General features: G+C 48.3%; 3 protein-coding genes and 1 long non-coding RNA gene across 11 annotated transcripts; 1 reads left to right on the top strand and 3 right to left on the bottom strand.

The window, feature by feature from the left end:
* Positions 1 to 12,371: 12,371 nt before the first annotated feature.
* Positions 12,372 to 86,999, bottom strand: LOC135245857 (uncharacterized). Its single transcript, XR_010327422.1, has 3 exons — positions 86,831 to 86,999; positions 84,367 to 84,491; positions 12,372 to 12,725 (listed from the first exon to the last, which is right to left on the bottom strand). It is a non-coding gene; the product is annotated as an uncharacterized LOC135245857 (long non-coding RNA).
* A 561-nt stretch (positions 87,000 to 87,560) lies between these two features.
* LOC135245854 (bromodomain-containing protein 1-like) lies at positions 87,561 to 102,367 on the bottom strand. 5 transcript variants are annotated; one of them, XM_064319207.1, is made up of 13 exons: positions 101,919 to 102,366; positions 98,632 to 99,989; positions 98,213 to 98,369; positions 97,696 to 97,827; positions 97,455 to 97,583; positions 96,937 to 97,249; positions 96,214 to 96,471; positions 95,606 to 96,088; positions 94,508 to 94,634; positions 93,910 to 94,040; positions 92,893 to 93,002; positions 91,539 to 91,693; positions 87,561 to 91,031 (listed from the first exon to the last, which is right to left on the bottom strand). In XM_064319207.1, the coding sequence occupies exons 2-13, from the start codon at positions 99,978 to 99,980 to the stop codon at positions 90,848 to 90,850; spliced, it is 3,528 nt and encodes a 1,175-aa protein (XP_064175277.1). In that variant the 5' UTR covers positions 99,981 to 99,989; positions 101,919 to 102,366; the 3' UTR covers positions 87,561 to 90,847. The 5 variants fall into 5 exon arrangements, with proteins under 5 accessions (XP_064175277.1, XP_064175273.1, XP_064175272.1 ...); XM_064319203.1 differs by lacking the exon at positions 92,893 to 93,002 and having other exon boundaries at positions 90,868 to 91,031; positions 97,696 to 97,854; positions 98,632 to 100,044; positions 101,919 to 102,364; XM_064319202.1 differs by lacking the exon at positions 92,893 to 93,002 and having other exon boundaries at positions 90,868 to 91,031; positions 97,696 to 97,854; positions 101,919 to 102,363.
* Positions 102,368 to 102,862: 495 nt separating this feature from the next.
* Positions 102,863 to 110,217, top strand: zbed4 (zinc finger, BED-type containing 4). Of its 4 annotated transcripts, none has more exons than XM_064319201.1 (2): positions 102,863 to 103,299; positions 105,535 to 110,217. In XM_064319201.1, exon 2 carries the CDS (start codon positions 105,556 to 105,558, stop codon positions 109,354 to 109,356), a length of 3,801 nt encoding a protein of 1,266 aa, XP_064175271.1. In that variant the 5' UTR covers positions 102,863 to 103,299; positions 105,535 to 105,555; the 3' UTR covers positions 109,357 to 110,217. The 4 variants fall into 4 exon arrangements, with proteins under 4 accessions (XP_064175271.1, XP_064175268.1, XP_064175269.1 ...); XM_064319198.1 differs by having other exon boundaries at positions 105,307 to 110,217; XM_064319199.1 differs by lacking the exon at positions 102,863 to 103,299 and adding an exon at positions 103,335 to 103,594 and having other exon boundaries at positions 105,307 to 110,217.
* A 1,733-nt stretch (positions 110,218 to 111,950) lies between these two features.
* alg12 (ALG12 alpha-1,6-mannosyltransferase) lies at positions 111,951 to 116,707 on the bottom strand. The gene is given in 9 exon segments (XM_064319209.1): positions 111,951 to 112,637; positions 112,764 to 112,839; positions 113,048 to 113,217; positions 113,567 to 113,793; positions 114,469 to 114,584; positions 114,915 to 115,109; positions 115,513 to 115,686; positions 116,106 to 116,238; positions 116,501 to 116,707. Coding segments are annotated over 9 exon segments (1,488 nt in total). The 5' UTR covers positions 116,660 to 116,707; the 3' UTR covers positions 111,951 to 112,399.
* Positions 116,708 to 127,193: the final 10,486 nt, after the last annotated feature.

The raw sequence follows: 127,193 nt of genomic DNA, 5'->3' as shown, positions 1-127,193 counted from the left end.
CAAAACTCACGAAAGGCGCGTTTAACACGGTAAGCAAACCCATCAGTCAGCTAACGCGCTCAGTTTGATGGAAGCGGTAAAACGCAGTCTCCGGCACGCTTCCAGAACATTCCGTAAATGCCCCGCAGGTGGGTTCAGATCTGCGGACGGCTGAAGGCTGTGTAACGTGTGGGTAACCTCGGTATCGCGCTCCTCGAACCGTTCGGCGGCTACTTTCGGTGCATTTTCCGCATTTTGAAAGACGCCCTCCAGCACAGTGAATAAATACTTTGACAGACTTTAGCAGAGCAGGTGAACATGAGGACTCGGGTGCCACTCCGTAATGATCTAACATTGACTGTGCTTTTAAAGGGTGCGCGTGGGCCAATATCGTACCGTACATTGTGAAAAAGCCCCGCCCTTAGGCCTGAAGCCAAACCCTTTTTGGGCTGCGGGTACGGACGTTATACAAGAAATTCTTCTGTTTGTGATATAAATCTAATGAAGTGCGGCTGGCGGATATTTGAAGGAGGTCGATAGCGGACGTGTCTCACGGCTGCTCGCTGCAGTTAGTTAGGAGCCAAGGATATTTTCAAGGTCAGAGGAAAGAAATTAAGGGCAAATTACCTGTACGGCTGACGGCACACCAGCGCAGCCGAAAATGTGTGAACGCGTGTAAACAGCATCGTTTCTGCGTGGTTATTATTTCTCCCGACAGCTTGTTAATTACGTTTAACATTCCAAGGCTGAAAGGTTGACGAAACACACGACTAGTTTTGCTTATGTGCGACAAAAAAAAAAAAAAAAAAAAACCTATTTCAAGCAGAACCGAACGCGCTGCCTTCTCGAATTCTTTCACACGTCTCTCAGCGATCGCCACCTTGTTAATTTAAGATTATTTATTTTCCATTATAACTCCCCGGGCTTCATGTCAACGGTATGAAATATAAAACGTGCACGCAAAAAAAAAAAAAAATCATCCATACGACGCGTCTCTCCGGTTTTTGGTTTCACTTCAGCCGGTAAAGAGGACGAGAGAGACAGACGGACGGACAGGACGGGACGGGACGGGCGCGTCCAGAGAGACTGGCGAGGCTGTCACATGGCACACGCGTCACGCGTCAACAGCGCGTGGCCGAGGAACAGAGAGCACTGCATCAGCGCTGAAGCACCACGGCTGAAAAAAATTAAATTAAAATATAAAAGTGCAGTTATATGCGTATAAAAAGGGCCGTTACAAGCGCAAACACGGCGATTAAAACCACCGCAGAAGAGAATTACGGCGAAGACGAGGGGGGGCCGGCCGAGGCTATCGGGACCGTCTGCTCCCGGCCTCCCGCGGGACGGAAATAAAAAAGGCGCTAACCCGGAATGTTTCGGCGTCTGTCTGCCGCCAGCGCAGCGCTGGGGGATGGTGCCAAACTTAAGTCTTCACATCTGCAGCCTGTGGAGACGGGGGGGGGGGGGGGGGTCTGTGGGCTGGACTCGCCTGCGCTAAACACAGCATTTCAGCCCTGAACCGACCTAACACCGTAATGAGATCTGGAGCGCAGGAGTCTGTTTTAAGATTGACTGACTGAAAGCAGCACCCAGATACCGGGACGTATAAACGGCAGGGGGTAAAAGCGCACCGTCTCGCAATGTTTCACTCGCTCATTTTTAAAACGTTTAGACGAGAACAGCGCAGAACGGGTAATTAAATGATTCAATTCAAGGTGAAATAGCGGTGCTGTGGTGTGACGTCACAATAAGACTAGGTATGGTGCTAAATGCAAAAAAAAAAAAATTCACATTTAAACTCTAAAAGGCAGAATAATTTCTCTTGAGAGGTCAAATCCCACTATAGTTTTCATTAAAACTGCTTTGTGAACTTTCAAAGTACCTATTTAAGAGGTACTGCTCCAACTCTAATTAAGTCGCAGATGCCCAGTGAGGTTTGGGATTTTCTTTTTCGAACAGGTCGTGACCCTATAATGTGAACTACAATTATTTCAGCAATTCAGATCAGGATCTGCTACAGCTCTATAGCCACTGCAGCTGAACACATAACGAGGAAATTGGAAGTGATTAAGCCATGATTAATTAGACAAAGACGGATCATAATGAGTTTGGTGAAACCCAACAAATTACTAGTCTGAGTGGAACAGAAAGGAGAACTTTGACAACAGAAGAAAAAAACGACTTTAATTAAGGAACTGTCCAGAAATTGATCATTTCCTTTTGTTCGTGTGGCAAGTTTTCACAACACGGTGTCATTCAGTGACAGAACACTGGGTTCACAATGCCGTACCAGGACAAAGACAAAGATATCATAATCTGACTATATATAACACCATTAAAAAATACAATATGAAGTTATATATTGTCCTGGAACGATACATTAGCTGATGTGATGGCTTAATGCCCTATGTTTTACCGAACTACAACGCTTTTTTTTTTTTAGTTTATGCATTATGAAGATTAATAACAGTGCCTCTGTGGAACACAGAATTGTTCAGCTTATTGACCTTGTTCAACTTCATTCACTGCTGCCTCTGTTCCTATTAAGATGTGTTACGCTTTAAAACGATGAATGATGATGCGTGTAATATCTTAATAGAAGGACAAAATTCTATATATTTCACACAGACACACACACACACCCACACACACACTGCCTGTGAGCCAGTCTGAGCTCAAAGCAGAGTTCATTAACCCCGGTGTGGAAACGAAGCCGCTTCGTGTCGCCTGCTTCTCTCTCACACCGAAGACAACTTTCTTCTGACTTGGTTAAGAAGCAGTTGAAGATCATTAGCAGCAGCGCCCTCCTCCTTCCCTGACGCTCTCTGTGCAGGTTTCTATTTCTGTGCCCGTGTCCGCTCTGCTTCAGACCGTTAGGCTTCTGTAACTGCATACATTACTGCCTCTTAGCACAGCTACAGTGCAGGATAACATAACCCTGTCAGCCTGGGATTAAATGGGGGGGTCACAGCTATGCTACCGGTCAACGGGGCACCGGTGGTTACTATGGCAATGGGACAGAACACAGAGGAACCCGCAGCGAGGCCCGGATTAAAAGGTTTTAAAGCGCTGATTACAAGAACACTGCTGTGCATTTCTGAAAAGAAATAAACTGTATTCAGCCAGAAGACAAAAAAAAAAAAATGTTCAATTGGAGTGAAAGGCCTTTTGATTCTTGCTGAGACCAATTATTGCCGGGAAAATGCACTGAAAAGAATCGGTGCACTCCAGTCAATTTGCTTACACTACACTTTGCCTGTTAATGGGCAAGGTTAGCCAAAAATAAGTTTTCCCCATCAATAAAAATGAGCCTCGTCAACTCGTCCAATATTTTATTAGATGGGTCTAGAGCCTGGAATTTGTGCAAAGCTGTTGCAGCTATTTTCTTGTTAACCAGCCAAAGAGGGCTTTGTAAAGTAGCCATATTGTGGCTGCAGAACTGAGCTGAGAAAATGCTTGCCTAGTTCAAAAAAATAAAGCTCCTACATATATTAGTACAGTACTGCAGTCACAAGGCCCGTCAACACAGTAAAATGTTCAGTGTTAAATACGATACAATGAGTTTTTAAAATTTTGTGCCTGGCCTTCTTGCCGCCTCCCCTCTGCGTCCACTGCCACCCCCCCCCCCCCCAATCAACTCCGCAGCCGCTGAGAAAAAATGTTTAAAAAACCTCCCGTCCCGCAGCCCTTGCCTGGGACGCGAGCGATTTGGTCCGGGGGACGTTTGGCGGAAGCTGGGGCAGCTGGGACGGCCGCAAGCTCATTCGACGCACAAATGAGAAAAATCAGCACCTCTGCCAGTCCGGTTACAGCGCTCGCTGGCGCCCTGTCGGGTCCCGTTACAGATGGGGCCCGGGAACGCTGACGTGCAGCGGGGGGGGGGGGGGGGGGGGGGGGGGGGGGACCCCGCTCAGACAGCTGCGTGATCGCGCGCTGTTCAGCTTCTCTCTCGCTGCCCCCGAAAAGACGGGGCTCAAGCCTAAACCCGGGCGGGGTTTAGCAACGTTACACTCGCTCAGGAACATCACGAAAAGCGTCAAAGTCTCAAACATGTATAGAAACGCTTGCCACTGGGCGTGGCACCCTATAAGTACATTAAATTGTACCCCTAACCAGCAATATATAAATAATTGGCACATGTATTAGCGTGTAGAAGGAACTTGTTAGTAGCCAAATAGAAGATTATTGTAATTTCAGGACACATCTGAGAAATCTGTTCCTTGAGGAGCAAAAACGTACTTCCGACTGTACCTTTATTTCCAATAGTGTACAATTATCTGCTCCTAAGTGTGTCAACAGAAGTCTAGGGTTTATCAAATGAGGAGCTGTAGGCATTATCCACTGCATGCAAAACAGAAACATGAGCACAGTTCGTCTGATGGGAACGGATTCTGAAAGTTCAGTCAAGAAATATACTTTACATTTATCCCAGTCTTATAATGCACACACACACACGCCCTCACTCACAAACACACACACACACACATATTGCAGTCTTATAATAGACTGTTTACTAAAATGTGGTCAATTCTTTAGTGCTTTAACACACAGAATTATCATTGTGTCCAAATGTGGGGCCGGTCTCCAGCTACACAGCGTATAAGCGCACCCACTTGGCCGCTGAACTTCCCTCAATATGGAATAATGTTACTTTAGATTCAGATTCAGGGAACAATTAAACGGAGCCGAAACGGCAAACAATTATTCCGTCTCGTGCAGGCGAAACGTCCAGCTAATTTACAGACCCCGCATCTGCGTCCCTGAGTAACAGAATGTGCTTTTACAGAGACTGAGAACGGGAGGGTAACGGTAACGATGCAATTAAACGTGTCCATTTTTTTTTTTTTAAATAGTGCAAATTAGTATTACCTAGCGTCTGAATTAGAGGCTTCTATTTACAGTAATAGTGCTTAAGCAATTATCATAATGAAACCCCCCCCGCTTACCAGAAGTACAGCGGCGGCCATTTTGGACATCCGAGCCTGGGTGTGTGTCTGTGTGTGTGAGTGTCTGAGTCATGTTCTTAGTGCTGCACAGGGTGGCTGGCTGTGTCTGAACTAAAGGTTATTTCACATGCACACAACAAAAAAAGGTTCTGTTATTCACAGCGGCTCACACTCAGCAACTGCACGTTACACAACATTTCTTCCCGGAGGACAAAACTATTGATTTGCGTTTCCTTCGGCAAATGCTTTTGGGAGCAGCCAGCTTTCTTCAAAAAAACTCACACTTGTGAAGAAACCTAAATCAAACCTAGGCTTTATAATTAAGAAATACACCGTTTGAAAAACAAATAATTCCATCCCTATCCGTTTTTAATCACGGGGATTAGGTTACAGCATGCACAAACACGGTTGCACAAACTATTACGTTAAAGTTACATTAAATAAATGGACTCGAACCGGCAACCTCCTGGCGGGTCAGCGCTGTTCCCTCGCAGCGCAGGCAGGCAGGCAGAGAGAGAGGGCGGAGGAGGACGGAGCCGGCGTCTGCGCGCTCAATCTCTCAGACACAACGGAGCGTTTTCCTCCTGGCGTCTGAGGACATCCAGAGATCAGGCGCCATAAATCTCCTTTACGGGGTTACTCCTCCGAGCCGGACGCATTGATCAATGGATTAAGACACAGACGACTTTTAAAGCACGGCCCGAGAACAATGAGGCCGCCCCGGGACCGCGACTCCAGCGCCCGCGAAATCAATGTCCTCTCCAAGGATCTCAGGTGGGGGGGGGGCGAAGACACCAGGGTCAAATCGATGGAAAAGGAAAGGGGGGAGTGAGAAAACGATGACAAACGATCTGTTACGAACAGAGGGGGAGGCGTTCTTAATTTGGAAGAAGAAACTTTTAAGTGTCATGAATGTTTAATAATGTATTAAATGCTGGTAGTCAAACATCACTATGATTGTGCTATTAAAGTTGAGGCCAGGTAAATAAACAGACAGTGCACAGTGGCTTGGAGACATAATGTAATTGACACAGAACGCTAAAATTTTATTTTTAAATCATGCAATCCTTGCATCCTTCATAAGAACATACTCCTTAACATGTAATAATGATTAACTAAACTGAAAATATATATCTTTAATGCTTAAACAATGTTTTAGTATAATTTTGTTATTAATGCTTTATTAATAATTTATAACTATGTGATAGCCTAAATGGTGACACAAAACTATGTGGATCGAAAAAAATAGGGATATTAGTTAAGAAACAGTACAGAGACAGCATGCAGTGCAATGTCCCACAAGGAAACAAACACCAACAGTAGCAGCTGTCGCACTATAGAACAGGTAAAGACCTGCTTCTGGAGCCATTTTACAAAAAGTACTGGATATCAGGGAAATATCCCCAGCAGCAGAATCAAAAGGCAGGATGCTTTTGATTCCTAATTGAAGAAGGGTGAGCAGAGGTGGGCGGAATCGCCCGTTCCCATCCTGTTCGATCCTCACGCCGTCGCGTGCAGCACATGAAAGCCGTTATGTTAATGAGGCCTGCAGTCACTGAAAATAGTAACGCCGCCGAGGCACTGTCCAATCAGCAGCGAGGGTTACCGCACACGGGCAGAACGCGTGCCGCACGTCGACATCATCACCTGCCATTTATGAACGCACTAATTTACAGAGACGCCTGTTTAATGACCTCGGTCCCTCCTTTCCCTTTCCAACAGGTAATTGGGCGGCTTGCCGCGTTTCGGGTGCAAGAACGAGCGATCTTTCCGCGTGCGAAGAAACGCGGGAGGGCGAGGCGGGAGACCGAGGCCGGGGGGGGGGGGGGGGGGGCTTCCGAAAACCCGGGAAGGCTGAAATCACAGCGCCGCGTCGTTACGACCGGCCAGCCGCGCCGAAGACGAGCAGTCGAGGCGAAGGGCTCGCCCGCGACAGCGTGTTATTCCGCTGCGCAGGGTATTGGGGTATCGATTTAGACGGTGGCGGGCGCAGCGCGGAAAATGGATTTATCACAATTGTGCTTGAAGCCACACGCGGCTCTCCTCCGATTCCAATTCAGATAATCACGCTCACGTTTGATGTAAACACAGATTGAAAATAAAAAGGTAATGACATCATCAATTTTCCTAGTGATATTCCTGAAATTATACCCCCCCCCTTTCCCCCCCAACCATGATTCACAAATGGCTCACAAATTGTCCTGCTGTTCCGATACTTCCCAACACCGCTGCTACTGTAACTGCACCGGGATTGGGCAGAAACCAGGGAGTGAAAACACAGCCGGCCAAGCAGTCAAACACTGGTAAATTTCAGACAGGCTGGGACAAGGGCTCGAGGGTGTCCTCAAAAGGCAGACTGAAGTATTGAAAAGCGAAGGGCGTTGTGTGCTAGGAGCTTTACCGAATTGGGTAGACAGGGGGGTTCATTAGTATTAAAATCAAACGGAGCAAGAGGTTGACAGTCAATAAAAATAAATTTAGCCAACAGGGGAAAAAAAAAAGACAACATGATTTATTTCAGTTATGTGCAAGTAAAGATGCACAATTTGAAACAGGAGCATTTCCATGAACGGGGAGGCAGCTTATGATGATGTCATTGAGTTTAGGGCCAATGGAGGGATGAAGTATTGAGTATATGAGTTCATGAGGCTCCACACTTCAACATAAGCCACTCTTAGCAATGTACTCTGACACGGACTTTACACTGAGCATTCTCTACCGCACGCCAAATCAATGGCAGGTCTGAGGCCGATTCATAAATTCATGGTACATCCATCACTTTTTCCTTTTTAAAAAACAAGCACAGCACTTTTGCAGGTCAGTTTAGTGCTGAGCAGAGAGAAGTACGACTTAATAAATTTTACAAGCTTGTACACTGTTAAAGCCCCAAAACAAAAACTGCACCGCGCCAATCTCTGGCAGGCTCTCTCACCTGTCACACCTTTTGGGATCAGCTACAGTGTGCAGGTACTGCATTCAACAGGCTTTCACTTTCCCTGACTCCACTGCTACCGGACGCTTGTCCCGTCCACCTTGAGTTTTCGCAAGTCAACAACATGTCAGAAACATGGCCTCCACACGGCACCACTGAAATACTAAACACAGGCCATTTCACCTACTAACAGGTGGTACCATAGATACATATATAGTTTTTAAAATATCTATGGTAACACAGATACTGAACAGAATGTAAAGTGGAATGAAATGCACTCCACGCTGCACCCGGGACTCGGCACCAACTCCGAACAGGCAGACCAGCGCCTTTGATCGGGGGGGCGGGCCGAGTCGCCAAACAGCCGCCGCGTTTAACCGCGCTCCCCGGCCCGTGACGCGCGCGGACCTCAGCGACGGGAGAGAGATAACAGCGCGCGGCTAATTCCTTCCGCTGGCCTGGCGCAACGAGGGAATCAGAGGGGCCCTGTGTGTGACCCGCATCGATCAGCGCTTGCTTGTGTCTCACGTGGACTCAGCGTTTGCTTCGGTCTCGTGTGGGCTGCGTCGCGCCGCCCTCGTCCAGTGCGCTCGTTACAGCCGCAGCCCTCTGGAAGCGGGGCTCGATATCCTGAGGGCTGTTAATCAGTCCGACAGCGCTTCGTGACTTCAGCGCGCTTGCGTCATCCACTAATGGGAGCGCGATCAAATACTCCTAATTGTTGCCGATGAGTAAAACACAGAGTTCTTGGGTCAAGCTGCTATCTTAAGACGCAGATGGCGGTGCGTCACGATTGGTTCATTCAGGGGCTGTGTTTTGTTGCCCAAACAGTGCTATTTTATCCTTGACTCAGGGGCTAGATGAACAGCATCAGTAAATATCCCACGCTAGAAGGACACCAAAAAAAAAAAGCTCTGGCAAAACAACTGTGTCTAGGCTGACATAAAAATGAGCAGTATACATGGTCCTGGGTATAAAGAAACTTGCTGGGTGGATTCATTTAGAGTTTCTCCTAGTATTTCCCAAAGTCTGTGATGTAGGGCCTTATTTGCCACAGTACTTTAGCATGACAGGAAGGGAACCACAGCCAGACAAGCCCTTCTACTGTAAACCGGACTGTGACATCACAGCCAGACAAGCCCTTCTACTGTAAACCGGACTGTGACATCACAGCCAGACGTGCTCTTCTACAGTAAACCTGACTGTGACATCACAACAGAGCAGCAGTGGGAGGAGCTGCAGGTGATTTCTCTGTCAAAGGCAATTTTAAGTGGCACAATGCCCACAATGCACTTGGCTTCACTAAACTAAACTCTCTTCTGCGGAGCTTGATATTTTTGTGAGCAGGCGGCACGACACTCAACATAATTAATGAGGAAATATACACTCCGCCTATAAATACATTAAACACACATTTCAATGCGCCTACGTAAAGTGCACATTTCATACTTTATTCATGAAGCAGCAGCTCCAACCCGCTTACCTTAGAACACGGCGGAGCAGCTGGCGTTTTTAACGGGCGCAGTTTCACATTACGGGCCGCAGTAATTACAGATACAGCTCGGACAGTAAAAACCCCGGAAGCCGATGTTTATGGATCTGAAAAGGTTCTAACGGCGAGGCACCGGGCCCTGCTGCCACAGAAACACCGAGAGTCGCTTTTGTGAGCCGCCCATTTAATCTCCTTAAGTCTCAGCGAAAAGGAGAATTTGATTGGGTTTTAAAAATGTTTTTAATTTATAAAAGGGATTAATAAAGTGAATTACAGAAGCCATTTCAAACTGAGTTCCGGCTGCAGAACACGAGGGCAGAGGTGGGAATTAATTAAAGGCAAGTTTTTTTTTTAACGTTCCCCTCGCGCGACGGGACTTTGTTTCCCCTGTTGTGAATGCGCGGAGTCGCTAAGGCCGGGGCTAGCGCTGCAGGAACAGGCTTTTTGGGTGTTCAGTACTCAGCGCTCAGTCCGTATCCTGTTGGGGGATGAGGGCGTGGCTCACAAAAGCACACAGTGACACGGTTGCCCTACACACCCGTACAGTCCCAGGAAAGGGGGCGACTGTGCCCCAGGGGGAACCCCATGGAGCCTACGCCCTTCTCAGCAGGTACAAACGCTCGGCACGAAAGCGCGTCCGGCAGCTTCAGCGGCGCTTCCGCCCGACGGACCTAACGCAAGCGGTTTTCTGGAAAGTTCTGGAAACCGATACTGGAACGCAGTTCACGCAGAGCCAGAAACCAAAAAGGACACCAAAAAAAAAAAGAATTAAATAAAAATTTGCCCGAACTTAACAGAAACCCAGCAGACAAAGGAGAGGGCTTCAGTATGAAAAATATTAATTTTTGAATTACATGAAATCGTAAAGCAATGAACAATGCAGTCAGTCCTTAACATCTCTGCCATTTTTCTCCCTTCAATATCACTGTGATGTCACACTTTTCATTAGTTTCTGACCCGGCAACTTAATTAACGCATTTTCATTTGTGTCGCGGGGACAAGACACAGTGCAGTTGGGACCAAGAGCCCAGAACACCGGCAGTATCCAGTTTCACTCCCTGAGAAATCTCATATCGCATTCATAACCCCCCCGCCCACCACCCCCCCGCCCCAGGAACCAGCTCATATCACGACTCTATTCAATATCGGGGAGCAGAAGCTGAACCACAGGGATCGGGGTGCCTGAAGGCCTGCTCTCTCTCTCTTTCCCTCTCTCTCTCCCTCTCCCTCCCTCCCTCATTTCTCCCCCCCTCTCTTTCCCCCTCTCTCTCCCTCCCTCCCTCCCTCTCTTTCCTCCTCTCTCTCTCCCCCTCTCCCTCCCTCCCTCCATTCTCTCCCTCCCTCTCTTTCCCCTCTCTCTCTCCCTCCCTCTCTTTCCTCCTCTCTCTCCCCCTCTCCCTCTCTCTCCCTCTCTATCCCTCTCCCCCCCCCTCTCCCCTGGGCCGAACGGAGGGAAAAGGGAGGGAAAGCAAACGCTATACTTCATTTCCCCCTGTTTGCCGGCCGTCGGGGCCGAGCGTGAGAAGGTCGGGCGCAGGCAGCGGAGGTCAGCGCCCAGGGGACTCCGCGGTAAACACCGCCCGATTTCTCCACCGCCGATACGCCTCCATCCCCGCTCCACTCTCCATATCCCGCTGGAGGCACGTAGCGACGTTTGTTTTTTGTTTTTTTTTTCCCTCAGGGGAGGCTTTCACTTTTTCAAAAAAAAAAGAATTATTTTCTCTCTTTACAATATCGATCTGTTATTTTATTATTTTCTTGCGGCTTACTGAAAATTCCTTTGAAAATAAAATACTACAACTCACAAAATATCGTTCTCTGCTTTGTACTGCTGCTCCAATTACTTCAAATATTAACCACGATGATGATGATAATTCTGCGGACAGGATATGAATATCTTTTTGATACCGAGTTAACTCAAGGGGGACCTGTACAGTGTTAACCAATTTTCACACTTCTTCATACCACACTAGCTGGGCAAGGGTGCGAGATGCTATTTTTGAATTTACTAGGAACCTGCGGACCTTGCAAAGTCGTGCAAGTTAGTTGTGTCATTAATTTTGACTGCTGCCGTAATTGGGGGGAAAAGTCCAGAAGTGTGTGAAAATGTGTTGATATTCTGGCTTTCTGTTGAGGCCCGCTGAACAAATCTCTCTTTTTATTTTCCATTCGTCTCTCGCTTATGAAAATACCACAAATTGGTCTTTTGTGCAAACACAGTACTGGAAAATAACAAAATGGAAAAAAAAAAAAAAAAACGTATTCTTGTAATTTATGAAAAATGCTGACGCTTTCTGTGTTTGGTCTTAAAATGCAGAGCGTGTGTTTTCTGTATAATTTCAACGACTGAATGAACCAAACGGAACATTTTACAAAGTATAACGAGATTCTGATAGTGGCCAGCTTCATAGCTTACTGGCTAAATGCTAAATTGCTCTAGATCACCGTCTGGCTGCTCTTTTAGGTCAATGGAAGACAGAAATTAAAACTGAAATGTATGTATTTGAAAAACATAAAAACAGCAGGCCTATCTATTATTAAGTAATGTTTGCGATACGTGACATCACAGCCATGGATTTTTTACTGGTCTACTGCCTTTTTTATGGTTGTGCTTTAACTCAAATTACTAACACTTCTAAAAAGAAAATAAATAAATATGGAAACAATTTGGAATTGTATTCTGTAAGGTGCACCCTCTGAAACAAAGACCTGTGACATGTTTGCTCGGTGCAGACTTTTTGGAGGACATCTTCACATTCTATAACGATTCAAAACAAAGATCGAAACCATGTGCGAGGGAGGACGAGATTCACTTCTAAACTCAAAAGGCCTTTAAAAGGAAGGTCCAGATCTGGACCGCACATTTCAGTATGCCTACATAAAGAGTTTTTAATATTTTATTCATGAAACAATAGCTCTATTCAAAAATAGCTTATGGGTGAAGCATATTCCGAAATAAAACCAAAACGAGAAACTAGGAACACGTTTGTATTAAAATGACAACAGAACACAGATGAGCATAGTCAAGTTATCTTATGTTCAATTCACGGTTATTATTATTATTATTTGTGCCTCTTACCACCCCTCTAGTTGTTGCCATCGGCAACATACTGTGATGTCACAGATTCTTTCGAATAGGGAACAGAAGCCCGTCTGAGCCTCAGCTTCAGGGCAGAGTATTTGTTTATTTCTGGGATGCACGAGGCTCTTTCTTCTCGACGCCCTTTTACGCTTCGCTGTGAAGCGCAGCTTTGGCCTCCGGGACGCGAGCGAGCGCACGCGGCTCTGATCAGCCAGCCAGGTCTGCCGGGGTCGGCGCGTCGGCACGGCAACGCTGCGTTTCCTCCGGGCCTGTTTCTCTCGCGTCGGCCCTGACCTGCGCAGTGAAACCCAGAGGAATGGAGCCTGATCACTGAATCCTGTGCATTATATCATACCGGGGAGTGGATAACGCATCACTGAGGGGGTGTAAGGATCACATCTCACCGGGCATCTGAGAAATCACCGGCATATAAATGCACTGAAGAGGAATTAGAAGAAATGTCTCAGATAAAGCCAAATGTCAGAGACTCCATTTGCGTATGGATCCGAGCTATTTTTTGCCGTGCCCTGCTGACTGCGGTTAAGCAACCCAAGAAGTGGTAAAGTAACATACGCACACACACACACACATACAGGCACAGACACACACACACACACACACATACAGGCACAGACATACACACACACACACACACATACACACACACATACAGGCACAGACGTACACACACACATACAGACACAGACGTGCACACACATACATACACACATACAGGCACAGACAGACACACACACACACACACACATACACACACACAGCACAGACATACACACACACATACAGGCACAGACCTACACACACACACACATACAGGCACAGACAGACCACACACACACACACACACACACACACATACAGGCACAGACCTACACACACACACACATACAGGCACAGACGTACACACACACACATACAGGCACAGACGCACACACACACACAAGGATACACGCGCATACACAGACAGACACAGGCTGGCTGGCTGGCTGCAGTTATTCTGCGCTACAGTGCGCTGAGCTGTGGCTGCTGCCTGTCCTCACTCTACCCCCAGAGGGTGGACGTGTGACCGGCGCTGGCGCTGGCACCGGCAGCCCTGACTCATCCCATTACCTCAGCAGATCACAGACGCGCGCGGCTGGGGGGCTCCTCCCGTCCGCGCCTTTAAAACCGCTAAGTACCCACGGCCAGTCGCCATGGCGCTGACATCACGCCAAACTGGGGCCGGCGCGAATAACTGACCTACACAGGAAAACACTCCCAAAACAGCCCATTTCCAATACCCTGTGAGGTCTTTTTTTTTTTTTTTACACTCGCAGCAAACCAGGCGTAAATTAAACTGCTGTTTTAAAGACACTTATCTGAGTAAATAATTCAAAAGGAAGTGAATTGTGGGCAGGAGGAAGTCATGGCGAGAGTTCCACACACACTGAACACGGCGTGTTCGTTACTCATTAATAACTAGTAGACGGAAGACAGAGCCTTAGGGATTTTCAGAAGTATAATTTCCAGACCTGGGTCACATACGTATTTGTTTTGGATTCAAATACGTTTTTCTGTGCTCTATTGGTCTTGCCTGGTGTAACTGAGCCTGCCAATATAACCAGAAGGTGGGGTTTGCACTTTTTGAGAGTGTTTCATTGGTTCCAATACACCAGACAAGATCAGTAAAGTGACCCAGGTATGATAATTTCAGCCATGGTTCTCATTTTTCACATGCACCCCTCTGCAGTGATGTGTTTTATATTCTCACCTGGTACTAAATGACTTTCGTATGTTTGCAAAAGTCGCATTCAACGTGCCAAACCACAACACCCAACACCGTCCATCTGCCTCAGCAATCAATGCATTCAGTCCAGATGGACACAATTAGCCTTTTTTTAATTTTTTTTTTTTTACTTCAAAAGATTTCTCCGTTTTCTCCACATCAAACCGCTCCTCCCGAGTTAATGCAAAATGAAAAAAAACTCTTTGGGGGAAAAAAATGAATAAATAAACGGCACACATGACCTTTGAACTCTGCGGTATAAATACAATCGCGCTTGCGTTTTAGCGTCTCAGCAGATTGATTTTTTTTTCAGTTGGCTCAGCGTGAAGCCTTTCTGAAGCGGCGTGAAGCAGAGCGGGGTTCATATCTGCAGCCTGCCGGGGGCGGGAGGACGCGAAGCGAACGCACGCATCAATTATTCAAATCCCCTTCCGTTAAATTTAACTGATAACGCTCGATCGAGAGGAGTCGGCTCCCGCCGAGGCTGGCGGTAATGGCGGTAATAGCGAAAGCGTGTCGCCTTCAGCAGGCCGAGCGCTAACCTGCGCTGACGTCACGTCACGTCGGACATGGCGGGATGAGTAACCGGCAGCGTGGCGGCGAAGGGGGACTCGACGAAAGACTGGGATGTTTTTCTAAAGATTTGCAGCAATATGGAGTCTGCTTTCACTCCATTTTAAACAAACATTAACTGAACCAATTATGAAGGCTTTTTTTTTTTTTTTTTAGTCGCAATGTGGGGTCCCAAGGTTACTGCACGTTGCCATGGTAAATCTGCAAAGACAAACTAAGCAACAGGCCTAAGCCTATAAAAGTGTTTGCTCTGGAAGATTATTTCCACCTCTACCAAAAGTTGGAATACATCAAATCTACTAAAGGAAAGAATTCTGGTCTTACAGTACCATACGGACGCAGATCAACCCTGTATTACTACAGGGACACACAAAACAGGAAGAGTAGCCAAAAATATAGATTTACAAAACTACTATAAAAACGATACATGGATTTATAAAAGTATTATAAAACCTAAATATCGATTTATAAAACCCTCAGTAATTTTCTCAAGTAGTGTCTTATCACAGTGGTTATCATGCCTTATCGTGGGAGTGTGCACGTCCATATAAATATATATGCATATATGTCTCTCATTTTCACTATTTGCAGATCAAACAGCCGCGCTCCGTTAATCACACACACATTATAAAGCAGCACAGAGACGCAGTTACCGTTTTTTTACTCTGTCACCTAATTGCACCTCTGGAGAGACAATTAGCCCTACACCCGCGCACGGAGCTGGGAGCCCACAGGCAGGGCCTGGTGGCAGGGGCGCCGTTTGGGGGGGGGGGGGCCTGAGCCCCACCGCAGATGAAAGAGCTCCGAGGGGGGGGAGTGAGGGTGAGGGTGTGGGGGGGCTGCCTGTATATTTAGACTGTTAATTTGATGCACTGAAAATGTTATTATTACAAGACAAAAACAAACAAAACAAAAAAAAAAAAAAGAGTTCATCAAAATTCACGTACTGGAGTTACTTCAAAGACTGAAGAGTCAGTACATTTGCATAACAAAGAATTATAAGCTATGTGTCTTATTTAGGTACACATATCAAATATCGTCATTTATGAAGTTTGTTTCAGAAAGTCTATTATGTGTAGATTCATATATAAAACAGTGAGCTTTTTTTGGGGCATTTTTTCTTGATTTAGCTCACTACTCAGTCATTTAAGATTTGCAACCAAACAATTCATGTGGTTAAATGCAGATTCTCAGCTTTCATACTGGTTACGGGTCTGTTGATGACAATGTCCCTCGCCCCCTAAATTGATAATTGTGAACTCTTGCGCTAGTATCCTTAGCATGCACAGCACTCCTCATATCAACAAGGAAATAAAAGCTTTTTCAATACGTTCCTGAAAATAAGCCTACTGTCCATGACTGCTACAGATGTGGCCGTTATCAGCTGAAAATCTAAATTCAAAATGACCACGTCAGTGGGGCTCAGTAGAGGCTCCTGTTGGGAGGAACCGATACGGCTCACCTTTCGGCTCCTTCAGCTGGTTCACAGGGGCTGAATCATCACCAGCGCACATCGGGCCGCTCACACGGATCAGAGGCAGCGAGGCTCAGCTCGGTACTCAGGCCTGCGAGAGCGCTGCTCACAATGCCGTCCCTGTCCTAGAACCGGCGTGCGGGCGGGGGGTGGGGGGCGCTGTCTGCGCTACACACGTCCATGATAAAAAAAATCAGTTACTCAAACTGGACATGATCAGAATAATTTGAAAAGCGGACATTCCGGGTGAAAATAAACGGACATCTGACCTAAAATGAGGGGGTAGAGCTCCTACATGTCTGGGTTCAGGACACGGGGCTTCGTGCCATCCAGCCCCCGCCAACTCTGAGCCTCCGGCAGTCGCGCAAGACGGGGGCAGAGTCGGCACTGGGCGGGAAAGCGGGCCGGACGACACACCCACGCACCCGGGGGACTGACCGCGCGACGGGTGTGTAACAGCGGCTCGGCGTGGCGGAGGTTCGGCAGCGCCGCCGTGACTGACAGGCCGACTGACTGACTGGCTGGCTGGCGGAGATATTATGGGTATTTGAAATAACTGTCAAACCTCAGCCGTCAAGATATATGAAGACTGTTTCATGTTCTGAATTTGCAGCCGGCGCGCACGTACTGCTCCCGTGTTCATGTAAACACAAATAACATTTCATCTTTCATCTTTCGCAATTAAGGCAAACGTGTCTGGATATTGGGGATGACAGAGGTACGCCAGAGGAATATTAAGCCTTCCATGTGCTGCATACGTAGCCCACAAACGCAGAATGAAAATGAGGAATCCTGCTTATAAACACGTTTGGAGCGACATTCATCATAGATGGATACAGATGCTACCAGATGCACGCACGCACACACACACACACACACACACACACAAGCATGCATACACACACACACACACACACACACATCTCCAATCTTACATTATTCATTAGACACTCGGTCAGTACACTCAGTCTTTTCTTCCTACAGATGAACAGAAATCATATAGCACACAAACGCATGTAGATTGTGATCTTTGCCTTTAAATCCCCTGCCTTCGCTGCTGAGGCAACTCTCTCCTTTCATAGGCTGCTATATAAAACTCTATACAGCCTATGTCACAGAGCACATTACAACTCAGCAGATGGATCTAAATGAATCACACACACCCTCACACACACACTCAAACACACACACATACATACACACACAAACACGCTCACAAACACATGCACAGAAAATACACACACACACACATGCTCACGCGCACAACATCTACGCACACAGACACACTGGCACAAACATGCATCCACGTGCACATGCAAACTCGCACACAAGCTCTCACTCACACACACACACACACACACACACACACACACACACACACACACACACACAAACATGCTCGCACACACACACACACACAGCCTGGTTGACTATGTATGAATTCTATGGACTGAGAGGGAGAGAGGACTATTTGATTTAATGGCAGCGCATTTGTACAGGTGATTAAGAGCGCGGTAACATATCCATTCTCTGGTCCCGCTGACATTTATCAAGGGTGTCCGGCTAAATGTCACGGGACGAGGTAGCTGTCCCGCTCCTAATTAGCATGTGAAATTCGTGGAGGGAGTCTTGTTATTTTCCCTCGCTCGTTTCAGGCCCAGCCTGGACCCTGATACATTTATTTATTTATTTGCTCGTTTATTTATCACTCTTTCTGCAGTGCACATTTATGCTAACTTTCTTTGGCAACTGATGGAACTTTTCGCCGCTGTCTCCTGCATCTGCTTGCAAACTGCAGTGTGATGTCACTTCCTGTTTCTTAGCCAGCCGAGGCATCAGACTCTGTTCACAGAGCAACAGGTTTTGTTCGGTGTAAAAAATAATAATAATTATTATTTCCCCTCCAAGCTGTTTGACCTGCCGAGCAGCTTAATTGAACCGTTTATTTTATGGTCATTTTACTATGGTTTAACCGTGTGCATATTTACATCTGTGCATTACCCACACTGCACTGCAGCGAGTAGAGAACACATGAACCATCTTTAGATGGTGTTGCATAATAAAAGTGAAGAGGTGGGAAAAAAAATAACATACCATGCAATGATTGTAAAAAAAAAAAAAAGAAACAAAAAAAAAACTAAACAAATAAAGCAGGAAATTACAGGGGGAGCTGCAGTTGAAAATTTTACACTCAGGATTTATCCTCAGCGTCTGCCAGTTCCAGCAGGTTTATTAACAGCGATGTAAAGCCGTCGAGCGCAGGCGCCACGGTGGCCGTTAAAGAGCACGTTAGCGTGTACCACGTTCCCCTTTCTGTTTCCGTCGCGGCGCTGCCGTGAGAGGCGGCCGCGCTGATCTTCGTGGGACATGCGCACGCTAATCGAGAGCGAGGAGTTGTCAGGCTAAAAAGCAGTCGGTCTGAAACGAGGCCCCGGAGGAGATGCAGGAGACGTGTCGGTGCCAATCTCTCGGCGAGCTCTAAAGGTGCACACGCAGGGCTGAGGAAACCGTTTTGCATACCGTGTCAGTCAGAGAGGATCATCATTAGCCACTGCCATGCGTTTGCAAATACCTGTGTGTGTACGGGTGTGCATGTGTGTGTGCGCCTGTGTGTGTGTGTGTGTGTGTGTGTGTGTGTGTGCGTGTGTGTGTCTGTGTGTGTGTGTGTGTGTGTGTATCTGTGTGTGTGTGTGTGTGTGTGTGTGCGCGTGTGTCTGTGTGTGTGTGCGCGTGTGTCTGTGTGTGTGTGTGTGTGTGTGTGTGTGTGTGTGTGTGTGTGTGTGTGTGTGTGTGCAGTGTGTTCTGTGTGTGTTTGTGTGTGTGCGCGTGTGCGTGCATGCTGTGTGTGTGTGAGCGAGCCCAGCTGAAGTTCAGAGGAGATAAAGAAGGGCTAAAAGCTCTCCCCTCCCTCAGCGGGACATGTTAGCGCACAGCGCGGCTTTATTAACAACCTGGGGCTGACATTTAAGCTGGGGGCACGGACAGCCAGCAGCGCAGCGCAAGGCGCGGCCTGACAGCCCCCCACACGCCAGCCCAGACAACGGAATTAATCGCCGGCTCGGACGCCGGCACCAAAGCCCGCCGGTCAGCACAGAAGAGGCCCCGTCAGAGCCACGGAGCGCGGCGCGAAAGCGGCATGCCAGAACTGCCTACAGCAAGAGAGAGAAGAAGAGAGCGAAGAGAACGAGAAGGGAGAGACGGGAAGGAACAAGAAACGACAGCAGAGAGCAGGCAGGGAGAGAGAAAGACAGCACGAAGACAAGAAAGCAAGGAAGAGACGAGAGAGGGGAGAGAAAAGCAGAGAGAGAGCGAGAGAAGCAGAGAGAGAGCAAAGGAGGGGGAGACGAAGAAAGCGGGACAGAAGAGACCGGAAGAAGGAGAGAAGAAGACAGAAAGCGAGCAGAAAGAGGGGGAGCAAGAAAAAGCAGAGAAGGGAGAGAGGAAGAGAGGGGGAGGAGACAAGAAAGACGCAGAAGAGGGACAGAAACGGGAAGAGAAAGAAGAAAGGGAGACAGAAAGAGCAAGAGAACGAGCACGAAGAGAGAGAAAGACACGAAGCAAAGAGCAGAAAGAAGGAGAGAGAGAGAGGAGTGGCAGAGAAGACCAGAGCAAGAGAGAAGAACAGGACAGTGAGAGACAGAGACAGAGAGCGTGAGAGAGATGTATTCCTTTCATCATTGTTATTATTCTGACAATCACGCTTTGGCAATACTTATTTCAAAATGTGTCATGCCAATGAAGCATTCTGAATTTGAATTTGACTTGGAGAGAGAGAGAGACAGACAGAGTGTGAGAGAGAGCAAGAGAGAGAATAGAATTTTCTATTTTAGGAAATGAAGAAAGCTTGAAATAAAAGAAGAGGCCAGGTTCCCAGTTATCGGGAGCTGATGAGACCGAGCAGAATTCACAGATTACACCTGCGAATATTCTGGAGAAGGACCCAAGCGAGAGCCTCTCTTAGGCATCACAATTACACCTCACGGCACGGCACGGCACAGAACACTGCACAGCAAAGCACGGCACAGAACACCGCACAGCACAGCACAGCACCACACAGCACAGCACAGCACAGAACACCGCACAGCCCAGCACAGCACCACACACCACAGCACAGCACCACAAGCACCAGCAAGCACAGCACCACAGCAACACAGAACAACGCACACACCAGAACGCTAGCCCGCTGAACACACGCGCAAGCCAGTTGTGCTCCCTTGCTAGGCAGCTATCTCTCTGTCAATGGTATCTTGTAAAATGAATTTACTTGAAGGGAAAAAAAAATAAACTTAATTTCCCATCTGTTAAGCAGTCCAGCCAGCCCAGCGACCGTGAATTCAGAATATCAACATGCACGGTGACATTTCTGGGGAAACATACTGCGTTGTGTGTGACACCAAGGCCAACACTGAGTGGTTACTTCAGTAATTCCATGTGCCAGAAAGCCATTTACATCCCCTGTGCGGCTTCTGAGCGATACCTCTGTAAATATAAAAATATAAATAAAAATGGAGGGGAAAAAAAACAAAGGCGAAGTAAAAATGGAATTAGAAAAGATAGCTAAAGGCAAAATGACATTAACGCACGCGATCGTTGTGCGTGCGTATTTCCACAGAGGGCGGCCAATGGCAACGCTGCAAATCACTCGGCTCATCGAACGGCACCAGAACCACCAGGGCTGCTTCGGATGGGTTACCATGACTACGGTCACTCTTAGCAACACCGAACTGACTGTGGTTAAATGTTGAGCTTCTCTTTGCACCCGAGACTCACTGACCTACCTTCGGTAAACAACAACAACAACAACAACAACAACAACACAAAAACGTTTAATCGAATGCAGGATCTTGCATTCTGGTTCAGATGCCAAAGGTTTCTCGAAGACGCCGAGCGGTGAAATTACTCTGGCCGGTTCTCCGGTCCATGTAAGAACAGAGCGGAGTGTGTTCACACTAGATGTAATCAAGCACTGGAGCAAGGGGATGACGCCCTGCACACCAGGGGCACACGACTCCGATCCCGGAGGGCCGGTCTACGTGCTGTTTTTTGTTCCAACCAATTACCTTAGTTTTAGTGTTCTGACAGCTCTCTAAACTACCCTGATTCTCTCCTGCACTTGAGCACGGTAAAAAAAAAAAAACTTTAAAATGCGCTTGCAGTCCGTGGCTGTAGCTGATGCTAACACCAATGGCAGACAGAGATATGAGTGAGCTAATTAAAGACTTAAAAGCTGAAGACGGCACAAAATGCTGAAAACCAATCAGTCCTTGTTGTGCAGCCCCCCGCTTTAGACATCGATACCCTCCAATAACCGACGTCAGCAACTGATATTTGACGGTGATTTGCTGATGAAAAACCAACTGTCAAGATTCCAACAGTTGCACCCATGGATATCTTTATCCGAGCATCTGATTGGAAGCTAGTTTGGGGTTAGATAAGTACGTGGTTGATTGAGGTTGGTTGACACGTCACAGGCTTGGAATACTGCAGAACCTTAACGAAGTGGCCGTCCGGTAATAAGCCAGCGAAACACACGACAAATAGCAGCACAACCACAGCGGCTCAGTCCATTTCTTCCGCAATCACTCAACCTTTGTTGCAGCTGAAATCGCAGCAGAGCTTTTTTTTTACATGTTTGGCGTCAGTTGCGAAGCGAAGCTATCGCGAACACGACGGTTTAATGAATGATTTTTCACTCAAGTAATGGAGGGTTCCGACAATAGCAGTTTGCACTTAATGTGAGAGCGCACAGCTCTTGAGTTTGAACAGCAGTGAGAGCACTCAATGTACGATATATATTATGGAATCACGCACTGGAAACAACCTCAGAAGAAGAATCTCTCTCATAAGCGTCGCTGGTTTTTAGAACTGCACAAAAAGGAACAAAAGTAGAAGCATCTACTGTAGGCCTATATTCGGATGACTCGAGCTCTAAAGCTATTTAAAATACCAGTCCCACAAATAAAGATTTGAAATGGCAAAGCAAAGTTCTTTTTTTTTTTGGAACCGTAAATTCAGGTTATATTTGTTTTTTCCTTTTTTTACAATCCCACATTAACAGGGGACTGAATAAACTTTTGGAAATGTATCAGAATTTCAGAATCAGTGACGCCCGAAGTTTAAATTTCTGAACCCACTGATGCGCATGTTCTCCCGCTGGACGGGACGGGGCGGGACGCTCGTTCCCCCTCAGCTCACTGATCCATTTCTCTATTAGCAGAGGAGCTACTTGGTCCGAGGCGATGAGCACACTACAGGTTTGGGAGACGGCATGTTCTGCCGGGATATTTCTGCAGGGGAGAGGACGAGGTAGATTTGGGTTTGGGTTGCTTGCCTTGGCTGAATTTCTTTAGCGAAGTTATGAGTAAATCTGATGTCTGAAGGGATATCTTATAGGGAACGATGCTTTATTAAACATTATTAACATTATTAAAGATGCACATTAATAGGGTTGCGGCCATCTGTGAACAGGCGTCTTAAAAATCCACATTTAGAATCGGGGTTGCCCCACCACGCTAGTGACCGGGGGCACGGGGGTGACCCTGCGCCTGATTATTCGGCTGGATTTCCGCAGGGCTTCCATTACGGCTGGGGGGGGGGGGCTGGGACCAGCAGGGCGCTGAGGGGACAGAGGGGTACGGGCTGATTGCTCGGCGGTCCGCCCAGGAAGGGGCGATGGCCCCCCCCCGCCCCCGCTCAGCGTCCCCTTCGATAAAGAGCCCGAGCTGAGAAGGAAAAGCAGGATCAGCCCGGGCTTGGAGAGCAGAGGCGGCCGCATTACTCCTGCTTCTGAAGGATTTACAGTCTTTCATTTATTTATTTCACAGCATTTTTATTTATTTTTTTTTGCTTTACTCTAAAATCTGTTGATTTTTTTCCCCCTCTCTCTCAAGCTTAGAGCCGATTGGATTTTGGGATTAATCCGGCATGGCCACCCTGCTGGAATAAAGCGAGGGACAACTTCACTTTGCATTCAGGCGCCTTCCAGCAGTACACACAAGAGTAAGGATCGGCACTAAGGACGTGTGTTGTACACAAAAAATTAAACATCACAGTCTAAGCTTATCTTATGATTGGTTGAAACTAGTACTCACGAGAGTTAGGATTGGCGCTAAAGACTAAATGAAACATCATCAGAGCCTAAGCTCCTCATCCGATTGGCTGCTAACTGTCATTGTGCATTCCGTACGCCCACCGTTCCGCGGTACGGCACGGTCAGGCGGTCGGGTGAACACGGCGAATAACGGTGGCGGTAAAAGGGTCTTGCGCGTCACCGCAGACTACAGACGCTCTAGGGGGACGAGCAACGGCCCTCTAACCCAGCTGATAAAAATCGTTAACAGAGCCGCGCGAAGCGAAATGAGGGAAGGGTCAGCCGACCCTATAGGAACGCCTCCCCGCCAGCCAGAAGGTGATTAGCAGCTCTTAACGAGGTGCGTCGTGTTAAGTAGCCTTCGAGGCCCCGGCGTTCATAAATCCGGTCCGGACCGGTCTGGTCTGGATTCATTTGCAGCATTACAGGCTCCAGTCTGAGGGCAAGGGCTCTGCAAATTATCTTAATGTCACGGCTAAGAACAGACAGGGGCTGGCAGCTAGAACAGAGCAATTTGTCCTCATCCTTTTTTTCAAAACTATAATTAATGCCCAGTTCATTCAATACGCGAACTTGCTCAGATGATTTCTTTGACCGTATTTAAGAAAAGGACATAAAAAGAGAACAGAACATTTAACAGAACTCTGCAGGAAATCTGAGGTTTAAATATAAAAACTTATTGTACATTTCAGGTCTTAATACACTTAGTTTTCCAAACAAGTCACACAGTACTACAGGACAGCCAGTTACTATTTCACACCCAACAAGTCACACAGTACTACAGGACAGTCAGACTATTTTACACCCAACAGTACACCATACTGCAGACGAACAGGGGTTGCTGTTACAGGTTCTGTCTTGTTGCACTCAAGGGTGGGGGAGAGCCAGGCGGTCCCTAAGAGTGAGTAACAGAGACAGAACTCAAAACCAGAGCCCGCACTTCTACCGTTACATATAAAAATAAATAAAAACACTCAGCAACATTTCTGCCTCTTTGTTTGCCTGTTTAAATTTTGATGTCTGCAAGTTTTTCCCATCTGACACCAGTCCTTCTAACCCGTCTTCCCCAACACAGCCGGGATTGTGGGAGAGAGGCTCTACCTGGAGCAGGAACTCCTGAGGAAGGAGGACCGCAGAGGGGGGTCTCGCTCACGTGATTAGCTGAAAAGGGGCTCTGCAATTAGGCCTTCACTTTGCGGGAAAGCTGTTATCTGTGCCTCTGTTTTCACACCACATTAAAAAAAAACATTAGGTTTTGCATTATCTGCTAATGAGAGTTTCTTACTGTTGATGTTAATTATGTCCTCCTCCGTGCGTTCTTTTTTATATTAATTTTGCTCGCGCAGTTGTAACGTTGTGTTGAGACTGTTTTCCCTCACAGTGTTAATGTTGTGTTAATTTGGTTTTATTCGCACGGCTTTAACGTCGCGTTAATTCTGGTCTACTGGTTTTGTTCTCCACATTCAGTCCATAACCGAACCGGATGAACAGTATCGGTCTCAAAAATCAGCCACTCCGTGTTGTCACGACGACATCCTGACCGATGGCTAAGGCAGCCATTTTGCCAGCCCGCTGAATCCGAACCATCAGCTTGCATCGCAACCGGGCTTAACGCGTCACCAAAATGGCGCCCTACACCCCAAACTGCGTCACTGTGACCCCGGGGAGGGCTGAAAGCAGGTGGCAGAGGACACATTAAGCCTGTGATCTGTGTCCGTGTCAAAGGGCTGTGACCCAGATCCAACAGCCAGCCGAACAAGGCTGGAAGCCACTTCCCCTTTAAAAACAAAAAAACAAACACTATGGTAGCAAACCCTCCGTAACCCAATGGTACTTATTTTATAAGAAATATGAAATTTATGGAGCCTTGTCACTTAATGGAGACAAATGGGAAAAACCCCTCAGAAGCTGTCGGGTCCTGATGCCCTCGTGGCATTTACACACACCGCTGCAGTGCTCCAGTTTGGGTTAAGCCCAGACTCTGCTGGGCTGGGAGTGTCAGGAGCCTTTCTCGGGCTCGGGCTCAGCGTTCAGTGTTCCCGTCGTCGTCGTGGCGACTCCCGCCTCGGTTGGGTTTAATCAGAGCACGGCTACCTGCAGATCAGTATCTGCCGTCTCTCAGCTCATATCTCTCTGTGATACGGCGGAAATACACTCTGTCCTTTTTAATAAGACACGGCCGTGATGAAATGTGTTCTGTTCCAGCTGCACTACCTCCCCCTCCCGCTCCCTCTATCTCCCTCTCTCTCTCTCCCTTTACCTCCCTCTCCCTCCTTCCCTCTCTCTCTCCCACTCACTCAACTTCAGACCCTCTCTCTCCCTCCCTCTCTCTCTCATCTTCACTCACTCTCCCTCTCCCTCCTTCCCTCTCTCTCTCCCACTCACTCAACTTCACACCCTCTCTCTCCCTACCTCCCTCCCTCAGTTTCACTCACTCTCTCTCTCCCTCTATCTCCCTCTCCCTCCTTCCCTCTCTCTCTCCCACTCACTCAACTTCACACCCTCTCTCTCCCTCCTCCCTCAGTTTCATCACTCTCTCCCTCCCTCTATCTCCCTCTCCATCCCTCCCTCTACTCTCTCCATCTCTGGCTCCCTCTCACTCAACTTCACTCACTCAATCTCCTCTCTCTCTCCTCTCCCTCTGTCCCACTCCCTCTCTCCCCCCCCCCCCCCCCCCCCCCCCCCCCGGCGCAGTGCCAGTGTTTCCCGCGCGCGGGCAGGGGCGTGTGACGCGCGGAGCGAAGGCAGATGGGCGCTGCGTAATAACAGCCTGTGGATCCGCAGGGCCATCTGTCTGCGGCGCTGTCAGAGAGTGTTTAACAACAGGTTTAAACCAACAACTGCCGGGAATTACACATCTGAACACCGCCGCGCGCTAGCAGACGCAGGCCGGGGCGGAGGAGGCCGGCTCGCCTCCTCCCCAAAATAGACAGGGACAATTTTGGGAAAAGGCTGTGTGTCTGCAGGCATCTCCAGCCCCAGAAGAGGCTCTCTACTGAAGGTCCAGCGCTGACCTTCACGCTCACCTCTCAATGCAGACGACAGGCAGCCTGCTGAGAGGAGCTAGCGCAGCGCTAACCCAGGGAACCTCCGTCAGCCTGAACCTTCGTCCCCCCACCCCTGGCGGGATAAAGCCAAACGTGACCCCGCCTCTGCAAGCCTCCCCCCCCCCCCACACGCATCGACCTGACGTGGCCTAGCGCCTCATCTTAAACACAGCGCCCCCTGGTGCACGTCTCCAATCAGTGCGCTCGGGGGCACTGGCTTTCCTTCCAGCTCCAGCAGCGACTCTGTTTCCACGGGGAGGGTTTGAGATTTAAGCGGCGGTTCCCGCGGCGTGCGAGCTGCGCGCTAAGCGGCGCGGTGTAAAAGACGAGTCTTCTGGCGGGAAACTGAACGGAGGCCCAGCCTGTTCAGATCTACAGGCAGTCAGACGCTGGTACCGGAAGCCCGGGGGGGGGGACCAGACGCACAGGTGTTCCTCTCCCTCCCACCCCAGGACTCATACGTCAGCCACGCTTCCATTAGTCTGCTAAACCCCTCGCTCCGCGAGCCTAATCGCCCCCGCTCTCGCCTCCATTACCAGAATTAATCATCTCTCATCCGCAGCAGCGGGTACAAGGGAGATTAAATGGATTTTGGGCATTTTGGGGGGGGGGCGGGGAATAAATAAATAAATAACTAAAAAATAAAAAAGATGCGATAAGAGAGACCATCTACTAATTATTCATCCAGGGTTTCAAATTGATTCTTTGCCGATTTGGGTCGAAATCGCATTAACGAACCCCTGTCTGCAAGCCGTAATAATTAACACTCGGGAGCAGCGGCATGAATATCAAGACATGCTAATTGTTTTAAATGCTTTTCGGGATACGCCGAAGCATCTGCATTTATGAGCCCCTTTTCCTGGGCCGCGGTTAAGTCATCAATGATGTCTTACAGTAAGACTGGCCGGTGTTCATCACATTACATCACAGGCATTTAGCAGACGCTCTCATCCTGCTAGTGCTTTCGCACCCTTGAGTCCGGTGCTTAAGCTCAAGAGCTTCGGTAAACATCCAGCTATAGAACTGGCCAGAATATAAAGAATGAGACCTTAAATTTAAAACATTTTGACCATTATTTTGTTGGATGCCTAGCTCCTCAAAGTTGGACAAAGACCATACGCATGCCGCTATGGAAGAAATAAAAGAAAAAAATTGGAACCCGCAGTAAGGATGTGGGGGGGGCATTAGCCTAATTATATTTTTCCATTTGATCTATTTTTGAACAAATAAGCATTTGAAGTCGCAGCCTTTGTTATAAGTGTGTTTGTTTATCGCGCACGGCTCTGTCCGCGTGGCTCCTCTCAGACTCCAGTAAGACTGTCCTAATTAATGAAACACGCCATTAAAATTCACAACTCTCATCCATATTCATATCAGCATCACGCCTCTATACGCCAGCGGGTCGTGAAGAAGACAAAAGGGAACCGAGCAAAGAGCAACAGAGGGAAAAACTCCATGTGCCACGTATGCGTTTGAACTGCGCAGTGCAAATGCGCGCTTGCACGTCCGTGGAAAGTCGGGGGTGCTACAGCTAAAAATGGGGGTTCACTCGACCCCTTCTACCCGCTTACGGCCATCTGTCCTTCAGCGGGAACAGGAGGACAAACCGAAGGTTTGAGGAGCCGGTCTGCAGACGGGACAGGGCATTCTGGCGGCCCTCCGCAGACACAACGTTAATAAATCCACAAACGTTCAGACTCCTTCTCCCTCATCGCTCTGAGCCGAACCTTCTGAACCCTACAGAGGACGGCCCTGCCGTTTGCTGTTTGCGTGTCAGTAATACTCATTAACTTTGTCGAGATACGGTCATTTTCTGCCTAATCACTTGACCAGGCAAAATATTTCACATCCAATACTTTCAAAGTTGTGGCACCAATATTTTTACATAGCTATTTCACAAGGCAAAAATGTTTCACAGACAATATGCGCATGTGTATTGTTTTTTGTGTGTGGCTTGGTGCAAATACAGACATTTGTTAGGCTGTTTAGAATGGATGGAGGATGATCAACAAAAAAAAAAAAGAAAAAGTCAAAAATAGGCTGAATTTTTAATGTGTGGAAGGAAAAAAAGGAACGATGACCTAATTAGGGCCAGTAATTAGCGTCTGTTAAAACGGACACAAAGCCCTCCTCGTCATGGCAACACAGCTTAACGAGCATCATTAACATGTATGAGGCCTTTACAGAAACACACGAAAAATAACATGCAGCGACTGCAAAAAAAAAAAAAAAAAAAAAGAGCACAATCAAAAACAGGAAATGCACAACCTGCTGCGATATTAAACACGGACAGAGAGCGTATGTAACCGCTCGCAAACGAAGTCCAATAAATTTAAAGCAATTTCATAGATGGGAAAACCAATTTCATATATATATATATTACAGAGAGAGAGAAAGTAATGAAACCGTCTCCTCCAGCATGACTACCTGAATGAGTTTCACAGGTGATCGTTGCCCAATGGACTGTGACTCTGATCGGTTCAGCATTCAGGTCTGAGCAAGGTGCGCATCAGAGCAAGGTGCGCATCAGAGCCAGGTGCGCATCAGAGCAAGGTGCGCATCTGATCGGAGTGCGTATCCGAGCAGCCTGCGTATATAAGCAGCGTGTGTATCCGAGCGTATGGCCACAAGAAAAAGAAGATTCACACAAAATGTTGAAAGGTTGAAAGTGCACTAGTACGAGATCCACATTTGTCTGTAAGCGCTGTTCTACGAGCTGCCATTTGAGGGCCAGAGCCGTGACCTCACGCTCAAAATGTCAAACCCGACCTACACAGTTTTCCCAACAGGTTTTCCGGCACGTTGCTAATAGCGACCCCGTACCTTTAGAAGGTCGGTCCTGGGCTGAGACGGGGCGGGGCCGACGCTGTCCAAGCAGGCTGTCGGCACCGACCCGACCCGACCCGAATTGATGCCCCCACCCCCCTCCGGCCCCCAGAAACCTGGTGCCCCAGACCCACAGACCGCTCCCTCTAACAGGAAAGACTGCAGAGGAGCTGGCCGCCGCTCTCCAGCTGTGGAATAACGCGCTTTGCTCATCTCCTCGCCAATTTACAAAGCAATTAGACCCGAGGATCTGTATGCTGAAAGAGGACAAAGGAAACTACTGCTGTACATCCCTGATGAGCTGCCATGCTTCTCATTCTCTCTCTCCCTCTCTGTCCTTCTCTCGCTCTCTCTCTCCCCTTTATCTCTCTTTCTTTCTCTCTTCCTCTTCCCCCCCCCTTTCTTCTCTCTCTCCATTGCCCTCTCCCCCTCTCCGTCTCTACTACAGATTACTTCAGAAACATGTATGTGTGTCTAGGATAGGTCTAGAGACCTAATGAGGCCCTGTCTCCTCCACAAAGCCACCTGAAGCTCAGGGGAGACGGCAAAGGGTGCTTCCGCAAAGGCACAAGGGTACCGCCTCGCCCCCGAATTTCAAACCCGGCTTTATCACGGCACCACGTTCTCACTTGCGTCGACTAGCTGGAGATTCGATTAGCGCTAACGGCCGCTAAAGACGGAGAGCGGAGAGGCCTGGAAGCAGGTGATTTAATTACCACCCTGTCACAGCAGAGCGTTCCCAACTCCCCCGACCCCCCTGCCATTAACACAGAGCAAAAAAAAAAAAAACTGCTTCCTAACTAATGCCTCCTGTAAAAACTAACTCGTAAAGATAAAAAAGTAAAAAAAACGTCTGTGAAATGTGCACAGCAACAGAGCCGGCCTGTGATTATGGGATGTGTGTCATTCACCCCCCGCTCCTTCACCGGGCCGTGCAGCAGGTGGCCGCCGGTCGCGTCCTTCACAGTATCCTTCCACGGCCCCGGGCTATTATTTTTCCACATGGCTTGCGCCGCCGGCCAATGGTAATGATGATGAGGGATGCTGGGTAAAAGGGGCGGGAGAAGACGGCCCCAGTGTTTTTACCAGCGGGGCGAGAGTGCGGCGACTCTGCCCTGACCTCCGCGTGGCGACCCCATCTACGGGGGGGGGGCACGTGCACGTTGAGCCATAACACATTAGCAGCTCCCGCGTCAGAAGCCCGGTGAGTTAGCGGGCATAATCTGCACAGGTGCGTTACGCTAAACTCCGCCGCGGACCAGAGCTCAATCAAAGCTCAATCGCACACAAAAAAACCCCGTTTAATAAACACTAAACAGACCAGCGCCCCCGCCTGGCGGGCTCCCGCCATGTGAAAGACAGCACGACACGGCTGAGCTTCCCTTCCCTCTCTCGCTCGCTCCGTTAAGAGTTTTCAGCGCTCGCTCACTTCGTAGCAGAAGGGGGGGGGGGGGGGAGGATATTGTTTCTATGCCCTTTCGGGAAATTAATTCATTTGGCTGTAGTGTCTCAATTATTACAGTGACACGGAGGTTAATTGACTAATCTGTGCAGCCACGTGGGCGTCAGGACGGAATTCCCAGCGCAATCTGTTCTATAAGTGGGAACCGGGAGCAACGTGTTACAGGAAAGACGCTTTGACCTAAATAATGTCACCCCCCCCCCCACCCCTCACCCCACATAAACACAGCCAGTTCTTGACAACGGCAGCCTCACGGAAAACACTCATCAATTCCTTAATTGCCTTGAGTGGAATAGCAGGCCTCTGACATCTGCAGCATGTACAGTGTGCAGCTATTTGGGTGTGCAGGGCGGAGGAGGGGGGCAGTGATGTTTCCACATTATTAAAAACTGCCTGACGCTGGACTCCCACGTGGCACATCCAGCTTAGCTGTGAGCTGGTGCAGTGATGTGAACCCAGAATCCAACCGTGATTCTGACTGTGGCCCTGACTGTGATTAACTTACACCCTATCCGTGACCCTAACAATGAGAGGACTGCGCAGCTCAGCGGGAGGACTGCGCAGCTCAGCGGGAGGACTGCGCATTGGCCATCAGCAGCACGCACGTCAGACCATGCTAGTCAGCTCCCTACCGTGACATAAAGGGAGTGAAAACCAGAGAATGAAAATAACTCATTAAACCACAAGGCAAACCTGCATTAGCCTTTCATTATGACGGACAACTTTAAACCCGTTTCCACCGATCAGTTCCAGCGTTCTGATCTGAGACTGTCCCCGCTAGTCCCCTTAATCACTCACCTACAGCTCATTATCCCTGACTGCCCACTGAGTTTCCTCCAGGGCCTGACCCTCCCGTCCTCACTGTTAAATAAAAGTGTAAAAAAAACAACCGCTGTGCTCTTAGCCCACACAGATCCTGCTGAATCTGACTGCGTTATATATATATATTTTTTTAAAAACCTGACGTATCTATTGAAAGTACAGCCCTTAATTCCTTTGATAAGTATAATTAGTCTCCAAGTGAAACATGCCAAGGCTCCATTGTTGTTAATAAGGATAACTTATTGTTGCAGCTGTCCTGCTGGTTTCTACGGCGACAGGCACTTTGTCAAGTTATTACAGCTACCATCCACGTTGAGCTGCATTGTACAGGCTTGCTGGAGACGCTGCCACTTGCCGATATAAAAAGCAAGTAAAAATAAATGTTAAAAAAGTTCTGAGGGTGCTTCATATGAACATTGGTTTTTAACTGTTAAAAACTGTTACTGCTAACTTCCTTGGTGGTCATAAAACTGCAAAACCTTTAAGAAAAGCTCATTCAGCCGTTAGCATACATGCTGGTATCTGTGCGTCCTAATGTAAGAACATGGAGACCGTTCTGAACTAGCGAGCTAAGTAAACACTAGTTCTGAACTAGCGAGCTAGGTAAACACACAAGTTCTTCGGTTACGTTTCTAACCGTAGGTAGCAAGCTAGCATCAAGAAGCAGAGGCGCTGCTTCCATATCTTTTTTCCTGATATAACCCTGAAGAGGAAAAACCCAACAGATTTACTCTGTGTTTCAGAGAAGGTAGACTGTTGCTCCCCTCAATCAGGGCACACCTTAGCATCTCTGTTCCCCAGTGATTCCAGGCCTGCCTTCATCCATGTTTTTAAATGACGAGGTGGAAAAACAACGCTTCTCGTACGGAAGCAAAAAAAAAATGTAAAAAAAAATAAAAACAAACAAAAAAAAGGATCTTAGGAACAACCATTTCCACACACATCTGTGGTTGTGATCTTGCTATTCTCTTAACGTCTCTTTCCTAGGGCTGAAAATGCAGCAGAGCAATACTTTGTCCTTGTTAGGTGTTCAGCAAGGATGCAGGAGGTATGGGTGATTTTTATAATTGTGCAGTTTATCGTTTTTAATCCTCCAGGTTTTATTTCAGGGTTTAGTAACTCAGGGATCCCGATGAGAGCTTTTTGCTCTGACCTTTAGCAGTCGGGCGGAAGCCCCACACTAACCAACACCTGGCGCTGACGCTGTGACGGATGGCCCCGTCCCTCGGGGGGGGGGGGAGGACACGTGCGACACGGGTTCGAGAATGTCAGCAGCGTACCAGGAGAGACCCGGCTCGGCGGGGGGGGGGAGGGATCTCACGGGTCGGGGGGGGGGTGGCCGTTCGGCGAATCCGCAATTAATCAGATGACCAATCGGCCATCTCCATCGTCATCATCTCTACGGCTCAGGCCTCACCCGGTGTTGTGCAAGAGAGACCAGAGACCATATGGCATACTATTTCCTGTGAAATAAAAGATGCTAAACAGTTTTCACTACGCAGCGCTCAACCCAAAATCAGACGGAAGCGCACTCCCCCACCGCGTTTCAGACTCAGGTAAACCCCAGCAAGCTTTTGCATTAAGTACCCAGCGGTTACCCAACATTACCCTAAATGCAGCCAGACTGCCAGGTGTCATCAGTCATTCTAGTCCAGGGCTGATGTGACACTTGCATTAAATTTAACGACGGCGGGAGAAATGCCCATCATTTTGGATGAGACGCAGGATGCCAGGTGTCCACATACTTCAGGCCATGTAGTGTAAGACTGGGTCATGGTACATGTCCACGCTTCACGCATGAGGCAGGAAGTACGCGCGCGCACACGGGTCACAACAGGAAACGGAGGAAGAGACACGGAGGTTTCAGTGTCTGCAGCGCTCCAAACAGGTACTGCGTTGCCTGGTTGCGTGTAACACGGCAACAACAAAAAAATAAATAAATAAGGCATATCAGGGGACAGCTTCTTTCTTTCTTTTTCTCTCTCTCTCTCTCTCTCTCTCTCTCCTGCCATGGCAACCCGTTACCGGGGGTCCTGATTTAGAAGGTGGCCGGCCGTATTTCTGCCACCTTTATTACGGGAGTAAATATCAGAGCGCTGGGGTTTTACGGCCCCGCCGCGGGGGACCCTAACCGGCGGCTTGGGTGCCAGCTGTCCGAGCGGATCCCAGATCCCGCGCAGAGAGAGAGGGAGAGAGCTGGGGGAGAGAGGAGAGCTGGGGGGGGAGAGAGGGAGAGAGAGGGAGAGAGCTGGGGGGGAGGGAGGGAGAGAGAGGAGAGAGAGCTGGGGGGGAGGGAGGGAGAGAGAGGGAGAGAGCTGGGGGGAGGAGAGAGAGAGAGGGAGAGAGCGGTGGGGAGAGAGGGGAGGAGGGGAGGAGGGAGGGAGAGAGAGAGAGAGGAGGGAGGGAGAGAGAGAGGGAGAGAGCTGGGGGTGGGGGGGGAGAGAGGGAGTGAGAGAGAGAGGGAGTGAGGGAGAGAGAGAGGGAAAGATGACTGTGTCACTGACCAGGATTCGTGCAGCTCAGGGAGGCCCACTTTTTAAGCCGATCACAATGATAGGCTGCCATTCAAGCCAACAGAAGTGCCGCGAGTCCATACTGCTGAGCAAAGAACTTGTAACTGCAATAATAAATATTTTTAAAAAACAAACTGGAGAAAAAAACCCAAACTTAAATATGTAATTCAATGTTACGAAATGCATCTGGAGTTGAAATCTCAGTTATGACTAGGGCAGCAGCATTTTATTGGTATAAAAATAAACGACATTAAACATTAGCGTGTGAAAATGAGCGGTTTGCTTTACAAAACCCGCCGATGACACAGAATTGCGGCGGAAAAGAGAGACTCCGCGGCGCGTTTAAATGCTAAAGTTCTCGGCGGATGACACGCAATTTCCCTCCAGCGGGAGAGAGGTCACGGCGCGGGCCTTCGGAACGCGTCGTCAGAGGCAGAGGTCGCGTCATCGACATCGGCGGAGACGTCTCATTTATCAGCCCCCCGACATGTGACAGGGGGAACGGCCTCATCAGCGCCGCGGCGACACGGCGTGAAGGTTAGCGCTTTTTAAAAAATAATTTAAAAAAATAACGGCCCACGTTCCTTTATTGCAAACGATGATTTAATTTTGCTTTTGATGGCTCTCTCACAGAGCCGTTTAAGGGTGAGACTGAGTGACGGATGAAGCCATCGCCGGGGCCCGGTTCATACAGACTGGCGTAAAAAAGCGGGAGTGAATGCCAATGATGTCACAAGAAGAACGGCAGGGCACATGACTGGGGGGTGGGGGGGGTGGGGGACAATGGGTGAGTGAGGATGTCAAGGATGTTCTGGTAACATTTCTACAAATGATCTTTCATAGGAGCTATATAACTCCGTTATAAGCAATACATAGTATCTTCATAAGCACTACACAGACATTCATAAATGCTTATGTCAATAACCACTGACAGACATGCGGTCGAAGTGTCTGTACAACAGGAGACAACCAACGTAATGTAAATACATACAGCACACATACAACCTGATGTAAATAGTTTATTGAATTCAGTGGAAATGGATTCAATTAAATCCCTTTTTTCCAATGTAAATATCCAGGATAAATGATGACAGTATTCTAAGTGCATAACTAGGGCAAACCAAGTTTGTGCTTAAGGAAACATAATCAGGTAATTAATTGAAAACTTCAAAATGGAAAAACTTAAAATGAAATTTTGTTTCTCACGTGGATTAATTACAAAAAATACCTTTCGGTAGTCTTGCATAACCCCAAAAGATTATTTTTAAACAGATTGTTTTAATGATACATCCAAGCGTATATTTAAAAAATTTTTTACATGGCTCAAATAGATAACCTATTTAAAGCTGTTCGAGTTTCGTAGGAAACGTGCATACGTTGCTCCCTAGACGACAAACACAGAATACCCGCTCTTCATACAGCACAGAGCCTTTTCTCCAGAGGAATGCTGGGAAACTAGGTACAGAGACGCAACACAACAGCAACATAAGTTAAAAGATTGTTTTTGTTTTGGTTTTTTCTTTTTTGTTTTTGTTTTAATTACCTGCATTTATGCATAAATTAATTTTAAAAAATAAACACATGAGCATTCCTTATATAAAGATTGTTCTTAGTATTTTGAAGTATGGACAATACATACCTGAATCTGAACATCTGATTGGACACACAGAAGCAAGCACAGACCCTGTAAATGACACTGATAATACATTATAACCCAGTAGAAAGGTTACACTGTAAGGCAGTATTATGCCTACTAAGGGAAAAAAAATGGCCGAAAAAATGTTTCCAAAAATGGCCGCCTGATCAACCCCCCACCCACCCCACATTACAGCAGTATGTTCCGGCTGAAGGTTAGGTACGGCATGCGGGGGGGTGAGATCATTTTTATTGATATGTCGGGGCTGGCTGACGAAGGCCGAGAGGCCGCCGCCGCCGCTCGCTCATTCCCGCTATGCCGGCGTGACGGCTAGGATGGCGGCGTGGGATCACGGGCGAATGTGTCGACATCATAACTCTATTACGCCCCCCTACAAAGACGAGCGGGGGCGCGCAGAGCGGCCGGGACAAGACCCCACGGGTCCTAATTTTCGCGTTTGATTCATCCGTTTAAGCAGGCGGCGGGCTCCGTCTGAGTCCCAGTTTTAAAGGGCAGCGGCGCGCGCCGCTGTCTGCTGAGTAACGGCCATTAAGCGCGCGGAGCCTTAATTATTACGTGACGCTTAAAATCGCGTAAATGTCAGAGCCGCTGGGAGGCCCGTCCTGTCGAGGCACGGATGGGGCCCCGCGCTCTGGTATTTACTTCGGACCCGTGCCAACCGCGACCGGCAGCCCCCGCGGAGTGACGGCAGAGTGACGGCGGCATCCCGCTGGCCAATCTGGGCCCTGGCCAATCGGGCACAGGCAAGTCTGCCCGCCAAGCTGCACTTGAAAACGTGTTCCTGAAATGTTTCTAAAACCCTCTGTGTCTCGAGAGGAACTTCACCACCTTAAATGCACCACACCCGCTGCCTTAAATGCTCATTCTCTCTGTTGCTCAAAGTCTGCCCAAGCGGAGCTGTGTCTTGAGCTAGGTGCAGTATTCCTGAAGGCAGTCTCTCTCTTATAATAATAATAATAATAAAAGGGACTTGACATTTTCAGCACTGACAGATTGACTTGCATTGACAGCATTCAGAAGCGGACGGATATATTCAGACGGCGAAAAACACAATCTCAGCTGACACGCACATCAGAGGAGAGATGGACAGAATGAATGCTGCCGTTATCCCTTTTATCCATTTAAATGTCCCTGCAGTAACACCGGGGAGGATCATGTCACAGTGTCAGGAGCTAATCAGTTTACCGGAGGACCCAGCACCAAAGGTGTCCTTTACCTAGACAGCGCAAAGCACTGAAATGCAGGCAGTCTCTGGAGTCCACTCACTTCTAAAAGCTGGCAGGTCTGTAAAGGCCTTTGAGCCCCCCGTGTGTAACATTACAAAGCGCGGACATCAAGGCGCGTTAAAGTTAGCGTGCGTGATCCGTGGGTAGCCCTGTCTGCATGTGTACGCACATGCACACGTACGTACAGGGGCGGGCTAGCGTGGGAAAGGCTGAGAGATCGTCGTCGAAGACAAAGACAAATTTCCATTACTGCCCGCATTAATGGACAATAAAGTTATTGAGTCTGAATCTGAGGCAGCTGCGTGTCATCTGCATGATGAGGGGAAAAGCACCGACTGGGTGCCTCCTGGGTGCCTCCTCCCCCCCACCCAACTCCCGGTTAATTCCGGAACACTGTAACATTGAGCATTCCGACCGCGTCGACGGCGCGGCACTGCATCATTTCGGGACATCTAATGCGACGTCTTCCTTCGCCATCTTCGCCGCCGCCGCCCCCCGTTCGGAATGCTCAATGAGCACAGCGGAGATCATCAAGCCAGAAAACAAGATCCGCTACTCTGCGCCCCGTTTTTATTTATTTATTTTTTTACGCTGCGCGGATCTTCTTTTTCACAGCAGACGAATCTCTTCAATTTCCTCAAGTTTGCATCGTGCCCCAAAATGCATTCACCTCATTTAACTGCGGAACAGTTGAGGGAGGAGGGCGGGGTGTGGGGGGAGGGGGGGGGGGTTATGTTGTTTTTGAAGACAGGTGAGAACATCGGGGGATGAACGCCTTTCTTTGAAATCTAATTTAGGCAAAACTTCACAGGGCTTTTGGAGAACTTCAGAGAGCAGAATTCGCAAAACAATAAAATGAAAAAGGAGATTATGAAACATAACTCAATTGATCTGCTACTCTGCTGAATGCTAATGCGGTGATATTTTTGAGCTGGATTTCACCAGGGATAAGAGGCAAACCAGCCGCTTGGGTATTTACCCAGGGACTACCTGAGCAATGCTTTAATGTCCTTGAGAACAATAGACCTAAATTACATATTTCAGCTACTGCTGAAGGACATGCACTGCACAGACCTGCTTGTTTGCAGACATATGATTTCTATCCAAGGGGTTTCCGTTTAATATCTTCCCTGTTAGATTTTTCTTCCCATCATCCTCAGCGGGAACCCTTTGGTAGGTTACCTTAAAAAGTGGCCATTCAGCGTGCACAAAGTTTGACTTCTTTCATCGTCAGTAAGAATTCTATCATTAATGGCAGGGAAATTTTATCCACCACAGTCCAAAGTCGCATGAGCTTAAAAAATTGTGCGATTTTGGGTCAGGGGTCGGCCACCCTGGCCCTATAGAGCCACAAGCTTTGCTTGCTTCTGTTTTCACCTTAAAATCAGCACCCACTTCAGACCCAAGCAATCAGGTGAATTGAGTTAACTGTGTAATTAACTGCTCTAACTGACTGATTAAGTCCAGAGCAACAATGAAAACCAGCAGAGCCTGTGGCTCTCCAGGACCTGGGACAAACAAAAACACCCTGAACCCCCGATACGAATGCCAGAAGCACCAGTGTGTGCGGAACAAACCGTTAAAAACATTCACCAACACATTTTGGGATGCTTAGGGTAGGGTTTTTTTTTCTTTCCCATAAGCACTTTGGTGTTTAACAGGGAAATTGCCTGGCCGCTGACTCCCTTCATCCCATTGTTCATGCATTGCTTCACAATCTTTTCAAAGCAAAAGGGGGAAACAGAGCTATTCAGGTACTGAAATATTCATAACCCTCCGCTGAGCACTTTGTGCCATTCTGAAGAAAATTCTTTTTTTTTTTCAAGCATATTAAAACTTGTATTTTTTTTATCACTTTTTGCAAGAAAGTGGCAGGAGGGGGATTTGGACAAATAAAGTTAAAAAAATAATAAAGATAAGGAGATGCGCGCGCACAAACCCAACTCACCCCCGCAAGGCCAGCACAAACGATGCCTCACGCATTCCTAACCCAGCAGCCTCTGCTCTCCATTGCTCATGCCTGGATTCGATCAACGCCCATTCTAAACACGCGATTTTAAAAAAGCGCACGTCAGCACCGAACGGACCAGCCAGCCTGCCTGCCTGCCTGGCGCTGCGTGAAAGCAGAACATGCGTTTGCTCGTAAGTCAAACTTAAAGGACAAACGGCGATTGAATCCAGACCATATGCTGTGAAACCAGCCGCACGGCGGTGACATAATTAACAGGCTATTACAGCCACCTGTCTCCCGCGTGCACCACACAACGTGCAGAGCACAGTGCGCTGCGAGGGACTGAAGGCCCGGGGCAGCGGGGCATGTCCTGGCACCCTCACCCTCACCCTCACTCTCACACGCAGGCCGGGTCCCCAGCTGGCTTTCCGTGCGCACGTCACATGCAAGGTGATTGCCGTGTGTGTGTGTGAGTGTGAGAGAGAGTGCGTGCACGAACGTGTGTGTATGTACATGTGTTTGAGGGAGAGAGAGAGAGAGAGAGTGTGTGTGTGTGTGTGTGTGAGTATCCGTGTGTGTCTGTGTCTGTGTGGGTGTACTTCTGTTTGTGTGTCTGTGTGGGTGTACTCGTGTGTGTGTGTACTTGTGTGTGTGTTGGTGTACTTGTGTGTGTGTGTGTGTGTGTGGGTGTACTTGTGTGTGTGTGTGTGTGTCTGTGAACGTTTGCATGCGCAAGTGCTGTGTGCGTATCTGTCAGGCCATGGAAAGAAAAAGGAGAGGGTCAGGGTGTGAAAAAGGAGAATCAATGCAGTTAAGGTTAATGACTCTGCTGCTTTTTTAAGCCACAAAATCTACTATTAATTAAGCTGTGATTAGAGTCAGCTGCTGAGGATTAATCACAGCCTGGGGTAAGCATTGTCCTTGTGCCCGATAAGGACAGCATGAGGAGGGAGGGAGGGAGGAGAGAGAGAGAGAGAGGAAGAGAGAAAGAGAGAGCCAAATGAAGAGGGAGAGTGTGTTTGTCATACATCTGATACAGGTTGTTAAAACAACCCACACCACTGCCCCCCCTCCTCCCTCCCTCTTTTTAAAGAACAAAATTACCATTTTATTCTCCATTGTCTCCATAATTTTCACGAATCCCTTTCAATTTTCACGAACACCATGAGACACGCTCGTAAAGTAGTCCCCGTGTTCTGAGCGGTGGAGTGATTCTCCTCGTCCTTTATGGGCAGGGAGAGAGCGAGCGCACGCGTGCGTGTGTGTGTGTGCGCGCGTGTGTGTGTGTGTGTGTGTGCGTGTGCGTGTGCGTGTGTGTGTGTGTGTGTGTGTGCGTGCGTGTGTGCCTTTGATGTAAAATGTGGCCACAGCAGGGCATTCTACCTGGCCTGCTTTACAGTCCGTTCACAGCCCCACACATCCCCGCTCTGGCTTAAAGGCACAAAGGACTCCATAAGGAAATACATGCACCAGAAAAGGTGTTTGGGGCCAGATTCAAAAAGCATTCACTAGCCCGCCCTGTCAAGGCCAGGCACCTGGTTTGTCACTTGCATGGGTGACTGTGTAAGGCCCACTCTCCCAGTACAGTGAAGCACACTGGTGAACGGAATGGGCTCATCATCAGGGCTGGCCGTAGCCAGCAGTTACAGGTTGACATACGAATTGCAACGGCGCCGCCCTGTTGGTTGGAGAGTCCAAATCTCTGGCTGACTGGGAGCCAGGGGCCACAAAAAAAAAACCGGAAGGAGGGTGGATGGTTCGCTCTCCTTAAGAAAACAAGAAAAAAGATTGGCCATTAAGATACGAGAGGACAGAAAAAACATAAGGATGACAAACTGATTTGTGAAAAAAAATATTTTAACAAATGACAAACAAATTAAAGTACACTCCAAGTGCACAAACTTCTGAGGTTCAATATGTGTTAGCAGGGCCTGTCAGTTAAATTATTGATGTTTCAGTGCCAAATTTCCTTTTCCCACGCAGTGTCCTCTGATATCAAAGTGTCACACTGAAACTTAAAACAGATCTATTCTCGTTGAGAAATTGCACTGCCAAATCAAACTCCTTTAAAAAAAACAACCACTGCCTTTATTTATTTATTTTTTTTGCAGCTCACCCATCATTTTTCAAGTTGTAATTGTTGCCCGCACGTTAAAAAACTTTTAGCGAGAAGCCTGAGCTGCATCTCAAGTGGTTGTATCATCACGGAGTTGTCTGCGATTTTAGACTCTGGGAGAATCACAATCTGCTGCCGCAAGCTGTGATGTCAGACCCTTCCCTTCTGTTGAGGGAGGATGAATTGATTCCTCGTTTTCCCTCTGTTTAAACACTCCCTTCGCCTTAGGTGACCGCTTAGCAAAAAAAAACCCCAAAAAAAAAACCAAAAAAAAAAAAAAAACCGTTGGACTGGAACTCATTCCGAACACCTTCTCGGTAATACGTTGGGCTTGAACATCTTGGATGCGCATTGGGTCTTCGCTCTCCACCTCAGCAGCTGCGCACTGCGCGTCTCTCGCTGGGGTGGGCGTGGCCACACCGATGCTACCGGAGGTGAGCTCCACGGCGCCGCGAAAAAGTAACTGGCCCCCCTCAGTAACTCAATTAACCAATTTTAAACGATAACGGATAAATGTGTTTTGTCAAAAAGAGTTGAAACCATCCAGTGCGACATAAATGCAATGAGAGAGAAGCAGGAAGGGGGCAAATACTTTTTGACGGCACAGTACGCCCCGCTCAGTTGCCTAGTTACAGGTCAGTTTGCCTGCGACTCAGAGATCGGCCATGTGCAGTAACGTGTTCTGTGCAACTGTGGATATTGTTGAGTTTTATGCACTGTACTACATTCTGCTGTAATATCATGAGGATGTTTTTTTCGGTTAATGCCTGCTCAAGGACAGCAGAGAAAATAGACTGATAGACTCTGGTGCAAACAACCGGCAAGTAAACAAAATAAACGTAAAAGACATAGAAGTTTATGCAAGTTTCGCATAAATAGACAATAAATGCATCTACGCCACTGCCATGATGATCCAAGCAACAAAATCCCAATAATCCAGCACTTGCGGCTGAAGAGGTCACTTGCACACATTACTTATAGTTTAGGCAGTTTTGACTTTTGCACTTAGTGCTTACATACAATGACTGGTGCTAAGGCATCAGGATCACAACCGATAGCAATGGGCCAATAGGCTTTAATTCATCTTACTGTAATCTCACTGTTACATTGTACTCAGCGTTAAATTAAACGTCACGGTAGGTGAAGGAGAGAGAGATTGAGAATGTAGTGCTATTAAGAAGGAAAAGGACAGAATTCCAATCCTTCCAAGCCTACCAACAGATGGTGCATAGCAGGCAATCTGATAGTTTTTACTTAGGGTGGCTCTTTTTGCTCTAGCCCAGTACTGGGACACCTGATTCTGCTAAACTAAAGTCTAAAACAAAAACCTGGGTCACTGGCCATTTTTGGATAAGACTGGTCACCCGTTGTTCGCACATTCCATAATCTAAATAATGAATACGCAAGCACACACCTGTAAAAGAAGCGGGCTAGCGCAGCATACGGACATATGACGGACAGCTTGTTTAACCCCGCCTCCTCTTTGAGGAAAGTTAATCCACGTGATTGAGCGCGGGCGCTAGCACAGCGTACAGGCACTAGGCACATTAGCGTGTCCCACAATGCACCGTTAACAGAACTCGCACTAAGAGCTTGAAGGGCGTTCAAGAATCCCCGCGCCCTTGAAGTGACCACTTCAGCAGCAGCAGAGAAAGCCGTACTGGAAAAAGAAACACAATGAAATAAAACTGGCATAAACAAAAACGAATAAATACACACGGTTTGAAAGGAGCTGTCGACAGCCAAATCAACTGCATTTCCTCCCCCCCACTCCACCCCACCCCCCTCCCGGACTATATTTCGGGCGGTGGCCGAGGGAACGGTTGGTGAGACGTTCTGCCCGTCAGAGATGACAGCATAAATCAGATGGGGCGTTTAATAGGCCTGTCAGCCTGACGGCCGCGCTGGATAATGTCCCCCACATTATATGTGGCTGCATTTTCCAAAGCGCTCGCGTTGATCATGACTAAAAGGGGCCGTCTCGTGTATATTTAACAGCGGGGCTGTAAATATTCTGTCTGAAATTTTTATTTATTTATAAAAATTTACGCATCCATTTAATTTATACGTGTTTACACACTTCCACGCAGTTAAGCGTATAAAACTTGTCCATTTTATAGCGTTACGGTAAACACACGGATTTAATCGACCGTCGTTTATTTTTAGGTTTACGTTTGCTTAATTAGCATGAGGCGTTCTCGACAAATAAAACCCCACCCCCTACCCCCACCCCCACCCAATTCAATCAAACACCCAGCGACCTGCAACGTTGCTCTAAAGGTAAGCAGCGTTGATCGTATCTGCGGAACCCGTGATTAAATATGAAACGCAACAATAGCCAGCGAGCGCTGAGCTACGGTACTGTGCGACTCACTGCAGTCGCTGTAATGAAGCTGGTGAACACATCACTGGCGGGGGTCTGCCGCTGTGGCCGTCCTCGTTCGGAAGCAGACGAAACAAAAGGCCGGGAAAGCGTTTGTTATTCATCGCGTCGAGCCGAAGCAAAAGAAAATGGCAGAAGGCGAACGGCGCAACTTCAAACGGCCGGTGGCGTCTGCCGCGCATTGAAAACGGTGTCAAGCTTTATCGACAAAAGCAGAGGGCGATCTGCCGGGGCGCGTTCCCGTACGTGAGGCAACAAAGAAACGTTTGTTTCTCCCTTTTCTTTTTTTTTTTTGGGACGGAGAAGCCGTTTCTAAATGAAATGGTTTCACTTAACCTTTTGAAGATGAGAGGTCCTGATTTAACTGTCGAGTGCTTTGGGATCTATTCATAATGAGGCTGAAAAAATAAAAAAATGAGACTCGACCAAGAGGAAAATGGGCTAATAATCCACTTCTCCAAAGGGCTTCATATCCAAGCAAACTGCAGGCAGAAGGCTATGCTCGCTAGCTAAAATTTTATTGGGTCTTCAGCTCCTTCAGGATGCAGAAGAGAGAAGATATTACATAGAACTTCTGTCTCCTGGCAAAGCAGGCTTCGTTTGTCTCCTCCAAGAAAGAAGTACAGTATGCAACCATGCACCTGGAGCTAAACTCACAGAGACTTCACAGCTTTGCAAAAAAAACAAAAAACGATTTTCCAGCTGAAAAACACTTAAAATCCCATTTCACAAATGGGTCAAATCTTCTAATTTAATCATTCCTTAATATAGATTACTGGAACAAATGCTGCTAAATAGTTTGTAAGATAACACATTTTTAATAATACAACACCAGAACTCCTGAAGAAAACCACAGTTGTCGGGGGCCGGGGGGGGGGGGGGGGGGGGGGGGGAGAGGAAATGCTTCCTTACTTAATGCTTATTGATTTCAGCCTTTTGCACCCTCTGGTGGCCAGAAACATTTAATTTGCCATTTCTGCAGTAATTCCCTCCCCCCGGGCAGCACATTAATCAATCATTTTAATTCTCTCTGCTAAGCTGAAGCTGCGGGGTTTCGCGGGTCCGTTATTTATTTGCTGAGGAGACTTCTGAAACTCGCGTTTAATGTCCCGCTCGTTCGTTCAGCCTGATATTTACTGAAGCAATCCCGGGCAAGTGCCTCGCCTACGGGCGCGGCGGCAATGCCCCACCTGGGAGTCGAACCCGCAACCCCTGCAATTCCCCCACGCCGTTCCGCTGCACCGGCTGTTAATTAGCCGAAGGCGCTATACCGCTACGCCGAGGCAGTTACGAGGGTTTAGGGGGCTGAGGGCGAACAGCGTCTCCGTCGTCATTGGCTCAGACGGAGTCCCTGAGCACAGCCTCCATCGCGTTCACACGGTTCCCACGGAGACCCGCAAGCGCGGATTTGACTCAGTGGTTCTCTCCCAACTGCCCGTTTCTAAGACTGTTTTGTCGACAAAAACGCGCAAACTTATGCAGCTAAGCAGTGGCTTAATTGAGAGGGCTTTGCGGGAGAGTAGCAGCCACACCCATCTCTCTCTCTCTGTCTGTGCAAATGGCTACGTTTGCTCGTGTAGAGCCTGAACAGAGGTAATTAACAATTTATGTCTAATCAATTCGGGAATAATTTAAGAAAAACAAGTCATCTAACAAACCCGCCTGCCAGCCCCACCATCCCCCCACTATTCTGATGTCTAACGTTCACATTTTATGTTCCTGAAATTATTTTCAGCCAACGGATCCTGGCTGTTGGACATCATATAATAAGTACCGTTTCACATTGGAATATGAAAATAAAGAGGAGCATTGTTTGTCAAGCACTGAATGACAGAATCATTCAAAAATGTTCATAAAATCATGCCAAACACTGAGACCACGTGTTAATGAGAGAAGAGATCATTCTTAACCCGCCATTGAAGAAGTATCACTCTTTCCATTGTCATCGTTCGTCTTTCCTGTCAGTCAGCCTTTGACATGTCGAATCCTGAGTGATTAGCAACTGAGGACCTGACAGCCTGACCCTGCAGCTTACAACACTCTGCGTGCCAAAGCAGTGACACTTTCCGGCAGTGAATTACATCATTACTGGGTCAAATTAGAGGTCAGCAGGTGGAATCTATCACACAGCAATAGTGGCTGGCACCAGCAGCCTAACTGAATGCAGAAGCCGTACATGCCATTCGAGGCCATTATCTTTCTAGCGTTCCATATTTACTGAATGTACATCTTGCGCGCCGTGCAAAACATGACACATTGCACCATTGTCATAATTGAAAGAAAAATGTGTTCTGATCTGCTCCCTCCCTGTATGAATATTTATGAGGGTCATGGCCAAATGCTAACAACCCATTGCATTACAAATACCTGGCAGACGCTCTTATTCAGAGCGACCTACAGACTTGGATGACACCAGTATGACTCAGGCATACAAAAACAAAGCGTCACCAAGAAGGCACAGAGGCCAGACCGCACTGTGACCTGGTGTCGCCGGGCAGACACTCCCTCCACACATCAGCGGCAGGTTAGTCTCTCACTCTCCTGCCGTGGTACCTTCCATCTCAAGTGACACCTACACACCTGGATAAGGTTACGCGGGAATAAGGAACAAGCCACAAAGCCCATTTACTCTCCACGTTTGGACCGCACGCCTGGACCAAGCACATTCCAGGCTGCTAAAGGATATTTTTTTGAACAAAAAAAGAACAAAAAAACGAAACCTTTATATTTCAGTTTAGGCTGCTGTGCTCAGGGCTGAACATCGGCGTTCCCCTTCAGCAGGAGGATGAGAAATGAGGGTGTTTGTGCGCGAGCCGCTTTCTCGCCGCGTAGCCCGAAGGCTGGGAAGGTAAACAGGCCCCGGGCTCCCTCTGTTAGCGCGGTTAGCGCGGCCAGGCTCACCGCAACAAGGAGCCTCTCAAACAACGGCCTCTCACGCTTCAGTGGGCCCTCTCCGCCTCTCCCTCTTTCGCTCTCTCTTTCTCGCTCTCTCTCATCTCGCTCCCCGCCTCTCCCTCCTCTCTCTCTCTCTCTCTCTCTCTCTCTCTCTCTCCACCTCTCCCTCCTTCGCTCTCTCTCTCTCTCCGCCTCTCCCTCCTTCGCTCTCTCTCTCTCTCTCTCTCTCTCCACCTCTCCCTCCTTCGCTCTCTCTCTCTCCGCCTCTCCCTCCTTCGCTCTCTCTCTCTCTCTCACTCTCCTCCTTCGTCTCTCTCTCTCTCTCTTCATCTCTCTCCCGCACCCCCCCCCCCCACCCTCTCTTCTCGGAGACGGCGAGGGCGAGCGTTAAAAATAATGACAGCGCGCTCGGTCAGTCATCTGTCTGTCTGCAGGCTCTCTCCCTGCTAGCGGGCTGCGCTTATATAAAAACAGCAGGGGGGGGGGGGAATTTTTTTAAATCAGTTTATCATTTATCAGTCAGTAAGGGCTGGGGTTCAATCGCAGGCCTGGCCTACATCGCCTGACCGAAAGCAACAGCCCTTCGTCAGCGTGGGTCGGTGGCGAGCGCATACTTGTTTCAGTACCCGAGGGCAGCTCTGCTGCGGAATACATAGTTTCTTTTAGGGAAATGGAAAGCATAATCAGTAATGCTTTGCTGTCTTGGGGCCTGGCACAGTGTATATTACACAAATACTTGGCGGTGTGGGGTGGGGGGGGGGGGGTGAGGTCTGATAGGAGAAGCTCTCTCTGACAGGGAGCCGTGCCCTGCAATCGTATCTCCAAAACAAGGCTCTGGATGGGTGCCTGCCAACCCCCCCCCCCACCCCCGTCCAAAACACGCCATTTTTACCCTGCCGGTGAAACTCTGCTCCACGGTCCCGGGACAGGGTCCCGCGTCCCTCCCCCTTCCAGAAACAGAGAGGAGCAGAAGCTGTTCGCGGTAATCAGGGCTGGCAGGATTTCTCTTTGAAGTCGGAGGCTGGGTTTAATTGACAGGCTGTCTGTCAGTGCACGGGGCTGGGGATGGATAATACTTGTGCTCCCCCCCCCCCCTTGCAACTCAAACTTCTATTCACTCCGGGACACGGCACGGCGCAGGGCGGGGGCGCGGGGGGGGAGAAAACCTCGTTATCAGGACCGAGGAGGGGACCTCATTTAGCTTAAAGCCAAGGCCCAGCCGTAAGCTTGTCTGAAAGACCGCACCTCCCCCAGGTAGAGGTCACTGCGTATAAACCCAATTTGCTGTGCATTAATATTATAAACTGCCCAATGTTCCATGTCTGTCATTGCGGTAATAACTCAGACGGAGGCTGAACAATGGCCAAAAACGCTATTTTTAAATATTTTATATTTATTTATTTTTTATGAGCGAGTGCCACTCGCTCTTCACTCCCGACGGCACGAAGGAGAAATTGATTAGATTTTTGGCCCAAATGAACAGGGAACATCCTTTAAGTCGCCAGGGACAGGCAAGTAAACTCCGTGACATCAATGGGAGCAGCGTCTCTCTGACCCCGGGGGGGGGGGGGGAGCGACAAATGAGCTGTCCTCCCAGATGCCAGATGGCCTGACCTTTATTTCACCGGAGGAGGCAGAGGGGGACCCGAGCGGGGCCGGGCGGGGCCTGTCTCAGCCCAAACGGGGAGACGCATGCGTGCCCGGGTGTCCGTTAGGACGCTGCGCCATTTCGCTCGATTTAAACCCAAATTAAGTGAGAAGTTAACAGAAGTTGAGAGTGCCCCGGGGTCCTGCTGATGTCATGGAAAATGTTGCTTCTGCCGGAATGAGGAAAAAAAAAAATGCCATCAAGGATCTCATTTCATTTGTCCCGAAGACGGGCAATAAGAACGCAACATTAAAACTGACTTAACTGACTCCACTCGGGCGTTCTGATTCCGGATCATTCCGGAGTTACGGCCAGATCCTTCTACAGCGTAACCCCCCCCCCCCCTCTCGTTCCTTGAGGGTTGTTGGTTTTGTATTTATTTATTCTTTTACCTCATCTAAAGTTGGGCTTGCTCAACGAGCACCGCGGGACCAGAAAGCAGCGCACGGCAGAAACTGCAGCAGGGCGCCGAGCACAAACAAAACTGCATTATTCAGGAAGTCCAAAAAAGGGTGCCAATGTCAAAAAGCTATGCATTTTTAACAAGGCACATAGCATCTTAACATAGCATTGGTTTCACAAGTCATGCAGGGACAATACTTGGCCTGTATGTATAATTAATAAAAAAAAAGTAAGGGGAACTGGGGAAAAAAAATGTATCATGTTCAACATGTCTCCCCCCCCCCCCCATGTTATTATGAAAACGTCACACTTGATGACCTAATACTGTGGAGTGGCAGTGCGCGAGCGGGCGGTGGAGGTGCGCGTTAATGAAAGGTAGTTCCTACGCGTGTTCCTCCCCAGACATCGCTAAGACCCGCTTCCCCCCCCCTTTTTCGGGAGTCGCTCGGCAACCGTGTCGACAACCGGCGTGCCGCCGCCGCCGACACTTCCCCGATTAGCATAACAAGGAGCCCTCAAAAGAGAGAGAGCAGCGCCGGCTCCACACTGCTCCTGCGAGGGCGGGGGGGGGGGGGGCACATTTGAGTGACGGCTGTCACTCTCTCTCACGCGCCGTCCCCCGTGCCTCGCTACCTCGAGGTGAGAACATCACGCGAGGAATACGGCGCGCTTTTTCCAAAAATCCGAGCGTGACTTTTTTTTTTTTTTTTCTCGTTTCTCGTTTGCGAAAAGTTTTTTTCTTTTCTTTTTCTCTTCTGAATCAGTAGAGAAACACCTTGAGACTCAGGTCTGGGTTTTTTTTTCCCGCCTTTTCTTTTTCACCAGTTTTACCCGGCAACAGATTACAAAGGACCCTGAATAATACTTTATTCGTGAAGCGTTTTCCTCGGGCCGAGGCGAGGCGCAGCGCCTTTCCTTTCTTTTCCCACGAGGAGAACGGCGGCCATTCAAGCAGAACAAGTAAGGGGGGGGGGGGGGGGTGAGTAATCACCTTTAATGAGAACCAGGCCCAGATTAGATCTCACCTTTCTCCCTCTGTCATTTCCAACAGGCCCTGTCAGCGCCCCCAAAGCTCATTACGCTCCGCCAGCCCGTGGAGAGGCCGGGTAATTAACCAGAGCGGCTCGATAGCCGCTGACCTATGAGCGCGTGCATTTGCCACCTTGCCCTGGGGGGGGAGGTTTGCAGAGGCAGAGGGGAAAAAGGGAAGCAGAGCCCTTCCCTCCGCTCCCCGCCCCTCCCTGTGGTGGGTCACCCCTATGGCTGTCAGACGTCTGGGCGTCAAATTGTTCGGTTGGTGACCTCGGCCGGACAGCGTAAGGCCCGGTCCCGGTCACCGATGGAACAGGTTTACCAGTGTTTTGTGAATGAATCTGCACGGCCCGATGCAGGTCATCCGTTTGTTTCCGGCTGCGCAGGTTGTCCGGTTTTTTTATAAAAACTCTGTATCTGGCAACCATAGTCACCCCAGGCGTGGGTGTCAAAGCAGCCCCCCCCCCCTTCCGCGAAGGAGGCACTCCCGGTCCCTGAGGGGCTGTAGGCTGATCGATGAGCGCCGAGCATGCTGGGAAGGCCATCCGGAGCCCTCATTAGCATTCCCCCGCCGCCGCGCTACGCTCCCGCTATGCGCTGACCCGGCGCCCCAGACACGCGTCCACGGGCCGATCTGACAAGGGAGGCACAGGGGCCTCCTGGGACAGCAGACAGACGGGGGACGGGTGACAACGAACGCTCCCGGAATTGCATAGCGAGGGCGATGCCTCTCCGGCGGGGGGGGCCACCACGCCTCGCTCGCCAATCCCCGAAACGCTACGCCCTCAAAACAAAATCTTGTGAAAGCTGCGAAGCTGCATTTCCCTGCAGATGTGTCTGAAGTGGGTCAATGGAAACTGCTTGTGTGCGGATGGCAAAGCCGGGCAGGAAGTTTAAAGACGCCGGGCAGGAAGTTTAAAGACGCCGGGCAGGAAGTTTAAAGACGCCGGGCAGGAAGTTTAAAGACGCCGGGCAGGAAGTTTAAAGACGCCGGGCAGGAAGTTTAAAGACGCCAGGCAGGAAGTTTAAAGACCCCGGGCAGGAAGTTTAAAGACGCCGGGCAGGAAGTTTAAAGACGCCCGGCAGCTGTGTGCACATCGAGCGCGCGGGCCCTTTTTACAGTAATTGCTTTTGAAAACGCTCACCATTAAACTAGGATGAGATGGTAATAAAGCAACCGTTCGGGGCTATAATGGACATTTTCTGGAGCCAGACTAACAAAAAAAAAAAGGTCCTTTCTAAAACAATAAAGTTTTAAAGAACAGAAAAGTGGAGGATGTATACAAAATCCAACTAGATTAGACCGTTTTCTGCCGCTTCCCACCTGTCAATCAAAGAATCCTCTCATCCCCTACCGCTGTAGAACACTGCTCAGTGTCAGCACACAGCACATGCTACTCTTTATGTCAGGCTTTATTAAAAAGAACCGCTGCCACGCTGGCTGATGTGGGGGTTGGCATGGAGAAGCTACTACCGAAAATGATTCCCTGACCCTGCGCTGAAAAGTCGATGTCGGCCCAAGCTGAACGGTCGGAAAATTCCCCCATTCGCACACCTGAGGCTGATTGGCTGATCAGCCACAGCATCTCTCATTGGCTCTTTTTACCCAGGCCAAGCAGACGAGCCGCAGCCACAGCTCGTCCTCATTCCCGTCTCCTCCTTGCCCTCTACTGCGCCACAATCACAGCCTCCTTTGGTTAAAGACCGTCTGCAATCACTTTCGTCCATATGTATATGAAACAACAACCCCCCCGTAAAATACAAACGCGTTAATTATTTACCCATAATGCACTTGGTGAAAGGTGTGTGTGTGTGTGGGGTGGGGGGTTCCACGGACAGAGAGATTAAGAAATAAACGGGCGGTTCACGGGTGTCATTTGCGCTCGAGGTTTTTTTGTAAGGCCATTTGTACTGGAGCCAGGTGGCCCCCCCGGGGTGCGCTCTGGGTGGCAGAACGGGAACCCTGCCGACTTTAAATGACTGCATTGTTCTGGGCCAGATGGCCAGCCTTTGGAGGATAGCACACGCAAAAAAATATAGATAAATAAATAAAGAAATAAATACGTTTAAAAAGTCGTCTTTTGGAATTAATACCCGGCCGCTGTCGATGCCCCCCCCCCGCCCCCCCATCTTGTGGCACTCTGCGACGGCGCGGCATTAAGCTTTCATGAAAGTGGAAGTTAATTAGATATGAAGACTAAACTCCGGGGACCGTAATTAGCCCCGCCGCGCGACTGCTCACCAGTAATTAAATGTCACTCCCCCCCCCCCCCCCCCCCCCCCCCCCCACCCCCCTCAGTTCACTGGGCCTGAAAAAACTCCCTCGGCTGAAAATGTCAAACGCGACAAATTAACCTGTGCCCTCCGGAGAGGGGGCAGGGGGAGGGATGGGGGGGAGGGGGAGATATCGGCCAAAAATCGCCTTTTGCCTTTTGTCTGTTGCTGTTAGTAAATATCTCACAACTGCCCTCGGCTACCACCTGTCTGCTGGACGGTGTCCACGCTTTAAATCCACCATCCCGCATTTTGTGATTATGGCGGTAACAGGTGACACTCAGTTTTTTTTGTTTTGTTTTTTTTAATGCTGTCATGAGTCCTCTGCAACTTCCTGTTCAGTTACAAGACTACAGTTTCCCATAATATTACACGAAAGCACTATATTATCATTATGCCAAATGATGATATTAATAATATTATTATTATTATTATTATTATTATTAAAAGATCCATTGTCTTATGGTCTTTATAATGAGAGCATGAATATGTTAGGCGGTAATGTAGCTCAAACAAAAACTTCTGCTTCTAACAAACAAAGTGATATCTGTAGACAAATATTTGTTAAATCCCACCAGTTGCAATCTTCACCCTCAGGCAAAGTATCTTTGATGTAACAAAACCAAATAGCACAGCCTTAGTTTCTGCTTGAAACTGGAACAGCTCTAAAAAAATGGAGATTTCAGTTAGCAGACCTCAACAACCATTTATCTATGTAGACATTATGATTTTCGATCAATGATTTCAATTAAAAGACACAGATTATGTTCAAACCTAAAAAGAGCTTTTTTACAGGCAGCTGGTTCTCTGAGTCCAGTTTGGGTGTCCGGTGTATTCCACTAATAAAGTAATGAACTTTCAAAGGAGAGAGAACTCCAGACCCCCCAGGTGTGTACAGAGATAAAACCTGCAGCAGGGCATGTTATTCTAATCACTCAAAGACATTCCTTAGGTGTTCCTTAGGTGAATCGGGGAGAGAGATCAGACGCACAGAGAGAAAGCATTCCTGGGCAAACAGAGCACGCTACTTAATCACAGAGGACGCTACATGCACTATGTGCAGGTTTGCCAATCAGTTACACTGCCTGCCTCTCAAAGAGGCTAATCTACAGAGCAGATATCCAACAGTTTTTCCCCAGCCCAGGGCAACACAATCAGCCATCAGATAATACATATGCACTCATTTCTAGACATCAATATCTTGCAAAGGTGCGCGGTTTTAAAAAATTAATTATTTAATAATTATTATAGGTAGGTAGGTTGATCAAAAAAACATGAAAATCTGCTATTATGAAAAACAAACGAAGAATATTAGCCTTCTTTGCACTGCAACAGTCGACTGCCATTGGAAATCAAACATCATCCAACACAGGATGTAAATCCCTTTTTTTTTAAATTATTTTAATTTTTTTCTTCAAAAGAAAAAAACAACTTTTTGCCCCAGTGATTGATGTCCACTTGGACTCCCCTGCAGCGGTTTTAAAAATGCGCTTTGGTTCAGAAACTGGAGGCTGGCGGGACAGCGGACGGGCGGTGCGCTGCGAACTGTGCGTCAGCAGTTAACGAGAGGACCTGCAGGCTGCGCGCTGTTTCGATAAAAAACCCATTTCCACTTTCTGAAGGCTGTCACCTGAAGACCAAATAAAGGAAAGAATTCGGTTTAATTATACCGACTGCGAGAAAAACGGACTGCATTGTATGCCTTTCTATAATTTCTTAATTTTTTTAAAATGTATTTTTATAAACCAGTTTGAAAAATTATTTTTTGCAGAACTCACTCGAGAGCCGTGCTGTGATCAACATTAGCAACGGGCACCGGGCAGCAGCCGAATCCAAAATGGAAACTCGGAAAAATATGCAGGGGACCATTTCCGCTCCTCAGCCCCGCAGTCACGGGGCAGCAGCCGAGGTGGTGACTCACTGGTGTAATGAGTCACCTGTACTTTTAAAAACACCGGAGAACAGACAGACCCTCTAATGGCAGTCGATGCACTGTAGTGTAACACACGATGCAAATGTTAGATGGCAAAAGTATTATTTCCATTCAGCCTATGGGGCTCTTAAAGTTAAAATCAGTCTGAGTGAGCTGGATTCATAAGGAAGACGACTAGATTTTTTTTTTAAACGTAGCGGTTTTTTAAAAAGCGCAGGCCATGGAGCGTGTACTGGAGGAATACGATGCGAAATAACCACGACGGCGGCTTTGTGTCCGATGAAGGTAAAATGGCGGAGGGAGGCCGCGCGGCCCGGCCCGTGGTCCTCCTTGTGGAACGGACCGTCCGTCTCGGAGAGGAGAGGTCCGTGGCGGCACGGCGCACGGAGGGGTGAAATGACTTTTTTTTAGGCTGGATGGAGGTGCTGATGCCGAAGGCTCGTCGCCGTGGCGATAGATCGGCGGGAAGATTGATCGGTGGAGACGTCCGCGGTCTCCAATCCGTCCCCCCCACCACCCCCCCCCCCCGCCCTCTCTCATCGGCGAGGAGAGGAGAGGAGAGCCGGGTGCGAAGATGGATCGACGCGCAGGAGATGAAAGCTAAAAATTACACCGGTTACTGAAAGAAAAGCAGAGCTCGAGAGATAGAGATAAAGACGGGGGGGGGGGGGGGGGGAAAGGAGAGAGCGCGAGTGAGAGAGACAGACAGAAGCAGTGGGAGGGGGGAGAGAGAGCGAGACAGAGAGAAAAGAGCGAGAGAGGAAGAAATGAGGGGAGAGAAAAAGAGCGTGCAAGCGAGAGAACAAGAGAGGAGAGAGGAGAGAGAGAGAGAGAGAGGGAGGGAGGGAAGGCCTGAACGAGAGAGAAATTAAAAGAAGCCTGAACCCCATTAGGATGAAATAAAGAATCGTCTGCATCAGCAGAATGTTCCAGAAGCTCTGATTGCAGGTCGAGCAGAACTGGGTCCGCACCTCAGAAGAGAATGGCTCATTTCCATGTAAAAAGGGGTTGGAATGAATGTGATTCTTGTCTGTGGGGGAGTCTTATCCCGGTGCGAGATGTGCGCCCTTCCCGAATATTCCTGCTCCTCCGAGGGGAGACGGAGTAGGACGACGATCACCCTGCGAGCGCACATCGACTACGCTCGACCACCGAACGCGTTTCGCTCCTCCGAAACTGAGTCTGAGCTCCATTAAAAATAAGCACGACCACCTCACTATGTCGCAACCGACGCTATTAATAAGAGAAGTCCCCGGACGCGGGTGTTTAATCGAGCCGGCTCACTTTCAGCGCTACACCTCACAGTCAAAAATACGCCGCTGACCCGCGAGGTCCCTCGGGCACCATTTTGCCGGAGGGGCGTTCTTTAAGAAGAAAGCAAAAAAAAAAAAAATCTATAAAAAAATCAACATATCGAATCAGGAAAATGAAATCACAGCAGATTGAACCCAAACTGTAGTAATACTTGCTCTGTGTGTTTCGGGCATTGTAAATCTGGAGCAGCGCAGTCCAGCAGCGTCCGCGTCGATTCGAGCGTTCTCCAGAGACAATTAAACCTCGCTCCATATATGAATATCGATTCATTTCTGTTTATATATAGAGCGCAGCAAAAATGTTATCCTATTGCGCATTTGTATAATGAAATGAATATTGAATATCTGTCAGGCGCGTCTGAAATCAAATGAACATATCTTGCATGTTTAATTAGCTCCGCTGTGATTGGTTACTTAGCGCAAGCTTCGTCGTCTCAGAGTTAAGAGCCATTTAATCATGCTAAACAGCAAGCCAAGCGGTAAACAGAGGAGTGGGGGGTGGGGGGTTTGGACGTTTATGAATTCCCAAATTGGAACATAAACTACCCAGAGAAAAAAAAAGTTTTCACCAAGGTGAAATATGCGAGGCAGCCGTGTCCGAAGAGTTTCTCTCAGACCTTTCCAAAGACTGGAATTTCGCAAACTTCCCAAGCTGGATCTGCACCCATTTTAGGTAGAATATGAAATATTCGCACCTTTTTAAATTTGAGAAGTGGTTTTTAAATCCAGTTTTCCTTTTTTTCATATTTTTTCTTTAATGGCAGACCACTGTAAGAACGTTAATGTTACGACCTCAGTACAATAAAGCCTGAGAACAACTGGGTGCTTTCAAGAGAAAAATACAGCCCCTCAAACACAGTCTGAAAGTGACAGCAGCCACGTTATCACAGTTGTAGCTTTTAGGCACATCCCTTTCAGCCACCGCTTTAATGGCTGGAACAGCAGGCGACAGCCGGAAGAGAACACAGTTAACATTTTGCTCAAAATTGAAAATCGCACCGCCGTAAAACTCACGACACGGTCTGCTCGGGACTACCCGCCGTTTTGAGGACTGACTTATGACACCAAATTCAAAATTTAAATTTAGAATGTCGCTAACAACAGGGCCTGGAGTTTTTATTGATTTTTATTTTTTAACCGTCAAGTTTAACAGAATCTCTCTCTCCGCGATAAATCTGTATAACGGAGGCAAAAGCACAATAAACGCTGAACAGCGAGGACTCCTCGCTGAACGTTCACGATTGAGTCGTTGTCGGCTGCTGTACTCCTCCTCTTTAATGTCGCGCGATTGCTGTGCTCCTCCAAAGGACGATGAGCGGAGCGGGAAAAGGTGAAAGATGCACTTAAACGACAAAAAGGGGGGGGTTTCCGTACCATTTCCCCGTGACAAACAGCCATTCGCCGCACTGACGCCGCTGCCCTGAGCTCCAGCCTCACACACGCTCCCCGCACACACACAGTTTTCAGCGGGGGGGGGGGGGGATAAGGAACACAGCCCCCTGAGGCCGGTCTCTGTGATGGCTGCCCCTACTCAACACTGCACCCGCCTCCCGCTCCACCGCACGGCCGCCTACCCCCCCCCAAAATTTATCAGCCCGTCTATTAACGCACTCCACACATGCTCACGCTCACCCGGCCGCAGACTACACGCCTACTGCAGGGCCCGACATAACGAGAGCCTGGAACTGACAGCAAAGCTGCAAAAAACAGTGCCAAGATGTACGCACGCAACCGCGTTTCCTTCAACGCACACAGAGCGCTGAGCAATTACTCAGAAAAAGCAGGAGGTTGGGTGCAGGCGTGACTAACGAACACGGGAACGTTGGGCTTTCCAAATGGGGGGGGGGGTGGTGGAATGGGACAAAGTAACGGCACAGTGCAGCAGGCCCACACACCGAGGCACGTTTAACTTTTTTAACGAGGTGAGGGCACAAATGCGTGACTGGAATGTTCTGAACTGAACGCTCTAATGCTGATGTCACAATCGCCACTGGCAGCTGAAAGCAGTGGAGTTCTAGAACGCTGACTTTTAAAAAAAACATTCCAAAAAAGACCTGCTCTTCAAAAGGCGGAAGCAGAACAGCCACGGCAAACAGCACAATAAAACTTCCCGGCAGCTCCTGATTGCTCACTCAGCCGCCCCGGGGAGCCATTTAAGGGCTGCTCCCTGGAGAGCCGCTTTACTCACTTCTGTCCTAACAGTAAAACACAGCTCCCAAAAAAAAAACCTTTAAAAAAGAAATTACCACGGCAGTTACCCAGCACCTGGTCCAGCCGCGCGCGCACGTACGCGGTCACACATCTCAGCAACACCCTTCCGACCCCTGACCTCTGGCTCACTGACAGGCCTCTCAACTGCTCAACGGGTTGAGACTGCGCACGGCTGCCCCAAACCCCGCCGGTTCCAGCTGGATCTGAATAAGATTACTCACCGTTCCCTTCCCTTCTCCACCCCCCATTCAAAAGACAATAATGGCACCTTTTATATTTGAAGGAGTACAGCCATTTACATATGATTCATGATTGCTTTGCCGACTGAGAAACTGATTCACATTTGTTCGCAAAAATTAAAATTTTCCGTATGTGACACAAATGGAAATTACTCTCAGGTATTAGACTACTCCTACTGCCCGTTTCAATAATACCCACAATGCATCTTTTTCAGAGGTTGGTAATCAGCAAGACGGCACATTCCGTACTGTGACACATTCCTCTAATTTAAAGTCCGAGTTCCAGCAGCGCAGGAGGATAATTCGCTGGACGGTCTGTCCGCTCTTAATTTGAAAAAGACTGCACAGATTGCATCGCCGGTTAGTATTCATACAACGAGCACTCAGAGGTGAGTACATTATAAAACATCCCAGCATACTCGGCTTTCATTATTCCTCTTTCAGATCTCTACTGTGATGTTTAATTAGGTGCCAGTCGTCAATGAAAAGCCGAATCTCATGGACAGTCTCATGGAATCTTTCTCCAGGGCACACGGTTCACTGTTCCACCAGAGAGGCTGATCTGAATCTCAGGGGCGTACACGCACCCTTATTAGAGGTGGGTTATTATTTAAAATACCATCAGCGACTCCGGAGTTGTCGGGGCGAGGGACGGTGCAGGAGTGCGATGTGTCCGATCAGCGAGGTTTCTCTGCCTTTCCTCTCTCGCTGTGATAAGAGTCGACACCTATTTGTGACATACGACTGCGCCGCAGATGGCTTCGGGCGTGATGGCATCTTCACTCCTCACTGCCTGAAATGAGCTTTAAGTTGCTGCTCTGTGTGTGTGTGTGTGTACGTGCGTGTGCATGTGTAGGTGTGCGTGAGTGGGTATGCGCATGTGAGCAGGTGTGCGTGTGAGCGCGTGCGCGCGTATGTGAGCACATGAATGTGTGTGTGTGTGCGCGTGTGAGTGAATGTGTGTGTGAGTGAATGTGTGTGTGTGTGTGTGTGTGTGTTGTGGGGCGCGTGTGAGTGAAGTGTGGTGTGTGGTGTGTGTGTGTGTGTGTGTGTGTGCTGCTCGCCCTGTCACCATGCTATGCTTCAGCACACGTGAAGTCCAAAAGGCGTTCGCATTAACAGAGCAGGAGGCAGTGAGTGAAACATGCGTTTCCTAACAGCACGCCACAGTGCTCAGCACCACTGATAAAGCAGGGGAATCATGCTGTGACCTGGCAGCAGTGCTGAAGGACAGGTCACACTGTTATAGTACATAAATACTATTACACTTCTACATAAAAGGTTATGCCTTCGCTTAACAAAAACGCAACCACTTTTTTTTCACTATTACATTCAAAATAGAATAGAATGTCTGTGCAAAGCGCGTTCCATACACCCAGAAAATGGCAGACTCTGATATTACGATGTTAATAAACTGCTCTTTTTTTATACACTCCTGACAATGCGTTTTAACTGGACGGTAAATACAGTGTGCAATGGAAATCGGGCGGGTTGATAGAACAACCTGCCCTGTGTATCTGGGCTGACCAGGTATTACTGTTCTCCAGTTGCTCTGGAGGTGAACCAGTTACATCTTGTTTTATTCCACCGTGGATAAACAAATAGGGAACACAACTCACCTGAAAATGAGAACCTTATCTATTCCCCAAAAAGCCAGCAAAATGGTTTTTTTTTTTTTAATTTTAAACTCATCCCAGAGGCCAATTTTGACCCAAACACATTTCCTACAAACTTACAGCCCTCAAACAATGCCTGCACAGTGCAGCAAATGAACGACAGCCCATAATACAATCACCTTGTTTTTACAGGGTTTTTTAAAATTTTTATACGGCAGGCAGTACAGACTGCCCACAGACGCCCACAGACTGCCCTCAGAGATTTTGGAGAGGGACGGTCTTGAGACCAAATACAAATGACAAAACACATATAGCCACGCGCATTCAGAGGAGAACAAAAAATGCTTAGAAGCCCTTGTGCAAAACTAAAAAAAAATAAAAAATAAAATTCACATCTTTGGACGAGAAGGGGAGAAGGTTACACATGAAAGTCGTCTCTGAGCCAGAAACCCTTCACTTAAATCTCCACGGCAGCAATTACCAAGCACCCGAGCTGACACCCAAGAACCTTTTTCTGTTTTTTTTATTTTACAGAAATGATCTAATTTCCCAGGCGATACATTATTCGACGTTATTTAAACTCAAAGGCCGAGCCCCGGGTTCTGGCAAAAACGGAGAGAAGAGAGGGCTGGGACGTTCCTCCCTTTCATTTCCCCTTCAGCTTCTCTTCTGCATCGCGGGGAATATTATTTTAATCAGATTTATAATATAATATTAAATCCCCCCCCCCCCCATTTAAATTCATTCCCTAGACCTGGCTGCCGGATTCGGGGGAAAGGGATGAAGAGAGAGCAGCTCTGTCAAAGAGCTGCAGGGAAACCCTTTATCTGACCCGCGCAGCGCCGGAGGAAGCTGCCTGTCGGGCTCGAAGACGGCGGATCTTTCCGGAAACATCGCAGCGCTGCCTCACTGCTAGCGACCGTTCGGTTTAAAACACACAGGGCTAAAGAGAGGCACTACTTGTCAAGTAACACAAGTTTTGCTCGTTGGGTCGTTTGACTAATTAACGAGAGTCATGCTAAAAAAATATATATAAGAAAGCGAGACCGAAATAGTGAAAACGGAGCTTCGCCAGCACGAGCCGAATCAGGCCATTAGTGCACTTTCATTTAAAACACCTCGTTTGCCATCACCATGGAAACAACATTCGTGGCGAGAGCCGAAGCGGTTTCAGCTTAAAGCTCGTCCCGGATCGTACTGCCCCCCCCCACCCCCACCCCTAACCACCCGCACCCCCTTCCTTCACGGCGTTCTGTTCCGCACCACGACACCCCCAAATCCTCCACAGGATAAGCCCCTCGCTGTCCACAGCGCGGCAGAATCCCATTCTCAGACACGGACACGCCTCGGAGACAAACGCATCGGGCACAAAGGTCGTTTGAAACTCTGGAACGTACGGAACTTTGAACATGAAAATTCCTCCCACAGTCCAAAGATGTGCGGTAGGCTAATTGAAGACTCTAGATTGCCTGTAGGTACGAGTGTGTGAGTGAATGGTGAGATAGCCCTGCAGTAAGATTGGCGACCTGTCCAAGGTATATTCCTGTCCAATGCATGCTGGGACAGGCTCCAGCACCCCCCCCCCCCCTCTTCCTGGTCTCTAGTGCAAACTACTTGTTTTTGTTCCTTTATTTTATTTTTACCTCAAGCACTGTTGCCTTTCCCATACTCCATTCCTCAGCAGAAGCATCTAGATGACCCCCTTTGTCCAATTCTGAGAGCTACCTGTACTGTAATGTAAGGATTCTTAAATCTATGAAGAGTGAGGAATGTCTCATCTAACAGCCGCTTCTCCGTCAGTGAAAATAAAGACACCAGGCGCACAGACACTAAGAGCCTCTCCCAGACTCACGGCCAGGCCGACTCGCTCCCTGTGTTCACCACAGTGCAGGAGCGCATGCGTTTCCGCTGGAGGAACGCCCCCTCCTTCATCATCATCATCATAAAGTCATCACCCCATCCAAAGGTTCTGGGGTCTCTCGTTCTCTCTCTCTCTCTCCCCCTCTCTCTCCCTCTCTCCCTCTCCTTCTCAAGCGTGACCGCGACTCCGGTGGCGAGATGATCAGACGCCTCTTCTTTTCTCCTCAAACTTCTTTCCATCATTTTAAAATAAACAGCCTGTCAGGAGAAACAGACTCCCCCCCCCCCCCCCCCCCCCCCCTGGTGACCTTTCCCGATTCTCCTTGTCGCCATTTTTCCTCCCCTTTTATTCAATACCGCCTCGGGCCGTTTTTTTTTTCCTTTTTAATGCTTTTGTTCCCTTTTGGCAGAAATTGTGATCGATGGTCATTTGTTTCTGGATCCGTCTCATTTCTCTCCCGCGGGCGGCGGTGTTGTGTCACATGGTCATTGGCGCTTTTTTCATCCCGCCGCTGCGATTCCCGCCCACTTTTCCGTCTCCGCCATTTTCGTCGCTAATAAAGATCCCTCTCGCCACGACGACAGGCTGCCTTCATTTTACTCGCTTGTGTTTTTTTATGTTCCTCTTTACGACAAGTAAGTTCATTTTCTTCTCCTTAAAAGTTCCTAGAACTAGCGACTTGTCGAGAACCTGGTGGTGGGCCCGCAAATATTTAAGTCTGCATTCCTTAGGCAAACGTTCTTATCCAGAGTAACCCCAGCTAACACACAAAATGTTCTCACGATGTTACTGGAATGTTCTGTCAAGGCTGTAACGTTGCCACTAACTACATTGAGTCCCTAATTAGTAGAATCAGGTGTGCCAAATCAGGGTTGAAATGCAAGCCTACCTGACGGTAGATCTCCAGGTACAGGGGGTTGGGGCAGCCCTGACCCTGAACGTTTTTTAAATTTGTCCTGGAGTGTGAAGATGAGAATGCTACTGAGCGCTACACATTACACCTCCCCCTGTAGAGCCAACTGTAACGGGGACTTTCCAAACGGAGACAGAGTGCAGGGTCAGTGAAGACGATCACATCACAGTGTCGCCTCACACCTCTCCACAGTCTCTCAACCGTGCTTTCCTAACGGGGACACGAACTGGACTCGCTAAAGACCAATTTCTGACCCATTGTCAAAAAAATGATCCATTTGGAGAAAAAAATTTTTTTAAATCACCAGAGCTGCCTCATTATCTGCAAACCGACTCCAAAGGCAGCCGACTTCAAAACTTTCAGTGCCGCGTCGGCTGTTAAACTGGGCATCGGGGGGGAAAGAAAAAAAACGCTGCGAAGAAAAGGTTAGATGCCTTCATAATCTGCGCATAGTGGTAATATTCAGAGCGTATCCAGCTCACACAGTCAGAGGCTGCCAGGCCCCTTGTTCAGCCTGTGGCTTCAGCTAGATCCCTTTCAGCCTGACTGATGCTTCATAATTACCCACAAAGAGAGAAACGGGTGAGGAAATGAATAATAATAATAATAATAATAAATGATGATGATGATGATGACAGAGTGTTTCTGTAACCCCCATTCCTGTGAGAGAGGGGTGTCCTGCCCTCCGCCCCCAATGCCCCATGGGTCTAGAGAAGGCGGTTAATCGGATTCACAAAGAGCGACGAGTGACACCAGAGTGGCGGGCGGGGAAGATCCGCCATCAGTATGAGGCGTCAGGCCAGCCTTCACCTGCCCGGGGGGGGTCGAGGGTGTAGGGGGGGCTAGATGGGGGGAGAGATTCTATTACACAGAGGAGGTGGAGAAGATTGTCACACGTGTGTTTTTCTGGGTAGAAGAGAGATGGAGAAAGAGAGAGAGTAAAAGTGAACAGAAGGAAGGCGCACAGAGAAATGAGAGAAAGAGAAGGGAGGATGGGGAACGAGGAGAGAGAGAACGGAAGGAATATTTCCCAGCCCTAATTAAACTGCTTCTCTGCCCCAGCAGTACAATCGTTTAAAAAATGAATGAATAAATAAATAAAAATAAAGCCCTCCTTCGACATTCCAATTATTGTCGATCGTCAGCGGTGCTCTAACCGACGCTAGTAAAGTTTTGCATTCAAACAGAGTTCACGAGTCGGGAGCAGGATAAAATCAGGGGTGAGTTAGAGCCCAGCCTTTTGCTGGAGAGCGATGACTTTTACAGTCTCTATATAACTGCAAAGGAGAATAATAAACACACCTATTCCAACAGAGATACAAGTCCCGGAACTACGCGAGATGCACACACATCCTGCTAAGAACCGGGATCTTGCAAATGTTTTACCCAAAAAAAACAACATAGAAAAATAGAGGCTTCGATTGTACTGCTCATCAAAAGCCAAAGTGATGAAATCCGTCATGATTATGGAAGGCAAAATCCTCTAAAAAAAATACATTAATTAAATTCTGGCTTAATACCCATAATAAGCAATCAATGCTCTTACAAACGGATTAATGCAATGATATTACAGAACAAATTCTCATTAAACGCATAATTGTTTTTCCATTCACTAATCTTCAGATACAGATTTCTTATGTTCCCTCGCGATTTAAGCTCCTTGTTAGCCCCGAATACGGAGAGAAATATGACAAAGCGTGTCACGCCACAGCCACTAATCCTAGCAGAGGCTTATACTGTAAACCTCACGGAAACACATACCTTAAAGCCAATCACAGTGCTTCACAAGGGTTCATTAAAATTACATGGGGGGTGAGGAATGGCATTCCCTCATATGAAGGAGAATTAACACTAAATATTTTTATTCATTTGTGATGGGACAGTGGGCGACTCATTTATTTTCAATACTCTGAAAAAGTATCACAATAATTGTAACGCTACGGCAGACAAACACTTTTTGACCGGTGTGTAGTTCAGCCCGGCCGGGACCTGCAGTTTGGGAGGCTCAGAGGGGGGCGAAGCACGGCGGAGACGGGCTTAACCAGCGCGATGCTCCCCCCTCGCCTCAGGCGCTCTCTCCGGCTCCGGCTATCTCCCCCTCTTCAGGGCCCCGTTCCCGGTAATGAACCGCCGTTAATCGCCTGCAGGGGACCCCCCCACCCCCACCCCGGCTCTAAATTTCACTCGCCAGACGCCTGACCCCGGTCAGCGGGAAGGATAAGCGTAATTTAATGCGCCGGCTTCGGTTACAGGGAGCAGCAAAGGGAGCAGCAAAGGGAGCAGCTTTCCTCTTTCTCTTCTGTTTCTCGCTTCGAACGTCTGGAAGAGTTTCGCCTACACTCCCCATTGTCTTTTACCAGAGGCCGATAAAGCTAAACGCTGTGTGATTTCAGCAGCACCGGGGCCGCCCGCCGGACTGCTGCGCGTGAATAATAACGTTAATAACCACATTCCCTTATTCATGCACTCACCACTAGGCTTTTTTCTCCAGCGCACCACACTTCCATAAAGCGCTGCTTTTCTAGCGCACCATCTCTGCAGTTTCACACGCCGCGTACGCTGAGACGCAGTGTAATCAGGTGACATGCAGGCAGTGCACTTGTCAGCGGCAGGACATTCCAGCAAGAACGAACCGCGTGACGATCGGCCCAGGGCCACGTGGAATAGCCTATTCTGTGGACCGTGTTTCAGCTCTCACACGTAACAGGTTAGAAACACACGCTCCCAAAAGACTAAGAAAGGTAGCACTTAAACCCTTAAAGGAGCGAGATCACAAATACGTGATTAGAGTGTTCTTAACTGAACATTCTAATGCTGATGGAACAATCACTACTAGTAACTGAAAGCAGTGGAGTTCTACAACACTGATTGAAAAAAAACATTGAAAAAACCTACTCAAAGAGTTAGTAGTTTAACAGCTGTGACACAACCAGGATTTGAACCTGCAACACCTCAGCTCACAATACACAGTCCATCACTCTGACCTTCCATTATCAGGCTGGGCATGGGGGCGCTGAGGGGACATTAATCCGCAGAGAAAGGGATTAGCCCGGTCTCAGCTGTGTGTTCTCTATCTGTCAGGATGAGGGGAAGGTGAGGGATTAGTACCGCTGCACACGGGGGGAGGAGACCCCCCCGGTCTCAGAAGCGCGATAGTGAGACTGATGACCCTCCGACCCGGCGACCTCGCGGATAAAGGCCCGACTCGTGCACCGGTAACGGATATTAGCACCCAGGAAGCCGGGGGACGGCGACCACGCGCTCGCGGCTCTCTCCGATCTGGCTGTGTGTAAACGAACACGCCCGCGGCGCTAACAGACAGGGTGCGGAGGTGTGTGTGGGTGCGGAGGAGTGTGTGTGCGTGCGGAGGAGTGTGTGTGCGTGCGGAGGGGTGTGTGTGCGTGCGGAGGGGTGTGTGTGCGGCGCGCACTTCAGCTCAGGCTCTCTAACCAGCGGGATCACTGAGAGCTGTCCACAGTGCTGAATGAGCCACGCTGAGCACAGGCACAGAGAACAGAGCACCCTCAAACCAGAGAGAACTGCCCCTCCTCTTATAGCCACTGCAATGCCCATGTTCAGACATGATCCCGCCCACCATCAGCCCCAGCCAATCAGGGGAGACTGAAAAGTATCAAAACTCTATGACAGAAAACATCACCTGGTGCTGAGAAGACAGTAAATAGTTGCTCCAGAAGAAATGTCAGAAATTGGGTGAAATTGGATGGTTAAAACTAAATGGGGGAAGAAACCAAGCCAAATGATGCTACAGATCCAGCATTTCTTTATTTAGAGTGTATCACAGATCAATTCCTCTCTTTTGTGATGGTGATGGGATGAGGAATGGCACATGAGCTTCCTCTGACTGGGTTAAGTGTATTACCAATTATTATTCTTGCAAATGGAATAATGAATAGTTTTGAATGCCAACCATTTTCTCTCACAATATTCCATAATGGAGTGTGTGCTTTCATCTAACTCTCTTTCGTCTGCATGAAACGAACGGGCTGTGCTTTTGTCTCTTTGTTTTAGCACTTAATTAGTCCCATGAAAATAAGCTTTACTTTTATTGAAAAGGCAAAGGAATTAACAATATGCTGGCAGTACTGAAAAAGCACCAAGTGTTAAAAACATAAAAACAAAGAGACAAAAGCACAGCCTATTAATTTCCAACAGAGAGAAGAGCTTTAGACAGAATATTGCACCCAATTACAGAAAACGGTTGACATTTAAAACTCTCATTATTCCATTCTCAGAAATAATAATTAGCAATGTTCTGAATTCAATAAGATAAATTCTTGTTCCAATACTTTGCTGCTGTTGAGTACACTAATTCCACCATAATTATATCAGCCATTATTAGTTATCAATAAGACTAAACTCTGCTGCTTGAAGATACCCATGGGCCACCTGTTAGACAGTTACTATAGGAGAACGTCTGCTCTACTGTTCACTTTCAACTACTACTTATTTTTTGCATACTATTTAAAGACATTTATTAATATAAACAATCAGTTTGTCCACACAGCTTGGTAAGTTTGTGAGTAAGCATTACCTTCGTATTATTTAAATTGGATGCACATGGTACACTGGAATGGATGACAGGATATTAAATCACTGCTCTACAAAACGAACCAGGCAGCCACGTTTCTTCAGCCGCTGCAGCGCAGCTGGACTGCGCAGTCGCTGCGCTGGACGAGAGCGGCGGTGTGCAGCGTGCCGCAGCCGGACCGCGGGGGTCTCAGTCCAGCACAGAGCATGCTGGTCCCTGACGAGACTGCACCGCCTGAAACCAGCACCCTATCTGGGCACCAATGTGGTCAAATAACCCGCCCTACCCCGTGGGGCATCTGGTCACAGTTGGCGCAGTCGGGAACCAGTACCAGACCGCGAGGCGCAGTCACACAGTGCAGCAGCTTCTTTTCCGTAAGCTGGAAGGACACCGTGTGCTTCTAGAATCAAGGAGACACTTAAAAAAAATAATAATAAAGCCGCTAAGCTGATTCATATTCGCGTCCACGGCGAGTGCAGAAATTCTATGTGCCATCAATCTATTTGATGCCGTTTCACACAGAAATAATAAGGCACCTCTTCCCAAAAAAAAAAATTAAATATAGCTTTCCCCATTTGCACTAAATCGGACAACTTGGTCTCTTGGAATTTTGTGCTTCCAGTCAAAATGACCTGGACAGGCGGCTTTCCCCTGATGTCAGAAAAGTTCAAAGCAAATCAGCTTAACGGCAAAAGTTTCAGGAATCAACATGATATTGACGCGACTGACAGTGCAGGTGGTTGCTCTGAACCAAACAGGGCAGCGTTTCATAACAAACACGGTTTTCCAAGTGGTCTGAATGCAAAACCGAGAGTCTCTCTCTTTTCCCAGACTCTCCACGGAACTGTCAAAACTGAGCGCTGCAACTGGAGCTGAGAGCGCAGCTCTGACAAACTGAAATTTACCCGCAAACTCCCAGAGTGCACCGCTTCCCCACTCAAAGTCTAGCACACAACGGGCTCTCGTATTTTTTTAAGATTTCCAGTCAAAAGTGGGTCAGAACATTCTCACAGCGATCTCTCGAAGGAAAAACTAGCCGGAATCAATATTGGGCAGCGATTTTACGGCGAAACGTTAAGTTCTCGGGTTTTGTATTTATTTAACGGGCTCGATCGTTTCTCGATCCGACAGACCGGGCGGAAAGGTTTTACTGTGGTCAAGCGGAGGACCGCGCCGATGCTGGCCGGCACAGCTGTCAAACTGTCAGCTGTCAGTGACTGCGGGAGGCTTGACAGCTTAGGCCGTCTTGTTGAAACTGAAACTGACAAAGAGTATGAAGGGGCGTTTGACACATACAGAATAAAAATCTGCAAAAAGACAAAAAAATAATAATAAAACCTGAAAGAATTTGTAGATTTGGGTAACTAGCCAAGAGACCCGTGTCAAAGCAGTCATGTCGTAGGGACTTGAGGCTATCATCCAAAGCTTTAAACCGTTAAAATTCACAAGAGTACTAGAGACTGGCATTTTTAAGACAAGCCTGATTTCTATGACAGTGGATTACAGAACCCATCCTAAGTAAGTGAGGTTTCACTGTTCTCAGCTGAACAGTGTGACTATTTTATGAGATTAGGAATAAAAATACATGGGGGAAAAAAATGTAATAATTAAGTCATAATAAATAATGAATGGTGGATTTGGAAGAAGTTGGTGTCAGTGAATGTAAACACCGATGTCGTATCCCAGATCTATATACGCATTCAGCAGCTACTCTCAACAGTCTGCACCAGGACTCCTCCGCACGCACCGTGTGGCCTTGTGGGGCGTAGGCGCATTTAAACAAAGGTGAGCACCGTTTGAAAATTTCACTAAGTGTCCAGGGAAATCAGCTCTGGGCTCTGCACAGACGTCGAAAGTAACCCTTTTGTCTTCCGGTTGACTTCCCTTTCCGTCCAGTCAATCGCTCTCCAGCTAAAGAAAGACCCTAAAGAGATTATCTCCTGCCCTGGTGTGCCATTATTATCAGACAGTGGGTATTGACTGAACCTCCTGGCCTGGAAGCCCATTATTATCAGTCAGTCTGTATTGACTGATTGATTTGTCCTTCAGCATTGCAAATTCAGATGGGGATCTGGATAATGTACTAATTCAGCGCACACACAACACTCACACGAGTGCACACAAAATCACCAGCTCATTTTTCTTGCAAATCCACGAACTGTGTGTACAGGTGTGACATTACATTGCAATGTTGCCCTCACAGGTCATAGTTTTGCACCATAGCAACAGTACACATATCTCTGATCATGATCAAACTCGAGAGGGAATATTAAAACAATAATATTGGAATATTTTTGGAACAAGATGCATGCGGAATACTTTTGAACCAATTTTACACTGCAAAAAAAAACACTTTTCAATATTTTTAAAATATTGATGCTACACAACGAGGTTCCTGGCCGTTAAACGCTGAAGCTGTTGTTCCTGCAGTATGCTGCGTACAGCCAGTATCAGCGTCTGGCAAATAAGAGAACGAATAAACAAATCATTCGCTGCTGTGGAGCTTCAATCAGGAGAAAGTGAGTGAAAACATTCCGGAATGAAATGATAGAATTGAAAAAAGAACAAAAAGAACACGCGTAAAAAAAAATGAATTGAACGTCAACGTAATGATGGCAATGAAGCAGGTGCCGGGAAATCTTGCCTCAGAAGTAATTTGGCATTATCTCGCATATCTGCACGCAATCTTCCTTTCTCCGTCTCTCCAGTTTGTTTCCCCTTCTCTCGTAATTGAGACGGCCTGGTTACGCCCCCCCCGCCCCCCGTAAGTACAATACAGTCTCCGCATCTTCCCGCAGCAGTGGAGGCGTGCAGCTGTGCAGACGAGCCTCACCGTGCCGCAGCCTCGCAGTGCAGCTGCGCAGGTGGGCTGCAGCTGCCGCAGACGCGCTCTCGCACGACGAGGTGCGGAGGACCCTGCTGAAACAAACCCCCCCCCTCTTCGGGAGACGCTGCGCTCAATTATGCACCCCCACCAGTATCACCACTCTGCCATCAAGACGCCCGGGATTCCTTTCCAGAAGACGGAGTGCCTGGACTTGACTCAGCAGTTGGATGAGCTACCCATAATGCCTCTCTTCTTTCCCGCAGATGGTCACAGTGCGCGCATTGCTTCTGCTGATGAATCAGCTTCCCCCCCCAGTGGGAACTCAAAAAGCCTCTAAGCAGCCACACGTCCAGCCCGTCTCTGTCTGTTACCCTCTCAGCTTTAACCCCCCCCCTCTGAATAAAAAAAGGAAATACCAAAAGGAGGATGGATTGTCCACTCTCCCAAAAAATAAAATCAGGCTGTCTATCCATCTATCGACTTTCAATCACCCTTTTATTTTCTTTAAGGTTTTTCCACTTTCACCCTCAGTTCAATACGGACGTACGGCCAAACATAACCAGATACGCCGATCTGCGCTAGCATCAAACAGCATGAGGAGGGGGGGGGAAGGCTCCCTTCCTGGGGCCGTCGGGGAGGTGGGGGGGAAACCCAAAACGGACAGGTCGGCCAATTTTGTAATTCAGTCTGACCGCCTGCGTTTTAGCTTCGCGGATTTCCAACGGAGGCGTCGAAGGAGAACGCGACGCAACAGCCAGCGAGAAGCGGGAAGCGCCCGTGGAACAATGCAGCCGGTGGAAAGCCCGATTCATTAAGAGACAGAGAAACATACATATTCATACGCCGCCTCGTCTCTGCGTCCCTCCCGCTTCACCCCCATAAAAGGTCTGTGTGTCTGTTTGCTTTACATAACAAAGTGATAATTGCCATGTAATTACGCTCTATTGAGATGGTTAATTGCGCCAAACGGGTAGAGCGTGTATCAGAAGCCACTGCTCAGAGGCTTAAGTGGTATTTGTATTCATATATGCTTCTTAGAGGAGGGATGAGGGGCCCCCGCCTGAAAAACAAGGACGCCAGAGCGCTCTGCTTCTCAGGATGCGCATCGGGCCAATGAGGAGCAGTGCTGTGAGCGCGTGCGATCGGATCTGCATGTGTATGGGCCCGCGGGTTCACGGGTTTGCGTGTGATGTACTGTCAATGTTGGTTCGTGCAGATCAAATACAACATGTACGCATATGCATACTGCCTGTGTGTGCAAGAGCTGTGTGTGCACAGGCGCATGTGTGTGTGTGTGCGTGCATGTTTGTGTATCTGCTTTAGTGTGTGTGCACCTATGTCTTCAGACGCGGCGCCATGCCAGTCAGTAAAAACGAGCGTCTCTCTCTCTCAGCGACCCATCGATCGCCCCGAGCAAAGGCGAGCTTTAAGTACATTAGCTAAATCCCTCCCGTCATCCTGGGAGCGGAAACCAAAACGACCGCGGGACCGCGCGTCATCAACACGCCGCGTTCGGCGAAACCGCTGGCACGAGACGACAGACTCCTGGCTCCACGCGTCCGGGCCTGCGTCGCGGTGCCCTGTGATTGGTGCTCGTAACGCCGTGCGAGGTTTGAAGCTGCCGCAGTACAAGCACTCCCCTGCTCCAGCCCGTCTCCCCCAGGAGACATCTGCCAGTAAATCGCAGCGGCGAACGGGACCGAGTGAGTAACGGAGGTCACATCAGAGCACGAGCAGTACAGGCCCCGCCCTCCGGTCACACAGGCAGCAGCCCCGCGCAGCAGCTAAATCACATGACCTGCCTTTGAGGAAGTGACTGACTGACAGATCTGAATCTGCCCGGTGCTCTGGGCAGGTGCTTTAATGCAACAGAATGGAGTCCCTGCAGCCCTGATTGTGCAGACTCTCTTTGATTGACGACGCCTGCACGGCTAGCTGGGAGCCCGGCGCGCCTATTCATCCCAAAACAAAAGGCCGAGGCCGTGACTGCACTTATCGGACACTCACAGGTGTAATTATTCTGCGGGAAAAGAAGCGCACGGCGTGTAAGAAAGCTCCCAGAGAAATTACACCCCGAGCCTTCTCAGCGCTCTTCTCTCAAACCGCGTACGTTCGGCTGCTTGGTTACCGGATAACAAGACTTTTAAATTTTTTTTTTTGTCTTTAGGAACGCAGACAAAAGGGGTCGTTCATTACCTGGAGTTATTCTGATATTGTTTCAGGTTTAGTGGGCGGTTTTCGATTGGCCCCGGACGCTTTTTTTAATGTATGAACGACGGTGTATTTCAGACAACCTGTCGGCTTTTACAACGGGTGTGTACAGGGCATCTGGGGACCAGGGGTCAAAAGTGAGAAAACACACATCGGATAAGTACAGCGCAGCTCGCACAACAAAGCTGTGTTTCCAGCGGCCGTCCGTACGAACACATTCATTTTATGGTGTTTATTCGTAACCATCAGCGTTCTTATATTGAGCTGGTAACTCAGTGGTCTCAGGGATACATGCGCCACAGGAAACATTTCCAACTGAAAACCGTATTAAATGCAATTTTTCGTAGAATGAATGGGTAATGTGTATGTACACACTCTGGAGGCGTAACACTGTATGAGGACAAGTTGCTTTGCAGTTACTCAAAGTGCATCGTCTTGCTTTGGACCGGGAACCCCTTAACGCCCTGCACTCGCATTAAGAGATTCATGGTGGAAAGCAAGTAAGTCGTAAAGCTGGGTGGTTGTTAAAACTCTATATATCTAAAATATCCTTCATTGTACACAAAATCTGTCTGGGCCAATTTGAAAAACACACATTAAGACTGAAAGAACATATAAAAACCCCAGAAACTGGACTATCCATTTCAAGTGAATCAAACGTTCACCAGTGCAACTACTACACTAGCCCCTGGGGGTAAAACAAGGAACTGCCACTCACTACTGTGAGTCCAGCGTGTGCTGTCGATTAGCCGTGTCAGTCACGGTGAGTCGGTCAGTGAGTCATTGAGTTAGTGAGTCGGACAGTGAGTCAGTGAGTGTGGGAGGCCATCATCTCAACAGCAGCCTCCTCCAGTTATGGGCCACAATATCTTTCAAAACCACAACGGCGAAATATTGTTATAAGCTACATTTACTTTACGGTCATATTGTCAGCTCCTTTTTGCACTTGTTTATTATAGACACAAATCAAGACAGACCAGCTTGTGTTGAGAACTTATGAAATATGCAAATGAATCTGGTTTGCTTCCTGCTTTAAACGAAGGAGCCATTTTGAGCACTCATTTTCTCTGCTTTTACTAGAGCTCTGTCCCCTGTTCGGTGATACTGGACACTAAAGGGAGACACGGTTTGCGCTGCATTGCAATTCCTGGGAAACATGTAGAAGCAGTTTTTGTTTTTTCTGAAGGCATTGCAGTTTGTTTGTGCATTGTTCGCACTTGAGCATAGCGATAAGAAGCAACGATGAACGCAGGAGCAGCAACTTCAGCGGAAAAGTCTAGCTGCTAGGCTAGCTGGCTACTGCATCTGAAAATAGTAGCAGCGGCTACACTTATGGGGCTACCTCATTGTAACCACGGAAACCACTCTCGACCTGCCAGTGCAAAACGGCTACAGGGCTGAGGGCCCGCACTCTGCACTGTGGATACATATTTGTGGGTCCTGGGGAATCCCACTTTTGCCAATGAAAACCCCCGAAATTGATACATAAAAAGGGTGTTTTGAGAGAGAAGTGTAGGCTGTTGTGTAAATTGAATATGGATACATGAGCCATTTAAATCCATCTACTTATAATCATGAATTTAACAGGCTAAAGCAAACATACAGACTGAAAGATAAACACCGGAAATGGTGCTTTACATTTGTCAGTTAGAGCGTGCCATTTCAAAATGAGAGAAAATACAGACACCTTTTTCAAAGTTCGTAGAAATGTGAGGAAATTGTCAGAGTGCACATCTATTGAGCCGTTACATTTCGACTACAGCCACAAGGACAGCTGCAGAGTTATGTCTCAACCACAAACCCAAAACCCAAACTGCCGTAAGTAAAGCAAATTGATCAAACTAAATGTAATCAAGCGGGCAAAAGAAAAGGCACGCATGCCAGAAAAGAACATGATTCCTCAGAAGCCTGCTTTTCAGACTCTCTCTCTCGCTGGAGGACTGGAAAGAGCTCCAACCGACGCTGAGGACGGACGCCGATTCGCTCTCAGATCCACCCGTCCCAGGACAAGAGTGATTCTTAATACACCCTGTTCCTGTTAAGACCCAAAACTCCCCCCCCCCCCACACCCCACACCCCACACCCCCGCCTCGCCTGCACAGGACCACCGGGCTCCCAAACTTCCATCAACTTAATTGAGCCAGACAGATACAGCTAATTATGCGGCGATAATCAGCTTCATCTGACTAATTACAATTCTCATTAGCCGCTGATAATGCTCATTAAATGTACATTCAGCGGAAGGTATTATGCATAATAGCACTGGGACGGGGCTGGGCCAAGCCCCCCGGTGTCGCACGGGGGGGGCGGGGGGGGGGGGGGGGAAGTGGGGAGAAGGCGGCGCCCGGAGACAGAGACTGCTGCCGTGGAAACGCTCTGTGCATCAGTACCGCCCGCTCCACTTCAAAACCGGGAGGAAATCAACAACACGGGAGAAAAAAAATAAATACATTTTGGAATAATTAAGACAAACTGTCGTAGGACTTTTTTTGAGAAGCTTCACCTGCGAAACGCAATCAGCGCCAGACATAAGTGATTCTCAAACAAAACAAGCAGGTTTGACGTGGCGTTATTCGCCCCTCTAATTGCAGAAACGGGAGAGGATGGAGGGGAAACGTGGATTTAAAACGTAACATCGATGCGATGCAGTTTGCTCCCGAGTTAGCGTCTTTATAGCCCGCCGCGAACGCGCAGCTCTGCTGACAGAATGACGAGCGTACGCACACGGGCCGCTTTTAACGGTCAGCACAGACACCCCGGGGAACCTGCGGGTACGGAGGAGAAACACAAGGGCCCGAAAGCTTCCCAAATACATTACTATTATATCTGAATATAGCTTTGCTTGTCTTTGTGTGTGTGTGTGTGTGTGTGTGCGCACCTGTGTAGCACAAGCCTCAGGCATGAGTCCCATACTGAGGATATCAGTCACACAACACAGCTTTTAAAAAAATAAATTAATTTAAAAAAAAAAAACCCAAGCCCATGTGTCCCGTGCTCAACAGGAAGTTACCCTCTGCGCCTACCACCAGACAGGAAATAACACCTTCTGTCCAGCGCCCAACAGGAAAAGGGCTGTGGTTGGGCCTGGCCACGTGCAGGAGGTGACGGGGGCGTGACACGTGCACATGACTGGGTGCCATATTACCCATTAGGGTAGAGGTGCACGGGGGAGAGGGGCTTTAAGAGCAAAGGGGGAGGCTAACACACCCGTTTTATGAGCCAGATTTTGGGATAAATTTTTTTTTTTTACTGAAGAGAGACCATAAATGAAGCTGAAAAGCATTCTGGCTTTCATGCGCACCATAATGGAATGCTTTAAACAGCCATAGCTCAGACATTTATAATAAACAGCCAAAAATAAAAAAGGTTGAAACCATGGCAACATAATATAATGAAGACAGCTTTCTTTTGTTTTTTGTATTTTCACATTTCAGCTCTCCTGTGCTGTGCGCGCTTTGCTAAAATGCCTTCCAGCTAAACGCAACAAAAAAAAACTGAGATCACCCCGCTACACATTTGACTATTGACCCAATTAAACTGTAACCATCCCTGCAGAAGAGTTTGATTAAATTCTGCATTTTAATGTTTGCATTCTTAGCTCCGGGCGTCCCGATCGTCCACTCTGCATAAATTTAACCCCCCCCCCCCCCCAGGAGAGGAAATCGAAGCGGGCGAACGGGCGTCTCGTTAAAAAAACGCGTTCGAATTTAAACTCGGAAAGAAAAACAAGCCCGAAGCCACGATGCATTTACGGGGGGAAATAGACGTAAATAAATTTAAAATAATTTATTTTACCGATTAGCGCGACCCGGAGGAATGACTGACGCCGCTGTGCGAGGAGCCCCTCATCACGACAGCCCGCGCCCGTAAAGGCAACCTTTCATCCTGTACCATAATAACACGCTCAGAAAAATGCATCCGCATTCCCACAAGCAGTAACAGGACACAAAAAGTACACATCTAACATATATATGCGTATAAAGGGTTTTTCCTGCATTGAAATGCATTGTGAGGGGTGCCTAAGTGTTTTTTTTTTTCAAGCCACATAAACCGCCTATAGGAGAAATCGCACAACAATAAATAAAAAATAAAAACTGTAAAATGATTCGAAGGGGTCCATGAATTTATCAGTAATACTCTGTTGTGAATAACACTGCATTTCAAGTTTTTAAAGTTTTGACTGCTTTCAGGTTTACATGGAGCCTTAGACACCATATTTGCCTGGTGCAGCTTGGACGGTCTGATGCTGTCAATGGGTCATGGTCGCTCAAATGTTAATTTTAAAAAAAAAAAGTTCTCTCTTCCACAGACAGCCTTTGTGCCTTGCTCCTTTCCCATATTATGCACCTTCAAAGAGCTTTGCGTGGATAAATAACTTCCTGTAAAGTGATGAGTTGAGCTCGGTGCAGCAACCATGGAAACGCTATTATTTTAACAGGAAGTGATCACCGTTCCCACCAGACCTCAGGGGGGTTTAAAATCACAATGAGAATCCTGCACACCCTAATCCTCCGTAAAGGTCAAACGTTAATCAGGAGGTGTTAAAAGGGAGGGGCCAGGGGCTAATACGTCCTATTCTTAATGACGAATACTAAAACGACCCCGCCCCCCCAACCCACTGGATACTATCCTTCATATTTCCAACTGCTACGCCTAGCTTGCAGTCTCCAAACATCCAGGCCTGCAGGTCGATATTCATTACCTCTTCAAAAAGGAAGCGCCAATTAAATAAGTACAGAGTAAAGCGATCCTAAACGGGCAGAGTGGCAAGACAAATTAGAGTGGCACGTCAAATTAATTCTGCCGTGCTGGACATCTAGGTCCCTCCTGCTCTCACTGTTGCCATGGAAACGACAAAAACACAAACACTCCGGGCCTACCTGTAAACTAGCGGCCGTTGCACGCGTTCGCGCACACAGATATCGGCTTTCCCCTCATTGTTTAGTGGTAATGACGAAGAGCCAGGTTCTGATCATTAGTCGGTAGAAAGTTTAGAATTTTTTTAATGAGGTCATTAATGAAGTTCTTTTTTAAAATTTTTTATTAATGACCCAAAAAAAAAACACCTAAGTCTTATCAGGTGACCGCAGACAGAGATGCTAATAAAGCTGTCCGTTTTCAAGTTAATTCAGCTGTTTATGGCTTCTAGCAGCTCTTATTAGCATATTCCACCACTCAAGGTTTTTTTTTTTGGTCCGCCCAACTCCGTTGACTTAAAGGAGCGGCGTTCCACCTCCTCGCGGCGAGCCCGGGCGCGCTAATGACTAGCTCGCCGTCGAGCCGTCCGGAGGAGGACAGGCGAGCGAGGAGCAGCAGAAAGGAGGCGCGTGGGTAATTAAGGCAGAGAGAGGGGCCCGTGTCTGACAACACCCGCGCAAACAAACCTGCGTGTGTGTGCGTGTGCGTGTGTGTGTGCGTGTTGTGCGCGCGTGTGTGGGCGTCAGGAGCAGCAGTCCTTTGGCACTGGCAGTCGTGTTCGTTGGTAAAGGCAAGGGAAGTGGCGGGAATGGCAGGGCGTTAGCATGCGGAGGCGGGAGGCTAACAGCAGCAGGGAGCTCACGCTGACAGGACGGCGAGCGCACTGCCGCCACCGGCGAGGGCCGTCAAAGCGCCCGCGCTCCCAACGCAGGACTGCAACGCGCCACAGCCCGACGACCGCCATCGCTTTACACCGCCGCGACGCCGATTACCCACAATACCCCCAAGCGAACCGCCCCAGCTCCGTCACAAACACAGGGGTCAAACCCGGGAGAACACCCCTCAGCTACTCAACTACTAAATATGTCCCTTAGATTTGAACAGCGCCAAAGCGAGCGGTAAACTTTTTTTTTGTTAATTTTTTTTTATTTTTATAAACGGCGCAACCTTCGTATTTGATGCCGATCTGACGCACGTCGAAAGAGAAACAGAGCTCTTACACGCTGTGGCCTTCACTCTAAGGCTTGCTGAGCGTTAAAAGACATCGCTCCACACACGCACACGCACACACACACGCACACGCACACACACACACACGCAGCTTTCAGCCCTCCGCCAGGCATTACTTGCACCGCCAGGCCCGCTCTTCAGGGCTAAAGCAACTCCGGTCACAAATTTACAGCTGTCGTTCGGGTGCCCTTCTGTCATTGTGAAAACCGAAAAAAAGAAAAAGAGGACGTGTTTGTGAAAGTAGGAAAAATTAGTTTTACCTGATTCTGCCTCAAGGTGAAACGCTGCACCCAAGTGCGGGAGAAGAGGCGAAAGTCAATGCCTAATTGACCAAAGTACACTTAAGATTGGCTTTTAGCGAACACGTCTCCCTGGAGATTCGCTTGAGGGGAAAAAAAATAAAATAAAATGACATCTCCCATGAAGGTTGTTCTATTTCAAGGCGCATTTTACAGATCTTTATTTATATATATATATATATATATATATATATATATATATATATATAAATAAATAAAAGGAGGATGTGTTGTCGCGTGTTGCCATGGAAACAAAGTGCAACTCTTTAGTTTTTCTTCTTTTCAGTTCCGCACTCCAGCAGTCACACCCGACCACAGGGAGGCGGGGCCCACACCACAGGAGACCCGTCGTGCCTTCCAGACTGTCCTCACAGTCCAGGGTAATGTTGTACACCTGAACGTGTGATAGATGGCATTTCTAAATGTCATATGATGGGTGGTGTGCCATTATCTTTAGAGCCAATGTTAGAATTAGGATCAGCTGCACTCATCTCCCAAACACATCTCACTGACACACACACACACACTCACTCACTCTCTCTCTCACATACACACACACACAGCCAGCCCATTCCAAAGGAAAAAAGTGGGCCCTTGGACTGAAAGGAAAAAAAGGAAATGAATTGTGCTACAGCAACCCAGCTTGAGTTTGATAACTTTCAGGGTTTTTTTTTTTTTTTTAAAGAGTTTTTTAGAGTAACTTTTTATATCCGCAGAAAGGTTTCAGTGAGAGGATGACTCCTGTGGGATGGATTTTCCACAACCTTCATCCATTTGTTTTGAGACATGATGAAGTTTGAGGAGAAAAAAAATCTCCTCAAACTTCAGGATATGCTCAGGAAAGGCTCCAGTAGAGGTGTTTCAGCCACCCGTTTCAATGCAAGTCAATGGTAACAATACAGTCAAAATACGGATTCAATACTTTTCTCCCCACAAGAAAATTTACGAAAAGTAGGTGCTTTTCCTTCGTCTAATAACCTCCCCAGGTGCTGATTTGTTAAGTTGTGATATTTGGACAATACTTTACTATTTTCTGAACGAATCAGTGACAGTTTGCGTCACTGCGGATTCACGGTCTCACACGGACGACCCGGACTCCATGCCCACACAAGGTTACCCCCCTTTTCCCTACTGCGCAGTTTCTGGCTCCAGTTCGTACAACATCACGAAGCAAAAAAAGACTGCACTTCTGTGGATGCAAAACGCTCCTCCCCAAGGCCATGGAGCATCGAGCCTACGGGAGGGAGGGGGAGGCTACACGGGACGGACACAGTCCTCACCCCCCCTTCCAAAAGAGAGAGAGGCTCCTTATCTCCTCCTCCAGTGTGTCAGGTGCTTCATTAGCACTGGTCTCCTCAGACAGGTGAGCAGATTAACTCAAAAGGTGACCTTTTTATCTCTCCCTCTGTAGTATTCCCTACGTCCGTCTCTGCGTACCTCTCCCCCCCCCGACACCCCCCCACCACCATCCCCCCTTCACCTCCTACTCTACAAAGTAGACATCACTCACTCAAATCGACCCGCGTCAGTCAGAACCAGGTCACCGGGTCAGGAACCAGTCGTTACATCTAAAGATGCCCACTCATTCAGTCTACATGAAGACAACTTCAGAGAGAGGAGAGGAAAAAAAAGGCTAAAAAAGACACTGAAATAATATTCATGGGGGTCAGAGAGATATTGCAGAGTACTGCAGGAGGAGCTGGTGGTGGAGCAAAAGGTGCACCTCCAGCACTAACTTCGGTAAACACGTCACTCCCTCCACGGATGAAGAATATTGCTCCAGTAAAAATGGACAGGCTGATTTGGAGAACATTTTTGGGGGGAAAAGAAAAGAAAAAAAAAGCAATCTAAAAAGTGCCAGTGTGTGTTTCCTACAAAAAAACGAAAAGCTGCGTGCTGAGTGCAGCTCCGTTCGATGTCGACACCCCCCCCCCCGCCTAAAGCTGAAACTCTGATTTGGGGGTCAGCTCGCCTGCGGACAGGCGCATTTAAATTCGGAAATTCTCCCTTCCACTTTAACGGTCCCTGGCGTTCCGATAATGACATCACCAGCGTTGGGTGCCGTTAAAGGGTTAAAAACCCCCTCAAGAACAGCCGTCGCGTTCGCCCCGCGGCCTAACTGAACCTGCAGGACGGGACGGATGGTGCCGGGGAAAGCTACAGTTGGCCAGCCGTTTGAATTTCTCAGTTAAGTGATGACAAGTGATTAATCAAACAAAAAAGATATGCATTCATAAACGCGTCGTTCTGCTGTTGCCAGGCGATGATGTATTTCGAACCTAAATCTGGCGGGTTTAATCAGGATTACAAGCGCGACGCACAAAGAGAAGGCATACTTCATCCACAGGCGTCAAAGTCACATCCACTTCGTAATGGAGACCATCATTTCTGAGATTGGTTTTTGCCAAAAAAAATCCCCGCAATCTGATTTAAATTTTGGCCGACGCGGAGTTATTTACTGGTGGCCGGGAGGCGGTCTGAATGTCCGCCCCGAATGCACAGGGCTGAGTTAATGGCACAGATAAACCCACAGCTGCAGTGCGGCGGACCTGAGCTGAAACAGGCCGCTCGTTTTACCGCTGAACCGCCAGCCGCCAGACACTGGGGGTCTGCCACACAAATCCCCCCGTTTGAGGATGGGTCGCCTAAAAAAATTTTGGAAAAATATAAAAAAGTTAAAAAAATATATATTTGTAATTTATTTAAAATTTATGAATGTAGGCTACAACATGTCGAACATCAGAACCACCCAACTGTAATAAAGCAATGAGGCCTGCGTGCCCGTGGTATATGACTGGCATGGCTAAACGGTGAGGCGCGTGTGTGGGCGAGGTGGTGGGGTCACGTAAATTTGTGAATATTCTTTTGAGGTCGCATCAGAAACAACCTTGGGAACCCCTGCACTAACCCGTATTTTTTTTACTTATCCGTGGGGCTAACGCTTATTCCCGATGAGCATATGAACTTACTCTACTAAAAGGGGGAAACCGATAAATATGAATCATTTTCAGCCCAGGATTCTTCCTCATTCCTAATAACTTCTCTCTCTAAACTACCCTTACTACTACCACGGTCCTTGAAACACTGGAGGTCTAATGTGGAAAAGCAAGTTTCAGTCCGGTTCAGTCCAGTAAACAGCGCACCCCGCACGGGGCACCTAATAAGGTTGTAAATGAGCCCGTAAATTATTGATAGCCCTTGATGCCGAGCACTAATGCGTCTTCGCTCATTTAAAAGTCAGCAGAATGGTGTGTGCACCCCACCATTAATAAAAAGCAAACACACCAGCCAGACACACTAGTTAAAGGGGAGGTGATTAAGGCTGTGTGCCATGCTAAGCACCTCGGGAGCGTTACTGACTCCTAATCTGTTTCTTAATATAGCAAATTAAAGAGCTTCGTTATTAAAATTAAAGAGTTAAATCACAGGTTGAGAAAAATAAAATGTATTAAGGAATCAAACGCCTATAATAGCTCCCAAACTGTACGTGCATTCAACAGTGCTCCCCCGCCAATCTCACTGCATTATAAACCGGCCATATAAGACGGGGTTACCACACCGAAACCAGCGCAAAATCCAAGTAAACAAACCATGAAAACACTGGAAACGATGCCAAAATATCACTGCCTTTGCAATACAACCACTCTATCGGCACTGGGCATGTTCTTTAAAGATGCCCGTCTGCTGTTTTTTTTAATTTTTTTATATAAAAATACAATCTTGTACCCACTACCATCATTTTAGTAAAAATGTGCAGTAAAAAAAAATCTGAACAAGAGCCACAACAAGGAGGTACCTGTTAAGCACAGTTATGGTTCACTAAACATTTTATCACATTTACCATGTGCTGTAAATGTAATCTTGCATTACATTTCTTTTTATATTTAGAATTTAGCTGTGTTTTGCTGCTGCTTGTTTTTCTGTGACGTTTCAATGTTTCTCTGTCCGAGGTTACAGAGGATAGGGAGCTTCATAGCCAACCCGGGCGCCGCAAATAAGCTGCACACGGCGTCTTCTAGATAAACCAATCAAAATAAAGCAATAAATAAATTAACCAATCATGATAAACCAATAAATAAGTGAACCAATCAAAACGAGCCAATAAAACAAATTTGCATTTACAGGTTTGCAGTGTGGCCTATGAAGCACTTGTTCTGCAACGTGAAGGTCATGGGTTTGATTCCCAGGTGGAGCTCCACCATGAAAAGCTTGAAAAAAAAAGGCCTTTAATCTCAACAGTGTCACTAAACATCCAGCTGCTGTTAAGAGTCACCTTGAACGAAGCCGTCCGTCAAGCGGATTCACGGTCATAAAATAGGGAATGGAGGCTAACTGCACGAGCGGCACAGGAGCGCAGCGCTGCCCGCACTCCGCACCGATTAACGCGAGCCGCGTTTCTATGGTTTCCCACTGGAGCCGTTTCAACAAAGTGTGTTGATAACCAGCCACTCCCCTCCCCCACCCTTAAGTGGGCGTGGCTACAGCACACGTCACCGATAGGCTGAGCCTGAAATGAGTGACATGAACAACGTAGGGTTACCGTACAAAACCTACGGTGGGCTGTAGAGGCCGGGTTGCTGGATCTCAGCACACCTGATCCATCTCAGCAGCCCTCAATCGAATCCTTATTGGGCAAGCACAGAGAGAAGTCAATGTGTGGAACAGGCTGCCAGGTCACACAGTAGAGGCAGAAACTCTGGGGATTTTCAAGACAAGGCTTGATACAGTGTTAGACACTATCTAGTCTGAAGGTAATCAGAGCACTAATTTAGTCAGGAAAATGGAGCATTGTTGGGCTGAATGGCCTGTTCTCGTCATTATATTATGTTATGTTAAGCACACACACAGACACACACCGATGCATATTCACCGCGCGCACACACACACACACACAGTTAATTCTGCTTCGGGAGCGTGTTTGCTCAGAGCGAGTGTAAACGCAGATAAGAGCGCAGACGAGTCCCGTCCCCAGCAGAGGAAGGGGGGGGGGGATGAGGGGCTGATTCCGGAAAGATCCGCATTAAGCCCCGTCACTCAGGCGGCCGCCCTTGAAAACGGGAATTGGGATGAGACGGAGGGTGTCCCAGGAGTGCAGATCAACAGTACACCCCCCACCCCACACTCCCACACAGAGGGCCCCGGCACACAGCTAGTCACAAACAACCTGGAGATACACATTACTCACGCTGCAAAATACAGCACACACCTCACACTGAACTCACTTCACACTGAACAATACAACACGCTAGTTAGTATCTATTATACATGGACAACTAAATTCACTCGCAACGCGTCCCTGAGTCTGGCTGGACGGGTGGTTAGCGGAGGTCCTTTCATTCATAAGCCCTAGGCTGCACTCCGACGGGTGAGATCAGAGACCAGTGCTATTCCTCCAATCAGCAGCAAGCTCTCCTGTAGGACACCGTGTGTTACTGGCGGCGGGGGTACCGTACGAAAAGCCCGACTGGCTCTACATCCTGACGGGTGTAGACGGTAACTCAAGTCCTTAATTATATCCACGGGGGGCTGATTAACAGCCTGATTAATTAAGGTGTGTGAGCGGGGCTCTCCCACTGAGCGCGCGAGAAGGGCAACCCGGCATCCCGCCTAACCGGGTAATGGAGGGGCAGCGGCTGGGGAGGGGCGGGGCCAATCGCTAACTCTATTGCGGCCTCTGGGCAGGACGCAGCGGCCGGCCCAATCAGCAGCCACTCAGCCTCAAACTCTTCAGCTCAAATACAGCTGTACAAATTAACACAGGCATAAGCTCCCCTGGACACGGATTTCAGCTCAGCAAGATGAATAATCTTTCATTATGTGAAATTAGATATACATACATTTACATGTGTGTTTATATATAAACATATATGTACAAACTTACACGCATATGTACACGTAGACATTCATATACATTTTACATATATACGTATTTACACACACACACACACACACTTTCTTCTTTAAATCCACTTTTAATCTACTCTTAGGCCATTTGACACCTTGAATAACAAGTGGACCCATTTGTCACTTTTTTATTTACTTATACGTGTTTTTCTAATCACTCACGGTGTGGATTTTAGGTGCTGTAAAGGTAATAACACATCCCAAATGTCAGCCAAAGTGAAGATCGAGGTGCACAGTGGGAGGGGCCTGAGAGGGCCTCATGAATAATGGATGAGGCCGGGCTGAATTGGATCAATGAGAGACGAGGATATAAGAGTCATCGTTCTAACGTTCCATCATTTATAACCTGGATGAGCTCCTCTGTCACCCTTGTCAACTTTTAAGAGCTCTTTAGGCCTGTTTGACACTGTCTGTGTTACACCTCTGCCTCCCCCCCAGTCTCCCCCACCCCGCCACCACCACCCAAGAACTTACCTCCAGGCAAACAACTCTATAAAGAAAAGCTGCGGACACATACACTAAATAGTATAAAGGGATGACGATCCATTGCCTCAAGCCTCAAGATCTGCATCAGGTCTTTCTGGGCCACATACATGCAGGTCAACACACTTTTAATATTCACGTTTAAAAAAATAATTAAAAAAATAAAAAAATCACATGATTGTGCAGGTAATGTTTGTTCCAGCAGCATAAATTTAAATTTACCTTTGAAAATTTACCAACAACTTTAGTTTTACCTCAAGAGAGTGAATCGCATGCATATTTATTTAGCCAAGCCTGTTATCCCACCACAGCCTCAAGAGAATATGCACACAGTGAATATTCCATGTACATGAGACAATTTGACTGTGTGCTTTATTTCACAAAACTGAAGAAGTTTACAGAAAACTATAACTGACGTTTACAGAAGGCCAAGTCTACACCTTTCAATCGACGCAAATAACTGCTTCCACTCACCATTCTCCAGCTTCTCCCCTCCTCCAGTTCTGTGCCACTGCAACGCTGCCCCACTGTGTCAACTCTGGGGAACTGCACCTGCGCACCTCCCGCATTTCGACCGCCGGTTTGACGGGGTCCCAGGCCTGCAAGCAAACACGCGATTTATGCCATCGCACTGAGACCTTAAGGGCAGTCAGAGCACCCTGCCCGCGCGGATAAAAGCCAAAGGGAAACCATTTCGTGTGTCTGGAGCTACTCCGCCCGCCGCCGGGATCCGGCATTTCCCCGCTCCCTCCCGGGGCGAACGGGCGACGCTCGCTGACTGGCTAACGGAGGAGCTGAAACGGCCCCTGCGGCCTTGGCACGTTCCAGCGCTCGCAGGTGCATATGGATCATGTCTGCGTTCCAGCGACCGCTCAATTCACACAGCCTGCCTTGCATGGGGGATCTATCCATAATGCAGATGTGGTCCATAATGCATTCTGCTTATGAGAGAAATTAATACGAGGTGAATGTGTCCCATCCTGCGTGAGAAAGCAAGCCCGTGGGAAACGGACACACGGATAACAGATCGGCCAATGGCTCTCAGTGCACCTTGTTAATTATCAAGGCTTGAATTCAGTTTTCCCCTTCAGGTGTATGAAAAGAATCCCCGGCTGACTTGTTCAAGATAAATTGCTATATAAATATGCCATTACAGGCCTCAAAGCAGAACCCCTGCCACCACTAGCCAGTACGTGAATGACGCATGTGCGCCATATTATTATTAATAGGAGCGGGGAGGCTAGGCTTAGTGTAGGTCAGGGGAGTCCAAATCATATCCAGGAGCTGCAAAGTGTCTGCTGTATTTTGTGGTTCTCTTTCAGTCAGTAGCTAACTTAGACCTTGGGAAGGTACGTGGACGCCATGGCCAATCAATTACTTCAATTAATCATTTTAGGTACTGAAACACACACACACACACAAAACAGCAGATACCATGGCCCTCCAGGTGCCAACCTTCATTTTGGGTAAGAAATACATTTGTATCTTTCATAATGAGGGTGTGTTGAACTTTATTGAAAACTTCTGTTGACCCATCAATAGAACACAGATTTCCCAAAAGCTGATTGATTGGTTCTTGTCTCTTAGCAATTTCAGCAGTTGATGACATCATTGTAATCCTTTTGTTTGCAGCACCTGTGATTGTCGCAGAAACACACTTAAGTCTTGAGACACTCAAGAGTAACGCTTACCTATGAGAAAGTGTGAGCTGCTTGACAACTATATTTTACCGACCACTTTAAGCAAAGAATGATTTCACTCCAAAGTAAGCTCTTATGAGATTCTTAAGTGTGATTAAGAAGTTTGATGCATACGGCCCCAGGTCTGGATTCTGAGAACCCTGACATAGACAATCAAAAGGAGATGTGACAGGATGTCGATTGAGGACACAGAGGTAAACAAAATTGTGCAAAAATAAAAATGAAATAAAAAAACAGGGGAACCTTTACCACCTTGAATCCAGACTTCTGTTCACAGCAGTTTTTGCTTTGTGAGGGTCCAGAACAACAACTTGTGAGGCCCACCATATCTCAAGCCCCACATCACACGAGTGTATCAATGTTGCATCTATAAGGAGTTTTATAAGTCTATACATTAGCTACGTATTACAAAGGAAACCCAAATAGGCTACAAACGTTATGCAATGGGAAACGATTTACCAGTGTGTTTAATAAACTGCTGTATACATATTACGCTAGTTTAGACTTGTTACCAAACACGAACGCAAACAAACAATACACAAATAGTAAGCTGTAAAAGTTTTTCAAAAACAGCAAGGCGCATAAATAAATAGCGAAGAGGCACCAAACAACGGTAGTTTACTGTGCGAACTCAACCACTAAGAGAACGCCTTGCAACTATGCTAACTCGAAATATGGCCGGTTTCCCCGAGTATACAGCCTTCACCATTCGAAGTCATAGTAGACATATTGGCTCACCAAACACCAGCGATTCCGGACTAGACTCGACGGGAAAATGTCATTTTCGTGAAATTGTTTTTATAATTGAGCATTGCTTTAAAAAGCTAACAAGTCATATTTTATATTTTTTCATTTGATAGCAAAACCTTGGGGTTACGTTAAGCGTAATCATTTTTCAGCCGGTGTTCTGCCACGCGCGAGTTTCCACGAGACACTCGGCTAAGGCAAACCATTTTGCTACTATAGCCTCCGTTGTTCAAATGAAAGCCACAATTAAAACATGTCAAATGCAATTTATCTGCTTCTACTAAACGCTCTCTTTCAGCGGAAGCTTTGTTGTGGTCAAAAGTTGATAAATACACGATAAATGTTTGCTAAAACTACATCCTCTGCCAGCTCAAAGCATAAACACCCGACTAGCTTAGCTAGCGCTATAAACTATTATCTGTGGTCGCGAGACACTGCGCTTGGAAATAAAAATGACTACATAAAACAACAGATAAATACGTTAACTTAACAGTGTCTTGGCCTTTGTCGTTTACACTTTCTCCTTTTCCCCTTCGGTCTGCTGAACTTTTTGTTAATTACTTAACAAAATCAAACGCCCTACTGACCTCAGCCTTGATTACGGGATTGAGCACCTCACACTCGCACCTGCATCCAATTTAGGCTGTCCAATTAATCTAACCTGCACGAGTCTGGACTGTGGGAGGAAAACCATACAGACACAGGGAGAGTATGCAAACTGCACACAGAAGGCTTGAGAACAGAGATTGGAACCCAGGACCCAGTTGTTGGTGGGTGCTACTGCACCATTATGCAGTTATTTATTTGATCACTTATTATGATTATTTTAGAGGGCCTTACTTCAGCCTTGACAGCGTGGTGCATGCATGTTCTCAGCATTGTAATACATCAGATATACATCAGCAAATGAGGTGACGTTCACTCATTGAACTGTCACAGAACAGGCGACGCTTTCAGTTTGGAAGTAATGCATTAATTCCTGTAGTGCCACGCAGCCTCATTTGCTGGGATTTCGAAGGTAAATTCCCGGCCCCTGGCTGGCAAGGCCTGGCCAGTCAGGACACGTCATTCAGTCAAACCAATGTGATGAAGCAGTGATGTCAGAGACAGACACAGGAGACTTGAGGACTTGGTTGCTCTGCATCATTCCAGTATAGTTTCAAGTTTCAAGAGTGTGAGATTTTTCGAGCTTAGAAACATCAGACACGACCACTGGCAACGTTTATCTGGTTGAAAAATAAAATTATCGATTTTATTTGGGTCACGGGGGGAGTGTAATGTGGTAGATTAGATGTGATTAGGCAAGTAGGCTATAGATTTGCCATTACAATTTGAAAAGTTATCTGGGGCATATTACAGAGCACTTTAAAAAATCTTCACATACAGAACTTCAATACTTTTAATCAAAATAATACAATTCATTCAGCATTGTTCTAATTTACCAGAGTCTTCCAGCGTGCACACAGTTCACATTTTGTACTTTAGCACAAAGCCGGGATATGAACGCACAGAGACGTGTGTACTTCTGAGAGGCTGTCCTCCAACATACATTAACGTTTTTTCGACCAATGTCAAACTTAATCTCCTGTCCTTGCACTGTGGTTTGAAAGTATTGCGGTTGATTAACAAGGTATCCAACTAACCCTCAGCACTGCACTTTTGAGAATGCATTTGTGTGTGTGTGTGTGTGTGTGTGCATAAGTGGTGTGCTGCAATTTTCAGTGGAGTGCAAAACCATTCAAAGAACTGCACACGTAACAGTACGGTCAGTAAACACCAACCCAACATTGTGCACCTGCACTATGCGAATTTCAAAAATGGAAAACCAAAGTCGTCATAAGGGTTTGAATTCATATACTGGAGACCAAGGAAGTGGTGGAAGCTCACCTCGATCCATCACCAATGAGCAGCAACCACACCATTTTGGGGAACTGCCTATACATCAGCTAAACTAACAACCTGGGGAATTAATCCAATTAAACCGGGAGATGATTCGACGGTCAGACTGGTGTAGATAACTTCGCCAGGACACCAGGCAAACCTCTACTCTTTGTAATAAACACCAAGCGATTGTTACTGACCGCGACGAGTCGGCTACAACACAGCGGCACTGATTTTTCCACTCGGTTGAGAGGGAAGACTGCCCCCTACTGGCAAAAGAACAAGACCGCGTCCTTTACCACAGGACTCTCCCGTAGGTTAGCCTCCATCGCCAGATGGTGGGACCCTCTCCAGAGCTCAGGGCCTAACTCACGCTCTGGGAGCAGTACTACTGGCAGGAGTGATAGGCACAGGTGGAAATGAAAGCGGTGGAATTCCCCGAGGGCTGGTTGCACAAGTATTACAAGTATGACACGCCCCCCTCCTCTGGCTAATTTGCCTTCCCTGAGCGTTGTTTCCTGCTGACGAGCTAGAACGGCTACAGCGTCTGTTTGAGTGTACGGTGAAACGGTGCTGCCGCAGCAAACTGCACTGAAGGTGGTGCATCCCTGTTTATAACTCTCGACTTTCACAGCTTTTGCCAGGTTTATTAGCGGAGAGATACAAGGCTGGTATGCATGACTGCCCAACCATGTACCAATCAGCCAAGCTCAGCCTTGCTTAGTACGGGTACTGGCAATTCCAAGTCCCTGCTCGTAGAAAAGGGTCCATTAGAATAAATGCTTTCATTACACTCGTCTGTTCAGTGACCTCACGCCTCAACTTTGATTCCACGAACCTGTCAACTTATGCACTGATTCCAAAGATAATTTGATCCATCGTGCCATAAAAGTTCAAAACCCCCTCACACAGCTGGCTAACCGGTCACCATTATGTCTTGACAGAAGCATAGCGCAACAGAAAGCAAGGCCCTCGGTACCCATAAATCTCTCCATTTTGGCGCAGTGCAATGGCGCCGTCTGGTGGATGTTCTGCACTCCAACACCCCCACTACAGAATAGATCACATTTCATGTTTTTTTTTGTTATTTTTAACAAAAAACAATCATTACACTTAAATATTTTCTTTCTTTAAAAAAAAAAAAACCCTTGCAACTCAACCTTGTATTTGCAAGCAGATAAAATAAACTACTTTGGCATAGACAGTGTGGACACATTGATTTTTTTCTCTCTACCCTTGCTCACTTATCATAGATCTCAATCTTCCACGACATATTAAGATCAACCAGAAATGTTTCAGTGTGTGTATATATATGTATTCATGTATTCATATTAATATGAATACAGAGCTATATATAGTCATTTATATATATATAAAAAATTAAACTTACTGGGAAATCCCAGGAACCACTTCCAGTACCTAACGTGGTTTTCCCCAAAGAAAAATAAAATGGTACAGATAAACCATACAAAATGTATTCAAAACTGTATCCATGGCTACCCAGGACCCTACTAAATAAACATCACAGACTCCACCATTCAACCAGTAAAATCACAGGATATGAATAACACGCTGTCATTTATAATGAAAGTAAAATTTCAACACAACTAGCTGAGTGTGCCCTTCGGTTTAGCTCTTACAATTTCTCCGGATATAAAGTAATGCAAATATTTTGTGTGTACAATAAATAAAAATGTCCTCCTTTAGTTACAACAGGTCCCTGTAACACAGTCAAAAAAAAAACACCACCGAGTAAAAAAGGAAGGAGGAGACAGTTTAACAGTACACCTTTCAAACCACACAATCACACTGAAGGTTTAAAAAACAGAAATAAAAAATCTGGGCAACGACTATTTTTGGTTTCATAAGAACGACGCACTTTCGGTTTCCATAGCTACGATAGATTTTGCATGTGACGATTGGAAGTTTACAGATATAGATTTGTATAAATATGTACAAACAAAACACACTAAAATTCTCAAGAAAAAAAACAAAAACATTCTCGTACAAAATAATATTCAAACGTTAATGCCACGTGGAGAAGCTTACGATGTAAATAAACTTCAATAACTTATGAGAAAAAACAAATGGAAAAAAGTTACTGAAATACTTTTCAGTACAGTATGTTTCAGCCCACGCTCGAGTCCTCCATTTTAACTCGGACTTGACATTGTTTATAGCACCAAAGACTGCGGCATATTGAGAACATAATCACCGATACGTATAAATATTAAGAAAAGTAATATACAGTTCCGATAAAAGTAACAACAAAAAAAATAAACCCCTACAGAATAAGTTAGTGTCGGCCAATGTACAGGTATTTACACAGTGCATTAAATACAGAGCTATTCACTAGTGGAAACAGAGAGGATGTTGGGAAATGGAGTCATGGCAGTGAGGGTTTACAGCGTTCGTCCAGCAGTCCTGCAGCACGGTCGCGGAGGATTTCAAACTCTCCGGAACATTCTCTGAGTAGCCCAGCCATCAGACCAGCGAGGCTGGGAGAGGGGTGGGGGGTGGGACGGCACGGGCGCGGGGCGGACCCCCCAAAACGCCCGGCGGGTAAACAGTGAGGTCGGGGGCGTCCCGGACGAGGCCCCCGGGGGGCGGGGCGAGGCGTGTGCGGTTCAGTCCAGGTCGCTCAGGTCGCTGGCCGGCTCGTCACGCGCGCGGCTCAGGTAGCTAGCGGCGCGGTCGAAGGCGGTCTGCACGGCCTTGCGGGCGCTCGAGGTGCGGCCCTCCGCCATCTTCACCTGGTCGACGGCTTTGTCCATCCCCAGCGGAACCATCTTGGATTTAGGAAGCCATTGCCTGCGGGAAAGCAGGGCAGGGGGGTCAGGAACTGTTGGAAACACTCGTGGCCATTTTGTAATTTGCGCAAACAAAGACAATTTTACAGTCATTACGCTGCATTACAGGCACTTAGCAGACGCTCTTCTGGATACATACTGAAGCAATGCAGATTAAGTGCCTTGCTCAAGGGCACAACGACAGTAAGACTAGCTCCTTACCCATTACACTACACTGCCACACTGCTATACTACACTGCAACCCCAGTGTAGTGTACAAGTCTTACAACTCCTCTTCTGTATGCACTTCTCAGAAAGCCCATAAGCCCACCATTATCAGATGGTGAAAAGGAATTAGCCCCCGCGCTAGCTGTGCTAACAGTGAAACGGGAGAGCACACTGCCATCACAGCTGGGGTAAACAGTGGTCCGCACGCACACCGCACCCAAACACAGAACTGGCACCGCGGGGGCTACCGTTCCCCGGGAGGACGGACCGCTCGGGCTCGAGCGCGCTCCTCGCGTCTCACCAGCTGCGTCTGTTGTCGAAGAAGAGGACGAGGAAGAGTTTCTCTCCGGACTTGTACTGCATCTGCTCTCCAACCCGGAGCACGCTCAGGGGGGGCATCGGGATCCAGGCCCCACTGCGGCGACAGCCCGCCCGGGGCATCTTGGGGTCGATTATCTGCACCGGGAGATCGGAGAGGGGGGAGAAAGAGGGAGAGAAAGAAAGAGGGATGCGGAGTAAAGGGGATGAGAGGGATAGCAAGATAGAGGGAAAGAAAATAAGATTCTGACACTGCGACTTCACTTCCTGTGTACAGTAGGTACAGACACACAGATGCGCGCACACACACACACACACACAGGCACGCACATACACAGGTGCACACTAGCATAGCTGGTGTAGAAATTTCCGGAACAGAGATATGCACAGGTATCAGTGCATTAAAAAAACCCTGCTGGCAGCTAACGGAGTTTTAGGTAGTGAAAGAGTTACCAGACATGACATTAAGCTGTGAATTTTCAGTCAGCCAGAGAGCTGGAAACTACTCAGGCACCTGAATAAGTTCTGCCGCTGTTCGGAGGACCAGTCCCAGCACTACTGGGGTTTTCCATCATTGGTCTAAATACCGGATTACACCTTTCCCAGAGGCACAAAGGAACCAGAGAGAGATGATCATCAAAAGAACCAGCATCCCGAGTCAGGACAGACGATCCTCTGCCCGAGCGTCTGTTTTATTTTAGGTGGAATAAAGAAGCACACAGAGAACAGGGCGTGGCCAAGCGAGTCAGAGACCTAATCCATAATGCGTCGGAGAACGGCGAACATACGTTTATGGCGCTGAATGCAAACCAAGCGGTTCAGTTTTTCGTGAAATTGTTCGGTCAGTGACAAAAATGACACGGATGTGCCGGACCTCTTGTACTCTTCATCATGGGTTTGGTTCCAGTTCATACCTCAGAAATGTCCTCCAGGCAGTCTGAGGCGCTACACCGCATTAGCATGGGTTCTAAATCATACCCATTTAGGGCTGAGAGAGCAATATGTGCGTTACAGCCCTCAGTATACATACGTGTGCGTGTGCAGGTGCGTGGCTGTGTGTGCAACATCATGTAGATGAAGGAGGGAATGATAAAAGATGCTCAGACACACGCGCATACATACACACACAACTCCGGCAGAGTACGCATATACACACTTGCACGCATGCACAAGCACACAAATGCGCATGCACATGCACAGTCCCCTGCACACTCACCACTGCAGGGGAAGTACACACACACACAGAACGACACAGACCACTGCTGGGTAGTACACACACGCACAGAACGACAGAGACCAGGGCAGGGCAGGGTAGTAACTCTCACACGCACACTCACCAGGGCAGGGTAGGAAGGATATCCGCTACATTTTGCCCAAACTAGTTTTAGAGGTTCCAGTGCAACAGTTGTGGCACTAGTGGACATCCACATATTGTTGTTGCCAACTTCTACGAAAGCAGGAATAATGGACAAATAAAGTTACGCGGGCTACACTGCAAACAGAGAAAAATACCTCCAAAAGCCATGCTTCAGACCGGCAGCACCCACGAGACACGTCACAGGCATTCGAACACACAGGGAAACACACAGGCAACACTCCTTTCCAGTGTTACTTTCTTGGGTTGCTTTCTCCAGCACACCAAGGCTCATCCAAAATGGACTGTGCAAACCAAGGGTCCTCAGTCTTATCCAGAAAGGGCCGGTGTGGGAGCAGGCTTCTGTTCCAACCGAGCAGCTACACACCTGATTCTAAAAATTACGTCCCTTAGCAACGACTTTGGCATTTAATTAGGAGAATCAGGTGTGTAACTGTCTGGTTGGAATGAAAGCCTCCACTTACTTTCTGGATAAGATTGAGGACCCCCGGTATCAGTACATATACTTGGTTACACATTCAATTAAAAACAACGGAAAAGAAAAGATTGGGTTTCAATTTTTTTGCTTTAAGTAGCCATCACTGATGGAGGCTGTACACCAAGGCTGCCCAACCCTGTTCCAGGAGATCTACCGTCCTTGTAGGTTTTCATTTCAACCCTACTATTCACTTACCTATTACTGATTACTAATTAGCCGCTCCGAGATCTCTATGTTGAATAAGGAGGGCTTTTATCAGGGTTGGAGTGAAGACCTACAGGACGGTAGAGCTCCAGGAGCAGGGTTGGGCGGCCCTGCTGTACACCGCCTACAGCCGGTCATTAAAGCCGTCCCCTCTCAGCTTCCAGCCGATCGCAAAATGGAGAAGCCGGAAGGCGGGAGTGCGAGGGACCGCATGCGTTTCCCTCCCCGCTCGCCCGCGCCGCGCCCGCACCGCGCCACGCCCGCGCACGCGGGAGGAAGTGAAAGCGGGCCGCTCACCGGCCGCGAGCCGCGCCGCTTTGGCCAGGCCCCCCGTCCCGACGCGGGCCACCAGCTCCTTCTTGTCGTCCGTGGTCTTCCTCCGCGCGGCCGCCGACCTGCCCCTCCCGCACTTCGGAAGACTGACGCCGCTACGGCAACGGGAGAGCGACAAATCAAACTGCGTTAGCCTCGCTCCTCCGTCCACCTCACTGCTAGTGTCTGAATGCAAAACACTGTTGGGATTTCACAGGCAGAATAGAGGAAGAGGAAGTGAAATCTGTTAGCAAACAGGGCTGCGGTGGTTTGGGCCTAACAGGGACGTGTATCCTGTTCATTAAAGCCACGCCTTGCAGCAGGACCTGTGGTCGGGTGGTGAGCACACGAAACCCCCGTCTGAACAGGCTGCTCGAGAAAACGGAGAATTTGGAATTCAGTGAGTCTGAGGCGGGGCTGGGACACAAGGTGGGGACACAGAGGCACAGGGCAGGGGGTGGGGACAGAGGGGCACAAGGCAGGTGGCAGGGGCACAAGGCAGGTGGCAGGGGCACAGGGCAGGGTTAAAGAGCAGGGGGCGGGGCCACAGGGCAGGGGGCGGGGCCACAGGGCCGGTGCGTACCTGGCGCTACACAGCAGGCTGCCGCTGGAGGAGATGCTGGACTCAGAGGCGCACCTCCGGCGAGGCTCCAGCTGCCTGCTGGGAATGAGCTCTTTCTCCTGGGCGACGACAAAGCCGTTAGACAGCCCTGGAGACGAGAGACAACAGCGTCAGTCCCGCCCCCCAGCCCTCAGCACGGCCGCGCGGGGGCGGGGCGGGGGGGTGCTCCACAGAGGCGGTTACAGCAGGGCAAATTCCACGCGGGTTAGCTGAGAATGTGCGGAGGAGCTTGCCGGGTCACGCGAGGCTCAGGCCCGCTCAGTGTGCAAGCCCAGGCCTGATGGGACTCTGCACGGGCCCTGGCCTGCACTTCAATCAGTCTGCCTGCGCCGACCGGCCTGCTCTCGTCCGTGTGTACTCTCACGTCACTGAACCGCCGCTACAGAAGAATCCGAGCGGACCTTTAGCTTTGAAAGGGCCGCGCAAATTAAAACGCACAATCTGTCAATCTGTCGGCACGTTCAAATACTGCTGAATGCCAGAAAATAGAGCTTATTAAAATGCCCTTCGGTAAAGAAACTGGAAAATGAAAGGGTTCTCAAATACTACACCGCACAATACTTCAGCCTCTCCAGTGATACCCTTTCTCCCCTCGCACAGAAGATCTAGCCTTGCAGCTGCTTCTTTCAAGGTGACCATCTTTCTTCCATGCTGATCTTTTATCCGCAATAGCAATTCTACACGCTGAGCAAGCCTCCAGTTTATTTAACAGGAAACACACGGCATCTCTCAACCCTCCTGAAACTAGCGATGCAGCCAGCCTGACTGCAGCTTCACACCTGGACTGGAAACAAGCACGCCTCCCAGACTAACAATTTCAGCTCTCTGCTACAAACCGGGTGTATCACGTTTTCCGCACTAAGATGAGACTAACTTAGTACTTTTAGACTTAAAAGAACTGATCTTGTCAAAGAAGAGAGGTTTGTAGTTTCTTGTGAAACGCTGACCAGCGAGCTGGCTGGTATTGCAGAATGCTAGCTCCGGGCCCAATGACAGCTGGCGACAGGCTGTGCGCACCGTGGCGAGGGGACGATGGTGGTTTCAGGGGGCGGGGCCTACCTTGGCGAAGGCGCTTGCTGGCGGGCGTGTCCCCGGGCTGGCTGTCGCCGCTGGCGCTGCGGGACCTCTTGCGGGGCTGCAGGAGCGTCTCCAGGCGCGGGATCACCACGGAGAGGAAGGTCTTGGTGCCCAGCTGGGGCCGGGGGGGCGGGGCCTCGCGGGGCCCCGCGGGCTTCGCCGGGCTCTTGGACTTGCGGAAGAGGACGGCCGTGCGCCTGCCCACGGGGTTGGCGGGTTCCGCCGGGGCGGGGGCCGCCGTCACGACACCCCCCTCGCCGTCGGAGGCGTGCCCGTTCACTTTCGCCTCCGAACTCAAGGGGGCGCCGCCTTCGCCGTTGAACTTGACAGACTTGTGGCACTTGCTCTCCGAGCTGAGCTGGCGCTCGACGGGCTTCAGCTTCGGCGGCTCCGGGTCGCTCTCCGCGTTCACAGGAGGCGGCGACGAATCCGACGGCTCCAGTTTTGGCGGCACGGACTTGTCCCCTGTCGAACAAAATGGTTTCCATCAAGTCAAAGAACTTCAAAACAGGGGCAAATATGTAGCCAGAATCCCTACAAAATGAATGGAGTCAGACTAGGTCATTCTGACCAGTGCCTCGAATACCTACCGTCCTCCACTAGGCTCTGCTCAGCAGGCCTCGCCTCCTTCGCATCCGATTGGCCGCTCTCCGGTTTGGAGGGCGGGGCTTTCTTCAGGCTCATCTCGCAGCGGACGTCGCCGATCTCCTTCTTGAGCAGCTTGAGGCGCTTGCTCCGCGACGGGCTCGATTTCATGGCAAATGTCAAGTCGAGCTTCTCCAGGAGCTGCTTCAGCTGTTCCTCCAGAGACAGGTGCGCCCGATTGGCTGGATTCAGCAGCCGGTCAACTGCAACACAACCGCTCGTGAGCCAAATAACGACAGGCCTGCAGGCTTCCAAACTAACAACCAAAATAACAGCCGTTTGTGTACAGATAACACACATTAGCGACCGTACGTGCTGTTTGACATATGCAAGATAGTTTTAACCCTTTTTTCTCAAATCAATTATCCATTTTCATTTATTAAACCTCTGATAGGTTTTGTGCACATTTGTTAATTTCCTGGCCCTGTTTGTTATGAGAAGAATAGCAGTGTTAAGTCTGAAATTCTTATATAGCTTCCTAACCCTCATACAGATCTGAACTTTCCCAGTCATCCTGTGTGGACTGTAGCCAATCACATTCGCCCATTAATTCTTCACAACCTCTCCTCGATGACTCAAGTGAATGCTTAAACCTAATAGGCTGGGTGCTAGTTGTCCATATTTAGGGAGAGAGGGATGGAGGCGAACTGAAGGGGAGCGCTCCTCACCGTCCTCCCAGGCGAACGGGGGCGGAGCCTCCTGCTTGGGCGGCTCGGCCAGGAGCATCCCGCTCTGGAAGTCGAACCCGGTGGCCAGGGCGTCCCGCCGGGTCTTCCGGAGCAGGGCCCCGCCCTGGTCGCGCAGGCGCACGCCCGCGCGGTAGAAGACGGTGTCCTTGGCGTTGTACTTCATGCAGTTGGCCACGATGAGGTTGAAGTCGTCCTCGAACTCATCCAGGCTCCGGTAGCCCTGGGCCTCCACGCGCTTCCGCATGGTGGAGAAGTCCATGGGCCGCTTGATGTGGTCCAGGTAGTCCGGGACCTGCCAGACGGGAACACACACTCACACGTCAGGCCTCCAATCAGAACGCGAAGCCTCCTTTGGCAATGTCCAATAAGGACACACCATGCCAAACGATTTCCTCTTTTCTTCCAGCTGGGAATGCCCAGACATGCATTATGCACTGAGACTTATGGTTTTTAACAAAGTGAGAAATTGATTAAAAACTTTCAGAGTCTTGACTGACCTCTTTGACGCTGACAGGCTGGGCGAAGATCCTGGCCTGGTCCTTCTCCTGGAGCTGGTTCAGGACGGCCCGCAGCAGAACCGTCAAGGGGGTGAGCTGCACCTCCAGCACCGACTGCTGCAGCTTCATCTGCAGAGCAAGAGCACGGCGCGGGTTTGAGCTCTGCATTCTCATTGGCCCGTCGGTACCAGCGCATTAAAGCGATTGGCTGAAATTTCAGAAGGGCTGTGAGTGACGGTACCTCCTCCCTCTTGAGCTTCTCCCTCTTGCGGATGAGCTCCAGCAGGAGGCGGGCTCTCTCCAGGTCGTGCCGCAGCCGGTGCCAGTCCTTCAGCTGCTCCTTCAGCGCCCGGCTCTCCTCCTCCGTCTCCCTCTGAAGGGGGCGCAGGGTTTTAACCATCTTTTAACACAGACAGCGCCGCTTAGAGTCAAGACAGCTCATCTGAAATTTCACACGTGAACGCCAATGCTTCCTAATAATTAAGACTTCCAAATACATGTACTTAGACAAAAGTGCGTGTTTGAACATTCCAATGTTGATGCCACAAAAAAACAGGCTACTTGCAAGAAGCTACGTTTAGTTTAGTTTAAGAGTAAAAAAAATCAATCCAATGTACAGGAAGTGCTGATAAATGTTGTCAGTTGTCTTTCCCCACAGGTGTGCAGTGTGAGTGACCTCATCACGCCCTGGCCTCCACTCAGGACTCGCACACGTTCACAAACACAATGAAAGCCGGGCGAGGCGCTGCTGCACTGACCGGCTGGGCCGTTTTCTGGGACGGCACGCTGGACTGCAGGCGCCGGATCAGCGGGGCGCCGTTCCTCGACTGCCTCTTCAGGATCCAGTAGCTGAGCACCCGCTCGACAAACACCTTCTTCTTCTGGACAGACACCTGACCGAGGATGGTGTTCAACCTGAGCAGCAACCAGAAGGACAAATTAAATTTTAAAAATGAGGGAAGCTTTATAATTTTGATCCTGAGCAAACAGCTTTGAGTCCTGCAAACGTGTCATTGTTCACAACGCTTATGCACAAATATGTACAAAGACTGATGCACCTTTGGCACCTGATTTACTAAGAGCTTTAGCATGTGCAAAACCAATAACATGACCAATGATTGGTCAAGGTATTTGTTTTGCACCAATCGTTGGTGGTCTTATTAGATTGTGAACTTACCTCTCTGGTGAAATACTGGGCACAGTCACGGCTGGGACCACGGCCTGAGGCTCACACACGGCCTTCTTGCTCTTCTTCTTCTTCTTCCTGCTTTTCAACCTCGTCCTCCTGCCGCCCGCGTCGCCCACCCGAGCGCGCCCGTTTTCCGCCTCGCCGTCCTCGTAGATGGCCAGGGGCCTGCGGGCGCAGCCGCCGGGCGTGTGCGCCCCGCAGTAGGCCGTCTTCTTGACGGAGAAGGCGCCGCCGCCGCCGCCCCCCTCCCTGACGGGCTCCATCTTCATGCAGAGCCCGGCCTTCTGGGCGCAGCTGGCGTGGAAGGCGGTGTAGCAGTTGGCGCGGTGGCACTGGATGCAGGCGCCCACGCCCTTCTCCTTGCACAGGTAGCACGTTAGCTTCCAGCGCGCCGGCGGGATGCTGCGCACGCCGTCGATGGGCTCCACGAAGACGGCGCTGGAGAAGCCCACCTCGGGCACCCACAGGGCGCACACCACGTGGCCCCAGCGGTCGTCGTCGGTCCTCTTGAGGGCCCCGCCCCGGTTGGGGCAGAGCACGCAGCTGGCGGGCCGGGAGGGGGCCTGCAGGCAGTGCCGGCACAGCCACTGGCCCTCGGGGATGTAGGGCACGCCGTAGCACTCCTGGTGCACCGCCAGGTTGCAGGCGTCGCAGAAGAGGATGGCGTTGCTGTCGTGGCACTCGCCGTCCATGCACACGCAGCAGACGGCGTCCTCGTCGACCAGCGGCTCCCGCCCGCCCCGGCCCTGGCCGTCCAGGAAGGAGTCCTTCTCGAAGCGGTCCATGAGGAACTCGAAGACGTTCTGGGAGACCTGGCTGAAGCCGTCGGCCCGCCTCTTCTCGTTGACCAGGTCCAGCCAGGCGTAGTCCTCCTCGTCCATGTCGTACTCCACCTCCTCGTCCAGCTCCTCGGCCGTCTTCTCGGCGTAGGTGAAGTAGGCGGCGGGCCGGCGGGGCACGGCGGGCAGGTTGTACTCCACCGTGCGGATCCGCGGCTCGGGCAGCGCGGGGGCGGGCGGCGCCGCCTGCGCCTCGCTCAGGGCCGCGTTCCTCTTCTCCCGGCTGCTCTTGAGCCGCGCCGAGCGCACCGGGGCCTGCTGGGGCTTCTCGCTGTTCTCCTTGTTGCTGTTGCACTCCAGCATCTCCTGGGCCGTGGGGTCGTCGTCCGCGACCACCTCCAGCTTGTCGTAGATGCCGATGCGGTGAACGCGCCCGTCCAGCTCCAGCTCCACCATGCGCTGCGCCTGCGCGTACGTCAGCGTCTCCCGGTTGGGCGAGGGCCGGATGGGGGAGGCGGCCCGCTGCGGCGCCCGGGGATTCCGGGCTTTCTTCTTCATGCCGACGACCTAGACGAGGCCGGGGACACAAACGTGCGCACTTAAATCGGAACCTCGTCTAAGTCTGATGAAGGAAGGACACGGAGGGAAAAAAATTTACATGCAAATACGTCAAACAAAAATTAACAGTTCCGTTTTTGTGGCAAGGATTTTATTTTGCCAGGCTAGCAATGTTAAATTTACCCTAGTTTCATTTTCATGCCTGCCACACCAAGAACACAATTCTGCCATCTAATAAACACTCCAAACTAAATGCATACGTTTTGCATATGCACACGATTTTCACATTTTCAGGTTACTGGCTGTTCAGTTTCACTGTTCTTGTTATTCCTGATATTTAATGTATTTCTCCCCACAGCGACTTCAGAAATTGCCCAGGTCTTGTTTGTCAAATTATAAGCACTCTTCACAACCGAAGACTTGCCTGAAAATATAGCTGCAGTGTCCTGGTTTCATCAAAACCATGTCTCTAATTTTTCAGGCAAACTAATTCTGCAACATAGGACCTGGATGTGTGCAACAAGCCCATTCTACAGACTCCTAAGAACACCCCATACTTAAGGGGGAGTCAATTTCCCCCTAAAAGTTTCGAATAGCAGTTATGCCCATAGCTTAAGGGCGATCTTGTGTCAAGACCATCTTTTCTCGAGGTCAAATTATGGTAGTGACTAATGCAATTCAAAAGGTAAGTGAGCAAAATGCCGTTCTAATTGGGGGCGATGTTGAGAAAGACAACCGGAAGAGCCTACCTATCATGACAGCCTGCTCCCTGGTGCAATTTTAAAAGCAGTTCCCCGTGACAACATAGGCAAAACTATTAATGAAGTGCAAGATAGTGATCAAACATACACCACCAGTAAGTAGATAAGTTCATTTGAACTTCACATAGGGGATCCGAAGAGCCAACGTTAACCCGATTAGGTAAGCACAAATAAACGAGTTCTGCAAGAACTCAGTTCCAATCATTAGGGGTAAATAAATACTCTTATTACAATATGATAATTAAATAAAAAGGAACATTTAGTCATAAAACTAAGGCAGCTAGCATGTGTAGCTAGCCATTTCCTGTGGCAGCACTCCCCTCGAAAAGTTATTTATGTTTAACTTAGCTAATATTATTTAGTTAACATTAATTATGACCTGCAAAAAAGGCATGTTACACTAGATAATTGATTAAATAACTTTTATTGCCTTTGAATATTGCATGCATTGTATAGCAATGTAAGATCAACCCATTGATTTGGTGGCATAGCAACATATCCACGATCAAGCTTGCTCGAAATCCGCAATTGGGGCGTACGTCTCTTTAACCACTTTACGAAGTTAACTGACTAGGTTAACTAGCAGGCACTTCCTATCCTTTAGGAAAGACGAACCAAGAATTTAGCGATAGTTGGCCGGATTACTAATAAACAAAACAAGTTAGCCAGCTGTCTATTGTGACTGAGAAAATGTCTGGTTATTTGGTGTCTCCGTATAACATAGGTGCCGGCAGGTTTAGATCAATGAGTTACGTTAAAATATTTTATTTGTTACTTAACACTGCTGTGAAGTTAAACTATCCAGCTAAAAAAATGATGTTCCTGCACTTAGTGGATCACCCCGCTGCAGTCGTCCATTTAGCCAACTTGTCAGACAAATACTCGCTAAGCACACACTGTGCCGAGAACTGCTCAGCTGAGTGAACAGCGACCATGGCTAGGCGGCCTGAGGCAACGAAACTGGGGCAGTTCATACTACAACTCGCTAATGTCCAACTAGCTACATTTTGCTAGCTAGCAACGGCAAATATGGCGTCCAAAAAACAAGAAACCTTTAAAGTGAAGGCGACTTAAAGTTATGTTTTCCCAAACAAATGGCAACCTGCGTTGGTCGGTAGCATTTAGACAATACCAGTGAGTAGATCTGTGAGTGAGAGTGAAAATAAGGAGCCCATACCTCAGAGATCCCAAGCTTTTGCCGAAGACAGTAGCGCTGGTAAAAAGCAATGGCGATATGGCCTGCAGAGCGCCTGAGATTCCGCACAGTCTTCTCATCCAACGGACGCCGCTCGAGCTTTCAACTGAAAATGTGAAAGATAAAGCGTGGTATCCGCGGCAACCGTCCAGATTCTGGCCTCGGTTCTATCTGCGGCATTTAAGTATTTGTATAAAAAAACATTTGTGCATTTAACTGTCCGCTTTCTAATAACGAACGGCAGCTGCTCCGGGCTGCCCTCTCCCCCAACAACAATGCGGCTGCACTCGAGGCCCCACCCACTCGTACAGCGTGATTGCGTAGCAGCGGGATGAGGGGGGTCAGGAAGTTCCCTAATATTCAACGAACCCTTTTTACGATGCAGAGTTCCCTTTGTATTGCTGGTGTCCCAAGCCAACCAGTCAGCTTGGGTCCAACGGTCAAATGTGTTATTTTCATAGTTCAGCGTCTGTTTTTCCTGTCACTGGGTGCCACATATTGGTGCAATGCATTGTGTTACAACGTTTCATTAGATCTATCGTGAAAGACTTAGCTAGTTAGCTATCGAGAGTTTAGCTCATTTAGCAAAGACCATATTTTTGTTTGTTCACTGTCAGCTCATATTTGCTCATTGCTATTATGCTCACGTTCAATTGTCCAACCATGTGCACAAATGGTCAATTCAGTTTATATTGGATACATAGTGCAAATCATCACACCGGAATAAGTGATAGGTTTCATTTGTGAGTAATTCATGGATATTATAGTACAAGAAACTGATGTTGGGAGTACGTTTACTAGTAATCCACCTTACAATAGGATCCGCGCTGTATTTAAATAGCAAAGCGTGCCTTGTTTTGCCCCACCCATTATGGCGCCTCCTTGCCCCTGAGAGTCTGTCCAGGTCAAGAAACCCCGTGTAAAGTATAATTTAAAGTGCAGCATTAGAAGGAAAACAAAGCATGCTGTCTTATATGTATTTATTTTCTCGTCATAATAAAGTAAAAGGATTGCATCAAAGCGCACTGGAAAGCGAAAATGTTTTTATGTGTAATATTTACGATCAGGGGATATCCTAACATGCTAAGAGACTGCTTACAGGAAATGTAACCACCAAGTAAGACGAGTGTTTTGTTTTCCTTTTTATTACTACGTCGCCATTTTGGAAACCCTTAAACCCTATGACGTCATGAAAGCACGTTCCTTCCGTCCTACGCTGTGTGGAGCTCCTGCTGTCCAATGCTAGCGAATTGCAGAGGAGACAAAGCAACGAACTAATTGCCTCTTCAGATCAATTAAATATATTTTTTTATTTAACTGTTTAGTTACCAAAACTAACTGAAGTTGATCTCAGGGCTTTCAGGTATGTACACTGTATTTGTGAAATTGACTGCGGACGGTTGACTTGCCCTTAAAATGTGTGGGGTTGTTGGGCTGATCCGGTTCTCTGGCTGGTTCTTCCACTGTTCTACTGCCAGGATCTGGTTCTGCCTCACCAGGTCGAGTTCCTGTGTGGCCTAGCTGGCTACAGTAGCAGCGACTTTACGACGAGACTTAGTCTTTAACCCCTACCAGTTCTTTCCGTATCAGAGATGGAAATGTCAGGGATAAGTTTGCTGTACTTTAGATTTCTCTCTTCTTGGATCTCTGACAGCAAGGTAGCTGAGCATACGTTAGCTTGATCCTGCCTGTTTGTTTTTGTCTGTGTTGTATTGACATGTGACGGAGCTACGTAGCTAGCTAGCAGCTATCTAGGCCTCCATTGTTAGCTAGCTAAACTGATTTGTTAATTAGCTAGCTTGCTAACGTTTATATATCCAATTGGCTAACAATATAGCTGCTTGGTGGCTAGCAGTTTTGAGCCTTGGATATGCAGAGCGATTATCAAATTGTGCATACTCAGATTTTTTCAAGCATAACAGTGGATTTTAATTAAAATTGACTTAATGTGCAGGCAGCAAAAAGCTTTTGTCGAAAATACTGGTTTATTGAATATTAAGTTCATTCTATCAGAGTGGTTATTCACACCGTTAGGCATGAAAAACACAAGGTTGTAACGTTAGCATGTGGTTTGTGGAAAGATCGGGCACATCAGACGACTGGAAGAATTGCATAAACCCGGAAAAGTGAGCTCCATAAAGCTAACATCGAGGCACTTCATTTGTGAACATACTGTAAACGGTCTTGACAGTGGTCGCGAGTTTGTCGGGTTTCTTGGTGATCTTTTAATATAGCCAGTGGTTAACTTGATATTATGGCAGATCTAGATGTCTTGATAAATTGCATTAATCAGTTTTCAAAACGCATTGGTGTATCCAGATATTATGCTGGCTAGCTAGTGATTGTTCACACTCGCTGAGCTGGTTCAGAAAATGTAAGTTAATGTGTTTAGTTACGGGTGCTGCGGATACAAACTTAACTGTTTGCCAAGATAGTTGAATCACTTTTTCTTTCAGTAGCAAATTAATATTTTGAACTAAGAACCGAGTATCTGGCTACTGTAGCTAGTGAATTACCAAGTACAGGACACGAATGCCAGTTGACTTTCATCTGTCCGAACCGTTTCTTGTAAATCCAACTTGCTGACATTACAGTATCGAAGCACTTACACAATCTTCAGATCGTGCGATGTGGAGGAAATGTATATGTCTATTTATTACCTTTATGTTATGTTGAAAATTAAACGTTATGGACCAGCGATTATGCGAAACGTAACAATAGGTTTTCTGCACGAAACTCACTATTGCTTGAGTCACTGTTGCATTGAAACGCCTGGCTCAGACCTTATATCAACCTTTTGAGCCCACAGTATAGTATTTCAGAAATATTAATTATATTTTTTGTTTTTCCGGCTACCACTGAATGGTTTTCTTTTTTTCGATACATATAATGAAAGCGCTTGGTTTCAATGGATATGATTTTGTTCTCAGCGGAATGTGTTGCCTCTCTTTATAGTTTTAAATGTACAATTTCACAAACAGGAACACTTCTATCAAGGATGATTTGGTACGTTACATCTGGCACTGGTATCCATTTGAACCGGATTTATTGTTTGACATGCATTATAACATGCACAACACAACATAAAATATAAAGCACATTTAGGGTAAAGTTGCATTTGAATTTATTATTATTATTATTATTATTATTATTATTATTTTTAATGGTTTAAAATCGAATTGTAATTAATTTATGATCTTGTCGTTTACAAAATGTAATGAACTTAGTTAATTGCAATTGCTATCGTCGTTTGTTTTTTCTACTATTCCATTGTATTTAGTTTTAAATTACATTAAGTTCACAGATCAGAAAAGAAAGACAAATGAAACTGACATTTCTCTCTCTCTCTTTCTCTGCCCCTCCCTCTCAGATTTTAAGAACTGTACCTCTCAGGGACTTCTGGCACATTTGCATGACAAAGGGAACATTTGAACAAGACTGGTCTTTCTGGGCATGGACACTAGCACACTGAATAACTGAACACTGGTGGGGACCAGGGAAAATATTAAGGAACACAGTGAGGACCCTTCACCCCCTCACTCATGACTCTCTGTTCCCTAACTGGCTGGTATTAAGCAAAGGATTTTTTTTTCCTCAGGCAAAATTTTAGTCTCCTAAAATGGACGGAGAGGAGGACCTCTCTCACAGTAGTGATGATGGGGGCCTGGAACATAATGACTGCACAGCAAATGACAAAAAACAAGAAGCTAAAGGAATGTGCCTGAAAATCGAAGGGCAAGATGGTTACGTGTTTAAGTCATACAGCCTTACCCCTCATGAGACTATGGAAGCAAAACCTGAAACAAGCTCCGCTGAGATGCTGGCTGAAGATTCCTCCTCTGTGTCCCCTTCCCCCGAGGAGCCCTCACAAGGCACATCTCCGCAGGATGACTCGCCACCGTCAGATCCGCCAGCAGTCGGCGAGCTGTCCTCTCTCAAGGAGACATGTGACCAGCCGTCTTCTCCGGAGAGCCTTTCGTCAGAAGACAAAAAGATGGACGAACCACTGGAAGCAGAAAGAGATCCGCATTTCAAAGAAGAAGAACCAATGACTGTGGATGAAGGTATCCAAGAAGATGAAAATGTAACCTTTGACAACTCAGTCGGCCCTTTTGCAACCAGGTATAATGATGATTATGGTAATTTACTTAGTGGTTACACTAGTACTCTTTATGATGTTGCAATGGACGCTGTGACCCAGAGTCTGTTGTCGTCAATTAGAAATCCTGTTAACGCTAGAAAGAAGTCCCCCGCCTGGAACCATTTCTTCATATCTCCACGAGACAGCACCAAAGCAATCTGTTTGTACTGTATGAAGGAGTTCAGTCGGGGTAAGAACGAGAAAGATCTCAGCACCAGTTGTCTGATGAGACACGTGCGAAGGGCTCACCCCACTGTGCTCTTACAAGACGGCGAGGTTTCTTCTAGAACTCTGGCAACCTCTGTTGCTTCATCCTTAATACCTCCCGTCAACTCACCAAATAGCAGGGAATCGGCAGCTAACTCAACACCCACTTTGCAGAAAAGTTCCTCACCGCCTGTCTCTTCTTCGGAAAGCACCGAGGTTGCAGCCGAAGAAGCGTCTGAAGTTACACCAAAATTAGAGAAGTGTGCCAAAAGCGACACCTGTGCGGCTTCCCCCCCACATTCCAGCAATAACCATAACGAAGATAACGTGGACGGAGTTTCCGAGCCTACCGTTTCAACTCCCAAAAACTCAAACTCTCGTCGGAGATCGGCGGTGTGGAAACACTTCTACCTGTCCCCAGCAGACAGCTCCAAGGCTGTGTGCATACACTGCATGAATGAATTCAGCCGGGGGAAGAACGGCAAAGATCTGGGAACGAGCTGTTTAATTCGTCACATGTGGCGGGCCCACCGAGACATTGTCATCGAGGAAAACGGGCAGGGCTCCAACATCCCACCGCCTTACACGAATCCTCCTACTCTGCTGCCTCACATCAAGCTGGAGGAGGCAGGCGAGTTGAAAAAGGAGCCCGTCTCCGCATCATCTTCTCCCGAGACGACGTCTGACGAGGTGCCCCAAACGTTAAGTGAGAACATGGATGTGCTGAGAGAGGACGTTGACAAAGGGCCGTGTCAGTCAGGACAGGAGACCTCGCTTGATTTGTCACTGGGACCCAAAGGCGACAAGGACTCGTCTCTGACCTCCTCACCGGACGACCTCGCTGAGGGCCCGAGCCTCATCGTCGGTCTGAGTTCGGTTTTCCAGCAAAACAAAAAAATCATGAAGCGGGTCAAGTCAGAGGTGTGGCACCATTTCATCGTCTCTCCGGTTGATCATCAGCTCAAAGCATTGTGTCGGTACTGTCCTTGTGTTATAAGCCGAGGCAAACGAGGAGACTTTGGAACTAGCTGTCTGATGAGACATCTCATGAGACGCCATCCCAATGTTCTCAAGAGCCAAAAAAGCACACCTGACAAAACTGCCTCACCTCAGTCGCCCTATGCCACCCTTGCTGCTGCAGAGTCTCTGTCCACTAATTTAGCCAGTAGTCCTCCCAGTGAGAGAAAACCACACACTTTGCCTGTTTTTGGCAAAAAGACTTCAAAGTTATGGAATCATTTTTCTATTTCCACCACAGATCCCACAAAGGTAGTTTGTTTGCACTGTAGCCGCACAATAAGTCGGGGCAAAAAGACAACAAATCTTGGCACCAGTTGTTTATTCAGGCACATGCAGAGATTTCACGGACATGTTCTTGAAAACAACAGCAGCATCTCAGGTGTTGTGTCCTCCACTGACGTTCAAGTGAAACAGGAGCCCATGGACACGTCTTCATATGAAGAAAACAGTGAAAGATTTGATGAGTACCATCCGGTTGCCAAAAAAATCACCAAGCTCATTGCCGAAATGCTTGCACTGGACCTCCAGCCTTCAGCCTTGGTGGAGAACGTCGGCCTCAATCGCTTACTGGAATATTTGCAACCGCAATACTCCCTCCCCTCGTCTTCCTACTTCACGAGCACTGCCATACCAGAGATGTACAAGAGGGTGAAGGAGGTTGTCATCATGCATCTGAAAGAAGCAGAAGGTGGCGTTGTCCATTTCACTGCAAGCATCTGGGTCAGCAGCCAGACTCGGGAGTACCTCACCCTGACAGCCCACTGGGTGACGTACGAGTCCTGCGTGCGACCCCAAGGCCAGGATTTCCACTGCTCCGCCCTGCTCAGCATCTCCCCAATCGACTGTGACTACAACGTGCTGAATGTTCAGAATCAGCTCGAGTACCTCTGGGACGCCTGGATCAGCTCTTCGGGGCTGAAGATCGGATTCACCGTGACCGATAATCAGAGCATAGGCAACACAGTGGAGGACAACGATCACGCCGCCCTGCGGTGCTTCGGGCATACCATTGACCTCATCGTGAACGAAGCCATAAAGAGCCAGCGGATGGTTCAGAACCTGCTGAGCATCGCCAGAAAGATCTGTGAACGCGTTCACCGCTCCGCGAAAGCGAAGGAGAAGCTGGCGGAACTGCAAAAGGTGTACCACTTGCCCGAAAACCAGCTGGTCCAGGACATTCCCTCCAAGTGGAAAACATCCTTTTACATGCTGGAACGGTTAGTGGAACAAAAGAAAGCCATTGATGAGATGTCCATAGAGTGCAATTTCAGGGAATTGATCAGCTGCGACCAATGGGAAGTGATGCAGTCAGTGTGCAATGCTTTAAAACCTTTCGAGGTGGCCTGCAGGGAGATGAGCAATCGGACCGCCACGCTAGGTCAAGTCATACCACTCGTTCACATTCTGAACCGAAAGATAGACATGCTCTTTGATGAGACTATGGGCATAGACAACATGCTCAAGTCTCTGAAGCAAGCCATGGTCAGCCAGATGTCCTCAACGCTTCACGATCCAAGGTACATGTGGGCGACAATGTTGGACCCTCGGTACAAGACCTCCTTGTTCACCGAGGAGGAAGCTGAGCAGTGCAAACAAGACCTCATACAGGAACTGGAGTTGTCCTCATCTACCTCAACCGAAACAAAGTCTCTGCTTCCCAATGGATGCGGTGAGGCCCCCGCTCCAACCAACAGCGTTCTCAGCAACAAGGACAACCTCTGGGCGCTCATGGATGACATCAGGAGCACGATCAAACAAGAGGAACGGCCCAGATCATCTGAGCTGGCAGTGCTGGAGTATCTCGAGGAAGAGATACTCGATCAAAGCTGTGATCCACTGGATTACTGGAATTTGAAGAAGTTCCTGTGGCCAGACCTGGCCAAGGTGGCTGTTAGGTATGTGAGCTGCCCCCCAAGTGTTGTCCCGGCCGAGATTCTGTTCGACACAGCAAGTATTAACTGTTCCCAAAGTCAGTCCAGGCCACTGCTAGAAAACTTGGAGGAGCTCATCTTCTTAAAAGTCAACCTCCCATTGATATTTTTTCAGTACTGAATTGATTTGAAAATATTCAGTCCCTGATGGACTGAATCGGAATAATATTTGGGGAACCAACATCATGGATGAATTGCTGTGACCCCCACCCAAATTAGGCGAACGTGCATTTGAAGCCAATTAACTGAAAATGCATTGCGTGGAAAGTTTGGGCCAATTAGTTGATTAAGTTGAGCATTCGGTGAAAATTGAATCATGTCTTGTGTGTACTACTGTCGGAACACTTGACTGCTGGATTAAGCCTGCTACCCATTGTAGAGTGTCTTAGGGGAGAGTGTGTTAACTAGATGTATGTGGGGTTTGTATTTGTTGCTGTATTTTTTTTGTCATCTTTATCCTTGTGCCTTATGCAAACTACTTCAGGTCAAAGTGCTGTAAATACTTAACTGATGTTCATCAAGTTGTAGTCTTTAAATTTTAATTAATTATGTATAATAGAACCTAGACACTGACTGTTTTTATGAGTACATGGCCCAAAAATAAATGCTGTGACTGAAAGATTTTTTTATTTTTTATTATTATTTTTTTTAGTTATTTTGTTGTTTCATTGTGACTTTGTGGCTCATGGTACTGTCAGTTAGAACTAGTCTTCTTTTTAAATTTACTGAAAAATATTTCTAAAAATACAATGTAATATATTGCTTTATTTACAGTTTAAGCAATCTGAAATGTACTTAAGCACAATTAAAAGTCTACTTCAGAGGGAATAAATTATGGGTCACTGGTGAGTTAATGCAATGTACTGTACATTTATAAATACAAATTTCTTTACAGAATTTGATAATTGTGTAAGCATTCATACTGGAACCATGTCAATTTTGTGGGAAATTGTAATTAAAAAAACTTTCCTTTGGATATGTACCTTGTATCAAATGTTTAGTTATTTGTTCTTCCCCTACCTGTCGGTAGTTCGCAAGTAGTGTGTGGGTTATGTGCGTGTGTTTGAGTCTTCCTGTGTGGGTCTGTGTGGTGTGTTTTAGCCCCTTTCCTGTGTTTAAGGAACCGGCAGAGATGTGGTTTGGTAGGAGGCCCAGTCTGTTGCTTCTCTGTTGCTTTGATGCTTATCATCATGCATCTGAACCAAGTCCGTCCAAATGTCATGAGAGAGAGGGGTGGTAGGGGTGTTAGTGGTTGCCTGTGTTGAGGCTCTTTTCAGCTGACCATCATGCATATAAATACACCGTATAATGAAACTCTGACTTTATTGTGCTCTTGGACAAACTGACAACAGAATGAGGTAGTACTAGTTGTTGAGTATTTTCTCATTTTTTAGCAACTTTTAGCCTTTAAAAAAAAAAAAAAAATTTATTTTACTTGCACCTTGCACAGCACATTTGTCTTCTGTTAGAATAAGGTGTTAAATTGATAACGTTTGCATTTCAGTTGCAATTTTGTATCGGAGACTTTTGTGTTTAAAATTCACTTTTCGGTTTCATTGGGCAATTTAGGCAAAAAATACCACAGGGGTGGCTTCAGCAGACATGGGAAGTGACCGTGTTGCGACATACTGGTGCGTCAAAGTGCGTGTCGGCCCATTGGCCGTGTTTAACAGGAAGTGCTCCAACTGCACCGTTTCACTAGTGGGGGTGGGGGTGGGTGCTTTTCGGCCGAGCCTATTCATAACCTGTTTGTCCTGTGTGGTGGGAAATGGCACACAGCACAGAGTGGCCACGTACCCTCCGAGCCTCTCACCGTACCATCGTGTGCTAGCAACCTGGGGCCGGGCCAGGTTGACTCCAGGATGGAGGACTTCCTGGCAAACGGGCAGCTCCTGGATGTGGTGTCGGTAGGCAAACGGGGGCCGGTCTTTGCTAGAATGGACTAAGTGAAGTGGCAGTTTCCAGTGCAGTGATGGGGGTGGGAGGGGTACTTGTGCTGTAAGAGGTGTATTTTGGACAGGATAAAGGCCCAGGTCTCACAACACTTAGAAAAAGTTCCTACTACATTGCCACGCTGCCCTCTCAAATATGGCTTCCTAATTGCCCTGCTAGTTTGTCGTCAAGACAACAGTTACACTGCAGCATTCCGTGCACTCGGTTTCCACAGGCCGTCACTGTAAAATGAAGTCAAACAAATTTTGAGGTAACGGGAAGTAAAATAAGCAGCATTAGACTGTGGAAAAGCCAGTCTTCATTCTGCCTTCATTTTGTCAGACCGGCACATCGATATGCGTCATAATACCCACTTGTACTACCCCTTGGCTCATGGTTCCTTTTAGCTCATAAAGGATAAGGTTATGGTATGGGCAGGGGAAACCTGATTCTCCTTCAGAGCTCCTGCTCTCAGGTGGATTATGAATAAGTGCCCCAGACCCTTAAAGCTCAGTTTGGTTTTGTGTAGATGGGATTTCTTCTTTCAACAGGCTAGAAATTGTGGTGTTTTTTCTTTTTTTTTTGGGCCAAAGGTAATTTGCGCTCCGGGTTTTGAATACGACAAACCAGTTGGTCTCCTCTCAGTGCGTTCTGCTGTCGAACGTTTCAGACCTCAGCAGGAAATACTTCTTCGGCTGGCACCACAGAGAAGACAACTGGTTTCTGTTCTTCTAAAATAGAATGGGATTATACAGCAATGTACGTGTCATCTACCAGCATCATGTGTTCGAAAAGTTTCAGGTTTATTTGTTGTGGGAAGGGTTAAGACAGCACATAATCTGTATTCAGCACGTAGTATAAAGTGTGGAGGATGGCTCAGGTGCAGTCTGAATTGTCTGAATTCAGTCTAAACTGAATTGAAGTCATTTTGGGAAAAAAAACGTTGGTCCACAGTTTTTTTTTTTTTAAATGTCCGTTTTGTTTTGTTTTTGTTTTTTGTCTCAAAGTTGAACATTGGAAAAGATCGTAATTCCGCAACTGACTGTAAATATCTTTACATCTTCATATCTTTGGTCTATAAAGTAAACTGATATATATTACACAACTACCACCACCAGCACAGCCTGTCAGTGAGAACACCTGGCTCACATGACTCAGCGTGCACCCAGAGCCCACATCCAATCACCGACCGGGTTGGAGCCTCATTTACATAAACCCTGCCCCCCCCCCCATTAGTCCTGTTCACTGGGGGGGGCCCTCCGAGGCTCGAGCAGCACCAGCCTGTCACTCATCCTGAGCCGGAGCGGGGGGAAGTGCAGCGGGCGGACCTCCAGGTTGCTGAACCCTTGGATGAAGGTCAGAGGTCGATGCGAGTCTTTGAGCAGGGCTACGCGGGTAGGGTCCGACTCCATCAGGATGTGGGTGTAGTTCCTCAGGTCCCCAGGCACCAGGTCTTCTCTCTTGTCATATCTGAGAGGCAAAAGCACATTTGACTGGACTCTTAACGGCACCCCTACAAAAGGGAAACACCAAAACTCCATCAAAGCAGCAGCCCCCCCAATCCCCCACCACCACCACCACCACCTCCGGACTCACCTCCAGCTCCCATTCAGCTCCAAGAAGCGCGAAACGCCCGTCTGGGCAGCAGCCACGTCGATATGAACAGAGACATCTTGAGGCGTGGGGGGGAGGAAGGGAAAAAAGTTTTTCATTAAATGTATGTCAGGCTGCATGATGTAGCTACAACCGCCGTTCACCAAACTACACTCCCCCCATCGTTTCTCAGGTGAAAATCACTGTGACCCCTTTCCCAGGCTAGTCACCCAGATACAGAATACAGAGTTGTTTCAGTCTCTCTCTCCCCCCCCCCCGGCACTAACCGGCCGTGGCGGGGACCCGCGCGTGCAGCTCCACCATCGCCCTCCCGCCGGGGTAATTGTGGTGGGAGACGTACAGGGACACGCCGGAGTAGGCGGCGTTCATCACCAGCTGGCCAATCACAACGAAGGAGCCCAGCTTATACATCCAAGACTTGTGGTAGTTGTTCAGGCTGCAAAAAAAAAAAAAGGACAGCATTTAGCGTTTCGGTGAGACATGGGCAAAACAAACTTTTTTAAACAGGACAGGACAGACCTAGTAACAAAGTGGCGACAGAGGACAGGGAAGAAAAAAATAAATATCCTCCTCGTTGTCATTATCCTCCTCCTCCTCTCACACACACACACACACACACACACGTTACACTCGAAGTCACAAGTTCAAATCCCGCCCGTGTGCCAGCTACGTAAACCCGACCCTCCTCGGTAAATATGCGCAGCTCTGTTTGCAGACGAGGCGTAAGATGCACTGCCGAAGTCAAGAGAAGGTCACACGAGGGAGCAAACACCCCCCCCCCTCACATGAAGGAGCAGCCCCGGGCGGCCACGGCGTTGAAGACGGGGAAGGCGTAGAGGACGAAGCGCAGCTCCTTGTGCGGCAGGAGGGAGTAGAGCAGGACGAAGCCCGCGGCGGGGGCCAGCAGCGCCCGCGCCCGTGCGTCCAGCAGGCCCAGGGGGACGAACAGCAGCGAGGCGCCCAGAGCCCGCGGCACGGCCGAGTACCAGTACCACAGGAAGGGGGAAGTTTACTGAGGGAGAGAAGTCAAGGGAGCAGCACCGCCACCGCCATCGCCGCCGCCGCCGCGCTCTGTTTGTCTGGGCAGCACACGCCATTCCCAGAGCAAACAGCTACTCCCCTACTCCCAACACGCGTTCCAAACTCCCACAGACACTCCGGCAGGTGACAGTGCAACGGGGCTACACGCTAACATTTCGCCCAAGGAGCACGTGCGCTCCCAAGTCGAAAAATATGGAGCGTGGGAGGAAACCGGAGTACCCGGAGGAAAACCCACACGGACACAGGGGGGGAACAAGCAAACTCCACACAGAAAGGCCCAGGCCGGGATCCAAACCCAGGACCTTCGTGCTGTGAGGCAACAGTGCTGTGTTAGTGTGCTCCTAATAACACATCTCAAGTCTTCCTAAATTATTTTTCTCAGTTAGCACCCATCAATTTTCCAGGAGCAAATGCACCTAGCATGGGAGCACTGTAAAGCCGTGCACATGTACGCATTTAACCAGGTACGTAGTGTTCATACCTTAATGCCCACTTACTGCTGCACGTTCTGTTTAACCTGTACTTTCTATGTGACCTCTGTAGCTCATCTGCCTGTGTAAGCAAGGATCAGTGACACTGCCAGGTGCGTGTAGCACAGCGAATTTTAACTAAAGGTGTACTGTAAGTAACGGGACTGGCACGGCACCATAAAGGATATTCCCCAGTCGGAGCTTTTGTTCAGGATGGTGTTGTACCAGAGCACCTGACCCTCAGGCCAGAGAAGCCGCTGCCAGAACACCGAGTCCACACACACTGTAAGGGCTGAACAAAACAAAACAAAAAACTTTAAACAAAACGTGGAACGCTTCAGTATCTTTACGTTACATCATGGGCATTAGGCAGACGCTCTTATCCAGAGTGATTTACACAACTTTCAAAATGCATTCATTGTTATTTTTTTTTAAACATAATATCCATTTTTACAGCTTGATATTTTACAATAGAAATTCAGGTTTAGTACCTTGCTCAAGGATACAAGAGCAGTGTCCCACCTCGGAATCGAACCCGCAACCTTTAGTTTGCAAGCCCAGTTCCCTAAGCTAAGTCCCCTGCTGCTCCTGTAGCGGTTAAACGCAAACCCGGTGGTCTCACCTAGAAAGCCGAGGCCGGCTGGCACAGCGACGCAGAGCAGCCGCAGCACGCCCAAGCGCCGGGTGAGCAGTGACATCATCAGCATGGGCCCCTGGAGCAGGGCCAGCTCGGAGCGGAACACGATGATGACCAGGGCCGACAGGGAAATGAACCGGCCGTGGCTCTGCTGCATCCAGGAAGTGAAGGCCAGCAGAACTGCAACAGCGAGGCAGATCAGCTGACCGAAAGCGCCAGGAACATTACATTACGTTTATCCAGAGCATTTACATGGCATCCATTTATACAGCTGGATATACAATGAAGCAATGCAGGTCAACACTGCCGTTGTGCTCAAGGGCAGTGTCCTACCAGGGAAATCTAACCTGCAACCTTTTAGGTTACAAGACCAGTTCCTTACCCATTATGCTACACTGCCCTGCCGCCTGGGCTGGCATGTGCCCAGAGATCAGCTGCATACTGCTGGACCAATCAGGTTAACTTTACTACTTGCCCTAGCTGAGGACTTTACGGACTATCTTCTGCTAATCGACAAGAGCTACTCAATGCTTTCTCTGCAGATTCTCTGAGGCCGAACACAGTCACGTTGTGATGTCACTACCGATGGGGAGGGCAAACACGTTGGGCAGAGGCCTCGAGCTGTAGAACATGAGGTGGAACTGCGAGGCGCTGATGAGGCAGAAGAGCGTGGCGACCGTCGAGCCGAACTGCTTCCGCACCTCCCGCTGCAGGCTCCACAGCGCATAGGTCACGCACAGGCCCAGGCACCCACGCACTGGTCAACGAGAGCGGTGGAGGAGTTAAATAACTGCCACTTCATCTGAGTAACATTCATGTAAACCACACTGATGGTTAGTGTTGGGCAGAAAGGATTACATACTCAGATGACAAAAAAGCAGTAACTCATCAGTCCAGGAAACTTCAAATGTGCATAATCTGTTTACAATTACTTTCCTAAAGATGCAAAACACAAACTAATGTATTTTTCTCATTTATTGCAGAACTTGGCTTATGAAACTGGACGTAATCAGATTAGACAACACCTTTTGAGTCATCCAAAATATTATCAAATAATTTCACATAATGCAATTTGAAATCAGCACTAGAATATATTTTCCACGTAATCCCAACACAGCTTGATGGTTCTGCTTGTTATGCTTCTACAACCACAACTTAGACTCTTAATAATGTTACCAAGTATTTGCGTGTAAAACTTCGACACATCCAGCCATGACAGCACATACACCACCGGAGAGCAAATCGCTGAAATGAACAGAGGTCCAATAAATGTTCGGGGGACCACGCCGGGGAATTCGTGGTGATCATACTGCAACAGAGAGCAGAAACACCGTTAGCTAGATCCATATCAATCCCACTGTGGTGTATGCAATCAGAAAGCCAACTGTATTCATACAAAAACGCTCAAAAAAGCTGTGACTGTCTGTTCGATGAGAATTAAACGAACAACACTGACCACTGTGTACATAAAAGTGTCATATTAGATGGATTTCCCAACAGTACTGAGCATAAGAGCTTTGACGTGGCTAGCCGGTTTGCTAGCTGGCAACATGGCAATGCTTTTATGTCACCTTTTCTAAATCAAGTCTGTGATAAAGAATGTCGTGCATCGCTTGCAAGTTGAAGCTCTCCTCCACCTTTGTAAAAGGACATATTAACAAATGCACGAAAACAACAGAAATCAACATAATCAGCAGAGGCCATCCAGACGAATTTCTTTTCTCCGCCATGATGCTGCGCTTAACCGGGTCAAAGTTGACGTACACGTCATCACAAATGAAATTTCATTGGTCTGCGTAGTCAGGATATTTTATGAATGGTTTTATTTTGGGGAGGGGCTTGTGTGTGCGTTTTGGGCGGGTTCAGATTAAGGTATAAATTTAAATATTTAATATATTTAAAAATATATTATAATAATTTGTTGATGTCTGTGTCATTTCTGTGCTGTTTGAGTCATTACATTTCGCCTAAATACCGAGAATACATGCATTGCACTGCACTGCATACAATACGTTACAATATATTACTTTATAACATTTAATAAAGACTTTTATGTAGTCCTCAAAACATAAAACGTGTTTTGCACACTTCTACTGATAAGTCATGAGTGGAATGAGAAGATGTTGAGATGATGAGCTTCCTGTAATCTCAGTCATTAAGAGATTCCAGCCACAGGTTTCTGGAACGGGAGGAACATCTTGAGAACTGGTCCAAGGGATGATGACACACAAATCAATAAACAGTTGTTAATTTAAAAAAGAGAGAGAGAGAGAGAGAGAGATAGTGACACACCAGATATTTTAAGGAGACATGGTCACACCTTTCATCAAACTGATGTGTAACACCCTGACTCTAGGGTGACTCCACAACAAGAAGAGTGAAGCACCATTTTTCTTTGACTGAAGGTTTTATCAACACCACTTTCAAACAGCATTTAAAAATGTCAAGGGAGACATCTTCATTTGTCAAACTCTTCCTTTCCACTCTCAAGAGGATCCTGTCAATCTTCTTTTTATCTGATTGGATCATTCAGGCCAAGCTATAAAGTAATTGCCGAATATTTAAATCACAGTGCTACTGAAGCGGTAGGAATGAATGTCAGGTCCTAAAGTTTGTCTCCATTCGTTGCCAGGGGTCTGTGTGGGATGTTCTGAGTGACCTTGTTATGGCAACGGTGTTTGTGAGAGAGACAGAACCAGGTCAGGCTACAGCAGGTGCAGCTGTAACTATGGATACCTGGGAGAAAGAGGGGGGTGGGGGGTTCTGCCTGAGCTGCATGGATTGGGTACATCAACGAGCAGAGGAACAGCGTGTACTTTCTCTACACAGGTAATGGGGTATTACAGCGCACAGGTACATAATGTATCAGGAGTCAGCCTAAACCCCCTGTTCTCAAGGGGCTAGCTTCCCTCCAAGCATCCACAAGCTATTTACTCAGTTTATAATCACTTAAGTAAAAATGGTGCCAGTGTCAAATTCTGGCGAGGAAAAGCTTGCACATTATTTCAGCTATTCCCAGAAAATCAAAATAGGGTAAATACACCGGTGTCACCCACCCAGCGACTAGGGTTTCAGTCCACACTCACAGGGTCCAAGTAATGTCTGTCTGTCGTTCGCCATTGCTGATGTGTGGGCTGTACCAGACGGTGGTTGCAGAACCCAACTGGTGAGTGAAGAGCGGGAATCAGTAGAACCAATAATTAATCGCAGAGAAACGAGGGGAAACTTTCCCCCCCGACCATTACCTCAATTTCACCACAAGATGGAGCCAAAAGACTAAAAATGATAAAATTTTGCCATTTGGAAGCAGCTGCTCCACAATGGGACATTTCTGCAGTTCATCCGAGTCACCACAGGGGGGAGCCAAAAGATAAAAACCTACATTGCAGCAATGTTAATCTTAATTTATGAATCACACAGAAAAATCGAGGCTCCCTCTGTTTGAAAATATTGCACATATCTGACCTTTTAATTAAAAGAACCTCCCCTTCCCCTCCAGACAGACAAACACAGACACGCCCACACACACACACACTTAATTGTACAATATCTGTCAGATTTGGAAGGCAGATTTGGACATGTCTTGGCCTAATAGCCCCCTTCCCCCCTCTTAGCCCCGGCGGCTGGGGTACCTGGCGCCTCCAGTGAGCTCATTGAGCTCAGGATGTTTTGGAAATGGCTCACGACCGCAGAGGTAGAGGGGGACCTGTCGGAACAAGACCAGGGCTTCTGGAGCTTTCCGCCGCTGATGTCATTTGCTCCTCTTCCCCTTTAACCTCCTTCTGTCTTCCTTCATCTTTTTAGCGCTGCTTTTCCAGTGTCTTCTGCCAGATAAGGCATCCAAACATTGGTGGTGCGTGTGTGTGCCCGTTTCCAGGGTTCAAGGTTCACGTCTTGGAAAACTCTGTGAGTAATTTAACCCGTCCACACAATCTTCTACATTTCTGATCACCTTCTACAGCTTTGTTTTTATTTGTGAGGTGAAATGACATTCAGTCTCAGATATGAAGCTATGAAATGGTTGCCATGCCATTTGGATAAGAATGCACAATTGATTCAGTGTTGTAATTGTTGTATATTTAAAAGACATGGAAAAATAACAAGATCTATGTGTGTGTGTGTGTATGAATATATATATATATAGTGTCCTCTAAAACAACTGTTTTGTTCAGTTCATTTTTGACCCAGTGAACCAGCAGGTGAGGATTGATCTGGCGGTTCTGGCGATGTCCCAGCGTGATAACACGAGCTACAGAGCATCGCAGTCATTCCACCGCCTGCAGTCATCGCCGTGATTCTGCCAGGAAAGTATGCGTCTGGGTCCCAACAGGCCTGTCGGCAAGTTCCACAGCGCCTTCCAACTCGTAACCCAGAGAGAAACGACGTAATGCTGGGGGCATGATTTACGGGAATGGGTTCCTTCTGCCCGTTTTTGACAGTTGGTTAGCAGACAAATATGAAGGGGTTTCCATAGGAACACCGCTCTTCTGGAGCCAAAGGTGTGTCCCGCCAACCGTGACCCCTGTGGACGAGCGGAGCGCTGCCGCTGTTTATACATCTTTTTTGGTTTGTACTTTTTTGAAGGGGACAGGACAATCCATCCTCCTTTCAAATTTCTCTTGTTTATTCAGAGAGTTTGAAAGCAGAGAGGGACAGAAACATACAGAGAAGGGACCACAGCTGACACACTGGCTTGACAGGGATTTGAAGACCCCGCTGCTGTAGACTGGGCCGTATAGCAATGAGGGGTGTGACTGAGAGAGGAGGGGGCAGTGCTGAGTGGGGGGGTCTGGCCTGAAATGAACCTGACTGAGGGGTTGGTGGCAGAAGGCAGCGGTTGGGGGGTGGGGGGGGCGGCGGCTGCTCCTGCTTCTGAGGGCTGTAGTTTTGGCATGGGGGGGGTGGGGGGGCCACAGCTGCAGCATGCCCCACCCACCATCCCCCCACCCCCCCACACTTTGTGCCCCTCTCTCATAGTCGCTTCCCCTCCGGCGCACATCAAACCTCAGCGGCCAATCAAGAGTGGCGGATCAGAGCCGGGTGGAAGCGGGGCGGCTGGGGTTACCGCGCGGAGACGCCCGTCGGGACAGCCGAGCCGCGGCCTGGAGAGACGCGCTCGCCTCCCGGGCTAACCCAGCTCACAGCATCCATTTAAACCATCTACCTGCCAATGACCGCCACTTAGAATGCCAATGTGGGGTGGGGGGGGCGGTCCCCGTCGGTTCTCCTGGCCTGCGACCTTCGAGATTAAGCACCCGAGGCCATGTCCATTTCATCTGACCGCCGCTGTCATCAAGAAGCTGACGGGAGGAGTGCCGTCGTCGCGGCGACGCCGGTGCTCTTTGAAGAGGTAACCGAGGACAAGCCTCGCCTCGTACGGACTGGCTAGACCCTTTGTTTTGTTTTTTTGGGAACCCGGGGACACGCCGCTGCGCGGGTCACAGAGAGCCCCGCCGGCGAGGTCGCCTCGCGTCACCCGTGGCACCCCCCGTCGCACTCGGACCGCGGTCGCCGCGGCGCGAGCGTGTTTCGGCGGGCGAGGCACGTAGCGCCCGCGGCACGGAGCAGAGCCGCGGGTTCTGGAGCGCGCGGCGTCCGGCGTGGTCCGCCAGACTCCTCTATTAATAAAGAGCGGTCGCGCGCGAGGAGCTCACTCCGACACGTTCGCGTCTCCGACGGTCACAACTCCAGTCTGTCGCCATGGCAACGTCCACAGGAAGCTCAGCGTCACCGCGCAGGCAGGCTCCGAGTGTGGACACGGTGTTCTATCACAGGATCACTGTGCTTTGCTCTTTTCACAGTCTGGTTTATTTTCATAGTCTGGTGTCACTTAACACTGGCCAAAAAAACTAAAAATAATGATAATCATAATAATAATAAATCAGGCTTCGCTGTTTTTTTTTCATAAATGTGCGCTGATCGTAAACTGTCCCCACCTTCAGCCAAATTGGGGAGAAACGAGGAGCCCTACATGTGGGTAAAGGGTGCAAGCTGCTATTTTATGATTTATTAAAATTCTCCAAAAATGAAACAGACCTCTCAGTTGTCTTGGAAATGTAATTTCCTGACCAGTATTAATTCAGATGCACTTGGTTTATCCGAAAAGGGGAACCCAGGTGGGGTCTTAAATGAAGTTGTTCCTCTTTGAGGACTTACGGGACCTCCGCAGAAGCACTGACCTCCATTTTGACCGCCTAGAAAACGGTGTTATAGCTGAATATGACCCGACTTCATTCTGAGGACTGAACTGTGAAAAAAACGAAAAGTGAGTTTCTTCTGGTCTTCCAGATAGCAAGTTTTGCCAATGCCAGATAAATAATTTAATGAGGACAATCTTTCTTTCGATCTTAAGTGGGTATTTAGGCCTCGTTATGAAAAGCTGAAGTGTAAAAACCCCTAGTGAGAAAAGCCGTCTCTTAAGGATCTGGACACTGCACAAACTGGCCGACTGACTTTCAGGAAGTAAACAGAAGGGACACCCAAGCCCAACCCCTGGATCTAGGTGGGCCGCGTGTCCGTTCGCAGTTATTGGCCCACGTATCGCCCTCCATTGGAGGCCAGCTGTCCGCTTTTCAATGGGAGACTTACGCAGCGGCCGCCAAAAGGCCTTCTTCCGAAAACCTCAGCCCACCTGGTTGCCCTCATCTCCGCCAGTCTTTCTGCATTCGTGTGTGTGTGTGTGTGTGTGAGTGAGTGAGTGTGTGTGAGTGAGTGAGTGTGTATGTGTGTCTGTGTGTGTGTGTGAGTGAGGGAGTGAGAGTGACAGAGAGAGAGAGAGAGAGAGAGAGAGAGAGAGAGAGGGAGAGAGAGAGAGAGAGAGAGGGAGAGATCCTGATGACTTGGCTGTCCAGTTCCTCTGGGATAAAGCACTGCTGGGTCAGCAGTAAGCGGGACAGGCAGGATCAGCAGTTTGGGAGCATATATCAGCCCCCTAGGAGAGGGGCCTGCGACACCCAGCTCCCTCCCGTCTCCATGACAACACACCCCGGCCCCCTTCCCATATCCACGGCGACGCCGCTCCCATTCATCAAAACGCCTCTCGTTCCACGCCGAGCGTCAGCGTGGATCAACCCCCCACACGCCGCTCGTCTGTCGGCGGGTAGAGAGTCACACCGCTCCGGGGCACACCCAGCCCAGACTTCACCACCTCCCATTTCCAAACAGCTGCCCTGGCCTGAAGGGGGCACAAAAAACAGTTCCAGTCACTCTCCTGCCCCACCTTTCCACTCAGGCGAAAACACGAAGGAACGGGGACGAAGGTAACTGAGATTTGACCAAAGCTTCAAGCTCTGCTGAGATACACACAGCAGTACCTCCAGGACCAGCGCTGCAGCCCCCTGCCCCACAGACTGGAGGGGAGGGACAGGTGAGGACACAGTGACCCCACCCCCCCCCTGCCCTGCCTGGATACACCCTCCACTGCACTGGCCCTCAAACTCGGTCCTGGGGGACCCCGGAATATCTAGGTTTTTTTTTTTTCGACCGCAAATTGCAACCCCAGAATGAATAAACGAACACAACGCAAGTTTGGCGCGTTATCATCGCTTTGTCTTCATCATCGTCAACCAAACGATTAGTTTCAGTGGCCAGGTGTCCACATTTCACACAATTAGGAGCCTATTGATTCACCCCAGTCTCTGATTTAAAAGACTGAGGTGAATAAAAATCAGTTAATAATGTTAATTTCTGTTGTGAATTTCGACCTGTTATTCTTCGTGGCGTGCACAGCCATGTCTGACACAATGCGGCTTGACAGGGTGAATAATCAGTGAGTACGCCAGAAGCGTAATTAAGAAAAATTAACAGCTCGTTAAAAATTCTGGGTTTGCTGCTGCGGTTGGGACGAAAAAGCAATGCACGCAGGGGTCCCCCAGGACCGAGTTTGAGAACCGCACCGCTCCTGCTGAGGGACAGTTTCAGTTTTGGGTTTCCTTCATTGACTCATAAAAATCACGGGATGCATGACAAGGCAGTTTGGGTTATCGCCTGATATGATATTTTATAGCACTTTGTTCTTTTTTGATAACACTTTGATAACACCCTATAGACCTTTGGCATACCGTGGAAGAAAATGAGAGAAAGAGAGAGGGAGAGAGAGAGCAAGAGAGAGAGAGAGACAGAGTGTGCCATACATAGAGTTTGTTTCGAAACAGATGATGATTCCATGGAAAGAGAGAAAGGCTAAATAAGAACAGATGTAGGACCCAACCATGGCAGGGACTCACCCGCCCCCCCCCCAGCCCCTGCCCTCACCCCCGCCCCTGCCTCCACCCCGCCCTCCCCTTTCCCTCAGACCCAAAACAAGCTCCCCTCTGTAGCCGGCGTGAGCACCTCTCTCCCTGGCACACAGAGGGCTTCACAATCAGCAGCAGAGGCCCCGCCATTTGCGTCAGGCCCGTTCCCCGGGAAACAAAAAGGTGAGTGAGAGCCGTCAGAGCCCCCCCCCCACCACCCGCCACCCGCTCCCCACAACCGTTGCCATGGGGACCAGGTTAATTACGAGCAGGCGGCCTGGCGGCCCCAGGGATCTCTCCCGATGTGTGACACACAGTCAACACAAAGTGCTTTTTTTGTAAAAGGGGCCTCCTCTAGTGTTTTTTTGTCAAACTGAACATGCCTCTCGACAAATACTCCCACTTCGTCAGGTCGTGTGAGGCGAGCGCGCTGCAAAAAGGACAGGGCCAGGTTTTTTTCTAACTTTGGTCTCCACCGCACGTATGCTGGTCATGTAGAGCCCGGGTACAGCCGTGGATCATTTATGGTGTTCCATACAGCGCCTGGAATCACATGACTTTGGGAGCGGGCGTTAGGGCACGCACTCCAGCGCTGAAGAGGAAGGAGGCTACCCCGGCTGAAGCACAGTCTTCCTCCTGCGCAGCGTGACACTGTGACAAAGCGTCAGACCCAGGGAACTGAAGGCTGAAGGAGCGCTACACAGACAGCACGAACCAGCTGTGATGTTACGCTGTTGACAGCTATGGCTCATTTAGACCAAGGCCTACCCCCCCCGTCACACCTGGGCTCTGCCACCGAACGTTCTGTCACCACCCCCCCCGTGCCAAAACAAACCGGGCCCTGTCCCTGTGTGCAGACCCGTTCCACGGCACTGCACTGTGACTGTGCTCACCTACAATAACCTGCGCCAGGGCTGTTTACTGTAAACACGTCACTACTCTGTCAGATCAGATGTGTGTGGTTAAAATGTTCCTAACTGAACATTCTGGTGCTGATGTTACCATCACTAGAAGGTAATTGAGTGCAAAAAGATTTCTGGAACACTGAATGTTGACAACACATTCCAAAAAAAAAAACCTCCTCTTCAAAGGCTTACGGCTTCATCACAGCCCGTTCTTTACACAAACAAACCGAGCGTCCATTTTTAATTTCGCTGTAGCATATACATTGCACAACAGCACACAACAAGATGGTATCTGTTATGATTCTCTACCAAAGCAGAGCCAGGTGATTGTGTGTTTCTCTAAATCATGAATATGTGGGCAAAACCGTCGTGTGTTACCCAATACTTGTGCGTAAAACCGTTCACGTTGTGTCCCCAAGCCCCTTCCATCTTGGCTCTGTTTTCCCCCCATCTGCAACCAATTCCTCACATTTCCTGCTAAACAATGGCATATTATGCACTCTCGTCCGTGTTCTGCCCGCCCACATCCGAGCGTGGGTTTCCCTCCAGTACTGCTGCGGGCAGCCCCCCCCCCCCAAAATCTCCTCCACGACCTTTCGGCCTCACGCTCAGAAACGAAGGCGCCGGGCGGTTCGGCGCTGTGAGTAACCCCCCCCCCCGTGGACCGGACGGCGACCGCGTCAGCATCACACGCGGCGCGGCGCTGAGAGAGAGAGGAGAGAGAGAGAGAGAGAGAGAGAGAGAGAGAGAGAGAGAGAGAGAGAGAGGAGAGAGAGGGAGAGAGAGAGAGAGAGAGAGAGAGAGAGAGAGAGAGAGAGGCGGCGTGGGGCGATTCAGAGGGCGAGCGAGGGCGCTAACGAGCTCCAGCTGGTCGCGGAGGGAAGGCAGGTGCCGTGCGTACGTTCTGTTCCGGCGAGATCGGGGGGGGGGCAGAGCAGATAGACGCGCAGAGGAGGCCATGTGATACGGTGGTGGTGGGGGGGGGGGAGGCGTCTGGCTCCCCGTCAGAGCGAGCGCCGGAGCGAACTCCACTCTGACGGAGGAACGGTTCGTACATGCCTGCGCTGTAAAACACCTCGGCCTCACCGCAGCGGAGCTTCTGTCGGGCCAATACAGCCCGAAGCCTCAGGAAGGGAGGGAGAGAGGGAGGAGGAGAGAGAGGGAGGAAGAGGGAAAGACAGAGACGTAGTGTAAACGGAGGGAGGGAGACATGGCTGCGGAGGAGAGGTAAAACACGAGGAGTGAACCCGTGTCTGTTCATCCCCCTCACGAATAAAGTCCCTCCCAGTCAAACTTTGACCTTCGTCCCAGAACAGTGGGAGTTTTTTTACCCCCCCTCAGTGCAGGAGCATGGTAATCTCCTAGCACGTGCAGGACCCCCCCCCACCCCCTAACAGCAACAACAAAAAAGCCACTGTTCCAACCCAACAGCAAGGCCCCCAGCAGCGTGCTTGGCCCCCCGTAACCACTCGCTCTGTTTACCCACACGTTGAGCTGGGGAGCCTCTGCTAGCCTCACTTCAGCACACCAGAGATCAGACACAAGGCCAACGTTTATTTAAGTAAAAGAAGCAGTGAGGGAAATTACATCAGGACATGAGACACGAGGAGAGAATGTGTTTATGTGCTCGTACGAACGGGAGCACGCTTGTGTGTGTGTGTGTGCGTGAGTGAGTGAGTGAGTGAGTGAGTGTGTGCGTGGGTGAGTGAGTGAGTGACTGAGTGAGTGATGCATGGCAATGTTGTATTACACAGGGCGGAAGAACATTACGCAATAACAGACAGAACGTTACCCAGGGATGGAATAACATTACATAGTAACAGACAGAACATTACGCAGTAACAGATCGAACATTACACAGGGACAGAAGAACATTATGCTGGGATGAAAGGATATTTTTTTAAGAAGGCAAGCATTGATACAGACACACTTGCTTGTACGTCTGAGGGATTAATGTTACCCATGTTACGCGTCTAATCTTGGCACGCTGTACAGTGCCCGAATGCCTCATGTTATGACACCCTGTTTTGATAAAGGGCACCTGCTTTGCCAATACGATCATGTGCCCCCCCCCACCTGATTGGCCGCACGTGCCGCAGTCACATTCCTGCGTCTCCGGCTGAAGCATCACCCGCCGTCCTGGCGCACGCACGACGCAGAGATGACCTCTGAGTCACTCCCTCCCCGCGGTGGCCAGTGCATGAGAGATGTGATGAAAACACGAGGACAGCGAGGACTCCGCCTCTTTCTGGAGGGGGTGGGTGAGGGGGTGGGGGGGGGTTGTGAGTCCTGTGAGTCCTGTGAGTGCATGTGGGGGGTCCTCCTGGAGCAAAGGAAAAAAACAAACATTTCTCAACCTATTTTCATGCAGTAAATAAACAAGCCTTCCCGTGCAGTATGGTACAGGGCTATTTCTCATAAATGAGTAATCATTGCAGATCACTCATTGTTTATTTATTAGTGATTAGTTGAAGATTGTAATAGTAATAGATGACAGTCAGTAAATGACAGAAAAACCTTTAAAAGAGGACCGTTTCTAAATAATTGTTGTGCCGTTGTAGTGTCATTTTAATGATTGTTTTCTCTGCTTCGAATGCCATTGCGCAACGTTCAGGTGGCCTCTTGGCGAGCCCCCCCGCTGAGCATTCTGGGTAATCTCCCTCTCACTCCAGGCGGTGCCCACTCCAGAAAGGTCCTCTGCCAGCATCCTGTTCTGTAGAAAGAACAAAAAGCAAACAACAACAAAAAAACAAAAAAAAAAACAAGTAGCATTGTTTGTTTCCTTGTGGATATTCTATCTAGTTTGATTTTCACGTTCATAGCAATCTATTCCACTAGCCTTGGTTTGCTCTTGTAAGATCAAAACTGAGGGAAGAGCAAGACAGCAACTTGTGAACTCTCCAACAGTAGAAACATAAAGTGCCTCTATTGTGGATTTGAAATAACAAAAAAAAAACTTTACGATAAAAGTGTCATTTGAGGACCATTTTTTAAATATTATTTTTCTCTTTTCATTTCTTACCTTTCATAATGTTCCTAATTGTTCATGTTCTAAAGTTATTTTTCCTTCTCTTTTTAAATGGTGGAAATTATTTCACTGTGTAGAGGAACAGCATGTCAGAGCA

The sequence above is a fragment of the Anguilla rostrata genome, chromosome 19, assembly GCF_018555375.3.
Source record: "Anguilla rostrata isolate EN2019 chromosome 19, ASM1855537v3, whole genome shotgun sequence".
NCBI lineage: Eukaryota > Metazoa > Chordata > Actinopteri > Anguilliformes > Anguillidae > Anguilla > Anguilla rostrata.
Note: the sequence above shows the minus strand (reverse complement) of the source record. Positions and strands in the feature narration are given on the sequence as shown.

Bases quoted from the DNA above. Each gene is read 5' to 3' on its own strand.
- LOC135245854 (XM_064319207.1), bottom strand. From the start codon at position 99,980: ATGAAGAAGAAAGCCCGGAATCCCCGGGCGCCGCAGCGGGCCGCCTCC. The intron at 97,584-97,695 runs GTACCGTCACTC...CTTGCTCTGCAG, and splicing joins AGAAGCTCAAGAGGGAGGAG to ATGAAGCTGCAGCAGTCGGT. The intron at 91,694-92,892 runs GTGAGTGTGCGT...CTCCCGGTGCAG, and splicing joins ATCCTTCCTACCCTGCCCTG to ATAATCGACCCCAAGATGCC.
- zbed4 (XM_064319201.1), top strand. From the start codon at position 105,556: ATGGACGGAGAGGAGGACCTCTCTCACAGTAGTGATGATGGGGGCCTG.